The following is a 144,179-nucleotide window of genomic DNA, read 5'->3' as shown; positions in this document are numbered from 1 at the left end:
TTACGCTGCAAAATTTATTGGCTGTGTTCAGACTTCATAATGCCATGCACACGGTCAAGCAGTCCAGTGCCAGAGGCAGCAAAGCAACCCCAAAACATCAGGGAAGGTCCGCCATGTTTGACTGTAGGGACCGTGTTCTTTTCTTTGAATGCCTCTTTTTTTTTTCTGTACACTCCATGTTGATGCTTTTTTCCAAAAAAGCTCTACTTTTGTCTCATCTGACCAGAGAACATTCTTCCAAAACGTTTTAGGCTTTCTCAGGTAAGTTTTGGCAAACTCCAGCCTGGCTTCTTTATGTCTCGGGGTAAGAAGTGGGGTCTTCCTGGGTATCCTACCATACAGTCCCTTTTCATTCAGACATCGACGGATAGTACGGGTTGACACTGTTGTACCCTCAGACTGCAGGGCAGCTTGAACTTGTTTGGATGTTAGTCGAGGTTCTTTATCCACCATCCGCACAATCTTGCGTTGAAATCTCTCGTCAATTTTTCTTTTCAGTCCACATCTAGGGAGGTTAGCCGCAGTGCCATGGGCTTTAAACTTCTTGATGACACTGCGCACGGAAGACACAGGAACATTCAGGTCTTTGGAGATGGACTTGTAGCCTTGAGATTGCTCATGCTTCCTCACAATTTGGTTTCTCAAGTCCTCAGACAGTTCTTTGGTCTTCTTTCTTTTCTCCATGCTCAATGTGGTACACACAAGGACACAGGACAGAGGTTGAGTCAACTTTAATCCATGTTAACTGGCTGCAAGTGTGATTTAGTTATTGCCAACACCTGTTAGGTGCCACAGGTAAGTTACAGGTGCTGTTAATTACATGAATTAGAGAAGCATCACATGATTTTTCAAAGGGTGCCAATACTTTTGTCCACCCCCTTTTTTAGGTTTGGTGTGGAATTATATCCAATTTTGCTTTAGGACAATTCTTTTTGTGTTTTTTTCATTGAAGACAAATTAAATGAAGATAATAATACCAAAGAATTTGTGATTGCAATCATTTTCAGGAAGAAACTGAGTATTATCTGACTGAATTGCAGGGGTGCCAATAATTTTGGCCAGCACTGTAAATTAATGTATGGATGGATGCTTTTCTTGTTTTGATAAAAAAAAGCAAACTTCTAAAAAGTCAGTATTTTGCGGGAAAATTAAGCGACATGTGATTATGTATAGTACAGATTTGGAATGTTATACTTTTTAATCAATTGGGTTTCATTTTACTGGCATCCCTACAATTATATACACTTTTTAACATTGAAATTGCAACAGGAAGCAGGAAAAAGCGTGAAATCATGAAAATCACAGGATCAATTAATAATATCCAAATGATGATAAAATGGAAAAAAACTTGTATAACATCTCGATTTATTCAGTATCGCCATGCACAGAAATACACATGCTCACAGATATGCTGAATGGGAGACAAGTCCGGAGATGAAGCAGGCCATGATGACACACTTAGGCCAAGCAGGCTTCTTACAGTACCATGAATAGCATGCAACCTAGCTTTGTCATGCTGAAAAATTTGGACACTTTGGAGAAATGGCCATACCACTGGCTCCATGATCAATCTATTCTATCCTGCAAGAGAAATTAGACGTCACATATCAAGCCTAAGGCATCATGTCACCACATACCATGATCCCGGGAGTAGGATCAATGTGATGTTCTCATGTGAAGGCCTCATCATGGCATTGCCCATGAAGAGATCTTCACAAGGTAACTTTGCTCTCAGTATGATGTAGTGAACTTTGCTGTCTGAGCCCCTGCCAATGTACAGCACAGCACCCGATAACAAACTCATTTTGACTGCTGCGCTCTGCATAGAGAGCAACTGAAATTACAACAGCTGCATTGGGTTCTCCCACAGCTCTGTGCCTCTCCTCTTACTAGTAATTTTGTGAGAGGACAAAGAGACCTGCTGGGGGTGCTGCCTCAAGTTTAAAACATTGAACCATGTGAAGAAAAAAAAACAAGAAAAACAATAATTTTTATAATAAACTATGTTTTTACATATTTCTTCTATTCCTAAATAATGGTAGGACTAGGGTTAGAGTTAGGACTATGGTTAGGAATAATGCTAACATTAGGACTAGGGTAAGGTTTAGGGCTGGGGTAATAAAATAATTTCATTAAAAATAAACACAAAAATGTAATAAAAAATAAAATGTAAAAAATTAGTATGCGGGAGCGACCAGCAGCAGCAGAAGGACCACCACCATTATGGACACCAGCCGTCCGGGCAGTAATACCACCAAAAGAAGGCTACAATAGGCCTCTTTTGCCTCTAGCAATCATATTAGTGGGGAAGAAGCTGAGGGCGTTTATGGAATATTTGGCACATTACTTGTCTCAGTCAAAGCTGGATGTCTTACCTCTAAGAGCAACACCATCAGTTTGAGGCAGTGTTCTGCACAGAACAGCATGCTTGATCACAGGTGACTAAAATGGATAATTTTTGGACTTTTTTTTTTGTTTTAAAAATTTCTAACTCTAAAAGTCTCTAACACACAACATCAGGACATTATCATGTGCATCACCCAAGACCTACTCAGTGCAGGAAGTGCCAATGCAGAGAAGAAGACGTGGAAGAGAGAACATCACCTGCCATCAAGACAAAAAAAGAGGAGCTGGAGGAAGCCAGCAGAGGACTGCAAGGGATGCTGCTATGGTGAGATAGGTGAATGGTGAGGTGAGTATGCCATTTTTTTTATATTTGAACTCCTTTCCCAGCCCACTACAATCCAATAATATCCAGAAATTTTGCTGGATTCAAACAAGTCTCTCAAAGCCGTCAAGATCTCTTAAAGGGCCATAGCTTTTATTACTAAATTAGAGAGGGAATTTGTTATATTTTATAATTATAAATATTTTTTAAAGGATTATATTTTGGACATCTTCTAGCTCATGAAATTTCCCAGGAGTTAATAGGTCTCCTTTAAATACAGAAAGTAACAGTGGATGTAGTAACTGCCTATGATTAAGTAGCACAGTCGAGTTTTAGTTTTTGGCTGGAGGCACACTTTTTTTGGCATGGAGTCTGCTAAGCAATCAGATACAAATCTAATTGAAAATGTTATTTAGACACCTAATTAGATTGTGAGCCTATCATGATATTTAGGTTTCAGCATTTTAGTTTACAGTGTTGCCTATTGTACATATTTCTGTCATTTCAACATTGTCTGTTACACCTTCATTTCAAAAGTGAATGATCAATAACTTCATGGAAGATGACATCAGACTTGTATACATACGTAGAAAACAAAATTTATTTTGCTATAGACGTGTCGTGTGCGGCTTGATTTATGTCCATATACAGATCTTGTGGCCAACAGTGATGTCACTGCAGTTTAGCTTTAAAATGCTGGCAAACTACCACTATGAACAAGATGTTCAGATCTGAAGCTTAGTACATACAATGCGGAGAAGAGGCATCTGCAAACCAAAAGGCACCAAGTGTCTGTTTATTACAAGGCTTAAATAAATTCCACTATTTGAAAGCAATAAGACTGCTTTTTGGTGAGTACGCTGCCTGCTTTAGTACATTGTTCAAAGACACAAAGAAAACAGAACAATAAAACCACCTCTGAGAAATAGTGGTTCCTTTGGTCCACTTCTGTGCATATAACTGTAAAAAGTCAAATAAATAGATATTCCTAGGATATTACACAAATGGTTGCGATTTTCAACAATAGCTGAGGTGCAGCAACCGCATTTGCCAATAATTCATAATTTTTTTTCACATGGTCCAGTGGAGATATCATGTATCAATTTATTTACAATGAAATTATTAGGCAAAATGTTATTGAAAAGGGTGGTGTTGGTCATCTCCTTTCATGTACTAAACAGTCTTTTTTTATTTTAAATGTTTTTATTGAATTTTAATAACATTGATAGGAAAACAGAACATTACAATTACATTCAATAATAACAATAAAAAAAGTTGATGATTGTTAATTTTAAGTTGCCGTTAAACATTAGAATATGAGTGTAATCAGTTTGATGAATTATGAATATACAGTATGCTTTTACATATTTTAGATAAACCAAATATTTATGTATGTGAAAGAGGAAAAGTAAGGAAGAAAGGAGGGCGGAAAGAGAAAGAATGGGGAGGAATACAAAAAAAAACAAAACATGACTTATTGTAGCCAGCACTTCACATCTACCACAACACTCTAGTTTAAGTATTATTTTCTGTCACCCAAATTGCCAGGTCGTTCCCCTCACTGAATAATATCCAGCTAGTCCATTGGCGATGAAAGGCCTTGAGGCGATTGTTATAATGTACAATCATGTTTTCCATTTTCATAATATTATTAACCTCTTCCACCCAGTCACCCAAAGTGGGAGTTTTTGTGTATTTCCAGTGACGTGGAATAATTGACTTAACAGCTGTAAAAAAGTGTCGGTACCATCTAGATAGAATCTTGTAGTTTGTCTCCTGAGCGTGGCAAGGAATAGGTAATTTGTGAAAGAATATACATGTTTTTTAACAGTCCTCCTCCAAAGTTTGGCTGCCCGACTCACCCTCTCAAAACCCAGTAAAGGGTAAAGGGTCATTGCATGGGTCCTTTTGTGTTGCTTTGTATATGCAAGATAGAAGTTTAGTACAAGGACCAATTTGGAATAAACAGTCTTCATCACTTTTTCTTCTTTGATGATGATAATGAATAACACTTGGTGAAACTTGAGTGTGATTTTCCCAGAAATTCTTCTTTTATAAATTGCAGTTAGGCAAAACACAAGTTGTGTTCTTTTGCAGAAAGGCAATGATGCCATTTGTTAGTTTTATGTTTCGCTTTGTGAAAAAAATAATAATTTTGACATATTGTCCCTGAATTTATGGATAGGTGTAAAAGTTTATATTTATTATTGGCATTACTCTTTGTAAGATAAATATGTGATTTCCCAGCAACTGCCCGGCCAATCCATCAGCAGAGACATGAAAATTCTCACAGCTTTCCTGCTTGGAAGTTGGGAACACTCCCACTTGTAAAGCCAGCAATTCTGGTAATAAGTACATTTCAGGGAATTGCTGAGTTTGTGATTCCTTTCCCAAAGCTGAATATATACTTTTAATCTATTTACATGTAAGAAAAATTAATTAGAATGGATGATTATGACTCAGAAAGGCTATTGAGGGATGCAATGTCTTAGATTACTGATTCTTTTAATCACTATGTGTCATATCTGTTTATATTTCTAAAAATTCATACCATTTATAAAAAAAAAACAATCTGCAACATTTATTCAAGAAACATATGGAGAAATGATGGCTAGACATGAGCAGCAGTGATGATGACAGTGGCCAGAATATATTTCCTATGAAACCTCCTTTGGGATGTTAACATTTATGGCTTGAAAATCTGTGGAAAATGATAAGGTGACCGGAGTTATTTCTGTGAACCAAAATAGCAAAAATAACATTTTCTAAAAATGGGCAAGGGATATCATGAAAACCAACAAAGGTTTTTAACTATAAATAAGAAAATCTGTATATTTATGCATTAATCGAATGCTGTAAGTTTGCAAGAAGAAATATAAAATTGTAAACTGGAGAAAGAAAAGAGTTAGTCTTGCATTGTATAAGATGCTTTTTATAGTGTATCCACTTGCATTTCAGTAGTTTTTCAAAATAGTGACTGTCTACACATGCAATTATCTTGTTTAGGCGTACTTTTTAATTGTTTCTTTAAACCACTTTTTGCTCTCCAATAGTAACACCAACTTGCACTGGCCCGTATTGTCTCATGTTTCTCTCTTCGAGAGCTGTATGTCAATGTTACATTTATTTACATCTATATATTTCTGTATACATATAAATAATGCTATGATTCTTCAGAAATAAGTTATGCTAACATTTGGTACATGTAGTACTGCTTTATACTACATACAGTGTGTACGGAAAGTATTCAGACCTCTTTAAATTTTTCACTCTTTGTTTCATTGCAGCCATTTGGTAAATTCTAAAAAGATCATTTTTTCTCATTAAAGTACACTCTGCACCCCATCTTGACTGAAAAAAACCCAGAAATTTAGAAATTTTTGCAAATTTATTAAAAAAGAATAACTGAAATATCACATGGTCATAAGTATTCAGACCCTTTGCTCAGACACTCATATTTAAGTCACATGCTGTCCATTTCCTTGTGATCCTCCTTGAGATGGTTCTACTGCGTCATTGGAGTCCAGCTGTGTTTAATTAAACTGATATGACTTGATTTGGAAAGGCACACACCTGTCGATATAAGTCCTCTCAGCTCTCAGTGCATTTCAGACCAAATGAGAATCATGAGCTCAAAGGAACTGCCCAAGGATCTCAGAGACAGAATTGTGGCAAGGCACAGATCTGGCCAAGGTTACAAAAGAATTTCTGCATTACTCAAGGTTCCTAAGAGCACAGTGGCCTCCATAATACTTAAATGGAAGAAGTTTGGTACCACCAGAAGTCTTCCTAGACCTGGCCGTCCAGCCAAACTGAGCAATCGTGGGAGAGGTGAGAGAAGTAAAGAAGAACCCCAAGATCACTGTGGCTGAGCTCCAGAGATGCAGTAGGGAGATGGGAGAAAGTTCCACAAAGTCAACTATCACTGCAGCCCTCCACCAGTCGGGCCTTTATGGCAGAGTGGCCTGATGGAAGCCTTTCCTCAGTGCAAGACATATGAAAGCTGGCATAGAGTTTGCTCAAAAACACATGAAGGACTCCCAGACTATGAGAAGTAAGATTCTTTGGTCTGGTGAGACGAAGATAGAACCTTTTGGTGATAATTCTAAGCGGTATGTGTGGAAAAAACAGGCACTGCTCATCACCTGCCCAATACAATCCCAACAGTGAAACATGGTGGTGGCAGCATCTTGCTATCGGGGTGCTTTTCAGCTGCAGGGACAGGACGACTGGTTGCAATTGAAGGAAACATGAATGCGGCCAAGTACAGAGATATCCTGGATGAATACCTCTTCCAGGGTGCTCTGGACTTAGACTTGGCCGAAGGTTTACCTTCCAACAAGACAATGACCCCAAGCACACAGCTAAAATAACAAAGGAGTGGCTTCAGAACAACTCTGTGACCATTCTTGACTGGCCCAGCCAGAGCCCTGACCTAAACCCAATTGAGCATCTCTGGAGAGACCTGAAAATGGCTGTCCACCAACGTTCACCATCCAACCTGATGGAACTGGTGAGGATCTGCAAGGAAGAATGGGTATGAATACTTATGACCATGTGATAGTTCAGTTTTTCTTTTTTAATAAATTTGTAAAAATTTCTACATTTCTGTTTTTTTTTCAGTCAAGATGGGGTGCAGAGTGTAATTTAATGAGAAAAAAATGAACTTTAGAATTTACCAAATGGCTGCAATGAAACAAAGAGTGAAAAATTTAAAGGGGTCTGAATACTTTCCATACCCATTGTATTCAAATAATAGCACCACATTTTGTACACATGGATAATAATGACATTTATTCTAGAAACAGTGATGTCATACTGGATACTCTATGTCACCATATACTGAACAGAAAAATAATGCTGCCATGTACGATACATTCAAATAACTACACTACACACAGTACAAACAAATAATGCTGCCATGTACTATACACTCAAATAACGACACTACACACCGTACAAACAAATAATGATGCCATATTGTACACACAAATAATGCTGACATGTACTATACACTCAAATAACTACACTACACCCCATACGAACAAATAATGCTGCCATATTGTACACACAAATAATGCATCCAAATATTTAAATGAAATAATACTAACACATTGAAAACTCAACACCAATCTATCTGTGACCAAATATTGGCATTATAACATATAAATCTAAATACACATCCATGTCCATTTTCCTTGAATATCCAATAGTGGGCACAGTGTATATTAGCTGCTTTCCTTTACTGTCTTGCTTCTGCTGCACCAATACTGCATATATGCTTGAATGCAAGTAAGGACCGGGGAGAAGAAATGGTTCTTCTCCGAAGCAGAGCACAACTTTATGTGCAACAATTATAATTCTGGAGAAAAAACTGCTGCCGTATTGTGTAAAATGATGTGTAGACAGGGTTGATCTGTTTCATTCTTTTTATATATATATATATATATATATATATATATATATATATATATATATATTTATTTTTATTCATTTATTGGGGATTGCAGTTTATTCCTTGTAGGTATTATTGCAATTTCTATCTATTCCTAAAGCTAAGTTCCCATGATGAGTTTATTGATGCAGCATATTTCCCCTGCTCTGAAAATGTAGCATCTTACATTTCCAGCGTTTCCTCTGTGCATCTTTTTACATTCTGTAAACTAAATTTCGCTGCATTTTTTATATGAACATGTCAATTTCTCGGATGTCAAATACGTGGTTTGTTTGCGGATTGTCCCCATAGACTTAAATGGAATGAGGAAAATCCAGAGGTAAAAAAATGCATATGCGATTTTAGTGCGTTTCCAAAGCAGAAACACACTAAAAACGCATGTAATCCGTCCAAATAAAGTTTTATTAAAGCTTAGTAACAGGTTCCAAAACAAAGCAAATTTATTTATCACATAGATTACCTACAAGAGATAAAAACAAAAACTGGAAAAAAAAATCCGATAAAAACATACTTAAAATAATGTAGGTAACCTAATTTAGTTAACAGGAGTAGAAATAATGCAAAAAATCTCCAACATCAAAAACTCACCAAATACACATCATAGGATCACAGCCTAATGAGGGCTTAACAGCATGCAATGTGACTAGGGTCTCCTAATAGCTATTTGCTATATTCCATTTCACTAAGTTAAGATGATGTCATCACATCATCGGTTGAGAATCCTAAGCAGTTTTATAGTACATGCTGTCCTAATTCAAGATACTCCGCCAAGTAAGCAAAATATATTTTGGGATAATGGCATGAAGTTGGTTAACATTGTTTGGTTTGGCAGACAGCACCTGTCAAATGTCCAGGCGGTGCTGTCAGACTGTCTTTCAGTCCCCTACATTTGTAATGCACATTGTGAGAGCACTTACTGTAAATATTCTGGCCAGTGGGAACCAGCGGCTGTAGCAATTACTGCAGACTGATTTATGAGAAACTGTATAAAAATAGCTAGTTGGTCTACACAGGTCTAAAAAATGCAGAAACTAGCAGTTCTTGTACAAAATGTGCCACTGAGTCTGAGATGTCAAAGCTCAACAAGTTCCAACAGTGTTAACTGTCAAGGCTCCTATGATCTGCAGCTAACATACTGAATGAGCGTGGAGGGGACTGCGATAAGCCCCCGTCACTTGATCTAAAGCTTATACCAAGAGGATCAAGGAATGATTACAAGCATTGAGAACAGACTCTATGTTTTGTCACAGGATAATTTATTGGATGATCTAGATTTCTCTTTGGAACAAAAACCAAAGATGAACATAACAGGACCTCATTACAGAGTATATGTGAAAGATTCAAAATATAAAAAAGCTGCATTTTGTAAAACTATCCTTGATTAAACTCTATGTTGCTTCTTAACTAAAATTGGTGCCAGTGCTGGAGAGAGGTAAAACTTAAAGGTATATGGTGAAACACACACCACTGCTCGAGTCTTTTTCTGCGAGACTGATGGAGAAAGCCACATACAGCGTTAGGTTCATGTGTACGGCTACAGTGCAAAATGTAGCGCTAATGCCGGCGTCCCCGCATGGCTCTCCTACATCCATGCAGGGACGCTGACATACTCACCGCCCTGTCTGTACGGCATGGTCCCCAGCATGCTCCCTGCCTCCTGTCTCCTGCGTCTGTGTACCTCCTTGTGGCACGCCTAATGTGCACATTCGGTCCCCTGTTCTTAAAGGGGCAGCGTGCACACCTGCAAAGATGCCCCCAGCCAGTAGCTGGGAGGTATCTTGTACAACCCCTGGCAAAAATTATGGAATCACCGGGCTCAGAGGATGTTCATTCAGTTGTTTAATGTTGTTGAAAAAAAGCAAATCACAAACATGGCACAAAACTAAAGTCATTTCAAATGGCAACTTTAGGGCTTTAAGAAACACTAAAAGAAATCAAGATAAAAAATGTTGTACTCAGTAAGGGTAATTTTTTTCATACCAAGCAAAGGGAAGAAATTATGGAATCACTCAATTCTGAGGAAAAAATTATGGAATCATGAAAAACAAACACACAAAAGAACACTCCAATACATCACTAGAATTTTGTTGCACCACCTCTGGCTTTAATAACAGCTTGCAGTCTCTGAGGCATGCACTTAATGAGTGACAAACAGTACTCTTTATCATTCTGGCTCCAACTTTCTCTGATTGCTGTTGCCAGATCAGCTTTGCAGGTTGGAGCCTTGTCATGGATCATTTTCTTCAACTTCCACCAAAGATTTTCAATTGGATTGAGATACAGACTATTTGCAGGCCATGACATTGACCTTATGTATCTTCTTTCAAGGAATGTTTTCACAGTTTTTGCTCTATGGTTGGATGCATTATCATCTTGAAAAATGATGTCATCATCCCCAAACATCCTTTCAATTGATGGGATAAGAAAACTGTCCAAAATATCAATGTAAACTTGGGCATTTATTGAAGATGTAATGACAGCCATCTCCCCAGCGCCTTTACCTGACATGCAGCCCCATATCATCAATGACTGTGGAAATTTGCATGTTCTCTTCATGCAGTCATCTTTATAAATCTCATTGGAATGGCACCAAACAAAAGTTCCAGCATCATCACCTTGCCCAATGCAGATTTGCATGTATAGTCCACGATTGCTTTTCCTTAGACCATTGTAACCTTGTTTCTTCTGTTTAGGTGTTAATGATGGCTTATGTTTAGCTTTTCTGTATGTAAATCCCATTTCTTTTAGGCGGTTTCTTACAGTTCGGTCAGAGACATTGACTCCAGTTTCCTCCCATTCGTTCCTCATTTGTTTTGTTGTGCATTTCCTGTTTTGGAGACATATTGCTTTAAGTTTCCGGTCTTGACGCTTTGATGTCTTCCTTGGTCTACCAGTATGTTTGCCTTTAACAACCTTCCCATGTTTTTTGTAATTGGTCCAGATTTTAGACACAGCTGACTGTGAACAACCATCATCTTTTGCAACATTGCGTGATGATTTACCTTCTTTTAAGAGTTTGATAATCTTCTCCTTTGTTTCAATTGACATCTCTCGTGTTGGAGCCATGATTCATGTTAGTCCACTTGGTGCAACAGCTCTCCAATGTGTGATCACTCCTTTTTAGATGCAGACTAACGAGCAGATCTAATCTGATGCAGGTGTTAGTTTTGGAAATGAAAATTTACAGGGTGATTCCATAATTTTTTCCTCAGAATTAGTGATTCCATCATTTTTTCTTTCTGCTTGGTCTGAAAAAAATTACCCTTACTGAGTACCACATTTTTAATCTTGATTTCTTTTAGTGTTTCTTAAAGCCCTAAAGTTGCCATTTGAAATAACTTTAGTTTTGTGCCATGTCTGTGATCTGCTTTTTTTCAACAACATTAAACAACTGAATGAACATCCTCTGAGCCCGGTGATTCCATAATTTTTGCCAGGGGTTGTATAAAAGGCCCCCTTCCCAATAGGGAAGTGCCTAAGCAACTCCTATAGTTCTTGTAGTTTGTGTAGTGTGGGTAATTGTATGTTGCCAGGTCCCATGTTCTAGAATCCTGAGAAGTTTGAATCTGAGTCTCTGGTCCTTATGTGGCCAGGTCCTGAACCCCGAACCCCTAATCCTTGGGCTGCCAGGCCCTAAACTCTGAAGCTGCTTTAGCGGTTCCTGTATTATGAAGCCGCTCAGCCGGCCCCTGTAATCTGAAGCCACTCCTGTGGTCCCTGTACTCTGAAGCCACTCCGGCGGTCCCTGTACTCTGAAGCCACTCCGGCGGTGCCTGAACTCTGAAGCCGCTACGGCAGTGCCTGAACTCTGAAGCCGCTCCAGCGGTGCCTGAACTCTGATGCCGCTCCGGCGGTGCCTGAACCAGTTCCGGAGACATATATGTGTGTCTGAACATGTACCTATCCCTGTATTTTGCGTTGCCCGGACTGTTATACCAGTCTCCGAATCCAGCCCTGTCTGTGACTCCGTGTCAGTAACCATTCTGCCTAAGCATCCAGAACCGGAGTAGTCTGAACAGAGCCCGAGTCCATGTCCATGTCTGTGAACCTGATTCCTGCGGTCAGCAACTGCAGTACCAGCTACCTGCAGCTCAAGTCTGACTCCACCATCAGGAGCTTCAGTGAACACCAGGTAGCCGCTTTGCTATGCCCCTCCTGGGTAAGCCCGGCCTAGTAGCACAGTCGGTCCACGAATCACATGCACCATCTGCCTGCGTGACACAAAACACTTCTTCAGAGAGGAAAATGACTTGAAATCTAGCCTGACCTATTGGATGCAGCTATACTAAAAATCAATATTGACCCTTTAGCGAGCCTTGCCACATGACTGAGGATAAGAAGCCAAACCAGACACTCCATTTGCAGACATGTGTATCAGGGTGTTTGCCCCTCATCACTGCAAAGCAGAAGATCTGATTTAGCTAGGTGAGAGACTTCTGACAAGGGGTTTAATGGGGAACATTTCTTCTTGTGGAGACTGCCAAGCCGACATAAGGAGACTTGTAAACCATGCAATGCTCCTCTGGGAATTTCAATATCCAAAGCATCTCTTCAGAAAAGAAGAGGATTTGATCTCTAGCACCACCTATGGCTACATTCACACATCCACTGTGCATGTCTGTGTGCTGTCTGTTTTTTCAGGGACAGTACACTGACCCACACAATTTCATTGGTTCATACACACATCCAGTTTGAAAATGGATTCATGTGTCCAGTCTGTGAGAATCAGGGCAGATCTTATTCTCATCTGTTTTGCAGATCAGACTTGACCATGGAAGTCTATAAGTCTTGTGATGCTAGTCACTACTCAATGTGACGCTAGTCAGTACTCACGTACTTACCGTGAGTCAAGAGGTACGGGGTCAGTAATAAGAAGGCTCATAATAGACAAAGAGAAAAGACAAAAGTGTAGTCAGGTAAAAGTCCGAGATCAGAGTATAAGGAGGGTAGCGGATAAAGACAAAGGGGTAAGTCAAATGAATGGTCAAAAAGGTAAATCCAAGGTCGGCAACGGAAATCAGAATACAAGTCAGACTACAGAACAAACATACACAACACTTGAGCAAGGCTACAATTGGCAAAGGTCTGACAATTGTCAGAGTGCTAAATAGCCCAGTAATCACCCAGTACAGATGACACTTGGATGAGATCCCACAGACCCAGCCAGATAGGACAGCTCAGCCTCACACCTCTGCCTCAGATTGGGCAGTAAAGCTGTCACTCACAATTCTGACAGCTAAGCAAGCCCTCAATCCCATGGAGCAGCAGAGCTATCATTCCCAGCGTCTCTAGGACGCTGTAAGTGGTGGAATCACGACAGGTTCGTTAAGCACAGATAAAAAACGAAAGACATCCTACTTACTTCAGTGTTCGATAAATAGCAACTATGAAGGGAGAAACGTACAATAGGGTAAAACCCTAATATAGGAGACAGTAGAAACAATAGGTTTGCTTACCTTGGGTAGTTGTGTGAAGACAGAACCACCATAAAAGTTTAGATAATCAGCTGCCGCTGCCCCGTGGCTGGGTGAAAGATCCGCCAGATGGAAATTACCAAATAGGATAAAAACACGGTTAAAAATTGGCTGCGCTGCTGGAAAGAAGTCTCTTGCTGCAATATTCTTAGAAGGTTCTTTATTGTTCACTTTGCATTTCAATCCAGTACTGGCATCTTTATCAAGTGTAAAAAAAACAACAGGCTACTAACAGTGGTACATGGACATATTTATAGACCAAAATTGGCGCCAAAAAGCCTGGGGTACCACCCACTGAGGGGTTGAGGTTCGATTTCAAAAGGAATAAGAGGAAAAAAAAATATGTGCCAAGTACAAAAAATACTACCATAAAGAGTTAATAGGACACATAAGGAAACAGAGAGAGAGTGTGTAACTATAGAAAATTAAGTTCATTTTCTCTTGGTAGCAGTGGTTTTAGTAAGACTTCATTCACACCTTCATGTTTAAACACATACATGAAAAAATGGTACTAGTATCATCAGTGTTGTGCATCAGTGTGTCCGTTTTTATCATCAGTGTTTCATCAGTGTTTTTTACACATGGATGAATAAATTAAATGGTTTTTGCTATACTTTGCAATGTTAAACACGTACATCACATGGATGGCACACTGATGCCATCCATGTTCTGTACATGGTTTTCACAGAGCCATAGAGTTGTATTGGCCCTTTTTATCCGTGCTGCCGGAAAAAAATGGACATGTCTCCGTGTGTTTTGCATGGGAATACAGTCTGTGAAAAAAACACAGACATGTGAATGGCAGAATAGATTACAGTGGCATGTAAAAGTTTGAGCACCCCATGTCAAAATTACTGTTATTGTGAATAGTTAAGCAAGTTGAAGACAACATGATCTCTAAAAGGCCTAAAGTTAAAGATGACACATTTGCTTTGTATTTTAGGCAAAAAATATATATATTGTCATTTTTTCCATTTTAAGTATTGCAAAAAGGAAAATAGGCTAATGCAAAAGTTTGGACACCCTTGGAGATTTGTGTGCTCAGATATCTTTGACCAAGGTTTCCGACCTTAATTAGCCTGTTAGGGTTATGGCTTGTTCACTATCATCATTAGGAAAAGCCAGATGAAGCATATTTCCCAGCTTTATAAAAATCCAGCCTCCTCTAACCTTGTGTCAAAAAACAGCAGCCATGGGTTCTTGTAAGCAGCTGCCTAGCACTCTGAAAATGAAAATGGTGGAGGCCCACAAAGCAGGAGAAGAAGATAGCAAAGCGTTTTTAAGTTGCCCTTTCCTCAGTTGGAAACGTAATTAAGAAATGGCAGTTAACAGGAACAGTGGAGGTCAAGATAAGGTCTGGAAGACCAAGCAAAATTTAAGTGAGAGCTGCTCGTATGATTGCTAGAGAGGCAAATCAGAATCCTCACTTGACTGCAAAAGACCTTCAGAAAGATTTAGCAGACTCTGGAGTTATGGTACATTGTTCTACTTTTCAGAGACACCTCCACAAATATGGCCTTCATGGAAGAGTCATTAAAAGAAAACCTCTCCTGCGTCCTCACCATAAAATTCAGCATCAGAAGTATGCAAAAGAACATCTAAACAAGCCTCATGCATTTTGGAAACAAGTCCTGTGGACGGATGAGGTTAAAATAGAACTCTTTGGCCACAATGGTCAAAGGTATGTGTGGAGAAAAAAGGGCACAGAATTTCAGGAAAAGAACCTTCATGCCAACCATTAAGCATGGGGGTGGATCAATCATTCTTTGGGGTTGTGTTGCAGCCAATGGCACTGGGAACATTTCATGGGTAGAGGGAAGAATGGATTCAATGAGATTTCAACAAATTCTTGATGTGAACACAACTCCATCTGTAAAAAAGCTGAAGTTGAAAAGAGAATGGATAATGATCCTAAACACAAATCAAAATCTACAATAGATTACCTTAAAAGGCGCAAGTTGAAGGTTTTACAATGGCCCTCATAGTCCCCTGATCTGAACATCATTGACAATCTGTGGCTAGACCTCAAACTAGCAGTGCATGCAAGATGACACAGGAATATCACAGAACTGGAAGAATGCATGAAGATCCCTCAAACAAGAATTGAAAGACTCTTAGCTTAAAGTGTTTACAAGCTGTGATACTTGCAAAAGGGGGGGCTACTAGGTACTATCCATATAGAATGCCCAAACTTTTGCATAGGCCGATTTTCCTTTTTGTAATTTTTAAAATGTAAAAAATGACAATTTTTTTTTTTGCCTAATATACAAAGGAAATGTGTCATCTTTAACTTTAGGCCTTTTAGAGATCATTTAGTCTTCAACTTGCTTAACTGTTCACAATAACGGTAATTTTGACCAGGGGTGCCCAAACTTTTACATGCCACTGTATAATGGGTACGAGTTTTATCCATGAAAAAGAGGTATACAACACGTACATGCAACGCAATCATCTGAATGAGGCCTTAGGCAGCCTCATAGTAGTATAACGTTATTAACATGCAGATTAACCCTACTGTATATCTGCTTGTTAATAGTGCTTCTGGACATGACAGATTCCCTTTAAGAAAAAAACGCATGAAATAAATGAGGCCCATTGTTTCTAAATTGAGTTTCAATGAATTCCTGCATTATTCACGATTTCTGAGACATCTCTAACGTGATAGATCAGAAACCATGTCAAATTGTTTAGGCTAGTTGTAGCAACAGGTGACTCAGTGGGACATGTGCCCCTTGTGATCACACAAATAACCTCTAACTGTAGTCTATTTTTCAACACCAAAGCATGAAGACAGTATATTCATAAAGCATATAATAAAGGGGGTATGTAATGATTAGATAGTATGTTTTTTAGATAGTGTCTTATACCTAAAAGATGCCCAGGCATATTTTTAAGCATTTTGTCAAAAACATTTCATGGTTACAAAACTCCAGATTCCTGGGGCATTTTCTACTTGAAAAATGACGGTTTTTGACCCCTGGAAATGACACGGTGTGAACATATCCTTATCATTGTTGCAGTGTTTACTGGGGAACTTTGGACTATTGGCTCACAACTGGGAAATTTGATTAAAATTGTAGGACACAATTAGAAGGTGGAGAAGGAAGTGGCCATACTACTGTAAAAGGGATCTGTAAGGTTGGACTCATGGATACTTAGGTTACTGGATGTTTTTTAGTGTCAGCACCAACATGCTGTAGATCTGGGTTCACAAAACTGAGCTTTAAGAGTTGGTTCCTATAACTGTCTAAGATTTGTCCAAGACTGTCTTGCAGTTAAAATGGCATGATCTAAGGATTAATTTACACAGGCATTTTTTGGTATACCCCCAACAAATATCTTAAAGTGCAATTTTATTGAACGTGACGGATCAAGTCGCTCATCACAAAAACAATATCTATGCATACCTCATTTTAATGAATCTATTAACTCTAAAAGGCAACCACTAACATTTTTTGCACTGGCAGGTCCCAAAAACTTCCGGGTGTTCAACCTATAAAACAGTGTTCACACACATTAGTAATATGACTGCATGATAAAAGAATCCTAAACAAAATAGAGAATATAACTGTCTTATGAGAGTGATTGAAATTTGCATTTGAAGAAACATGTTGAATTAAAATTCATTTCTAACATATTCCTGTATCATTCACGAAAGCTGGAACATCTGAAATGTGATAAAGCAGAAACCATGCAAAATTAGTTTACTTTATTGACAGCAACAGGTTATCCAATGCCGCATTTGCCCCTTACAATTATATATATTCTTGGATTAGTAATAATTTTTCTACATCAAAGCATGAATACAGTATATTCATATAGCACATAGTGAAGAAGACGTATCATGATTACCTTTCATTCCGCCGTATAGTAACATATATCAAACTTACTCATCCCTAAATCCAACATGCCTTTTTTCTGCCTTTTGGGAAGAGGTGGGACACCACAAAGGATATTAAAGGGGTTGTCCGGCCTCAGGCTACAAATTTGCAGTCACTCTATATGACTGAAGACTTGTGAATCCTCACATCTTGTACACTGCCACACTCTGACTAGACTGTGTCCGACCTCGCTCAATACACTTGCATTGAGCGAGGCTGCATCCACCTAGTCGGCATCAGACTGCATGAATGCAAATCACATATTTGCAGTCACGCGCCCGCCACTTCTAGCGCCGGCACCAGAGAATCTTCACAGTGCTCAGTGTATGCAATCGGAATATTTGCTAGTCTGTAGTCACATAGAGTGACTGCAGAATTGTAGGCCAAGGCCAGATAAACCCGTTCAGCAAAAATATGCAACTTGCACTACCATAAAGTAAGGAATCCTGTCATCCATATGCATTAATCAATATACGTATAGCGACCAAAGACAAAAGAATGCATACAAAATAGTGAGGATTCTCAGTCAAAGGTCAAAATACATACATAGGGGTTAAAAATACTTAAATATACACCATCGTACATGATACAGACAAGGTGTGGTCATAATATATTCAGACAAACTCTAACTTCGTGTTCCCTGTAAGTAAACCAGCCAGCAGAAGTCCAGAATATTCAGTTTGGAGATTTTTGTATAGTTTGTACTTTTACTGTATTCCTCTGCGTTCCTCTGTAATTTTTGCATGCATTTTATGTTGATACAGTGATTCATTATGAAGTTAGCTAAGTATATAGTTTTGAGAGAAAAGATTCATTATAACCTGTGTTTTAATAAACCTCTGGGTCCAGTGGGCGGTCCTAAGAATTATTGACAGCTATCTTTGTATGTACACTTATACAAAGAAAGCTGATTTATTCTGATTTCATGTCAGATATTGAGAAAAACATGCATACGTGTCTTTTTATATAGTGTATATAAACTTCTGGTTTCAACTGTATATTACTATGTACATTTGGGATATCTATTTGGAAATTTGATCATTTACTTATTGCTTTCTAACCAGACTGATTGACAGCTTATTAATTTTATACCAATAAATGAACAGATTCCAATCCATATATAGCCACCTTTAGAGACAGGGTTCTTATGATTATAAGTTTGCTCTCTGACAAACACATGAACAGTCTGTAATTTTAAGGGTAGGTTAATTTTAACATTGAGAGATAAAATATCCAAATAAAATCAAGAAAATCACATTGTATAAATTAGATATTTTGTTTTTGCATTTTGCAGTGAGAAATAAGTATTTGATCCCTCTGGCAAACAACACTTCATACTTGGTGGCAAAACCCTTGTTGGCAAGCACAGCAGTCAGACGTTTTTTGTAGTTGATGAGGTTTGCGCACATGTCAGGAGGAATTTTGGTCCACTCCTCTTTGCAGATCATTTCTAAATCATTAAGATTTTGAGGCTGTCACTTGGCAACTCGGAGCTTCAACTCCCTCCATAAGTTTTCTATGGGATTAAGGTCTGGAGGCTGGCTAGGCCACTCCATGACCTTACTGTGCTTCTTTTTGAGCCACTCCTTTGTTGCCTTGGCTGTATGTTTTGGGTCATTGTCTTGCTGGAAGACCCAGCCACGACCCATCTTCAATGTTCTTACTGAGGGAAGGAGATTGTTGGCCAAAATCTTGTGATACATGACCCCATCCATCTTTTCTTCAGTATGGTGCAGTCATCATGTCCCCTTTGCAAAAAAGCAACCCCAAAGTATAATGTTTCCCCCACCATGCTTCACGGTTGGGACGATGTTCTTACAGTTGTACTCATCCTTCTTCCTTCAAATATGGCGAGTTGAGTTAATGCCAAAGAGCTAAATTTTTGTCTCATCTGACCACAGCACCTTCTCCCAATAACTCACAGAATCACCCAGGTGTTCATTGGCAAACTTCAGACAGGCTTGCACATGTGCCTTCTTGAGCAGGGGGACCTTGCAGGCACTGCAGGATTTTAAACCTTTAAGGCGTAATGTGTTACCAATGGTTTTCTTGGTGACTGTGGTCCCAGCTGCCTTGAGATCATTAACAAGTTCCCCCTGTGTAGTTTTAGGCTGATCTCTCACCTTCCTCATGATCAAGGATACCCCACGAGGTGAGATTTTGCATGGTGCCCCAGATCAATGTCGATTGATAGTCATTTTGTATTTCTTACATTTTCTTACTATTGCACCAACAGTTGTCTCCTTCTCATCCAGCGTCTTACTTATGGTTTTGTAGCCCATTCCAGCTTTGTGCAGGTCTATGATCTTGTCCCTGACATTCTTAGAAATCTCTTGGGTCTTGCCCATGTTGTAGAGGTTAGAGTCTGACTGATTAATTGAGTCTGTGGACAGGAGTCTTTTATACAGGTGACTATGTAAGACAGCTGTCTTTAATGCAGGTGATTAGGAGCATCTAACTGGTCTGCAGGAGCCAGAACTCATATTGTTTTGTAAGGGATCAAATACTTATTTCTCACTGCAAAATGCAAAAAAAAATTATCTAATTTATACAATGTGAGTTTCTTGATTTTTTGGGGGGATATTTTATCTCTCAATGTTAAAATTAACCTACCCTTAAAATTATAGACTGTTCATGTCTTTGTCAGTGGGCAAACTTACAAAAACAGCAAGGGATCAAATAATTATTTCCTTCACTGTACATGTCACAGGAATTTTCTTATTGCCTGACATAGCCTGATATTTATGACAAAGTAGATTTTTTTTAAACCAAGTAATGATATAAGGTATATCATATAGCAACAAAGAGCCATGGAGAACAGGCTGGCAAACAATTAGTCTCAGTAACAGGATATGATAATCTTTAGTAAATTGCAAAATGGCACACAGGAAATTAAAAATCTTTGAACTTTCAATAATTAGTGTTCTAGAACTAGGAAACACAGGGTTTTTACAACCCACGATCCTATAATCTTGTAACTACTATCTAGGGGGGCACATGGTATAATTAGTGCCAGCACTGTTCTCTAACTCCTGCTTCTAATGATATACAGTTTACATCACACAATACATATATTTACAGTGCATTTATCTAGTGATCATCACATTAGTTGGACATTTTAAAAATATGGATGTTACTGTGAAGTTTGGCCCCTTAAATAGTTGTAACAGCTTAAAATGCAAGATATTGGAGTGTGTCTGTGAGAATGCGTGCTCATTCATCCAAGGTAAGGTCATATACTAATGTTACACAAGAAAGCTCGCAATCCATTTTACAATCCACATTCTAAATATTCTCAAAGTTATTCTATAGGTTGAGGTCAGGGCTTGGGTCAGGTCAAGAAAAAGCCTCCAAATTGTGATTATATTCGTCACTTGAAATGACTGGCCAAATCCTGAAATAAGCCCCATATTGTTATCCCTCACCCACTAAATTTTATAGGAGAAATTCAGAGTCATCTATGAAACTGTACAATGGTAAATCAGGATTCATTCATCACTCCAGAGAACACATTTCCACTGCATCAGGGTACAATGCCAGCATGCTTTATACCACTTGTGAGGCAGTGAGGGGAATAATATAAGAAGGTTGTCTTGTGTCTCCCAGGATGTGTATAGAAGCATACTAAACCTGCTGGAGAGCATGTGTAATTGCAGCCACAGCTGTGGTTACAATGCAAAATAAAAGAGTTTGCATTTGGTCAAACTTTTTAGCCAAGCAGATTTAAAGAATTTGTTCACTACTTTTACATTGATGCCCTATCCATAAGATATCGTAAGATATCCGTAAGAGATCGGCACCCCGCCGATCAGCTGTTATTGGTGCCGGTGCCGACACCTCCAATTAAAACAATCTTCAAACTTTATTTCATATCAAAAAGGAGAATAAAAATTTCCACATGTTGGTGGTAAAAACACTCCGACGGGTTTCTGGTGCTGAGCGCGCCCCTAGTTATAGACAAATAATATGGTTGAGGCAAGACCGCTGAAGTAAAGTAAACCCACTGTCATATTTGTAGAACGGTTTTAGGTCAATGAAGTATACAGTAAGTAAAGGGGTATACATTCTTCTTGAAAGGTGGTATTGCTGGAAATAGAAATAAGCGGATATTTCTGCATGATCTCAATCCACAATCCAGGTCAAAAGTCTCTAGCAATGGAAGAGAGCAATGCGAATGTCTTTATCTTCTGCGATCCCAGGCTTGCCTTGTGATTAGCCAGGCTGGCAGACATCATCTGTATTGTCATCAGAGTTATTAGCCTCAGAGAACATAAATTGACAGCATCTCAAACAACGGCCCTCATAAATGATGCACAGACACCTGTACTAGACACATCTCCACCTCAACTATGTAGAGGACCTGCGAGAAGCTGACTTTTATAGTCTAATTGTTTGCAAAGAAAATCACCTCTGAGGATCATTAGCAATAAAAATAAACTATTTTTAGCCCAAGCAACACAAGGACTGGACATTAGACCTCTACTGTGGTCTGATAAGTCAAAATTTAAGATTTTGACACCAATTGCCATTTCTTTATGGGAAGCAGAAAAGGTGAGTGGACGGTTTCTACATGTTTGGTGACAAGCACAGAAGAGGAGTGATAATGTGGAAGTGCTTGTGACACTGTTGATGATTTATTACAAATTCAAGGTCCGAGTACTCAGCATGGCCAGCACAGCATTCTGCAATGACATGCCACTTAGTGGAACCATCATTTGTGTTGCAACAAGACAATGACCCAAAATGCAAATTAATTCAACCCCCAGAAGAAGCCCACACAAAACACACTTTTGGGTTGCGAGAAGGGTTGGACTGGCCCACCAGAGAACTGGAGAAAACTCCGGTGGGTCCTGGCTTCTCCTTCAGGAGAGTTCATAGTGCAAACCTTGCAGCTGCTATGGGGCTCATGAGTGGGGGAGAAAGGTACGGTTTTATTACTTGTTATGCTTTTCTATAATGCACTATAGTCACATGATTGGCCACGCTGTGGAGCACCAAGCGGCAGGACTTTGTTCGAACAGTCACTCCGTACTGCCAGAGTCCCTTTAATGGTAACTTGTCACCTTGAAAAACGCTATTTATCTGCAGATATAGGGGTAATCTGCAGGTAAATAGGGTTTAAAGCCTGGTTAGACGGCTTATTGGAAAAGCGTTGGCTACACGGAGAAAATTACATTTTATTCTCCCTGTCGCCACTCGCTTCCTGTTATTGGGTCGGTGCAAGGAGGGAGACATTACAGTCACCGCGAACTACAAAGTGAGCGTGCTGCAATAACGTCTGGCACCTTGATTGTGACACTTCCATGGAGCCCAACCTCAGGCTGAGCTTCATTGAATGACTAACATGGCAGCAGCACCTGGCAACTAGTGCTGAGCGAGCGTGGTCGGATAAGGTGTGATCCCAGCATGCTCGGGTGTTGTCTGAGTATCTTGTAGCACTCTGCTAATATGCTCAAGTCCCCGGGGTAGCATGTTTTGCGGCAGTAGACAGACGCAACACATGCAGGAATTGCCTGTTTGTTAGGTAATCCCTGCATGTGTTGCTTCTGTCTACCGCCGCAAAACATGCTACCCCGGGGACTCGAGCATATTAGCAGAGCACTAGAAGATACTCAGATAACACCCGAGCATGCTGGGATCACACCTTATACGACCACGCTCGCTCAGCACTAGTTGCCAGGTGCTGCTGCCATGTTAGTCATTCAATGAAGCTTAGCCTGAGGTTGGGCTCCATGGAAGTGTCACAATCAAGGTGCCGGACGTTATTGCAGCACGCTCACTTTGTAGTTCGCGGTGACTGTAATGTCTCTTATCCGACCACGCTCACTCAGCACTATTGGCAACCGAACAGCAACCTGCAACTGCGTCACAGGGGGCTGAAGGGAACAGGTGACTGCATGCACCGGCCATTGTGCTATCTAAATGCCGCTGTCAGTGATTGACAAGGGCACTTAAATACTCAAAACAGCAGCAATCAAGGCGAGCTCTGATCACTGCTGTTACATGCAGACGCTGGCTATGTAACACAGCCGACATCTGCCCGGTATGGAGCAGGCTCAGCTCTTGAACCCGCTCCATACAAGCACATCCCAATGGTGACTGTTATGACAAGGTTAGCAAATTTCACTTGTCTGTTCCTAAATGTGGAAAGACAAATGGAATTCCCTAACACATGTGAAAGATACCTAATTGATTTAGTAAAGGTGCCTCAAGCATATGAATGTTATTACACACCACAATGCACAGTTACATACACGCATCTTACAAAAATACATATTATTCCAGATACGCAGACGCGCACAAACACGCAGACGCGCACAAACACGCAGAAGCGCACAAACACGCAGACGCGCACAAACACATCAGTACATGAATACATCATCTGAACCACCATCAATTGTAATGTCAGGTCAGACCCATATATCTTTCTATCGCATAAACCTACAACTCCCAGTATGTAATTAACAATAGAGATACTGGGAGTTGTTATCAGTCATCATCAGACTGCGGACCATACAGGAACCACAGTACTGATGAGACACAGGCAGGATCACAAATGAACATTTACATCCAGGTATCTTACCTGAGAAGTCTTCTCTGATTAGAGTCGTTTGCTTTCTTTTCGTCTCCATCTTGTCCAGACCCCTTGATGACTTTTCTCATCCACAGCTCGTCTCTGCAGACTTCCATCTTCTCCGGTATTCTGCAGCACATCCCAACACGATGCCCTTAAAGATAGCAGAGTCATTATAATGCTCCTGAATAAAAATATCTACACTGAGCCCCTGAATAAACCTAACTCTTACAATGCTCCCTGCACAAAACATGACATACACTCTACCCCTCTTATGGTACCTGCTCTCCACACTGTCCTCTCCTTACCATACTGGGCCCCCTCTTCACACTGTCCTCTCACACTGTGTCCCCCCTATACTGCCCAGTCTCTATACTGTGCCCCTTCATCACACTCCCCCTCCTCAGCATACTGTTCCCTCCTTGCTGTGCCCTCACACTGTTCCCCCCATACTGCCGCATCTCTATACCTTCCCCCACACTACCTAGTCTCTGTGCTGTGTCACCTCACACTTTTCTCCCTCCATACTGTCTCCTCACACTATTCCCCTACTCTCCATACTGTTTCCTCATACATCCCTATTCTGTTCCCGCACCCATTCCCACCCCTCCCCTAGTTCACCATACTGTTTCTTCACACATCTCCCCATTATGTCTCCTAAAATTTCTCTCCCATCTCTCCCCAAATATAATAAATCTTCGGAAGAGCACACAGACATACAGAAGCACGCTTAGACACGCGAAAACAAGCGCACACAGACACATACTAAGGGCTCTTTCATACGTCAGTATGTGCGGTGACAGTTTCCACACGTACCAGAGACATTGGTACACGCAGACCCATTCAAATGAATGTGCACATCAGTGTGTGTCCACTTTCCAAAGACAGACCATGTGGTGTCCGTGGGCAAAACACGCTGACATGTCTGTTTTTTACCTGCTGCACCTCCCGCAAAAAATCCCGCACACTGATGACAGTTAGCGCTGTTCCCAAGCACCGGGTGCTGAGCGCTGCCCTCATCATAGATCCCTGCCGGCGCTGCAATCAGCAGCAGCAGGGTTAATGATGAGCGTAGTAGTCTACTCCCGCCATGTCCAACTGTAAAAATAGGAATAAAATAAAAAAATCCTTATACTCACCTCTCCTAAGTGTCACATGCTGTAATCCGTGCGAGCGCTCACGCCGAGGAGAATAACTCCTGCAGCGAGTGGACCCCGGAGCTGCGCTCAACAAGCGGTGCCCTGTCAAATCACTGAGCGCTGCTCTGGGGCCCGCTCGCTGCAGGAGTCATTCCCCTCGGCGTGAGCACTCGCACGTATTACAGCGGGTGATACTTAGGAGAGGTGAGTATAAGGATTTTTTTATTTTATTCCTATTTTTACAGTTGGACACGACGGGAGTAGACTACTACTCTCATAATTGACCCTGCTGCTGCTGATCGCAGCACCGGCAGGGATCTATGATGAGGGCAGCGCTCAGCACCCGGCTCTTGGGAACAGCGCTAACTGTGCACTGATTCCCAAGCGCCGGTACGTGTCACACGGATGACACACAGGTGGACACGGATATCTCCAGTCCCGTAAATATCAGGACATGTGAAAGAGCCCTAATATACACACACAGATACAGATACTCACAGAAATGGGGACACGTACACATACAGGCAAGCACACACAGAAATGCACACGCAGTCATGCACAGACACACTCAGACAATCACACACAAAAACGCAGACACTCAGGGAAGCACGCACACACGTGTGAAGACACATATACACACGTAGACATGCAGGCACTCAAATACATACACACAAACACATGCAGGCATATACACACTACACACACACACACATGCATGCAGGCATATACACACACACACGCATGCAGGCATAAACACACCACACACACACACACATATGCAGGTATGTATATACACACACATGCAGGCAGGCATATACACACACACAGGCATATATATACACACAGGCATATATATACACACAGGCATATACACACACACACAGGCATATACACACACACAGGCATATACACACACAGGCATATTCACACACAGGCATATATACACACACACACAGGCATATACACACACAGGCATATATACACACACAGACATATATACACACACACATACATATATACACACACAAAAGGCTTTTATACACACACATATACACACACAGGCATATACACACACACACACACATGCAGGCAGCATATACACACAAATTCATCAAATTCATATAAACACCCACAAATATTACACTACCTGTACAGTACAGACGCGCTTCTAAGGCTGGAGACTCCAGTGCAGGGTGCGATGTGACGTCACTTTTAGCAGACGTGCGGCCCTGTCTGCTGAGTGTGACGCTGCAGTGCGGCTCCTGCTCTGCTCTTCGGCTCTCCTGCTCCCAGGCCCCTCCCGCTACTGTCCTGGGCATCGCAGCGGTGAGAGTGCGTGCGCGCACCCCTAAAGGGCCCGCGACCACTTTTTTTTTTTTTTTTTTTTTAATTCTCCTCTGTCTTCTCTGCAGGGGGCCTGGGACCCACCGGGAAATTTCCCGGCACCGCGCCAGGCCAGTCCGAGCCTGTGCGAGACATACACCAGATTTATACCAGCACTATGGATAAGGAACATGTGTATATCCTATATTGTTCACAGTCATATGTTATATGTATGGTGGTTGGTCATTCAACACACAAGTACTTGACTGTATATATTGGACCACTTGGTAATTGATTTCATTGCCATTCATTGTACATGGAACTTCATAGGGTTTACATATGCAGATATTTTCTAATTATTTTTGCCAGCATTATTCCTTTACACCCATTTACTCCCACTTAAGTGTTTATTACTTGTTATATTGATGTTATTCTCGGTCTGAGCCTTCACTGTTAAACCTCGCTGACTTGTTACTATATGTGTATGATAGACCACATGGCTACTTTATTTGCAATTCTTGCAATTTAAAAAAATTCTAAATAAAAATTCTATTTTTTATCTTGAGCGGTGAATGATCGCAGAATCCTTTCCATGGTGAAGAAAAAACACTTCACTGCTCAGGAAGTAGGTGTTTCATAAAAAGAAGACTTAATGACAGCAAATACAGAGGGCTCACCACAAGGTGCCAACCATTAAATAGCCTTAAAAATAGAAAGGCCAGATTAGACTTTGCCAAAAAACATCTAAAGAATCCAGCCCAGTTCTGTAAAAGCATTCTTTGGAAAGATGAAACTAAGATCAATCTGTACCAGAATAATGGAAAGAAGAAAACATGGAAAAGGCTTGGAATGACTCATGAACCAAAGCACACCACATCCTCTGTAAAACATGGTGGAGGCAGTGTGATGGCATGGGTATGCATGGCTTCCAATGGCACTGGGTCACTAATATTTATTGATGATGTGACTGAAGACAGAAGCAGCCGGATGAATTCTGAAGTGTACAGAACTATACTTTCTGCTCAGATTTAGCCAAATGCAGCAAGGTTGATTGGACGGCACTTTATAGATGGACAATGACTCAAAACATACTGCGAAAGTAACCCAAGAGTTTTTTAAGGCAAAGAAGTGAAATATTCTACAATGGCTGAGTCAATTACCAGATCTCAACCCCATCCCGCATGCATTTCACATAACTAAGACAAAACTTAAGGCAGAAAGATCCAGATGCAAACAACATCTGAAGTCAGCGGCAGTAAAGGTCTGGCAAAGCATCACAAAGGCGGAAAGCCAGCATTTGGTGACATCCATGGCTTCCAGACTTCAGGCAGTCATTATCTGCAAAGAATTCTCTACAAAGTATTAAAAAATGAACATTTTATTTATGATAAAGTTAAGTTGTCCAATTACCTTTGAGCCCCTGAAATGAGGAGGCTTTGCAGAAAAATTGTTGCAATTCCTAAACGTTTCATGGGATATTTTTGTTCAATCTCTTTAATTAAACCTGAAAGTCTTCACTTCAACTGTATCTCAGTTGTTTCATTTTAAATAAAAAAAAAGTGGCATGTAGAATCCAAATCACAAAGAATCGGTCACTTAGGTCAGTTAGGTTCTGGACCTAACTTTATATGAAAATTATAATTAAGAGACTTTGCTGCTTGTTTTTTTACATAGCTATGGGTTATTAGAAACAATAAGCAACATTTATAGTATATTTATAGTATAACATTACATGGGATAGAAATGAAAGTATTTACCAAAATATAAAAGTATTTTCATATATTTGCTCATTTACCTCGGCCTTGTGCACTACAATATTCTGCTGTTTATACCTGTAAGGCTGTTAAAGTCTTAAATCTGTCAAGTGATACATTAGAGAAACACAGATGGCTTTCAAATTAAGAAAAGATCTCATATAGCTGTGAAAAACAACACAACAGTCACATGTATTCTCTATGCCCAAGACCAAGAATTGTATTTAAAGCTTCCTACAGTAGCAATAATACAATAAAATGATTAGGTATGAGTCTGGTATACAGAAACATTTAAACCCCCAACCTAACCCACATCCTCACACATGTAAATTACCATTGGTTTCAATACTGGTTCAGTATAAAAAAGTAGTTGCTAATTATATTTTCCACTTTAAGAAAGACATTGAAAAGTGAGTGTACGGAAATACTTCATTTCTATATCCAGTTTTGACATGTAACAGTCTAATTATCCTTTTCGCCCATCTGTTTCTAGTTTTGTCTTGGTTTTAGCCTGATTTCTAAATAGGTATTATCTGAATGTCTGTTGCACATAACGATGCGGGAAATACATAACACAAACTGTACAAGGACAATTGTCTGGACACCATGTCCTTGAAGAATGTTGAACAACAGCTTGAAATTATGCAGGGGGGCATATACAGCATTGTAAAGTATCTGGAGCAGACACAAATGCAGGAGGAAGGGCCTAAGAATGATGACAATTGCTGTAATTGCATGCTCAGTAATAGGGACAAATACAAAGTTGATGAAGTAATCAGGAAAGCAGTTGTTGTCATCATATTGTTTCATGTATTCAACTTCAAGAGAGCTAATAGCATTCTTTCATCTTATGGAGCCTAATGAAAGGTTACAATAAATGTATTTTTCTGCTTTGGAATAAACAGCTGTTTACAGTACAAAACGTAACTCATTATTGTCCATTATGTGTTGAAACCAATAAAAGGAGCTTAATCCTGAATAAAAGCCATAAAAGAAAATTGTATGTACTTACTCTCTATTCCCTTTCATAGCCCATTCTGAAGCCAGAATTTAATATTACATCACAAATGCTTATTACTAGGGTTGTAACAAACAGGACAAATTGATTGGTGCACTATTAGGCTAAAACATCATGATAAGACAAAAACTGCTTTATTTTTTTTATATACTGTAATTTTAATGAATCTAAAATAAAAACAGGCAACATTAGGATATTTTTAATAAAGACAATTCCAATCATTTTGTGCCTGCAGCAGCTATGCAAAGCTATGCGTCTACATGGTAACAACAATCCTATTTCTTTCTATTTGTACTCTACTTATTTGTAACATTTATCCGGTAGATTAGCAAGAAAACAGGGACAAATGTAAGGGAAAATGACTGCAGGATTAAAAAACACAGGGTTTAACCCCTTCACATCTTTTTTCTGACCGGGCTGCGCTCTGCACGGTCTTGACTAGCCATGTGTCTGATATTTTTTGCGTTTATTTGTGGAAATATTAGAATTTTGGTGAAAATGTAGAAAATGTAGCAATTTTCAAACTTTTATTTTTTATGCCCTTGAACCAGATAGTTATATCACAAAACATAGTTAATAAATAACATTTATCACATGTCTACTTTTTTTTTATCAATTTTCCAAGAAAATTTACAAAACCAATTTGTTTAGAGACCACATTACATTTAAAGTGACTTTGAGGGGCCTATGTAACAGAAAATACTCATAAGTGGCACAATTTTAACAACTATACCTGTCAAAGTGCTCAAAACCACCGTCAATAAGTTTATTAACCCTTCAGGTGCTTCATAGGAATTAGAGCAATGTGGAAGGAAAAAATGAAAATTTATATTTTTCCCACAAAAATGTTGATTTACCCCAAAATTTTGCATTTTCACAAGTGTAAAATGAGAAAATGGACTGCACCAGTAGTTGTGCAATTTCTCCTGAGTATGCCGATACCCCATATCCGATGGAAATCTACTGTTTGGGTGCACAGCAGGGCTCAGAACAGAAGGAGCACCATTTGACTTTTGAAAAGCAAAATTGGCTGGAATTGATACAGACGCCATGTTGTGTTAGCAGTGCCCCTGATGAGCCTACACAGTGGGAAAACCCCCACGAGTGACCCCATCTTGAAAATTAACCTCTCAAGAAATGTATCTAGAGGCATGGTGAGCACCTTGAAATAACAGGTGCTTCACATAATTTTGTAACATTGAGCTGTGAAAATGAAAACACAAATTTTTCTCGCAAAAAATGTTGGTTTTGCCCAAAATGTTTCATTTTCACAAGGGTAACAGGAGAAAATGGACTATACAATTGTATAATTGTTGTGCAATTTCTACTGAGTACACAGATACCCTATATGTGGTGAAACACTACTGTTTGGGCACACGGCAGTGCTCAGAAGGGAAGGAGTGTCAAATAACTTTTGGAATGCTAAATTGCCTGGAATAGATAGCGGAAACCATGTTGCGTTTGCAGATCCCCTGATGTGCCTAAACAGTGGAGACTACCACAAGTGTCCCCATTTTGGAAACTAGACCTCTCAAGGAACTTATCTAGAGGTGTGGTAAGCACCTTGAACCCACAGGTGGTTCACAGAATTTTATAACGTTGAGCCATGAAAATTGAAAAATACATTTTTCCCACAAAAATGTTGGTTTTTCCCCAAATTGTTTATTTTCACAAAGGTAACAGGAGAAAATCGACCATAAAATTTGTTGTACAATTTCTCCTGAGTACACCGATACTCAAAATGTAGTGTAAAACTACTGTTTTGGGGCACGGTAGGGCTCAGAAGAGAAGGACCACCATTTGACTTTTGGATGCAAAATTGGCTGGAATCGATAGCGGACACAAGGTCGTGTTTGCAGAGACCCTGATGTGTCTAAACACTGGAAAACGCCACCCTCACAAGTGACCCCACTTTGGAAACTACACCCCTCAAGGAACTTATTTAGAGGTGTGGTGAGCAACTTGAACCCACAGGTGTTTCACAGAATTTTATAATGTTGAGCTGTGAAAATAAAAAAATACAATCCGCAAAAATGTTGGTTTTGCCCCAGATTTTTCATTTTCACAAGGGTAACAGGAGAAAATTGACTGTACAATTTGTTGTGTAATTTTTTCTGAGTACACTGATACTCCAGATGTGGAGGAAAACTACTGTTTGGGCACACAGCAGGGCTTGGAGAAGAAGGGGCACCAACTTAATTCTGGAGCTCAATTTTGGCTGAAATACATTGCAGATGCCATGCCACATTTGAAGAGCCCTTGATACGCCAAAACTGCAGAAACCCCCACAAGTGACCCCATTTTGGAAACCAAACCTGTTGAGGAATTTATCTGGGGATGTAGTGAGCATTTTTAACCTTCAGGTGATTCACAGATTTGTATAACATTAGGCTGGGTAAATGGAAAATTACAATTTTTTTCCACTAAAATGGTGCTATGGTCCCCAGTTTTTAATTTTCCAAAGGGATAATAGGAGAAAATTAATGGTACAATTTGTTACACAATTTCTCCCAAGTATGCCAATACCCCATATTTGGTCAAAAACTACTTTCAAGGCACAATGCAAAGCTCAGAAGGTAAGAAGTGCCATATTGGAGTTCAGATTTTGCTGGAATGGTTTGAGGGTGCCAGATCACATTGGCAGAGCCCCTGAGGTGCCAACAAAGCAGAACCCCTCCATTAGTGACCCCATTTTACAAACTAAACCCCCCAGTGAATTCATCTAGAGGTACAGTCAGCATGTTGACACCACATGTACCTCTCAGAATGTTATACCATTTGGCAGTGAAGAAAGAATAATTACATTTTTACCACTAAAATGTTGTTTTAACCCAAGTTTTTAATTTTCATAAGGGCTAATAAAATAGACCTTGAAGTTTGTTGCTCAATTTCTCCTGAGTGCGCCAATACCCTTCATGTAATCGAGAAATACTTTTCAGGCACAGTGGAAAGCCCAGACGTGAAGGAGTGCAATATTATAGTGAAGATTTTGTTGTTATGGTTTGCGGGTGCCATGACCCACTGGAAGATCCCCCCCCATCAGTGACCCCATTTTACAAACTACTATTTTTAATTAATTCATCTAAGGGTGCAGTGATCCTATTGACATCACGAATGTGTCACAGTGAAAAAAATAATAATTAATAGTTTTTACCACAAAAATGTTGTTTTAGCCCCAGATTTTACATTTTCAAATGGGTAAATTGGCACCAAAATTTGTCACACAATTTCTGATGAACGTGGCAGTACCCCATACGTGGCTGTACAGTACTGATTTGCCACATGGCGAGACTCGTGAGGGAAGGAGCACTATTTGAATCTTGGAGTACAAATTATCGTATAATAGTTTGTGAACTCCATATACAGAGCCCTTAAATGCTAAAAGAGAAGGATTCCCTCTCAATGGACCCCAATTTGGAAATTACACCCTTCTGAAAATTTATCAACAGGTGTAGTGATGGTTCATGAGGGTTTGCCTGAAACAAGCAGCAGTGAATGTTATCGAGTGAAAATTGCAAATCTTACAGTGTAGTGCCCAGTACATTATAGTGCCCAGTATGTTGTAGTGCCAAGTACATTATGACCAGCTTGTGCTTCTGGAGACATGCACCCGTAAATTAAGCGGGCTCTCATTGCTACAGAAATGTCAAACATGTGTACACTAAGTGTGGTTTAGGAACACTGTGGGGCTCAAAAGGGAGAGGGGAATTTGAATTTGGGAGAATACGCTGGATTTCTTTTGGGGAATGAGGAACCATAACTCTTTTCCAGAGCCTTTGTGCTACCAGTAATGTGGAAGCCCCCTATATTTCCATTGACAGATGACAAACCTGAGTGGGGACTTGCTTTTTTTGTGGATTGAGTTGAAGCTTTTATTGGAACATTTTATATAACATTTGGGATCACATTTATAATTTGCTCTACACTGTGCACTTACATTGGGATTTCCATCCAAATCTACAAATAACATGATTCAGATGAAAACCTTGATAAGTCCATTTACTATATTGAGGCAGCAAAGTTACTATGGACTCCGTCTGGCTTCTGTTCATCGTTGTCCTTATTTTCAGAGGTGCACAAAAGTGTGACAACCGTGCTTTTATCCACTATTAAAATGTTGGACACCGCCAGATCATAGGCCAAACAGAGTACACAGTGTTTCAATCTGTCTCATTATAGAGAATCTTCCTCCGCTTTCTGAATCACGTATTTCAGAGATTTACACGGAAACCCTGGTGTAAGCGCTCAGCGTAGAGCGCAGGATAAATGTGAGCCAAGCCTTACTGTCATCTTTGGGATTCAGAATGAACAAATCAACAGCAATTTAACAGCAATTCAGGAATTTTTTTTTTATGCCATTCACGATGTGGTAAAATTGATAAGGCAGTTTTAGTTTTTAGCTCAGTATGTTTACAGCGATACCACATTTATATAATTTTTTTATGTTTTGCCACTTTTACACAATAAAAACTATTTTATAAAAAAAATATTTTTGCATCGCTATATTCTGAGAGCTATAACTGCAAACAGAGCTGTATGGCAGCTTGTTTTTTGCGTGACATCATAACGCTTTCAGTTATACTATATTTATTTACATTTGACTTTTTGATCATGTTTTATTCCACTTTTCTTTGGCTGTATGATGAAAAAGCTTAGTTTTTTACCACTTTTTTTATTTTAAAAAATTACGGAGTTCACTGAAGGGGTTAAATAGTGTGTCAGTTTTATTGGTTGGGCCATTCCAGACGCAGCAGTACCTAATATGCTTATTTTTTTAGTTTATTTTTTTTTACATAAATATACCTATTGATTGGTTTAAGATTATTTTCATTTGTTTTGTTTATTTTATGATTTAATTTTTTTTATATTTTTGCTTTTTTTTTTAAATTACCTTTTTTACTTAGATCCTCTATGGGACTTTAACTTTTATTACTCTGATCGCTGGTATAATGTATTGCAGTGCACCAGCACTGCAATGCATTAAACCTGTCAATGCTGCACTGACAGATTGCCTTTTAGACCATGATCCAGGCATGGTCTAAACAGACCTCCATATCTGGCAGATCCAGAGGTTGTTATGATGACCTCAGCTTGCCATGGCAACGATTGGGTTCTCGGGGTGACGTTGTGGGGGTGCCAATCGCATGGAAGAGGGAGCACCTTCCCTCTCCCAGCCTTCTAAATGCTACGATTGCTACCGATTGCAGCACTTAGGGGGTTAAATTGCCCCAGGCCATGCAGGCACCGTTCCTGGCCATGACAACTGGAGCTCAGCTATAACTTACATTGATCTCCTGGCGGCAATCGTGTGGGCATAGTCCCTGTGCCAGTATGATTGCCATGACGTAAATTTACATAATTTTGTAGGAACCCCTTCTCGACCATGACGTAAACTTACGTCAAATGTCGTGACGGGATTAATTATTAACTGTTAACTTATAGATTCATAAATTTACATAGAAGCTATACACTCAAAATGAAAGGTAATTTTTAATTAAGACTTGCAAAGATGTTTTAATTCTCATTTTCAGATTAAAGCAATTAAGAACAATTAGAATAAAAATTGGCTATTAACGTGTACATGCAAAGTCCATACTAGTAGCGAGTCTTCTGACTCAAACTCAACAATCACATATAGTGCCTTGAAAAAGTATTCATACCACATGCACTTTTCCATATTTTTTCATATTACACCCACAAACTTAAATGTATTTTATTGGGATTTTATGTGATATACCAACATAAAGTAGCAAGTATTTGTGAACTGTAAAGGAAATGATACATTGTTTTCTAATTATTTTAAAAATATAAATCTGAAAATTGATACATGCATTTGTATTCAGCCCCCTGTAGTCTGATACCGCTAAATAAATTCCAAAGTGATCAATTGCCTCTAGAAGTCATATAATTAGTAAATTGAGTCCTCCTGTGTCGCATTTATTCTCCGTATAACTACAGCTGTTCTGTGAGAACATTAGAGATTAAATAGCATAATGAAAACCAAGAAACACAACAGCCAGGTCAGGGATAAAGTTATGGAGAACAGTAAAGCAGGGTTAGGTTATAAAAAAATAACCCAATCTCTGAACATCTCACAGAGCACTGTTCAATTCATTATCCAAAAATTGAAGGAGTATGGCACAACTGCAAACCTACCAAGACGTGGCCGTCCACCTAAACTGACATCCCAAACAAGGAGAGCACTAATCAGAGAAGCAGCAAAGAGGCCCATGCAGTAACCACCACACGCAAGGCACTAATTATATATCTCAAGGATATCTATGTAGCTATCTACCCATTTCTATCTATCTATCTATCTGTATGTCTGTCTGTCTATCTATCTCTATTTTTGCACATCTTTAACACCTAAACATATGTAATTTCTATTCTGCATGCTATTCCAGAAAGCCACATGGATAGTAAAAACAGATAGTATCTCGTGTACATTTATTTAAGCGGACATGTGAAGGGGTCCTAAGTTTGTGGGTGTAACATGAAAAAATGTGGGAAAGTTCACGGGATAGAAGTACTTTTCTAGGCAATTTACCGTATTTTGCTGATTATAAGACGCACTTTTCCCCCCAAAATTTGGGAGGAAAAAGGGGGTGCGTCTTATAATGTGAACTCGATCTGCGCATGCTCTGGTGGCCATTTTACCGAAGCACAGCGCTATCCACTATGCTAGGGGACATTTACTCCACTCACCGCCTGCTTCTGGAGGATGGGGCCGCAGCATCGCCCCGCCACCGCCAGGGCCCGCAGAATCCCCCCACCACTGCCGGTGCCTGCAGCATCGCTCCACCACCACCGGGGCCCGCAGCATCACCCGACTCCTGCCTCCACCGCCAATCTCAAGTATGTGTGACCCCCTGCTCCACCACCACTGCCCCCCAGGTTAACAGGATTATAAGGTGCACCATTTTATTTAAAAAAAACATTTTTTTCCTATTTTGCACCCCAAAATTTGGGGTGCGTCTTATAATCTGGTGCGTCTTATAATCCGCAAAATACGGTATATGCTTATGAGGTGGGTGAGCTCAGGTCAAGAGATGCAGCACCAGACGCACAACTAGTCCGGACGTTGAGATCCGTACTCACACTGTGAAAGTTGTATGTATGAAAACAATTTTAAAGGTATGTTCCCACAAGGTGTTGTATGGTATATGCAGCTGATTTTTCACCTAGATTTTCAGGATAAAAAATAAGCTGCACATTACAGTAGCATCTTATAAAAGAGATTTAGCAAAATCTCTTGCATGCTGGATGGAGAAATTCAGCTGCATAAATTGACTGGTGCTGTGAAAATGAAATCTGAAGCATGTCAATATATGCTGCAGGGTTCACAGTCAATTTCATCTCTTGGGATACAAAGGGTAAAATGCAGGAAAATTCACAGTGTTTCTGCAATTAAATTTGCAGCAGGTTTTTTGAATAGAGTCTTACAGAACATGTCTAATCTCTACAGTTTTGAAGATGTATCATTGCATTTATTAGAAAATGTTGTGTACAATTTGTAGCTATGCTGTATTTATTCTGCATAAAGTGGTGTAGTTAAGAATGTACACTACCGTTCAAAAGTTTAGGGTCACCCAGTCACCCAGACAATTTTGTGTTTTCCATGAAAACTCATACTTTTATTTATCAAATGAGTTGCAAAATGAATAGAAAATATAGTCCAGACATTGACAAGGTTAGAAATAATGGTTTTTATTTGAAAGAATAATTTTCTCCTTCAATCTTTGTTTTCGTCAAAGAATGCTCCCTTTGCAGCAATTCCAGCATTGCAGACCTTTGGCATTCTAGATGTTAATTTGCTGAGGTAATCTTGAGAAATTTCACCCCATGCTTCCTGAAGCCCCTCCCACAAGTTGGATTGGCTTGATGGGCACTTTTTGCGTACCATACGGTCAAGCTGTTCCCACAACAGCTCAGTGGGGTTGAGATCTGGTGACTGCGCTGGCCACTCCATTACAGATAGAATGCCAGCTGCCTGCTTCTTCCCTAAATAGTTCATGCATAATTTGGAGGTGTGCTTTGGGTCGTTGTCCTGTTGTAGGATGAAATTGGCTCCAATCAAGCGCTGTCCACAGGGCATGGTATGGCGTTGCAAAATGGAGTGATAACCTTCCTTATTCAAAATCCCATTTACCTTGTACAAATCTCCCACTTTACCAGCACCAAAGCAACCCCAGACCATCACATTACCTCCACCATGCTTGACAGTTGGCGTCAGGCACTCTTCCAGCATCTTTTCAGTTGTTCTGCGTCTCACAAATGTTCTTCTGTGTGATCCAAACACCTCAAACTTTGATTCATCTGTCCATAAAACTTTTTTCCAATCTTCCTCTGTCCAATATCTGTGTTCTTTTGCCCATATTAATCTTTTCCTTTTATTAGCCAGTCTCAGATATGGCTTTTTCTTTGCCACTTTGCCCTGAAGGCCAGCATCCCAGAGTCGCCTCTTTACTGTAGACGTTGACACTGGTATTTTGCGTGTACTACTTAATGAAGCTGCCAGTTGAGGAGCTGTGAGGCGTCGATTTCTCAAACTAGAGACTCTAATGTACTTGTCTTGTTGCTCAGTTGTGCAGTTGTGCAGCGGAGACTCCCACTTCTCATTCTACTCTGGTTAGAGCCTGTTTGTGCTCTCCTCTCTAGGGAATACACACCGTTGTAGGAAATCTTCAGTTTCTTGGCAATTTCTCGCATGGAATAGCCTTCATTTCTAAGAACAAGAATAGACTGTCGAGTTTCACATGAAAGTTCTCTTTTTCTGGCCATTTTGAGAGTTTCATAGAGCATACAAATGTAATGCTCCAGATTCTCAACTAGCTCAAAGGAAGGTCAATTTTATAGCCTCTCAAATCAGCCAAACCATTTTCATCTGGGCTAACATACTTTTGCAAGGGTTTTCTAGGGTTTTCTAAACATCCATTAGCCTTCTTACACTGTTAGCAAACACAATGTACCATTAAAACACTGGAGTAGTGGTTGTTGGAAATGGGCCTCTATACACCTATGTAGATATTGCAATAAAAACAAGACGTTTGCAGCTAGAATAGTCATTAACAATGTATAGAGTGTATTTCTGATTCATTTAATATTAGCTTCATTGAAAAAAATTTGCTTTTCTTTCAAAAATGACATTTCTAAATGACCCCAAACTTTTGAACAGTAGTGTATGTGTTTTAATTTGCACATAAATACAAGGAATATTGGCATATTGATGCAGTTTATATTTTCTCTCTTTTAATTTACTCTCAAAAGTTGATTTTTTTTTCTTGTAATATTGTATGTTTTCTGTTCCTCCTTCTTTGTCATGTTCTTTGAATAATGTTGTCACTATATAAATAAAGGTTGTTCTTATTACAGTGATCATTATGAACATTAGTGATACTTATTGCCAATAGCAGATTTGAAGCAACACATTTATCCAAAATATGGTGTGCAGAGATTACCAGATTACTAGGTTAGGATGCAGAGAATAATGCTAAATCAGGAAGTTTCCGTGTATAAGTACTACCTAATTTTCTCATCATCTTTCATTGTTTTCTATCATCATGCAAAGTTGTCAATCAAGTGAAACTATGTTACAATGTGGAACCCATGATAGGCATCTAATTATAATTTAGGCATATAATGTCTTGGCCTTAAGACAAAGCCAATCAAAAGGGGTTGGAACCACATAAACTGATCTTTGCTCTTCATCATGTATGTATATGCTTTCTTTCCCTGCTCAACTTCTTCAAGATCACATAGAACTAGCCCATAGGAAAACATGTCCAACAGAAGAACAACTCTGCAGAAGAATATTCTATCCAGCATGCCAAATGGGCACCTGTGGAGGCATGGGGTCTTTCATGGGCTTAATACTACTCAGACAACACAGGGTGAGGATAAAACGGTGTGGCAATCCTTTATCGAACCACCAAACAGACAATAACATATAGAACAGTCCCAGCAAATACACAAGATCGTGCAAGTTACAGAGTCTCACCCTTCCGCTGGCCCACTAGGAATAGAGCAATGAGGTATGTGGCCAGGAGACTTGATTGTCCCAACCTGGATTTCCTCATAAAGTCTCTGAGAGTTCAGTGATAGTCAATGGAGCAGATCTGTACTCCTCTTGATGGAGCCATGTGCCTTGGTTCCTGTGCTGAAGAGTCTCTCTTGGCTGTCTTCTTGTAAAGTCTCTTTGATACAGAGTCATATGCCCATCAAATAGTTCACAATTGTCATTTCAAGCAAAGATCCATAGGTCAAGGATAAGGGATAATGATATTATTCCACGGGGCTTGAGTATCCACAGCTCATCCCCCAAGATTGACTGACAAACACCCTAAAATGGTATTTAACATATCTAGCAAACATCCATTGTTCAAAGATCCTGAGTTGCTGTATTGCAAAACTAGCAGATGATACGTTGTAGGGGCTGATATAAGATGTAAATAACAGCCATTCATAAATTACCAAATATCAACTCAAGTGATCAACATTCAGGTTTATATAAACAATAGTCTGAGTTGATCAACCAAAGAAGAACACAAATTCAAGAGTCAACATAAAAATAAAGGTGTATGGCTCCTGGCCTACTGATTTATACGTCTGGATAATTAAGAAGAAATGCTGTGTTGTTGCAGCACATATTAAAGGGAATCTGTCATCAGCATTTTATACCCAAACTATTTATATGCACATGTAGCTCTTTCAAAGACAAGTTCAGCAATCCCTTTCCAGTAATCCCTTTACATGGCCAGTCCGTTCCTCTGTTAATGAGAAATCAGAGTTTGAATTGATATGCAAATGAGGCTAAAGAACTATTTGTAGATCTGAAGCCTCTGTCACTCCAACTCTACGCCCCCCCCCCAGCACCATCTCTTCCAGCTTGAGTGACAGCCTCTAGGTTGTGTGACTTCAGACTAGGGAGTCATCAGTCAAGGAGGAGGAGGTAGCGCTGAGCGGGGAATAGAGCTGCAGTCACAGAGGCTTAAGATCTACAATATCTCTTTAGACTCATTTGCATATGAATTCAAACAATGATTTCTCAGTAATAGAGGAATGGACTGGCTTGTAAAGATATTGTTGGACTAGTCTTTGAAAGAGCTACAGTGATTGTGAAAATATTCACCCCCTTGGTCTTTTACCTACTTTGTTACATTACAACCTGTTTTTTAATATTTTTGTAATCCGATTTATGTGTGATACATCAGCAGCACTAAATATTCTAAGTTGGTGAAGTGATAAAAATATAGGCAAAAATTTAATTCTGATGGGATCAAATAACTAATAATTGGCCTGTGCATGTGTATTCACCCCGTTTACTATGAAGCCCCTAAAAAATTCTGGTGCAATCAATTACCTTTATAAGTCACATGCTTAGTGAAAGGAAGTCCACTTGTGTGCAATCTAAGGCTATGTTCACACGTTGCAATTTTGCTGCATTTTTTTCTGCAGGCAAAACCTGTTCTCTTGGCAGTAAAGAAGCTGCTTACAAAAAGCAGGTTTTGCTGCATTTTTTATGCATTTTTGCTGCGCTTCTTGCCTCGTTTTTTGCTGTGTTTTTTAGGATCCCAAAGTCCAGCTTTGCTTCCACCACAGAAGCATGAACACAGGTCACCAATGTAAGACATACAGTACAGACCAAAAGTTTGGACACACCTTCTCATTTAAAGATTTTTCTGTATTTTCATGACTATGAAAATTGTACATTCACACTGAAGGCATCAAAACTATGAATTAACACATGTGGAATTATATACTTTACAAAAAAGTGTGAAACAACTGAAAATATGTCTTATATTCTAGGTTCTTCAAAGTAGCCACCTTTTGCTTTCATGACTGCTTTGCACACTCTTGGCATTCTCTTGATGAGCTTCAAGAGGTAGTCACCGGAAATGGTCTTCCAACAATCTTGAAGGAGTTCCGAGAGATGCTTAGCACTTGTTGCCCCCTTTGTCTTCACTCTGCTGTCCAGGTCACCCCAAACCATCTCGATTGGGCTCAGGTCTGGTGACTGTGGAGGCCAGGTCATCTGGCGTAGCACCCCATCACTCTCCTTCTTGGTCAAATAGCCCTTACACAGCCTGGAGGTGTGTTTGGGGTCATTGTCCTGCTGAAAAATAAATGATGGTCCAACTAAACGCAAACCGGATGGAATAGCATGCCGCTGCAAGATGCTGTGGTAGCCATGCTGGTTCAGTATGCCTTCAATTTTGAATAAATCCCCAACAGTGTCACCAGCAAAGCACCCCCACACCATCACACCTCCTCCTCCATGCTTCACGGTGGGAACCAGGCATGTAGAGTCCATCCGTTCACCTTTTCTGCGTCGCACAAAGACACGGTGGTTGGAACCAAAGATCTCAAATTTGGACTCATCAGACCAAAGCACAGATTTCCACTGGTCTAATGTCCATTCCTTGTGTTCTTTAGCCCAAACAAGTCTCTTCTGCTTGTTGCCTGTCCTTAGCAGTGGTTTCCTAGCAGCTATTTTACCATGAAGGCCTGCTGCACAAAGTCTCCTCTTAACAGTTGTTGAAGAGATGTGTCTGCTGCTAGAACTCTGTGTGGCATTGACCTGGTCTCTAATCTGAGCTGCTGTTAACCTGCGATTTCTGAGGCTGGTGACTTAGATAAACTTATCCTCAGAAGCAGAGGTGACTCTTGGTCTTCCTTTCCTGGGGCGGTCCTCATGTGAGCCAGTTTCTTTGTAGCGCTTGATGGTTTTTGCAACTGCACTTGGGGACACTTTCAAAGTTTTACCAATTTTTCGGACTGACCTTTATTTCTTAAAGTAATTATGGACACTCATTTTTCTTTACTTAGCTGCTTTTTTCTTGCCATAATACAAATTCTAACAGTCTATTCAGTAGGACTATCAGCTGTGTATCCACCTGACTTCTGCACAACACAACTGATGGTCCCAACCCCATTTATAAGGCAAGAAATCCCACTTATTAAACCTGACAGGGCACACCTGTGAAATGAAAACCATTTCCGGTGACTACCTCTTGAAGCTTATCAAGAGAATGCCAAGAGTGTGCAAAGCGAACATCAAAGCAAAAGGCAGCTACTTTGAAGAACCTAGAATATAAGATATATTTTCAGTTGTTTTACACTTTTTTGTTAAGTATATAATTCCACATGTGTTAATTCATAGTTTTGATGCCTTAATAATAATAATAATAATAATCTTTATTTTTATATAGTGCTAACATATTCCGCAGTGCTTTATATACATTATCGTCGCTGTCCCCATCGGGGCTCACAATCTAGATTCCCTATCAGTATGTCTTTGGAGTGTGGGAGGAAACCGGAGAACCCGGAGGAAACCCACGCAAACACGGGGAGAACATACAAGCTCCTTTCAGATGTTGTTCTTGGTGGGATTTGAACCCAGGAACCCAGCGCTGCAAGGCTGCAGTGCTAACCACTGCTCCACTGTGCCTCCTTCAGTGTGACTGTACAATTTTCATAGTCAGGAAAATACAGAAAAATCTTTAAATGAGAAGGTGTGTCCAAACTTGTGGTCTGTACTGTATGTAAAACCATAAAACCATTTTTGGAAAAAGGGCAATATAATCAAATTATTTAATGGAAAAATATTTTTTTGTCTGAAAAAATAATGACTATTGTGAACAAAAGAGTTCATATGAGTTCATGAAAAAATACACAAATACAAATCTAACAGCGGAGGGAGATGAATTGGTCAGGAATAGTTTACCAAAGACATTGGCAGTGCATTGAGTTTGTAGGACACTGCTTACTTTCACACTTTGGTCAGCCCTTGAGTTGATCAGGTATAGTTCAGTTTCACACCTTGGTCAATGTTTATTTTGTACACATCACTAATTTAATTAAACTGTACTAATCCTAATTAAATTGTACTAATCCTAAACTGCCAAAAACTAAATGGGTTTCACATACTGCTGTATCTGCTTTTTTTCACTGAAAATACAGCAAAATCTGATACCTGTTTTTTACTGCATTTTTGCTGCTTTTTGCACTTACTCACTGCTTTCTATGGGTGAAAAAATGGTGAAAAACACTGAAAGAAGTGACATGCTGCAGTTTTAAAAAATGCAGCAGTTTTACAATGTAGTCAGGAAAAAAAATGTGTGTGCTGGTACTGTAAAATGCAGCTTTTAATTTGCGTAAATTAGCATAAAAAACGCAGCAAAAAAAATGCAGCAAGAACACAACGTGTGAACATAGCCCAAGTGTCACATGGTCTGTCAGTATATACACACCTTTTCTGAAGAGCCACAGAGGCTGCAGCACCATTAAGCAAGAGGCACCACTAACCAAACAACACCATGAAGGTGAAAGAGATCATCAAACAAGTCAGGGGCAAAGTTGTTGAGAAGAACAAGTCAGGGTTGGGTTATAAAAAATTATCTTAATCTCTGATGACCCCCGGAGCACCATAAAATCTATTATAATCAAATGGAAAGAACATGTATCATGCTCGCAGGTGGCACACATGGTACGCGGACCCAGTGTGCCACAGGGCTGAGTCTGCCTCGGAAGGGGCGTAGCAAAGCGGCTACCAGGTGTTCACTGGAGCTCCTGATGGTGGAGACAGACTGGGCTGCAGGTAGCCGCCAGGTACCACTTCCACCTCCGCACCACAGCGCTATACAAGATTTCCCTGGACTCCCTATCCCTGAACCACAATTAATTTTGTGATTCTATGAATCTTTCCTCTTTTTACCAGGACAACCCTTTACCTAGCGACGGTTGATAAAGACCGATCTTTAGGTCAAAACATCCTCTATGTCGCTTCAAACCATCATCTACTTCTAATTTTTTGTGGTGAATTGTTAACATTAAATGTATTTTGAAAAAGACACCTCCTGAGGGCGGCTGATAACCGATATTATTTGAGGTACAACTCCCAGGCCGACCTCGGTACTGCAGCTGCAGGATCCCAAGTGGTCGAGTTTGCTGGACGAGGAGAAGTGACCGGAGATACTGCTGCGCAGGATACGGAAACAGACGAACTGAACGGACAGCTTGGATCTAGAAGATACGTTCTTGTTCACACATGCAGTTATCAGGAAACAGTTCTGGAGCTGGCCGCACTAGGACCATGGACTATGAACACAGGACTGGCTGAACAGGGACCAGGGATTTGGGAATAGGTATCGCCGACGCGGTTACTGGATTAGGATACCGCCGAAGTGGTCACAGGAACACGAAGAAACTATACTAGACTAATGGAAACGTAGGATACGGAAATAACTTTAACAAACTAAAGACAGGGGACTTGGCAACATACAGTTGCACACACCAACTGCACTAAGACTAAACTATAGGGGTTGCCCAGGCACTTCCCTGTTGGGGAGGGTGCCATTTATACAAGATGCCTCCCAACTATTGGCTAGGAGATATCATGCAGTTGTTCACTAACTAAATGCCTCCCAGCTGTTAGTTGGCGGCATTTTACCATGTGCTCTTGCTGCTCCTTTAAGAGCAGGGGAGCTTGCGCGCACTAGGTGTGCCACCAGAACACAGTGTGGCATGCACAGGAAAGGAGGAGGATCACAAGGACGCTGCTGCGGCCAGGGCGGTGAGTATGCTGGCGTCCCCGTATGGAGGAAGGAGGGGAACCTTGCTGGGGCGCCGGCGTTACACATGGTACCACAACAAACCAGCCAAGAGAGGGCCGTCCTCCAAAAGTCACAGCCCAGGCAAGGAGAGCATTAATCAGAGAGGCAGCACAGAGATCAAAGGTAACCTGGAAGGAACTGCAGAATTCCCAAGCAGAGACTGGAGTATCTGTCCATACGAACACATTTAGCCATATACTCCATAGAGGGGGCCTTTATGGAAGGGTCAGCAGAAGAAAGCCTTTACTTACACAAAAAAATTGTAAGGCTCGTTTTGAGTTTGCCAAAAGACATGTGAGAGACTCCCCAAATGTATGGAGGAAGGTACTGTGGTCAGATAAGACCAAAATCGAACTTTTTGGCCACCAAGGTAAATGCTGTGTCTGGCACCAAACCAATACAGCTCATCACCCCAAGAACACCATCACCACAGTGGAACATGGTGGGGGCAGCATCATACTATGAGGATGTTTTTCTGCAGCAGGGACAAGAAAAATGGTCCGAGTTAAGGGAGATGAGTTGAGTAGATGGTGTGAAATACAGAGATATTCTTGAGCAAAACCTGTTTCAGTCTGTCAGTGATTTGAGACCGGGACGGAGGTTCACCTTCCAACAAGACAATGATATGATCCAAAACATACTGCTAAAGCAACACTCAAGTTGTGTAAGGGGAAGCATGTAAATGTCTTGGAGTGGTCTACTCAAAGCCCAGACCTTAATCCAATTGAGAATCTGTTTTCAAACTTGAAGATAGCTGCTCAGCAGAGGAAACCATCTAACTTGAAGGAGCTGGAGCAGTTTTGCTTTGAGGAATTGGCAAAAACCCCAGTGGCAAGATGTGGAAATATCATAAAGACTTATCCAAAGCGATTTGCAGCTTTAATTACCGCAAAAGGAGGCTCTACATAGTATTGACTTTAGGGGGGTGAATAGTTATGCACACTGAAATTTTCAGCTACTTTGATCTATTTGTTGCTTGCTTCATAATAAAAAGAAAATCAAATGTTCACAGTTGTAGGCATGTTCTTTACATGAACTGGTGCAAACCCTCAAAAATAACAGTGAAATTCCAAATTATGAGGTAGAAAAACACGAAAAAGGACCAAGGAGGGTGAATACTTTTGCAAGCCACTGTACAAGCACACGTAAATAGATCTGGGGGTGAAATCCTGCTGACAGATTCCCTTTAAGATATGTATTTTGCTGTAGAATACTGTGAGTGGTTTTCTGATTTACTGAAAATCAATGTTAATTTAATTTCTTCATTTAATACAATGAAAGCTAAAACTCCTATATATTATGCAGTGAATATACTGTTGTAAGAAATAATACAGGGTAATCCACTCACTACTTGACCCTGAAAAATTGTGGCAACTTCTAAAAGAGATGGTCGACCATATTGAAATTTGGACTGTACATACTATGGTTCATTAGAAGTGCTAGTGCAATGAACTTTAGTGATGAGAAACTTCCTCTTGCTGAGTAGTCTTGCCGAATGTCACCCCGCTGGTTGTCTCCACTATGAGATAGACTAGCTGCACACCTTTCTGCGCCTCGGTAGTTTATGTGTGGTGCTTGCATTTCTCTCCTGCCTAATTCCTTCTTCATTTGCTAACAATGTACAGATACAGTTTGGAGGAGCATGTTTTCATTGTGAAAACTTATTGGGAAACTGAGTCCTTAAAGAGGTGCCAAAGTGAGTTTCTAAAGTCTGAAGGTTGAAATCCATTGTCCAAACCATGTATTCTGTCATTTGTGAATAGGCTGGAACGTGCAGGAATATTACTGAATAAGCATGTCCGAAAATGTCTGAGGAAACATGTCTGGCATCTCCATGTAAATCGTTGCACAGGCTTTCCCAGGAGACAGGTGTGGCACCCCTTAGGGTTCAGTCGCCACAGAGGTACTGCATCTCACCCAGAAGTGTGGTATCTCACTCTCAGGTAAGGATGGAGTACTGCCCGGGACCCACCCACTTGCATCCATTACACTCCACTTCAGAGGGAAGGGCGAGATTGCTCCTAAGGGAGAGCACAGTCCCTGGTCCCTGGCGGGAGCGCGGAACCATGTAGTGGGTGTGGGTGGAGGAAGAAGAATAGGGGAGCACTTCAGGAGTAGTCTAAAAAGGTGAAGCCATCTTGGGAGTAGCAGACTGTGAAAGGAGCAGGAGCTCTGCTCGGGAATAGAGGGCCTGAGTGAGAGAGGCCCAAGAGGTGAGACTGAAGAGAAGAGAGGAGCAGGGAAGAAGGCTCCAGAAAGAAAGAGGGGATCCTAGGGGTACGGGAAGTGCAGGAGGCCACCCGTACGCCAGAATCTACCAGGACGTGGAGGGATCAGGCCGCAAAGGGGACCGGCCCCTAACTAGTGGGAATTACAACATTCAGCTAGAAACCGGAGGCTTCTACATTTTCAGGGTGTAGTTGCTCACAGCCGCAATTAATCACTGAAAAGGTAGCCGCACAGGATCCAGGGAACTCCAGGTTGCCCGCAAAGATCTGAGGTTACCGGCTTGGGACACTGGTTGCAAGGTGCAGGGCAGGAGGGTGAGAGCTAGCGCAGGAATACGACCGAGAAAGGTACACAGAACGGGGTCCCGTTATGCACTCCTGAAATACCTGAGGGATTGCTGAACCTGTGCCTCGGTGAACGCAGAACAACGCCGGTGGTGATAATTTGGCCGTTGTAACCAGGAGCAACGTGATAATCGTGAGTAAACCTTGAAGACTGCACCTAACTGTCTCTGTGAATTATTGCTGCACCATCACCAGCCCTGCACTACACTGCACAACAACAGCTACCTCATCATTAACCATCACGGCACCGCCCTGGAGCTTAGCTCTACCTGTGGAGAGCTGAACCAACTCTGCTGCATTACCAACAGCTCCAGAGGACCTGCTCCGCAGCAGCGGCTCCATATAGACGCATACCACAGGTGGCGTCACGAACATAAACTATAAAAACTATAATCCCCTTTTTTGACCACCCTGGGTCATGGACCGGGTCACTGCCACTGTGACATCACCTGCACCGACTGGCCTGGCACCGAGTACCCCACGGCCCAGGGGGGGCGCGTCACAGGCATGTTGTATTCCTCATGTCAACGAGCGGCCAAGAAAGGTCATATTCGCTCATAAGGAGTCTCCGTAATTCAGGAATTGAAAGGGCGCAATCAAGAGAAAAGAATTAATTATTGCTGGATTTTTTCCTTTGTCGCTAACTGAGGGTTGGGTGTACAGTAACAAGCCACGAACATTACAGGCACTTCGGGAGAACGTACAGAAAGATATTCAGGCTATGACCCTAGACGTCCTGGGGAATATATTCAACAATATGGAGCGGCATGTCCAGGCGTGCTTGGATGCGAACAGTGGACATTTTCAACATCTGCTTTAAAACATCAGTTTCTCATGAACCAAGATATCTACAGTCCGAATTTTAATATGATAGATCATCTCTTTTAGAAGTTACAGCAATTTTTCTGAGTAAAGTAGTGAGCGAATCACCCTGTAGAAGATTATGAATGTATATGTGTGGTGCCCCTGCGGGTTCAGTCGCCACAGAGGTACTGCATCTCAACCAGAGGTGTGGTGCCCCACTCTCAGGTAAGGACAGAGTACTGCCCGGGACCCACCCACCTGCATCCAACACTACACCATTCCAGACCAGCAGGCAGGGCAAGATGCATGCGTACAGTGCTGAGCCCTGTCCCTGGTTGGAAGGGGGGGGACCAAGAGAGGGGGAACCATGTAGTGGGTGTGGATGGAGGAAGTAGATCAGGGGAGCGCCTTCAGGAGGAGTATAAGAAGGGAACCATCTTGAAGGAGTCAGATCAGTCTGAGGGGAGAGTTAGAAGAGAGAGAGAGTGGTGGGAGCAGGATCTCTGTAGGAGCTCTGCTCAGGAGAAGAGGAGGAAGGAGTGGGCCTAGTCTGAGAGGCCCAGGAGGACAGACGGAGAGAGGACGGGAGCAGAGGGAAGGCTCCAAGAGGAACAGGGGGGATCCCAGGGGCACGGCGAGTGGGGAAGCCACCCGTGCGCCCGAATCTACACGGACGTGGAGGGATCAGGCCGCAGAGGGGACCAGCCCCTAACTAATGGAGAACTACAAGGCTCAGCTAGAAAACCGGAGGCTACTGTACATTCAAGGTGCAGCTGCCCACTACCACAATAATATCGCCAAAAAGGCGGCCGCAGAGAGTCCAGGGGACTGCAGGTCACCTGACAAGATCCGGGGCCACTGACTTATAACACTGATTGTGAGGCGCAGGGCAAGAGGGTGAGAGCCAGGGCAGGAAGACGACCGAGGAAGGCACATAGAACGGGGTCCCGTTTAAGTACTCCTGAGATACTTGAGAGATTGCTGGACTCCTTCCTTAGTGAACGCAGGACGACATGGGAGGTTACACCCTGGCGCTGGTAACATGGAGTCTTGAACAACTGTGAGTAAAATTTGAAGACAGCACCCCACTGTGTCCTAGAATTATCTGCGCCATCACCTTCACTACACCGCACCAGCAACATCTACCTCATTGCATCATTATATCCTGCCCTGGGGCTAAGCTCTGCCTGTGGAGAGCTGAACCAACTCTGCTTCGTCACCATCAGCTCCAGAGGATCTGCACCGCAGCGGCGGCCCCATATAGCCGCATACCACATTTACTTTTCCCCTTTTATTGACCGCCCTGGGTCACGGACCAGGTCACCGCCACTGTGACATCCCCCAGCACCGATCGGCCCGGCTACCGAGTACCCCACGGTCCAGGGGGCGCGTCATATGCACGACTCCCTTAACACTTTGGTATTGTACCGCGTTCCAAATTATTATGCAAATGCTATTCTTTCTTTGATTTTGTTAAATGGTCAATACAAATGAGTCAGTATTATGTTCAAATCAATTGTTAGAGTTTGGAAAAACCTCTCAATGATAAAAGTTGTTTTTTTTCAAATCTAAAAAAAAATTCAAAATGCACTGTTGCAAATTATTATGCACAACAGAGTTTGCAAACATTTTATAGGCTGTAAAGACCTGAAAATAGTCATTTGTTGAATCTGCAGCATTAACAGGTCACATTTACTGAAATCAAAAGCTTTTTCAATCAAAAACATCTTAATAGGTAAAGTTACATGTTAACATAGGACCCCCTTCTTTGATATCACCTCTACAATTCTTGCTACCATGGAACTTGTGAGTTTTGGATAGTTTCTGCTTGAATTTCTTTGCAGGATGTCAGAGTAGCCTCCCAGAGCTGCTGTTTTGATGTGAATAACCTCCCATCATCATAGATCTTTTGCTTGAGGATACTCCAAAGGTTCTCAATAGGGTGGAGGTCAGGGAAGGATGGTGGCCATACCATGAGTTTCTCTCCATTTATCCCAATAGCAGCCAATAACCAAGAGGAATTCTTTGTTGCACGAGATGATGCATTGTCATGCATGAAAATGATTTTGCTATGGATGGCACAGTTCTTCTTTTTGTACCATGGAAGAAAGTGGTCAGTCAGAAACTCTATATCAGTTATTACTGCTGTGATGCATTTTATTTTTGAGGATACTGTTTTCAGTGGGGGGGGGCTTCTGTTACTGTGCAGGGCGACAATATGTCACTTTTTTCTTCATCTGGTATAGTGTAGAAGTTGGGGAAAGATTGGGGAATATGCTCTGGAAACTGCTCTAGATAACTGTGTTATTTCCTGCAGAGACGAGTCCTGGCTAGAAGTGATGGCAGTCTGTGCTGGCTGTACAAGAAAAGCTAAAACGAAGGACTTCAACTAGAGACGTCACGAGTGAGTCAGTGTGTTACCTATACACTGACACTATACACTTCATTCTATACACAGGGCTCCTATGTATAATGTCACTGGTGATCACTGTAATACCTGTACACTATACACTATATACAGAGCTTCTGTGCATAATGTCACTGGTGATCATTGTATTACGTGTACACTGACACTATATACAGAGTTCCTATGTATAATGTCACTGGTGATCACTGTATTACCTGTGCACTGACACCATATACAGAGCTCCTGTGTATAATGTCACTGGTGATCCCTGTATTACCTGTACAAATAGACTATACACTGTATATTATGTACAGAGCTACAGAGCTCTTGTGTATAATGGCACTTATGGTAATATTATGAGGGTCAGTCAATAAGTAATGCCTCCTATTTTTTTTCTCCTTTTTAATTGGCAAGAAATTCAAATGCAATTACATAGGTTGAAAACCACAACATTAACGATTAATTTGTCACTTTTCAATATAATCTCCATCCATTTCCACAGTCTTGGTCCACCGTTTAATAAGGGCATGTATTCCAGCATGGTAAAAAGCATTCTTGAGACCCACCGTGCACAAACTTTTCTGTATCCCAGTTGTCCAATAATTTTCATCACACTGCCTTTACTGAGGCAGATAATACCACACAATTCATCTGCAGTCACCCGGCGGTCACCACGAATGTGGTCATCGACTCGCTTGGAGTCACTGCGGTTACTGGCCTGCCACTCCGCATTTTGTCAGCCAACGGTGATGGCCCTTCAGCTGTGTTACAGCGACTAACCCATCGTCTAACAGTACTGACATCCACTGTTGCATCACCGTACACATTTTTCAGTCTCTCATGAATTCGAATGGGCGTTTCACCTTCTGCATGCAAGAATTCAATCACAGAACGTTGTCTAATACGAACATCAATGTCAGCCATTTTGCAAACGGATACAGTCCTGCCACCTGTTGGTGCAGGAAGTTGCAATTGCTGTGGATTGGAGAAGAAGGTTTGCGGAATTGTGCCAAATTCGAAAATTTAACATAACTACCTTATTTAAGGAGAAAAAAATAGGAGGCATTACTTATTGACTGACCCTCGTAGTATTGTGTTTTTTTTACTAATGATCAGTATTGTAGTAGTCAGTCACTATGTCATGGTAATATGTGGTCCGGCCATGGTGTGGCGATATTTGTTCCTTGTATATGGTATTATTTGGTCACTATGTGGTGGTAATATGTGGTATGGTCATGACGTGACTGTATTTGTTCCTTGTATGTGACATTATTCAGTCACTATGTGGTGGTAATATGTGGTCTGGTTATGGTGTGGCGGTATTCTTTGAATGTGGTATTATTCGGTCACTATGTGGTGGTAATATGTGGTCTGGTAATGGACGATGTGGCAGTATTTGTCCCTTGTATGTGGTATTATTGGTCATTTTTAAAAAATGTATGTGACACATTCCCTTAAAGAAAAATAAAGAAAAATATACTTAAAAAGAGTATTGAGTATTATAAGTAATGTTTAATAGGTTAGAGTAGAGTAGGGCCCAGCCAGAAGAGTATACCTTGTCCTGGTAGCAGCTTCAGAAATCTTTTGGCCAAAACAAATGCTGCTGGCTATGTATGTGATGTGTTGTTCGATGGTAACTCTTAATGTGAGATTCGTGAGGATGTGGTGCAGAAGTGGAGTTTTTCCAAGAGTGGGCAGTGGGACTGTGGAAGGTTCGAGGGGTGGAGATGGAACTGGGGTTGAGGCGGAGCTGGGGTTGAGGTGGAGCTGAGGTGGAGCCTGGGGCGGAGTCTCAGGGGGGCCCAAAAATTTTGCCAGTATGGGGCCCTGAAATTCCTGGTGGCAGCCCTGCTCTATATACTTTGTTGAGGTAATTGTTGCACCTTCAGGAACCCTAAAGGGGTCTACCAGCTCTCTCCCCATGATTCTGGCTAAAAACATAATTCTGCCACCTCCTTGCTAATGTTGCAGCCTTGTTGGGTCATGGTGGCCATCCACTACTCCATCCATCTGAAGCATCCAGGTTTGCACAGCACTCATCAGTAAACAATACTGTTTCAAAATTAGTTTTCGTGTAGGTCTGGGCCCACTGCGACCGTTTCTGCTTGTGAGCACTGCTTAGGGGTGGCCGAATAGTAGGTTTATGCACAACTGCAAGCCACTGGGGATCCTACACCTTGAGGTTCACAGGACTTCAGAGGCAGCAGCAACTTCAATTACCTGTTTTCTGCTTTGCAATGATATTTTAGCAGCTGTTCTCTTAATCAGATGAATTTGTCTGACAGAGAACTTCCTTATTATACCTTTATCTGCATGAACCCACCTGTGCTCTGTATCAGCCACAAATTTTGTCACTGTACGATGATCACGCTTAAGTTTTCATGAAATATCTAATGTTTTCATACCTTGTCCAAGGCATTGCATTATTTGTTGCTTTTCTTTGTAATATCCCTTGAAACCTGTAGCCTGCTTAAAAATGTGGAACGTCATTCTTAAGTAGTTTTCCTTTAATTGGTCTCACCTGGCAAACTAGTCATTGACACACTCCACAACGTCCCAGAGTTCCAATTTTCATTTGGAAATCAAAGTCCCAGAGTCTGGAGGAAGAGTGGAGAGGCACATAATCCAAGTTGCTTGAGGTCTAGTGTGAAGTTTCCACAATCAGTGATGGTTTGGGGAGCCATGTCATCTTCTGGTGTAGGTCCACTGAGTTTCATCAAGACCAAAGTCAGCGCAGCCGTCTACCAGGAAATTTTAGAGCACTTCATGCTTCCCTCTGCCGACAAGCTTTTTGGAGATGGAAATTTCATTCTCCAGCAGGACTTGGCGCCTGTCCACACTGCCAAGAGTACCAATACCTGGTTTAAAAACAACAGTATCACTGGGCTTGATTGACCAGCAAACTCACCTGACCTTAACCCCATAGAGAATCTATGGGGCATTGTCAAGAGGAAGATGAGAGACACCAGACCCAACAATGCAGACGAGCTGAAAGCTGCTATCAAAGCAACCTGGGCTTCCATAACACCTCAGCAATGCTGATCCCCTCCATGCCACGCCGCATTGATGCAGTAATTGATGCAAAAGGAGCCCCGACCAAGTATTGAGTGCATTTACTGAACATACATTTCAGTAGGCCAACATTTCGGATGTTAAAATCCTTTTTCAAGCTGCTGATATAAAGTATTCTAATTTACTGAGATAATGACTTTTGTGTTTTCATTGGCTGTAATCCATAATCATCAACATTAACAGAAATAAACACTTGAAATAGATCACTCTGTGTGTAATGACTCTATATAATATATGAGTTTCACTTTTTGTATTGAAGAACTGAAATAAATTAACTTTTTGATGATATTTTAATTTAGTGAGATGCACCTGTATGTATATTGGTTTAACTTTAACAAATATGCCTCATTCTGAATAAAAAATTTGATAGGTGTGTGTGGCCACTGTTAGTGTAAGTAGAAAAAAACAGTAAAAAAAAAAAAGCCCCAATGCAGTGCAAGCGTCTGATGTCTTACAAGCATTAAACCACAAGGAATGTAAATGGTCAAAGCTGAGTGATAAACTGACACTACATCTTGTTCTTTCTTTACAATACACAGGAAACTATTCAGAAATCTGACGCCACTATTGAGAAGTGTGATTTCCTGCAATAAGATAAAATCGAAATGAAAATTGAATATAAAAGACTGAAAAAGGGCAAAGTATAATAAAATGAGTACACAGCCCTGAGACGTGACATTTTACTCTAATGGGCTGTCCATTCAGAGGCCAAAAAATAACATTAATAAACAATGGATATAAAGACGTTTGACCCTTCTGGGTCAAAAATAGAACATACATAAATGTGTACTAACTTTAGATATGAGCTGCGATAAACCAGCAGGCAATCTGTTCTGTATATTCAGGATATAATCTCTTTGGGAAGCCAGTAATATAGTTTAATTTTAACAGCCAGACAACAGAAATAGTTTTTAAGTTAAAAAAAATGGGCAAAAGATATTCAGTTTCACAGGGTGAGGTTAACTTTTACAAATGTTACAATATTTTCATGCTGGGTGGGTTATTATCTGGATGCAAACAGATCAAAGTGCAAGTGGGTACAAACAACCACAATGATAAACATAAAGGAATCCCATTTACAGTATGTAGTCATTCAACTAAATAGTTATATCGTAACTCTCGAGAAAAGAATGGACCACACATTCAAATATTATACTTTCCGTCTTTGAATCAGTCACAGAAGAGGTTATTCAGCTCCTTGCTTCCTCTCGCCCTACTATCTACAACAGTGGCCTTATTCCTCTCACCTCTATCCTCTCTTTCTTCCAGGATCTTTCCCTCATCCTTCAAACACGCCACCTTTAACCCATTACTAAGAAAGCTCCCTTGAGCAGAACTCCTCTGCTAACTACAGGCCTGTCTCTAATCTCCCCTTTATCTCTAAACTATTGTAACGCTTGGTCCAATCTAATTCGCTATCTCTCAGACAACTCTCTTCTTGACCCTTTACAATCCTCTTTCCGTTCTTTAAACTCTACTGAAACTGCCCTTACTAAAGACTCCATTGCTCTAACAGCTAAATCTAATGGTCACTACTCTCTGCTGATTCTCCTTAAGCAGAATATATACTTATCACTCTTACACACAAAGCTCTCCACAGTTCTGCACTGTCCTACATCTCCTCCCTCATCTCTGTCTACCAACCTACCCATCTTCTTCGTTCCACTTATGAGATAAGACTAACATCCTCTATAATCTGAACCTTCTACTCCCATCTCCAGAACTACTCTTGTGCTGCTCCAATTTTCTGGAATGTGCTACCTTAGACAATCCGAATATGTACAATTTCAATATGTTAATATCTACAATTGTGTTTTAAGGCACAGATTCAAGTGTGCCTTAAAACACATTTCTTTAGACTGACCTATCACCTCACTTTACTAATCTAATTAATTATCCCCTGTTCTCTCTTCTACGCACTCCGTAGCACTTTGTATCTATACTTGTGCATATGCTGACTGATGAGTCATGCGTCTGGTTTCGAACCCTTGAGCCTGTGCTTTGTGGTCGGCTTCCCTGTCTGCAGAGACACAGTAGATACATCTTTTCTGTGGCTGTTTTGTTTCTGTTATCCTTGCTCCAGTCTTTTTAGGGTAACAGGTGTTTTCATTTAGTCATTTGTCTGCCCTACCACCTTTCAGGTATGGCTTTATATGCTTTTCCAATGCTGGTGATAATATCATTTGGATATCCAGCCATATTGCTGTAGTTTATTTCAGTCAATGAGAGACCAGCTAGGGTTTAGTGACCTCAAAGGTGGGAGTGGTAGCACTCCAGTTTCTTGGGGTATTTTTGTTGTTGTTTGTTTATATTCATCACCTCATTAGTACCCTATATACAGTTAGGTCCAGAAATATTTGGACAGTGACCAAAACATATTAATATGTAGCTACATCTTTTTCAAGGGACCAAAGGTAACATAGTAACTTAGGTTGAATAAAGACCTAGGTCCATCAACCTACACCAAAGGTAATTGGACAATTATCTCAAAAGCTCTTTAATGGGCTGTATGGGCTATCCCCACATTAATCCATCATCAATTAAGCAGGCAAAGGGTCTGAAGTTGATTCCAGGTGTGGCATTTGCATTTGGAAGCTGCAGCTGTAAACCCACAACAGGCGGTCAAAGGAGCTCTCAATGGAATTGAAATGGTCCATCATTAGGCTTCAAAAAAGGAAGAAATACATCAGCGAGATAGCAGAAATATTTGTAATGGCCAAATCAACAGCTAAGTACATTCTGCAACAAAAAGAGTGCACTGGTGAGCTTGAGAACTAAAAAAAAAGACCTGGATGTCCACAGAAAACAACAGTGGTGGATGCTTGCGGAATTCTTTCCATGGTGAAGAAAAAACCCTGTCACTTCATCCACCTGAGGGAAGAACACTCTGTAGAAAGTAGATATTTCAGTATCTAAGTGTATCATAAAGAGAAGACTTCATGAGAGCAAATACAGAGGTTTCACTGCTAGTGCAAACCATTAGTCAGCCTTAAAAATAGATTAGACTTTTCTAAAAAAAAAAAATCTATAAAAGCCAGCCCAATTCTGTAAAAGCATTCTTTGGACAGATGAAACTAAAATCATCTTGTACAAGGATTATGGAAAGAGGAAAGTATGGAGAAGGCTCGGAACAGCTCATTATCCATCCAAAACACACTACATCCTCTATAAAACATGGTGGAGGCAGTGTGATGGCATGGATATGCATGGCTTCCAATGGCTGAAGACAGAAGCAGCCGGATGAATTCTGAAGTGTACAGGGCGATACTTTCTGCTCAGATTTAACCAACTGCAGCATGGCTAATTGGACGGCACTTCACAGTACAGATGGACATTGACCCAAAACATACTGCGAAAGTAACCTAGGAATTTTTTAAGGCAAAGAAGTGGAATATTCTGCAATAGCCGAGTCAATCACCAGATCTCAACCCCATTGAGTATGCATTTCACACACTTTAGAGAAAACTTAAGGCAGAAAGATCCACAAGCAAGAAATAACTGAAGTCAGCTGCAAGGACTGACAAAGCATCAAAAACAAGGAAACCCAGCATTTGGTGATGTCCATGGCTTCCAGACTTTAGACTAACATTGCCTGCAAAGGATTCTCTACAAAGTATTAAAAATTAACATTTTATTTATGATAAAGTTAATTTGTCCAATTACTTTTGAGCCCCTGAAATCAGGAGACTTAGTAGAAAAATGGTTGCAATTCCTAAACGTTTCACAGGATATTTTTGTTAAACCCCTTTAATTAAACCTGAAGTCTTCACTTCAATTGTATCTTGGTTCCTTCATTTTAAATCCAAAATAATGGCAAGCAGAATCCAAATCATGAAGATTCGGTCACTGCCCAAATATTTCTGGACCTAGCAATATATAATTCAGGTAGTATTATGTAATTAAGAGGTGTGTGCATTTTAATGAATAAGGTGCATATCAATCCAGCAGTCCAAATCATTAATACCCATTGCCTTCCCAATGTGGGTGTGGTAGAGACATGTGTGAACATTTTAAAAGTGGAAAACATACATATTTTGCATGAATGGTAATAAAAATGCATATGACGCGCCCCCCGGGGCCGTAGGGTACTCGGTAGCCAGGCCGGTCCTGTATTGGGGTAGTCACGGTGGCAGTGACCCGGTCCATGGCCCAGGGCGGTCAAAATAAAGAACAGTCAATTGGGGAAATAAAGATTTTGGGATAATGTTCGTGACGCCACCCGTGGTATGCGGCTATATGGGGCCGCCGCTGCGGTGCAGATCCACTGGGGCTGATGGTGATGCAGCAAAGATAATTCAGCTCTCCACGGGCAGAGCTAGGCCCCAGGGCAGTATATTTGATGGATGTTGTAGATGTTGCTGGTGTAGTGCAAGGCACGTGGCGCAGCAATTAGGCAAGGACACAGTGGGGTGCAGTCTTCAAATATTTACTCACAGTTGTCAAGCTGCTCCAGGTTACACTTTGCGGATTATAACCGCCCACGTCATCCTGTGTCCTCAGGGGAAGTGATCCAGCCAACTCTCAGATAATTTGGGTGCACTTGAATGGGATCCCTTTCTTATGTACCTTCCTAGGTCGTCTCTCTGCGCTGGCCGCGGGCCTTGTTGGGCGACATCCTCTGAGTCCCATTGGTACTATATCGCCACCTTTTCAGCGATTATGTGTGGATTGTGGCTACGGCACTTGAAGATACCGCAACCTCTGGTTTTCTAGCTGAGCCTTAAAGTACTCCACTAGTCTGGGGCTGGTCCCCTACTGCGGCCTGATCCCTCCACGGTCAGCGTGAACGCAGGCGCACGGGTGGACTCTGCACTCGCCGTGCCCCTAGGATCCCCTCTATATCTGGAGCCTTTCTCACTGCTCTTGTCTTCTCTCCTCACTCTCCTACTGGACCCCTTTTACTGGGCCCCCTTGCCGTCTGGACCTTACTCCACACACTCCTCCCTTGCTCCCCTGAGCAGAACTGGACTCGACTCCACTGCTCCCCTGAGCAGGACTCCTAGATCTTTCCACCCTTCCTTTTATACTGTTCTCTCAGTGCTCCCCTGAACTTCTTCCTCCTCCCACACCCACTACATGGTTCCCTCTCTTTTGGTTCCCCCCCCTTCCAGCCAGGGACAGGCTCAGCAGTGACCAAGTGCATCTTGCCCCTCCTGCTGGTCTGGAGTGGTGTAGTGTAGGATGTAGGTATGTGGGTCTTGGGTTGTGCTCCATCCTTACCTGCGAGTGGGGTACCACACCTCTGGCTGAGATGCAGTACCTCTGTGGCAACTGGACCCGCAGGGGCTCCACACATACTTATGCAATGAATTTGTATCAATAAAGCCATACCTCTATCAAATGAATATACATTATTGCACAATTTAATATCTTTCTGCCGGATCTGCTCAATCATTTCTTCTATTTCATTGTTATACTGTAATTAATGATTACTGTTCCGTGTCACATACCAGATGTTTGTAGATTCACTAAGCTGAAATTTGATAGGGACTTCCTCTGACATCCATGCCGATATCTGTCCCCTATACCCCTGTTTTGCTCATTGGCCAATGCAGAGTTACTGTGCAGTAGCCCTATTTTATTTTTGGGACTTGTGGCTCTGTCCAGTCCAGAAGCTATGAGGTTAATCCTGTTAGTTTTGCTTTATTCTTGTTTTCAGCACTGGCTAGGGCTGTTCACTATATGAACCCTGGGTAGTCGGCTCCCATTACCAGTCAATGTTTGTGCTACCTTGCTTTACCTGTGTTCTGTGCATCTGTTATTTCATCCTGATTTATATTGTTCTCTGAACTTGGCTAGTTTATTGACGTTTCTATTGCCTGACGATTTTAAACTTGCCGTTTCTCCTGTATCTGACTTGGCTACCTGACTATCTTTCTTGCCAGCTAGCACCACTGAGAAGCAGCTGACTCTGTTTCCCTATCCCAGAAAGACTCCTGTGTAAGCCCAGATCCCTGTACAGAGGTTAAAGGGTGAGGTGAAGCCCAGGGCAACCCCTGGGTTCTGGAAAACAAAGTAGCTTGCACCAAGCCTTTTCGTAGTAGCCATTTTTGAGCAGCCAGTTGACCATGAACAGTTCCCTCGCGACACTTCCTTAGTTTTTACCCTTTGACCTCTATACAGAGACCTGGACTTCTCTACTTTGCCCCTGGCTGCGGTCCATGGTATGGTCTTGCATGGGTGGTGGTTTGCAGTAAGAAAAAGTGTAGCCAAGATAAAAATAGAGAATCAGTCATGTAAAGGAGAACATAAGTAAAGCTGTGGTTAGAATTCTGGGAGGCGCACAAGAACCGAGTGACAAAACTAGGAATTAGATAAAAGACAAGATGAGACTAGGTTCAACATTGTTTGTTTGCAGACATATAATGTATTCATAGGACGTAAACGTCAAAAGTGGACTCAAGCTTCTGCCACGCGTCAAATTATATTATTTTGAATTTAAACGTCCATCTTTGTCCATCTAGGGCCATCATTTTTTTTATGTTAACCTTTTTTATATTCCTTTTCAACTAGTTTTTACTGGTATAGAAAATGTTTATGTTTTCGATGTAATGAAACTTACTGCTATATATTTGGATACATCAAGTATTGAGAATCATGGAGAAAAAATGTATATATCTTTTTTTTTTGTATGTTTCTTTGTACATCTCAAAAAAATACAATACAACATTAATCTGGCAAAATGTAGACAAAATAAATTTTTTTGATGTCTTGTCCATTTTATTCTATGGATACATAGCGATATACATAGAAATACAGTTTTTTTGCAGTTCAGGCATATATGTCCAAAAGAACGTACTGCATAAATTTAAAACTAGCCTTAGAGATATGCTGGGGTCAATATCAAGTCAAAGTTCTCAATAGAATTCATTATGGAGCAAGAAAAACATTGTGCTTCACTTTCCAGGCAGTGTCTGGTTTTATAAAGCCCCCTTATGAAGTCATGATGAAGTCCTGAAACTGGAAGAGCCGGGTACATGATCTGGAACCTTTGAGATGCTGCTTATTGCTGTAAAAAAACATTGAGAGAAGAAAGTAAAGATGACCAAATGGAAACGCAGTATTGAAGGAACTATGATAAGACAAAGTGTTCCTGCATTGTTAACTTATGGAAAATAAATCAAGTATTTACTAAATCAGATATGTCAGGAGAGCTGGACTATGACCCAGTGCTCCAATATACTGTGGTACACACAGAAAATAACATATTGGGAAAATATCCAAATATTTGTAAAATTTTCTGTGTTAGCACAATTTTTGTTCACGTTGTTATTATTATTGTATTTTCTGAAAGTTGAATTATTAACAAATTGTCGCTATTTTCATGTTTTATATCTGCCTATAAATTGTTGTACCCACTAGTTCTATATAAATCTACTCACATACCAGCACACGACTGGCCATGAAATGTGACCCTGGGTAAATACTGCCAAATACGTAACACAGAACAAGATAGGTGCGACAGAGAGTCTACAACTTTGGGCTAGAAACGGATTTCTATATTCTGAGCTGTATCTGATCCAGGAATTTACATTGCTCATGTGAATATTGCATTCTTCATTCTCATATTACCTTACAGATCTGGATAGATTGCACACGTGGGACTTCCCATAACTGTGATACGATTAAGGCATTTGTTCAATGCTCAAAGTTCCAAGCAAATAACTAAATTAATCTTTTGCATTCACTGCATTTTGAACACATCAAACTAGAGTTTATGTCTAAACAGTTACGTGTTAATACATTATTCAAAGTGCTAAAAACTATGTAAATTATATTTATCCAAAGATACAGTATTTATATTCTTATTGTAGTAGTACATAGTTTATTACACATATGGATGCATCCTGTAACCCATTGCGCTGGAAATTGCAGCACAGCCACATTCAGTTGGGTGGTCATTGTGCAAAAAAACACTGTAAAGTAATGGCATATTCTAAAACTTCACTTTACTAAAACAGCATAGCTAATTTCTGACAAAACAGCATCAAATATGTCCACAGATTGTGCATGTTATTGCTGCTCAACCACATTCAACCATGGAATGGCAGACATGTAGGAAGGTTGAAAATGTGTCCGCCACCCTCAAACAAGCATTAAGGACTTGTGCTTCCCAAACCCCACTATTATGTCCATTGTAGTTTTTATGGTTTTCTGTTGACCTGTTGGGATGGAAAAACCACCTGGTTACCAAAAGTGGCCATGTTTTTATTCAAATGGCATATTTATTCTACCACCATAATTAGAGATGATATAATCTGCTTCGATTTGAATTTGGCAAACCGCTCAAATTTGACAGGGAAAATTGATTTGCATCAAATATATTTAATGCAAATGAATTATTACTTAAGCTCACGGGTCTCTCAAAGCATAATAAGCGTGGGATGCCAAAGAAAATGAATACTCAACTTACCACTCACCTGTCCTGCCACTTCCGCAGACCATCAACCTTTCCTCAGTACCTCTGCTTTACTTCTTTCCCTGTGAGCACGCATCACCTTCATTGTGTTTCAATCTGACAGGGCCGTGGGGTACTCAGCAGTCAGGCCTCTAGTTGCCGAGGGATATCATGGTGGCTGGCCCGGTCCGTGGCCCAGGGCGGTCACTCAAAAGGGGGATTATTTAATTGTGATTTTAAGCGTTCGTGACGCCACCTGTGGATTGCGGCTAAAGGGTGCCGCCGCTGCGGAGCAGTCCTCTGGAGCTGGTGTTACAGCAGCAGGGATGGTGTGGCTCTCTACAGGTAGAGCTGGCTCCAGGGCAGTGTAGGATTTGTAAGGTGCGCTGGGCGTTGTAGTGCAGGGAGGGAAAGATGGCGCAGATGAAAGGAGGGACGGAGGCAGTGCGGTGCAGTCATCCGAGTCTTTACTCACAGTTCTTATGACAGTTCCACTGGTGCACTGTACAGTTGTCGGCCTCCCACGTCGCACTGCGTTCACCAGGCAGGGGTTCAGCACTTCCTCAGGCAGATCAGGAGTACCTGGCAGAACCCCACTTTCTGGTGTTCCTAGCTAGACCGTCTTCACGCTGGGTCTTTCTCCCTCCTGCCCTGCGCTTCCCACTCTCAATCCCGCTCGGGTGCTCTGAAGTCCCTCCTGTCTCATCGGAGTTCCCGGACCTGCTTGACCCTCACGGGGATTAGAATGAGGCTTCGGCAACTGACTATTTAAGCCAAAAGCCTCCAGTTTTCCCAGCCGAGACATAGAGTAGCACGGCTGGACCAGGGGCCGGTCCCCTTCTTGCGGCCTACGATCCCTCTGTCTTCTGACAGATGGGGGGCATACGGGTGCCTTCCTGCACTCGCCGTACCCCCTAGGATCCTTTCTTAGAACGGAGCCTACTCCTCTGCTCCCTACCTGGGCCTCTAGGACTGGGCCATACTTGTGGAGCAGAGCTCCTACAGAGACTCTGCTCCCTGACTGACTTCTCTCACTTACTAAACTCACTGAGCTGCCACCCTAGAATGGCTTCCCTTTATATATCTCACTCTATAGTGCTCCCCTAAACTGCTTCCTGCACCCACACCCACTACTGGTTCCCCCTACCTCTGGGTTCCCCCCACTCCAGCCAGGGTCAGGGCTCAGCAGCTGCGCTCTGCATGTTGCCCTTCCAGCCGGCCTGGAGCAGTGTAGTGTTGGATGCAGGTGTTGGGGTTCTGGGCAGCACTCCCTCCTTACCTGAGAGGAGATACCACACCTCTGGGTGAGATGCAGTACCTCTGTGGCGACTGAACCCTCAGGGGTGCCACAACGTCACTGTATGATATTCCATTGTGGCTCACACCATGATGTTGCCCAAGGCCTAGTCAGCACCTGGGAGATGCATGTTGTGAAGTTACGATATGCGAAGTGTCAACATGGCATGCAGTGTCTTCAGAGGCCTACTCTTCACTGGAAGCCCAGGTGTAGAATAAAGCAGACGTGACCTTTTGCCATCACTCTATTATTTAACAAAATAGTGGCAAGGAAGTTTGTCCAAACATCTTGGAATACTAACCACAGATCTTCTAGAGATAAAGGTTTATGCTAATCCTTTTGTCTCTTCATATAATCTCAGACAGACTCAATGATATTGAGATCAGGGTTCTGTGAGGATTTCCAGTACACCTTGTTCTTCTTTACACTGAAGAACTTTGGAAGTTTCCTGCTGCAGAATAATTTTGGAGCCAATCAGTTGCTTTCCTGATGGTATTACATAATGGATAAGTATCTGTCTGTATTTCTCAGCATTAATGGACACCATTAATCCTGAAAAACTCCTAAAGTCAATTTGCTGAAATGCAGTCCCAAACATAATAATAATAATTTTTATTTATATAGCGCCAACACATTCCGCAGCACTTTACAATTAAGTGGGGACATGTACAGACAATAAACTACACCAGTTTAAACAGTTAAATTAGGAGTGAGGTCTCTGCTCGCAAGCTTACATTCTACAAGGAAATGTGGGGACACAATAGGTGAAATGTACTTGTTATTTCAGGACTGGCAATTATAATAAATAGGGATTTTCATATAAAGCTGCATGATACGGTCATCAGCCAGTACGTGTAAGTGCAATACTCAAGTAACGAGTGCAGTTATCTTGTGCATGAAGGGTGTGGAGACAGATGACTAGTAGGGTGCAGATTCTGAATAATAATTAGAAAGAGGGGACAGGGGAAAGTTAGTTTACTGAGTAGTTAAGGTGGTAGGCTTGTTTAAAGAGATGGGTTTTTAAATCACGCTTGAAGACATGGGGGCTAGGCATCAGTCAGATCGTCTGGGGTAGTGCATTCCAGGGAACTGGCACAGCACGAGAGAAGTCTTGGAGACGGAGGTGCGAGGTTCGGATTATGGGGGATGTTAGGCTTAGGTCATTTGTAGAATGGAGGGTACGTGTAGGGCAATAGACAGAGATGAGAGAGGAGATATAAGGCGGTGCAGAACTGTGGAGAGCTTTGTGGGTGAGAGCGATGAGTTTATATTGGACCCTGTAGCGAATGGGCAACCAGTGTAATGACTGGCACAAGATGGAGGCATTGGTGAAGCGGCTGGACAGAAATACGACCCTGGCTGTCGCATTCAGGACGAATTGGAGAGGAGAAAGTTTGGTAAGAGGGAGACCGATCAGAAGAGAGTTGCAGTAGTCCAGACGAGAGTGAATAAGAGCGACAGTAAGAGTTTTAGCAGTTTCAAAGGTGAGAAAAGGTCAGATTCTGGAGATGTTTCTAAGATGCAGGTGGCAAGAGCGAGTGAGTGATCGGATATAGGGAGTAAAGGAAAGATTAGTGTCGAATATGACCCCAAGGCAGCGGGCGTGCTGCTTGGGAGTTATGGTTGAACCCTCCAAGGTAATTTCGATGTTAGATAGAGCTAGGTTAGTAGAGGGGAGAAACACAAGAAGTTCAGTTTTGGAGAGATTCAGTTTAAGATAGAGGGAGGACCTGATGTTAGAGACAGCAGACAGACAATCCTTGGTATTTTGTATTAGGGTAGGGGTGATGTCAGGGGAAGAAATGCATAATTGGGTGTCGTCAGCATAGAGATGATACTGGAACCCTAATCTGCTGATTGTTTGTCTAATAGGGGCAGAGTATAGAGAGAAGAGGAGGGGGCCTAGGACTGAGCCCTGCGGAACCCCAATAGTAAGGGGAAGAGGAGAGGAAGAGGAGCCGTCAAAAGATACAGTGTAGGAGGGGTCAGAGAGGTAGGAGGAAAACCAGGAGAGAATGGTTTCCTTGAGGCCTATAGAGCTGAGCATAGTGAGGAGGAGCTAGTGATCCACAGTGTCAAATTTGGCAGAGATCCAGGAGAATCAGCAGGGAGCAGTGACCTTTGGATTTAGCTGTTAGTAGATCATTAGAGACTTTAGTGAGGGCAGTTTCAGTGGAGTGTAAGGAGCGGAAATCAGATTGTAGAGGGTCGAGGAGAGAGTTATCTGAGAGACAGCAGATTAGACGGCAGTGGACCAAGCGTTCCCGAAGTTTAGAGATGAAAGAAAGGTTAGACACAGGTCTGTAGTTAGCAGTGCAGTTCTGGTCCAGGGCTGGCTTTTTAAATAAAGGGGTTATGATGGCATGCTTAATTGAGGAGGGAAAGATACCTGAAGAAAGAGAGAGGTTAAATATTTTAGTCAGGTGAGTGGTGACCACCGGTGAGAGAGACTGCAGGAGATGTGAAGGAATGGCGTCACTGTTGCAGGTTGTAGGTCAAGAAAAAATGAGGAGCTGGGTAACTTCTTCTTCTGTAACAGGCTCAAAGATGGCTAGTGAGCTTAAAGTGCGGCAGGGAAGGTGATCCAGGCACTGAGAAGATTGGGCTGAGATGTTCTGATGGATGTGGTTGATTTTTTCTAGGAAATAAGTGGCCAGATCCTCGCCGCTGAGGTTGGTGATGCGGGACTGTGCTTTAGGTTTCAGGAGGGAGTTTAAGGTTTCAAAAAGTCGTTTTGGATTGTTGAACAGTGAAGTCATGAGGGTGGTGAAGTAGGATTGTTTGGCCAGATGAAGGGCAGAGTTATAGGTTTTGAGCATGAATTTATAGTGGATGAAATACTCTACTAAAAGAGATTTTCTCCACTGACGCTCAGCACACCTTGAGCAACGCTGAAGAAAACGTGTTTGCATTGTATGCCAAGGCTGCCATTGTCTGAGTCGGGTCTTTCTGCATGTAGAAGGTGCTGCTTCATCTAGGGCACTCTTCACTGTATTATTGTAGTGTGACAATACTAAGTCTGTACAGGAGAGGGAGAAGATGGGGCTAAAGATGTGTGGAGATTGTCCATAAGCTGCTGGGTATTAATGGTACGTGTATTCCTATAAGTGTGGTAAGTGGGGGTGTCCCGGGCGAGGAGACAGTTCTTGACAGAGAAGGAAAGAAGGTTTTGGTCCGAGAGCGGGAGATGGGAGTTAGTAAAGTCATCCAGCGAGCAGAGATGGGAGAAAACCAGGTCCAGAGTATTCCCGTCTCTTCATGTAGGAGAATTAGTAAACTGTGAGAGGCTGAATGAGGGGGTTAGAGAAAGTAGATGAGAGGCAGGTTGGGAGAGGGGATCATTGATGGGAATGTTAAAGTCTCCCATGATGAGGGTGGGGATGTCACAGGATAGAAAGTGAGGAAGCCAGGTGGCAAAGTGATCAAGGAAGTGATCCAGGAACTGGAGGGAGGAGCCAGACATGCAATGAACCTCCACCATTGTTCATTCAATCACTCATTATTGTACCACTCTTCAGTCCTACAGTGAAAAAAATGCCTTTTGTTACAGACAAATATTTAAAATTCCAGAGCACCTGCTGCCAACTAAAGAGTAGAGATGAGCGTTGTTCGACTCGAACTGTTCGCCAATCTCAAATTCGAGCTGTTTTGGGCGGTGTTCGAGCCGTTCGGCGAACACGAACGATTTGAGAAAAATTCGGCTGTTCGAGGTTATGTTCGATAACTGTTCGTGCACCAAAATCATAACTGGATTTTTTCTCAGTAATGATGAAAATTAATGTTAATACGCAGTTTGAGTGTACAGTGGGTGGGGGGAGGGGCAGGGGATGGATCTCTGCAGGAATAATGAAGATCTCCATTTTTTTTTCTCTTTCCCGCATTTACAGTGGGGAGGTGCAATCTGTCAGCCTATCAGCAGCGCACACACGGAGCGAAGTGCTTTTTTTCACACAAGCAAGGGCATGTGTCATTGGCAGTGTATGTCACATGTCCTTGCCCTATAAGACCAAGCCATTTTCCCCGTCGCCACAATTTTCTCACTGCTGCAGCTGCGTGTTAGACGGCACCGCTGTTGCTGTGTGCGCTATACCTTGTTAATTTCAAGCCAATTTTCGCACAAATCTACAGATAGCTTGGGAGTAGGGAATAGTTGTGATTGCAGTCCTTTTAAGGACTAGGTTACAGCATTTCCTACGACTTTTATCAGGCAGGTCTGTGCTCTTAAATAGATAGATTGTGGGAGTAAAGACTAATTGTAATTGCAGTCCTTTTCAGGACTAGGTTACATCAGTTCCTATCAGTTTTTGCCAGGCAGGTCTGTGCCAGTGCTGTGCAAGTTTTTTTCACAGCATTTGGCTGAATCTAGCAAAGCTAATCCTTTTTGGCCTATTGCAGAGTGTGTTAGTCAGTGGAGTAGCCTATCTGTGTTGCAAGATATACCACCTGTGTATAGAATACCAATTTTTTTACTGCACCTAGTGAAGTAAAATCTTTTGGGCATAGCATCATTCTATTAGTCCATCTATACTGACCTCCATCAGGTTGCAAATTGAATATCATTTTTTTCTGCATCTAGCTCTGAAAAAATATTTGGGCTTCTAGCTGTGTGTGGGACTTGTTCTATTAGTCCATCTATACTGGCTTCCATCAGGTTGCAAACTGAATATAATTTTTTTCTGCATCTAGCTCTGAAAAAATATTTGGCCTTCTAGCAGTGTGTGGGACTTGTTCTATTAGTCCATCTATACTGACCTCCATCACGATGCAAATTCAAAATAATTTTTTGTCTGCATCTAGCTCTGAAAAAATATCTGGCCTTCTAGCAGTGTGTGGGACTTTCTCTATTAGTCCATCTATACTGACCTCCATCAGGTTGCAAATTAAAAATAATTTTTATCTGCATCTACCTCTGAAAAATATTTGGGCTTCTAGCTGTGTGTGGGACTTGTTCTATTAGTCCATCTATACTGACCTCCATCAGGTTGCAAACTGAATATAATTTTTTTCTGCATCTAGCTCTGAAAAAATATTTGGCCTTCTAGCAGTGTGTGGGACTTTCTCTATTAGTCCATCTATACTGACGTCCATCAGGTTGCAAATTAAAAATAATTTTTATCTGCATCTAGCTCTGAAAAAATATTTGGCCTTCTAGCAGTGTGTGGGACTTTCTCTATTAGTCCATCTATACTGACCTCCATCAGGTTGCAAATTAAAAATAATTTTTTGTCTGCATCTATCTCTGAAAAAATATTTGGCCTTCTAGCAGTGTGTGGGACTTTCTCTATTAGTCCATCTATACTGACCTCCATCAGGTTGCAAATTAAAAATAATTTTTATCTGCATCTACCTCTGAAAAATATTTGGGCTTCAAGCTGTGTGTGGGACTTTCTCTATTAGTCCATCTATACTGACCTCCATCAGGTTGCAAATTAAAAATAATTTTTATCTGCATCTACCTCTGAAAAATATTTGGGCTTCTAGCTGTGTGTGGGACTTGTTCTATTAGTCCATCTATACTGACCTCCATCAGGTTGCAAACTGAATATAATTTTTTTCTGCATCTAGCTCTGAAAAAATATTTGGCCTTCTAGCAGTGTGTGGGACTTTCTCTATTAGTCCATCTATACTGACCTCCATAAGGTTGCAAATTAAAAATAATTTTTTGTCTGCATCTAGCTCTGAAAAAATATTTGGCCTTCTAGCAGTGTGTGGGACTTTCTCTATTAGTCCATCTATACTGACCTCCATCAGGTTGCAAACTGAATATATTTTTTTTCTGCATCTACCTCTGAAAAAATATTGGGCTTCTAGCTGTGTGTGGGACTTGTTCTATTAATCCATCTATACAGACCTCCATCAGGTTGCAAACTGAATATAATTTTTTTCTGCATCTACCTCTGAAAAAATATTTGAGCTTCTAGCTGTGTGTGGGACTTGTTCTATTAGTCCATCTATACTGACCTCCATCAGGTTGCAAACTGAATATAATTTTTTTCTGCATCTAGCTCTGAAAAAATATTTGGCCTTCTAGCAGTGTGTGGGACTTTCTCTATTAGTCCATCTATACTGACCTCCATCAGGTTGCAAATTAAAAATAATTTATATCTGCATCTAGCTCTGAAAAAATATTTGGCCTTCTAGCAGTGTGTGGGACTTTCTCTATTAGTCCATCTATACTAACCTCCATCAGGTTGCAAATTAAAAATATTTTTTTTTCTGCATCTAGCTCTGAAAAAATATTTGGCCTTCTAGCAGTGTGTGGGACTTTCTCTATTAGTCCATCTATACTGACCTCCATCAGGTTGCAAATTAAAAATAATTTATATCTGCATCTAGCTCTGAAAAAATATTTGGCCTTCTAGCAGTGTGTGGGACTTTCTCTATTAGTCCATCTATACTGACCTCCATCAGGTTACAAACTGAATATATTTTTTTTCTGCATCTACCTCTGAAAAAATATTGGGCTTCTAGCTGTGTGTGGGACTTGTTCTATTAATCCATCTATACAGACCTCCATCAGGTTGCAAACTGAATATAATTTTTTTCTGCATCTACCTCTGAAAAAATATTTGGGCTTCTAGCTGTGTGTGGGACTTGTTCTATTAATCCATCTATACAGACCTCCATCAGGTTGCAAACTGAATATAATTTTTTTCTGCATCTACCTCTGAAAAAATATTTGGGCTTCTAGCTGTGTGTGGGACTTGTTCTATTAATCCATCTATACAGACCTCCATCAGGTTGCAAACTGAATATAATTTTTTTTCTGCATCTACCTCTGAAAAAATATTTGGGCTTCTAGCTGTGTGTGGGACTTGTTCTATTAGACCATCTATACTGACCTCCATCAGGTTGCAAACTGAATATAATTTTTTTCTGCATCTAGCTCTGAAAAAATATTTGGCCTTCTAGCAGTGTGTGGGACTTTCTCTATTAGTCCATCTATACTGACCTCCATCAGGTTGCAAATTAAAAATAATTTTTATCTGCATCTACCGCTAAAAAAATATTTGGGCTTCTAGCTGTGTGTGGGACTTGTTCTATTAGTCCATCTATACTGACCTCCATCAGGTTGCAAACTGAATACAATTTTTTTCTGCATCTAGCTCTGAAAAAATATTTGGCCTTCTAGCAGTGTGTGGGACTTTCTCTATTAGTCCATCTATACTGACCTCCATCAGGTTGCAAATTAAAAATAATTTTTATCTGCATCTAGCTCTGAAAAAATATTTGGCCTTCTAGCAGTGTGTGGGACTTTCTCTATTAGTCCATCTATACTGACCTCCATCAGGTTGCAAATTAAAAATAATTTTTTGTCTGCATCTAGCTCTGAAAAAATATTTGGCCTTCTAGCAGTGTGTGGGACTTTCTCTATTAGTCCATCTATACTGACCTCCATCAGGTTGCAAATTCAAAATAATTTTTTGTCTGCATCTAGCTCTGAAAAAATATTTGGCCTTCTAGCAGTGTGTGGGACTTTCTCTATTAGTCCATCTATACTGACCTCCATCAGGTTGCAAATTAAAAATATTTTTTTTTCTGCATCTAGCTCTGAAAAAATATTTGGCCTTCTAGCAGTGTGTGGGACTTTCTCTATTAGTCCATCTATACTGACCTCCATCAGGTTGCAAATTAAAAATAATTTATATCTGCATCTAGCTCTGAAAAAATATTTGGCCTTCTAGCAGTGTGTGGGACTTTCTCTATTAGTCCATCTATACTGACCTCCATCAGGTTGCAAACTGAATATATTTTTTTTCTGCATCTACCTCTGAAAAAATATTGGGCTTCTAGCTGTGTGTGGGACTTGTTCTATTAATCCATCTATACAGACCTCCATCAGGTTGCAAACTGAATATAATTTTTTTCTGCATCTACCTCTGAAAAAATATTTGGGCTTCTAGCTGTGTGTGGGACTTGTTCTATTAATCCATCTATACAGACCTCCATCAGGTTGCAAACTGAATATAATTTTTTTCTGCATCTACCTCTGAAAAAATATTTGGGCTTCTAGCTGTGTGTGGGACTTGTTCTATTAATCCATCTATACAGACCTCCATCAGGTTGCAAACTGAATATAATTTTTTTCTGCATCTACCTCTGAAAAAATATTTGGGCTTCTAGCTGTGTGTGGGACTTGTTCTATTAGACCAACTATACTGACCTCCATCAGGTTGCAAACTGAATATAATTTTTTTCTGCATCTAGCTCTGAAAAAATATTTGGCCTTCTAGCAGTGTGTGGGACTTTCTCTATTAGTCCATCTATACTGACCTCCATCAGGTTGCAAATTAAAAATAATTTTTATCTGCATCTACCGATAAAAAAATATTTGGGCTTCTAGCTGTGTGTGGGACTTGTTCTATTAGTCCATCTATACTGACCTCCATCAGGTTGCAAACTGAATACAATTTTTTTCTGCATCTAGCTCTGAAAAAATATTTGGCCTTCTAGCAGTGTGTGGGACTTTCTCTATTAGTCCATCTATACTGACCTCCATCAGGTTGCAAATTAAAAATAATTTTTATCTGCATCTAGCTCTGAAAAAATATTTGGCCTTCTAGCAGTGTGTGGGACTTTCTCTATTAGTCCATCTATACTGACCTCCATCAGGTTGCAAATTAAAAATAATTTTTTGTCTGCATCTAGCTCTGAAAAAATATTTGGCCTTCTAGCAGTGTGTGGGACTTTCTCTATTAGTCCATCTATACTGACCTCCATCAGGTTGCAAATTCAAAATAATTTTTTGTCTGCATCTAGCTCTGAAAAAATATTTGGCCTTCTAGCAGTGTGTGGGACTTTCTCTATTAGTCCATCTATACTGACCTCCATCAGGCTGCAAATTAAAAATAATTTTTATCTGCATCTACCTCTGAAAAAATATTTGGCCTTCTAGCTGTGTGTGGGACTTGTTCTATTAGTCCATCTATACTGACCTCCATCAGGTTGCAAACTGAATATAATTTTTTTCTGCATCTAGCAATGAAAAAATATTTGGCCTTCTAGCAGTGTGTGGGACTTTCTCTATTAGTCCATCTATACTGACCTCCATCAGATTGCAAATTAAAAATAATTTATATCTGCATCTAGCTCTGAAAAAATATTTGGCCTTCTAGCAGTGTGTGGGACTTTCTCTATTAGTCCATCTATACTGACCTCCATCAGGTTGCAAATTAAAAATAATTTTTTGTCTGCATCTAGCTCTGAAAAAATATTTGGCCTTCTAGCAGTGTGTGGGACTTTCTCTATTAGTCCATCTATACTGACCTCCATCAGGTTGCAAACTGAATAAATTTTTTTTCTGCATCTACCTCTGAAAAAATATTTGGGCTTCTAGCTGTGTGTAGGACTTGTTCTATTAGTCCATCTATACTGACCTCCATCAGGTTGCAAACTGAATACAATTTTTTTCTGCATCTACCTCTGAAAAAATATTTGGGCTTCTAGCTGTGTGTGGGACTTGTTCTATTAGTCCATCTATACTGACCTCCATCAGGTTGCAAATTGAATATAATTTTTTTCTGCATCTAACCCAGTCAATAGTTTTGGCCTAATACCACAGTTTGGCCACTCAGCTCTGCTCGGTTCCCATCCATTGTTTTTTTGTGCAAACAACTCCAGAGTTGTGAATTAGTTAACCACCAAAATGAGTGGAAAAAGGCCTGCTGCTGGTGGAAAGGGGAATAGGCGTGTTGGGAAGGGGAAAAAAGGTTGTGTCCGTGGGGTAGGTGTTAAAGCAACAGTAACATCTGCAGAAGAAAGACCATCTTCCAGCCAAACTAAAATGTCTACTTCTTTTAGCGGACAATGTGATAAGATCCCTTTCTTACGGCCACGCCAATCGCTACAAATTCCAGATGAGGCACAAAAACAGCAGGTGCTTCAACGGATATCAAGTGCTCCTTTAAGTGGGCTCTCCTCCACATCAACTTCAACATCACAAATACTCCAGTCCTCAAAGGTGTCACCCCAATCGCACTTGCTTCCTCACAGCTCCCAAATCTCCAGCTGCCCGTCTGAGTATGAGGTAGAACAGATGGTTGAGTCTGCAGAGCTGTTTACTCATACTATAGCCTGGGAATCAGAGGTCGACTCCAGCGCTTCTGTGAATCCAGACAAGGAAATGATCTGCACTGATGCCCAGAATCTTTATGAGTCGGATCCAGGACCAGACGCAGAAGGTTCTGACCATAATGTAGACCCTCATTCCCAAACTGTAACTCCTGTTGGTGGAGACAATGAGGAAGACGATGATGAGACTCAAATACCTGATTGGAGCGACAACTTTAGTTTTTTGTCAGGGCAGGAACAGGTTGGCTCTGAGGACGATGGGTGTGATAACGAACAGGGTGATGATGATGAGGTTGGAGATCCCACTTACTGTCAACCCACAGTCAGCCAAGAGATGAGGTCAGCAGAGGAGGTGGAGGAAGATGCTAGTGACGACGAGGTCAGGTTGCGCCTTCCTGGACAGAGACGTAGTACTTGAAGCACGTCAACAACTGCATCCTCAAACACAACTCTGCCTCTCACCACAAGTCGTGGTGGCTCTTCAGGTCGCATGGGTGCTAAGCCTTGCATAGCCTGGGCATTTTTTCAGATCGATAAAGATGACCCAACTCGTGTTATCTGTAACATTTGTCAGCAAAAGCTAAGTAGAGGCCAAAAAATACATAGTTTGAGTACTTCAAGCATGAACCGGCACATGGACATGAAGCATAAGTTGCAGTGGGAAGCTCAGTGTGCTACAATGCGGCCTAGCCGGCCGGGCCAACCACCATCTGCCATATCTTGTGCATCCGCGGCCTCTTCATCCTCTGTGACTGGGGGGACAGCAGTCACACCTGTTTTGGGGCGCAGACCTGCCACCTCTTTACCCGCAACAGCCAGCGTGATTGGCAGGTCATCATTTTCTTTGGAGGTGGTAACACCAGCTGGTGTTGAGCGCTGTCCGACATCGATAGCACCACCTTTGGATCAAGGCAACCTAACATGTCCGCCTGCATCTTCCTCACAGACCGGCAGTTTGCCGGGGACACCCTTATCAACCCCGTCTAAGCACAATAGCCAGCCCTCGGTCCCTCAGATGTGGACAAGTAAAAGACCATTTCCTCCTAGCCATGAGAAAGCTAAGAGGTTGAATTTCACCATCTGCAAGCTCTTGGCTACAGAAATGCTGCCTTTCCGCCTGGTGGACACAGAGGATTTTCAAGACCTTATGTCCGTCGCAGTGCCCCAGTACCAGAGGCCCAGTCGGCACTACTTCTCAAAGAAAGGTGTGCCTGCGCTCCTCCAGCATGTCGCACACAACATCACCGCTTCTTTGAGAAACTCTGTGTGTGACAGGGTGCATTTCACCACAGACACTTGGACGAGTAGGCATGGACAGGGGCGTTACATGTCGCTGACTGGGCACTGGGTAACTATGGTGACAGCAGGACAAGGGGCTGCTGTCCAAGTCTTGCCGTCCCCACGAGTTGTGCGTCAATCCTCTTTATGTCAAAGTTCCTCCACTGCTTCTGCCTCCTCAACCTCCTCTCGGTCTTCCACCTGCACCCAAAGCCTGTCTGGTCATGCCACAAGCTTTCTAACTGCGCAGAAGGGATCCTGCACACCTCCTTACTATGCTGGCAGTAGGGCTCAACGTCATCAGGCGGTTTTTACTTTGAAATGTCTGGGAAATGTGAGTCACACAGCTGAGGAGTTGTGGTCAGCTCTGGAGAACCAATTTCATGAATGGTTGTCTCCACTGGACCTGAAACCAGGGAAGGCCGTGTGCGACAATGCTGCAAACCTGGGTGCGGCCCTTCGCCGGGGCAATGTCACACACGTGCCTTGTATGGCTCACGTGTTGAACCTGGTTGTCCAGCAATTTTTAGCCCACTATCCCAGACTAGATGGCCTTCTGCAGAGGGCACGGTCGCTGTGTGCTCACTTCCGCCATTCGCATCCCGCAGCTCAGCGACTTATATCTCTACAGAAGTCGTTGGGCCTGCCACTTCACCGGCTAAAATGCGATGTGCCTACCCGGTGGAATTCAACTCTGCACATGTTGCAGCGACTGTGGCAGCACCGACAAGCCCTGGTGCAATACGTTCTGATGTATAGCCTGGGCCAACGAGATCCAGACGTGGGGCAAATCATGCTGGAGGAGTGGTCTCAGATCAGGGACCTATGCACCCTTCTGCACAGTTTTGAAATGGCGACGAAGATGTTTAGTGCTGACGATGCCATTATCAGCATGACTATTCCGGTGATTTACATGCTGGAGCACATGTTAAACAGAATTCGGAGTCAGGCGGTGGCACAAGAGGAGGTGGAGGAAGTAGAGGAGGAGGAGTTGTATGCGGAAGGGCTAACATCTGCAAGGTCCAGACGGTCGGCAGCACCAAGGCAGCAGGCATGTGAGGGTGGGGGAGATGGTTTTACCAGGGCGCATGGTAGCAGCCAAACTAGTGAGGAAGGTGCAGGAGCCCAGGAAGAAGTGGAGGACGAACTGATGGAAGACTCATCAGATGAGGGAGACCTTGATCACATTTCTGTTGTGCGAGGTTGGGGGGAGAGGACAGAGGAAGGAAGCATGATTGTTACCTCGCCACCAACACAACAGGGACTTGGTGCTCCTGGATGCGCAACACACATGAGTGCCTTCTTGCTGCACTACCTGCAACATGACCCTCGAATTGTGAGAATTAGAAATAATCCTGACTACTGGGTTGCCACACTGTTAGATCCCCGGTACAAAAGTAAATTTGCAGAAATTATTCCTGCCATAGAAAGGGATGCACGCATGCAGGAGTATCAGCAGAGACTGTTGCAGAATCTTACATGTGCTTTTCCACAAAACACCAGTGGTGCACGTAGTGAATCTCACAGTTCCAACTTACCAACCGTGGGACCGTCAAGTGTTCAGCACTCAAACCGTAACAGAACCACAGTATCTGCTGGTAACATCAATTTTGCGGAATCATTTCACCACTTTTTTAGCCCATCCTTTGCAAGGCCACAGGAGACAAGAAGTCTGACACATAGTCAACGCCTAGAGACGATGGTACAGGAGTATCTCCAAGTAAACATTGAAGCCATGACTGTGTCACTGGACCCTTGCTCTTTTTGGGCTTCCAATCTGGATAAATGGCCGGAGCTAGCCACTTACGCCTTGGAGATCTTGTCATGCCCCGCAGCCAGCGTTCTGTCTGAACGTGTGTTCAGCGCTGCTGGTGATGTGCTGACAGATAAGCGCACGCGGCTCTCCACTGATAATATAGACAGACTCACGTTCATAAAGATGAACAAATCATGGATCCGAAACGACTTTTCTACCCCTGTGTCATCCTGGGGAGAGTAAAAGCTTGATGATTGGTTAAAATCACACTACCAACCGTTTTAGGCTTTCAAATTACTAATCATGTTTATCTGTATCTTGGCTGGAAAATAATTTGGGCTTTGTAGCAGTGTGCAGCACTGATTCTATTAGGCCATCTATAATAAGCTCCACCAGATTTAAAATTACTAATCATGTTTATCTGTATCTTGACTGGAAAATAATTTGGGCTTTGTAGCAGTGTGCAGCACTGATCCTATTAGGCCATCTATACTAAGCTCCACCAGATTTAAAATTAATAATAATTTTTAGCTGCATCTAGCCCGGAAAATAATTTTGGGGCTCCGAGATGCGCAAGACACATAAGTGCCTTCTTGCTGCACTACCTGCAACATGACCCTCATATTGTCAGAATTCGAAGTAATCATGACTACTGGGTTGCCACACTCTTAGATCCCCCAAACTTTTCGATCAACCTTTTCATTTTAATAAAGACCAAAAAAATGGTCATTTTTGAAATTATAAGCATTAGCAGGTTATTAGAAACTGAAATCAATCAGTTTTCCACTCAAAACTTTATTCTAGGTGATGTTACATTTTCACATAGGACCCCTTGTTCGAAAGGAGCTTCTGAACTCTCTCGTCCATTGAATTTGTCAGGTTTTGGATGGTTTCTGCTTCAATTGTTTTGCATGAGGACAGAATACCCTCCCAAAGCTGTTGCTTAGATGTGAACTGCCTCCCGCCATCATAGACACTCCTTTTGATGATGCTCCAGAGGTTCTGAATGGGGTAGAGGTCAGGGGAGCATGGGGGTCACACCATAAGTTTGTCCCCTTTTATGCCCATATCAGCCAGAGATGCAGATGTTTTATGTGCAGCATGAGATGGTGCATTATCATGCAAAAAAATGATCTTGCTGTGAAATACACGGTTCTTCTTCTTGAACCATGGCAGGAAGTGCTGTTTGAGAAAATCCACATACATTATGGAGTTCATCTTTAGCGCCTTCAGGGATCCTAAAGGGGCCGACAATCTCTCTCCCCATGATTCCAGCCCAAAACATTACTCCACCTCCTCCTTGTTGGCGCTGTAGCCGTGTTTGCGTGGGGTGTCCATCAACCAGCCATCCTCCACTCCATCCATCTGGACCATCGAGCGCTGCACGGCACTCATCCGTGAACAAAACAGTTTTGAAATCAGTCTTCATGTAATGTTTGGCCCACTGGAGCAGTTTCTGCTTGTGTGAAGTGGATAGAGGAGGTCGACAGGATGGCGTATGCACAGCTGCAAACCTCTGAAGGACCCTGCATCTTGTTGTTCGGGGGACGTTGGAGGCACCAGCAGCTTCAAAAACTTGTCTGCTGCTATGACAAGGCTTTTTTGCCGCTGCTCTTTTAACCTGACGTAATTGCCTGTAGGAAAGAGTCCTCAATTTGCCCTTATCAGCACGCACACGTGTGTACTGTGAATCAGCTACATACTTCTTGATTGCCAAGACACTTCATCCTGATCATCGCACAATGTTGATTGTAGTCATGCCTTGACCTAAACACTCCACAATTTGTTGCTTCTCAGCAGCCGACACATCCTTTTTCTTTCCCATTTTGGCAGAAAATGTAGGCTGCTTAATAATGTGAGACAGCCTTCTTAAGTAGTCTTGCCTTTCATTGGACACACCTGCCAAACTAATTAGCACAGGTGTCTGCAATTGCTTACAGTGATATAAAGAGCCCTGACACACATCACCATCAATGAGTTTAACTGACAAACAAACAAATTCTTCCCTTATCACTCCTAAACACTTTTTGCATAATAATTTGGAACACAGTGTACATGTGCTTTTCCACAAAACACCAGTGGTTCACGTAGTGAATCTTACAGTTCTAACTTGCCAACCGTGGTCTGTATGGAGTTGTTCAATAAAGGGCCCAAAATTAAGATAACATAGATGGGAGAGGTCTCTATGAATAGGAATTCCTAAGTATTTGATACCCTGTGAGGGCCAGGCAAAGGGAAAGTTGGACTGGATGGAATCCTATATGGATTTGGGGAGGGAGACATCGAGGGCCTCAGACTTCGCTGCATTGATTTTAAAATTTGACCATGTAACAAAGTGATCTATTTCAGCCATAACAGCATGGATGGATATATGTGATTGAGTGATATATACTAGGACATCATCAGCAAATAGAGAGCACTTGTGCTCGGTGCCTCCCACCTCAATCCACCTAATATTGGGGTTATGGCGAATTGATGAGAGCAGGTGCTCCGTCACTAGGATGTATAAGAGAGGGGACAGAGGACATCCCTGCCTTGTCCCATTGGTGATTGTGAAAGGTGATGAAAATGTTCTGATGCACCCCCTGGGCCTTGGGACACCCGGAGCCGGACCCTTTTTGGTGGATGCTGGTGGTTGTAGTCTTCGTGGCGGCGACCCGGTTCCATGGCTCAGGGTGGTCAAACCAGTGGCGGAACTATTTATGTGGTTTTGATGTTTAAATGTCCGACTACGCCACCCGTGGATTGCGGTCAGAGTGAACCGCCGCTGCAGGGCAGAGCGCTGAGGCTGGTGTTGTGGGTGCAGCAGAGCGTAGCATAACTCCCCACGGGAGGAGTATAGCCTCAGGGCAGTGTATGCGGAGGATGGGGGTGATGGTGCAGGGCAGCAGCAGTAACGACACGGAGTCAGTGATGCAGTCCAGGGCCTTTACTCACAGTTCTTATTATCCAGACCACGTCTGCAGGTAACGGCTGCCCCCGTCGTACTGTGCTCACCAGGTGAGGGGCTCAGACAACTCCCAGATAACTTTGGAGCGCGTCACAGGACCCCCTTTGTGTGTCCTTTGTCTGGCCTTTCTTACCAACCCTTCTGTCCGGCTGCCTCGGGCCTCCTCTTGGTAAACTTGGCGCCAGTTTCCCTGACCCTATGTGGTGCCTTCCTAGCGGGTGTAGCGAGGGGCTGCGCCACATAAAATGTCACAGCCTCCGGTTTCTAGCTGAGGGTCGTTTCCTGCCTCCACTAGTTTCGGGGACCGGTCTCCCCCTTTGGCCTGACCCCTCCACGCAGGTGGATTCGGGCGTGCGGTGGCGACTCGCCCGTCCGCACCCCTGGGATCCCTTCATTCCTCGTTCCTGGAGCCTCCTCTTCTTTCCTTCTCGCTCTTCCAGGCCTGGGCCTCTGTTACTAGGCCCGCCTCCGGAGCAGAGCTCATGCAGAGCCCCTGCTCCCTGCCACTTCTGCTCAGACTTCTCTGCACTGAACTAAGATGGTGCCCACCTTTTATACTCCCTTCTCAATGCACCCAGGAACTGCTTCCTCCCTGCTCCTGCACTACAGGGTTCCCCTTCCTCAGTGTTCCCTCCCCCCACTCCAGCCAGGGATAGGGACTGTCGTGCCCATCTCAGAGGCATATTGGTCGCCCTGCCTCATGGCAATGTGGTGTAATGCATGCAGGTGTCGGGTCCTGATCCACACTCCATCCTTACCTGAGAGTGAGATATCACACCTCTGGGTGAGGTGCAATACCTCTGTAGCAACCGTGCCCTCAGGGTGCTACAGTTCCATTTATCTTCAGCCTAGGTGACGTATTGTGATACAGGGCCGTGATTTTGGCTATAAAAGGGTCCCCTAGACCCCTACCCCAAGCTTTTTAAGAGAATCATATATGGCGTGCCAGGAGACTCTATGGAATGCTTTCTCAGCATCCAACGAGAGTATCTAATTACAAATTTTTAACTGCATCTAGCCCAGGAAATACTTTGTGCCTAGTAGCAGTGTCTGCTAGTCAGCGGATTATCCCGGCTGTTAAGCAAGCTACACCACCTGTAGTTTGGACACTTAATTTTTTCAAAGGAAATGCTTCGGGACCAGGGGATACTCAGTGAAGAGCATCAGGAGGCACCCCAAGTCATAGGGGCTGGGACTGGCAGTAGGATGCCTTGCGGTGGACAGCCGAGCTCGATCCTTATAAAAGCTTTTTAACTGCAGCAGCTTTAGTGGACGCTACTGGAGCTGGAATTACGCGGCTGCTGGCATGAGACTTGCCCTCCAATAGATCCTTGTAAATGGATTTAAAGTGTATTCATTCAAATTAGAGAGACAATTTAAATTAAAAAGCTTAGAGCTGCCTCCACCACAGGGGGGCTCGCTCGACCCACCAGCGGACATGCACCAGTATTGGGAGAGGGGGCTGGCCGTCAGGGTTCACCGCGGCTCTGGCACAAACCCGGCGACACGGAGGTGGCACGGGCAGGAGTGGACTGAATGTGTCGGCTTCTCACTTTTTGGATTTTAGAAGGGCATGACATGCCTATATCTGTGTCTCCCCCTCCTTTTACTCCTCCATCTCTTTTCTTTTCGCATGACTATTTGTACTTGTCACTTTTCCATGTGTTAGTTGTGTCTTCTGAGCAGTTTGTCAGCTTTTGGACACCTTTGAAGGTGTTTTCTATGTGTTTCTATGTGTTTTTGTTTGCCTGCCATTGGTTTTAACGGTGTTAGAAGGTGTTCGACGAACAGTTCGACGAACATTTCGGCGAACACACGGGTGTTCGACGAACCGAACCGAACTCGAACACTACGGGGGTGGCTCAACACTACTAAAGAGTAGATTTGTTTAGCCGTTTCTGAGCTAAGTAAGTATGCATTTTGTGTTACTCATCTGTTGTGTAGCATCGGCGTCTCTGCCTCCTGCCGGGCAGAGACGCCGTTCCTCTCACAACCGTGGCCCCGGTCCGGCGTCTTCCTGTTCTCCTGCTGCTGAGGAGCGCACTGCGCACAGCTTCCCGAGCACTGTGCTTAGGGCGCGCGCTATCCCTCCCTCTTAAAGGGGCGGCTCGCGCCGTCCTAAAGAGTCCCCAATGGCCGGAGGACTGCCCCTATATTAAGCACCTCCTCCAAAATGGAGGTGCCTGTGCAAGGTTGTTGTTTGTGTGCTGACACTCTCCTCAGCCCTCAGGTCCCTTGCCCGCCAGTCTGTCTAACAGTCCTGCCCGCCAGTCTGTCTAACAGTCCTGCCCGCCAGTCTGTCTAATAGTCCTGCCCGCCAGTCTGTCTAACAGCTGAGCCCGCCAGTCTGCCTACCCGGAGCACCTGCCAGTTACCTGCTGTGCCCTCCAGCCTGCCTACCCGGAGCACCTGCCAAGTTACCTGCCATACCCGCCTGCTCGTTTACCCAGAATACCCGTCTGGCTATCCGCTGTACCCGCCTGCTTGTCTACCCAGATCACCCGCCAGCCTACCTGCCGTGCTCATCCACTGTACCAGTCAGCTCCTGTCATCTGACCCGTGGGAGTCACCTGCTCTCACACAAGGTCAGTCCCAGAGTGGCACTTGGTTCACCTGCCCGGTCCCTCCCTGGTTCACGGAGTCGACTAAGCCGTCGTGTGACCTGGGTCGGTCCGAGTAGGCACTTAGTTACGCCCCTCTGGTCCCTCCTTGTATCAAAGCACAGAGGTTCCACCACCCGGATCCGTAACGGTTTGCACAGGCCATGGAATCCGGTGGCTCCCAGGCTCCTTCGCTCTCTGACTTGTACCAGGAGGTCTCTCGTCAGAGATCCCAACAGGAGACTATCCTGTCCTATCTGTGGACAGTCAACTCTCACTTGGACTCTAATCGAGCGGCACCCACTCCAGCGACACCTCTACCCTGTGGCGCCGTGGCACCCGGCTTTGGACCCCGGCTTTCTGCGCCTCCACGTTTCGATGGTGACCCTGTCCTATTTCGGGGCTTCATAAATCAGTGTGCGCTGCACTTTGAGCTTCTGGCACACCAGTTTATCTCTGACCGGGCCAAGGTGGCATTCATCATGTCTCACCTCTTGCTACTATGCTTCTTGCTATAGTGGGCTGCAGCATCCTCAGACTCTGGTAAGTCATTCATCAGCAGTTGTGAAGTGAGCTGAAAGAAGCGAATCTTGCTGAATTATGTGCCCAAGTAATTCAGCATGGCAGAACATTCCTTAGACAACCATTAATAACCTCATTGATTGCATGTGAAGGCATTTTTAAAATATTGTTTCCATTTTTTCATCATTTGCATATCATTAACATGTCTATCCTGTGATTTCCATAACTCCACAACTTTTCTTTCTTGATGTTGCAATTTCAATGTTGAGGAATGTTTAATGAGAAATTAAGTCCTGATTCATCAAGACCAGCGTTGTTCACACACACGTCTTAATCGATCAGGAGCGTCTGAAAAGTGCACCGAGCCCCAAATGTTATTCCAGTTAGGGATTGGATCAAGATTTCTAGCATAAGATATGGCACAGCTTGTCATGAATTAAACGTGCTGCGGCATCAACCCCCTGTTTCACCCCAATCCTGCCTCAGCTCTGCCCATTTTGGCAGAGCAGGGTGAAACTGCGGTGAAAACTCCAAAAGTCAACACATTTTTGTGCAATTCTATGTTGTGCAAAATTTTTGCGACTTTTCAAAGCAATTTATGCCAGAATTCTGGCGTAATAACTTTGATGAATTGGAACGTTAGTGTTCTGCTTGAATGATTAATTTCTTTATTTACATTGACAAATTATTCATTAATGTTACATTTATTTAATTTTCGAGCATTTTGGAAAGGTGTTTAAACTATGTTTGACTTACTTTTTTAATTTATTAAAACTAAAATCACTATTCACATTGAATCTTTCTCTCAAAGAAATGTTAGGGATTCTGTAATATGGTATATATGTACACATGATATGTAAGTTGCCAACAATCCATTCGACAAGGTGAACATCAATAATGTCAATGGAATGATTTTGTGACATCATCATGACAAAAGTACTACAATGTTCAAAAAGCAAAGAACATCAGAATTCGTTAGAGTCGCCAACTTATTTTCGGAGAATTAGACCCCCAACACCTGTTATTAAACTTAGTTAGGGGAGACTGCAAACTTTCACATTCCCCTTCACTTCCTCTAGCTGAACAGGGCTGCCTTTCACAAGACTGTCTGCATGGGATCAAGAGACGGGAAATTTCTCAGGTTAAAATTACCAAAATAGTTGTCACCCCAGCCAGCCTGCTTTGTGGTGTGAAATCCAATATCCCAGTCTGGCCACGGTGTATAAATTAAAGAGATTTCTGACAGGCGGTCTGCTCGCGAGTTCATGGCTGTTACAAACAAATACACTCCTATGTAACTTGCCATTTCCCCGTCAGAGAAGCTAATTGGCACAGTTTTCTCCAGGATATTAGTCCGGAATTACATATTCTGCTGCCGGGTGCTTTAACTGTATGGTATGTGTTATGAACACACAAGACTCTGTTACACAGAGTCAGTGGCCAAGCGGTTTTTAATTCCCAACTAGTCTAGCATGTGGATTACATTGCTTCTGAAACTACGATCAGTCCCAGATATGATTTTGCTTCGTCTCCCATTAATGTAATTAGACCTGTCCCAATGTTATGTGCCCACTGGCTCTGAACGCTCCTCACAGCTTATCCAGAACATTAGCAAAGCGACTATTTACATGCATGACGATTAACACACATACTTTCTCTGTTCACAGTATCTTCTCCGTAAAAAAGTGAAACATCACGATTGCTATATATTTCTGTCCTAGTGTGATCTATAGAACAGCTGTATGTCAGCTTGATATCCTTGAAGAACTCAAGTGAATGACTCTGTGAACTCTAATAAAGAATGGCGCTTTCCAGGGGTCATAGGGCAGATCCTACATTCTAAAGAACACCAAGTAGAATAATCTAAATATAGACCCTCAAACACTAAAAAGTAAGAATAACTTCAGAATAAGTACAATAAGTATGTGCCCCTACACACGTCACCTGAAGCGTGAATACATTCAGAGTAAATGTGATTTTTTTTTTCTTTTTTAAGTAATAGTAAAAGCTATGATTTCTTAAAAGGTTCAAAGGCAAAAACATGAAAAGTCTCATCATACTTTGATGTACTGCTGAATATGGCAACTTTAAAGGGAACCTGTCACCACTTTTTTGCCTTGTAAACCATACCCATCACCTTTCAAATCATGTAAACCTCTTTATACCCTCAGAGATGCCCCTGCATCCCTCAGAAAAAGTGCTTTATTTCACACTGCATGCAAATTGTGTGGTCCGGTCCAATGGGTGAATCTAGATCACGGTCAGCGTTGCCCTAGTCCCTTCAAACGCTGCCTCTTTTATCTCGATGAAAGTGGATGACGTCTCCTACATCATCGACACAGTGCTCGAAGTCTCGCGCCTGGACTCAGAGACCGGCAGCGTGAAGTCCCGTAATGCGCAGGCCCTGGCTACTCTTGTATGTCACCAGCTCCTTGGCTGTTCAATAGGGCAGAGTGAGACGCACCTACGCAGGTCTCTGACTCCACTGCACAGGCGCAAAACTTTGAGCACTGTGTGGATGATCTAGAAGATGTTATCCACTTCCATCCAGGTGGAAGAGGTGCCGTTTGAAGCTATCGGGACTGAGCACGATCTGGTTTTGCCTTTCGTACCAGAACACAATTTGCATGCAGCACGGGACATGAATAAAGCACTTGATGCAGGGACATCTCTGAGGTCGTAAAGGGGTTGTAGAAACCCCATTTACATTAGTTTAAGAGTGATGGGCATGGTTTATATGGCAAAAAACTGGTGACAGGTTCCCTTTTAGAGAGTTATGCCCCAAGTATTTAAAAAAAAAACAATAATGAGAGCTAATGGTTGACTATTCTTATGGACAAAATAGCTTAAGAAAATCTGTATTTAGTGCAGCATAGGCCCACTCACATTCACATGGGATATAAATTGAGTTTAAGTATCCACGGTAAAATCAGCTTGAGTTACACGTGGATTTTGTTATGGATTTGCCACGAATTTCACCCTATGCATTATGCACTGGAATGTGATAGTGAATGAGAGAGCATACTGTCTGTAATGTTCCCACTCCTGTGTTATGGTCTTAAGGCTCCAGTTACAAGGTGGCCTTAATCATCTTTAGTCCACAGCTTCTGCAATTGGACTTTTCACATTTTTGTTTACAAAAAATGACCTCTTTCTATGGCATCTCCTGACCTAAACACTTTGGTAACCCAGACAGTGCATAGAATAGGTGTCCAGTCTGTGGCTGTATGACATGCTGACAGTATAATCAAATGAAAAAAGTCAAAGAAGCATGTATAAATATAGGACATCGTAATAACTAATACAATATCTTTACTGCAAATTCTATAAAAAAAAGGCAGGCTAAATCCACAGAATAAAATATTTTAAAAATACACTAACATTTGTAATGTGACCAGTACATGTCCGTAATGGTGGACAGAAAGGACAAACCCACCCCCTACTCACAATGAGGGCTCGCTTACACGAGCGTATACATCTGATGAGTGCTATCAGATTTTTTATCGGATAGCACTCGGCCCAATGTTATTGTGACGCCCCTGAGGGTTCAGTCACCACAGAGGTACTGCATCTCACCCAGAGGTGTGGTATCCCACTCTCAGGTAAGGATGGAGCACTGCCCGGGACCCAAACACCTGCATCCAACACTACACTACTCCAGACCAGCAGGAGGGGCAAGATGCACTGCTGCGCTGCTGAGCCCTGACCCTGACTGGAGTGGGGGGAACCAAGAGAGGGGGAACCATGTAGTGGGTGTGGGTGGAGGAAGAAGATCAGGGGAACACTTGAGAAGGAGGATATAAAAAGGGAAGCCATCTTGGGAGTGGTGTTCAGTAAGAGGCAGACAGTCAGAGTAGAAGTAGAGGAAGCAGGAGCTCTGCAGGTGCTCTGCCCAGGAGGCGAAACTGACTGAAGAGAGGAGAGGAACAGGGAGGAAGGCTCCAAGAAAGAAAGAGTGGATCCTAGGGGTACGGGAAGTGCTGGAGGCCACCCGTACGCCCGAATCTACCAGGAGTGGAAGGATCAAGCCGCAGAGGGGACTGGCCCCTAACTAGTGAGAATTGTATATTCAACTGGAAACCGGAGGCTTCTGCACTTTCAGGGTGTAGTTGCCACAGCCACAATTAATCGCCAAAAAGGTAGCTGCACAGTATCCAGGGAACTCCAGGTTGCCCGCCAAGATCTGAGGTTACCGGCTTGGGACACTGATTGTGAGGCACAGGGCAGGAGGGTGAGAGCCAGCGCAGGAAGACGGCTGTGAAAGGCACACAGAACGGGGTCCCGTTAAGTACTTCTGACCTACCTGAGGGATTGCTGAACCCCTGCCTCGGTGAACGTAGAACGACGTGGGTGGTGATAATTGGCCGTTGTAACCAGGAGCAACGTGATAACCTGTTACGGGTCCAGGAGGTGAAACCTCAGTGCCGAGGTGCAAGGAGGGACCCAGAGGGGCGTGACTAAGTATCAACGCGAACCGACCCTGATCGGACGGCAGCAAACGACACCGTGACCAGGGAGGATCCGGGCTGAGGGACCAGGTGCTACTCTGGGGACGACCTTGTAAGAGAGCAGGTGGCTCCCACGGGTCAGATGGTTGGGACTGACCGGTATGACGGATGGACACGGCAAGCAGGCAGAAGTCTCTGGTAGCTGACAGGTGGTCACGGTACGTGACAGCAGAGCAGGTAGTAGTCTCTAGGTTTACCAGGCAGGTGGTCACAGCAAGTGACGGCAGAGCCTCCAGGCAGGCCGGCAGGAAACAGGCGGGCGCTCCCAGGTGAGCGGGCAGACCGACACGACAAGGCAGGTAACAGGCAAGTATCAGGTGGGCACTCCCAGGTGAGCCGGCTGACGGACACAGCAGGTAACAGGCGGGTGCTCCCAGGTGAGCGGTATGACAGACACAGCAGGTAACAGACGGATGCTCCCAGGTGAGCGGACAGACAGACAGGGCAGGTAACAGGCGGATGCTCCCAGGTGAACGGACTGGCAGACAGGGCAGGTAACAGGCAGGTAACAGGCAGGTAACAGGTTAGCGCTCCAGGTGAGCAGGCTGGCAGACTCCTTAGGACGGCGTGCGTGGCCCCTTTAAGAGGTGGGGAGCGCACGCGTGCCCTAAGCACAGTGCCCGGGGGACTGCGCGCGCAGACAGCAGGCTGAGAAGGAGAGCGTGGAGCGTGGTGAGAGGGACGGCGTCTCTGCCAGGCAGGAGGCAGAGACGCCGAAGCTACAGAGCTGCGCGCGCCGACCGCAGGCTGGGAAGGAGAGCGGGGAGCGAGGAGGTGAGAGGGACGGCGTCTCTGCCTGGAAGAAGGCAGAGACGCCGATGCTACATAACCATGAGTAAACCCTGAAGACTGCACCCCACTGTCTCTGTGAATTATTGCTGCGCCATCATCCCCTGCACCACATTGCACAACAATATCTACCTCAGCTATAATCATCACAGCAACGCCCTGGAGCTTATCTCTACCTGTGGAGAGCTGAACCAACTCTGCTGCATTACCAACAGCTCCAGAGGACCTGCTCCGCAGCGGCGGCTCCTTTTAGCCGCATACCACAGGTGGCGTCACGAACATTAAACATAAAAACTATAATCCTTTTCTCCAAATCCCCTTTTATTGACCGCCCTGGGTCACCTACCGGGTCACCACCACTGTGACATCCCCCAGCATCGACCGGCCTGGCTACCGAGTACCCCACGGCCCAGGGGGTGCGTCATCTTACTATTGGCCAGTGCAGATCTGCTATTTTTTTCTTATGGTGAGGCAAGAGAAAAAAAAATCACAGCATGTTGCGAGTGGCTCTGCAAATCGGAGGACATGCACCCAAGTGTATGGGTGCGAGCTAAACATTGGATAGCACTCGGCCATGCTCATGTGAGGGATCCCTTACCAAGAAAAATACAATAGAAAATAAAAATACTCAATAATCACAAAATGTTATTACACTGATATGTCAGACATACCCTTACATTGCACCAAGAATAAGGGAGGGGAACTCATGTGGTGGTGGACATCAAGAGTAGAGGTCCCCTGTGTAAAAGTAGCTTATGGGACTTTGTTTTCGAACTGCTAATATAGTCACAAAGGGAAGCTAACTATATACACAAAGCCTGACTGTTGGCCAAAAAAGAATTATGAGACGTGGATATATGAAATGAAAGGCAGATTTCTGGCTTCTACTGCGACCAAGTGTAGATTTATTTTCAACCTCATTAATGTACATTTTACACCTTATATGGGAATCTGGATTATAAGTACTGGTGCCAAACCCAAGAGAATATCCTGATTTTCTTTAACAATTTTTTTTTTCATTAATGTCCATCTAGGTACATATGTGACCCATTATGTAATGTCTATCTACTCATCAGATCAATTATTTCTAATGAGACATGTGAGGCCAGAATAGTAGTATTGTTAAATGAAGTAGTTCATGGTCAATTTTTGGGCTATTTAGTTGTCCTGATATTCAATGTGCTTATTCATTAACAGGAAAGAGCAGCGACACATAAAACTACTGACTGTAATTGATGCATCTGCAGTAATCATTGACTTCCTTCTAAGGACAGCAAGAAATTATATAATAAAGAATCCATTTACTTTATGAAATGTCATTTTATACTATTAGAAAGAATGATCCTATAAAGGTTTTGGTTACCATAGCGACATCATAACTGTCTGCCTCCGTTTCCTTACAGAGAAGTAGTGTGAATCTGTATTTTACCTACATCTTGTATTCGGTTTAATTCGAAAGTCTAGAAATATAATGTTCTCCTGTAAATGCTGAAGGGCTTCTTATTTTCTATATTATATGGATTGTGAAACTTGGTTTCCTGATTTTTGCGGAAAATACTGACAATCTGCCAATTGCCACATGGATAATGTCAATGAAGCCAGCACAGTGACATCACCAAAGTGAATGATGTTGACGCGCCCCCAGGGCTGTGAGGTACTCGGCAGCCGGGCCTATGGATGCTGGGGGGGTATGTGACAGTGGCTGGCCCGGTCCGTGGCCCAGGGCGGTCAACCAAAAAGGGGGATTATAACTTGGATAGAAAAATAAAAATAAAGTAAATAGTTTGTGACGCCACCTGTGGTACCTGGTAAGGTTTACCAGCGCTGCTGCAGACCTCCGGGGGTGATGGGATGGCAGCTGAGGTGTTTCTGCTCCCCACAGGTGGAGCGGGCCCCCGGGGCAGAGTGGAGTTTGATGGTGGATAGTGATTCTGGGACTTGTAGTGCAGGCGGGATGGCGCAGCAGGAGTAACTGACAGAGACAGGGAATTCGCTTCAATACCTTTACTGGTGCGGATGTCAGGTACGGTCCAGGGTACTCAGTAGGATGGGTGCACTTCAGGACTTCTCCCCAGTGAGCGGGTCTAAGGCCTCCTGGTCCGTGTCTGCCTCTCTGTACAGTCATGGCCAAAAGTTTTGAGAATGACACCAAAATTATATTTTCACATGATCTGCTGGCCTCTGGTTTTTATTAGTGTTTGTCTGTTGTTTATATCACATACAGAAATATAATTGCAATCATATTATGAGTACCAATAGGTTATATTGACAGAATGAGTTAATGCAGCAAGTCAATATTTGCTGTGTTGCCCCTTCTTCTTCAAGACCTCTGTAATTCTCCCTGGCATGCTCTCAATCAACTTTTGGACCAAATCCTGACTGATAGCAGTCCATTCTTGCATAATCAATGCTTGCATTTTGCCAGTATTTGTTGGTTTTTGTTTGTCCACCCGTCTCTTGATGATTGACCACAAGTTCTCAATGGGATTAAGATCTGGGGAGTTTCCAGGCCATGGACCCAAAATCTCTATGTTTAGTTCCATGAGCCATTTAGTTATCACCTTTGCTTTATGGCAAGGTGCTCCATCATGCTTGAAAAGGCATTGTTGGGCGCCAAACTGCTCTTGGACGTTTGGGAGAAGTTGCTCTTGGAGGACATTCTGGTACCATTCTTTATTCATGGCTGTGTTTTTAGGCAAGACTGTGAGTGAGCCGATTCCCTTGGCTGAGAAGCAACCCCACACATGAATGGTTTCAGGATGCTTTACAGTTGGCATGAGACAAGACTGGTGGTAGCGCTCACCTCTTCTTCTCCGAATAAGCTGTTTTCCAGATGTCCCAAACAATCGAAAAGGGGATTCATCAGAGAAAATGACTTTGCCCCAGTCCTCAGCAGTCCACTCCCTGTACCTTTTGCAGAATATCAGTCGGTCCCTGATGTTTTTTCTGGAGAGAAGTGGCTTCTTTGCTGCCCTCCTTGAAACCAGCCCTTGCTCAAAGAGTCTCCGCCTCACAGTGCGTGCAGAAGCACTCACACCAGCCTGCTGCCATTCCTGAGCAAGCTCGGCACTGCTGGTAGTCCGATCCCGCAGCTGAAACAGTTTTAAGATACGGTCCTGGCGCTTGCTGGTCTTTCTTGGGCGCCCTGGAGCCTTTTTGACAACAATGGAAGCTCTCTCCTTGAAGTTCTTGATGATGCGATAGATTGTTGACTGAGGTGCAATCTTTGTAGCTGCGATACTCTTCCCTGTTAGGCCATTTTTGTGCAGTGCAATGATGGCTGCACGTGTTTCTTTAGAGATAACCATGGTTAACTGAAGAGAAACAATGATACCAAGAACCAGCCTCCTTTTAAAGTGTCCAGTGATGTCATTCTTACTTAATCATGACTGATTGATCGCCAGCCCTGTCTTCATCAACACCCACACCTGTGTTAATGGATCAATCACTAAAACGATGTTAGCTGCTCCTTTTAAGGCAGGACTGCAATGATGTTGAAATGTGTTTTGGGGGTTAAAGTTCATTTTCTGGGCAAATATTGACTTTGCAAGTACAGTAATTGCTGTTAAGCTGATCACTCTTTGACAATCAGGAGTATATGCATATTGCCATTACAAAAAATGAAGCAGAAAACTTTGGAAAAATTACTATTTGTCTCATTCTCAATACTTTTGGCCATGACTGTATGCTCCTGGCCAGCCTGCAACTGGGCCTAGCTTATGTGTCATGCTGTTCCTTCACCTGTCGCTCGGTAGTAGGACCTTCTGCTGGTAACCACTCTCCCTGGACGCTGGGGCCTTGTGGTTCCTGGTCCTGTAATGGGTCTAGCTTCAGGTCATCCAGGGACTTGTGGTCCTCCTGGAATGCCACACTCAGCGCCCTCAGAACTCAGCTGCGTCTTCGCTGCTCTCAGCATCAGCATGCTCTCAGACTCTCTTACTCTGTCTGACTGACTAAACTAACTGAGCTGCCTGGCTCCACCCTCCATATATATCCCTAATGGGCTCCCTCTGCTGGTGTGAGGTGGAAGGGTGGAGGTGTTTGTATGTAATGAGGGCCTCTTGTGGAGAAGTCCGTCCATGCACCCAGAGTCCTGTGGTACCTGTGCGCAGCAGGGTACCACAATGTCATCGTGGCTGATCAGCAGAACATAGCAGACATATGACGTAGAACTATAAGCTTATATCTTAACCAATCATATAGCTAGTGGTAACATAGCATCTGTTATGACTTGATTTACCACGAGTATTACATAATGACCACTAATAGGTGCTTCCTTCATTGTACTTTTAAAGAGTATTTTTGGTTTAGTGCGACAGAATACACCAGATTTATCTTCATCTATTAACAATCGTCCTGTCACTATCATTCTTCTTCAGACTCTGCAAAGAGGCCATTAAACAAGAGCTAATTTGAATATAGTCAATCAGCGCTAAATTGTCTGAAATCGGCTAGTATAAATGCACCTTATTGTCACGGGTGTTTCAGGTTTGACAGACAGTCATACGGAATTCGGCTGTAGAAGGTCGCTGCGTTTGGCCTTGCAAACATCTTCCTGATCCTTTCATTGTCCTTCTCCCTCTAGGACCCAGGGGTGATCTTCACTTTGCTTGGGGATTATACCTTTAGTACCCAGCAGTGATCTTCACCTTCCGCTGCTCAGTACCACACCCTTGCTGGATCCTTAAATACACTCAGTTTCTCCAGTGAGTTGCTGGTGAGAGAGTTTCCTCTTCTATTCAGGCCTGGAATTCTAGTAGTCGGCTAGAATTTCCTTGCAGTTCCTTTGCGGATTGTAGCCGTGTTCTCTCCGGTGTCGACTTAAAGCTAAGTGTATTCCCTTGTTTGTTTCCCTGGTTTGTACTTTATTTTGCAGTTGGGCTGACTAGTGCTCACCCCTTCCCCTCCCTACCTAGGGCCTAGCTCTAGGATCAGCTAGGGCTAAGGTGTCCTGCTCGGCAATAGGTGCAGAACCTATTTAGGGTTGATAGGGAAGTCAGGGTGTCATTAGATCTGCTTAGGGGTCTCCATTCTACCTTTCCCTAGTTGTAAGGCTCCCTCCCTGTTCCCGTCATTATACGCTGGGTTCTCCCAATACCTAGCGTGACAATTATATGTTTATCTGTTATGGAGCAATGTGTTAGCATTTGGGGCCCCACTTTGTCTAAACATGATGAACATATTACCCAAATAGCATCTCTCTATATATAGAGAGTGCAACACTCTGCAATCATATATACCACACTGGTCCTATGACCATTAATCAGACGGATCAAAGAAGTGTTATAGTTTAAAACAATTACTTTATTGATAACATACTTAAAAGATGCTAAAAAAACAATAAACCCCAGGAAGCATTTCTGACCCCCAGGTCACTGCTGTCAACAACGTGGTCAGAGGTGTTAAGCCACTTTTACGGGATCACAATAAAACGTTCAAAAACGAAACTGAAACTGTTTTCCTGTGAAATATGTTAAGGAACATCCTTTCCAGGGTAAAGACTTGTGTATAAGGTAAAATAAATAAACAAAAACAAAAATACTCCTCCACACCTTGGGCTATGTTCACAAGTAGCATTTTAAATGCATTTTTTGCACTTTTGTATTGCTTTCAACCGTGACAAATGCATTCACCGGGAAATGTCATTTTAACATTTTACAACCTTTTCTGGCCATGTGCTGTGTGACACATGCATACAGTGCTGAAAAGACATGGGAACAGCATGGGGAAGACCAATGGAAGCATCTCTCACACCCAGGTCACTGCCTAAAAGTGTGCCCATCAGAAGTGATATTTGCCGCATCAGAAAATGCAGACTTGCAACTATCCCCGTGCAAGTCCTTGTCCCAGGGCAGTGTTTAATTGTACCTCCGCCATTCCTTGCAATGCAAGCGCAAGTATGCAGCCTGCCACCTACCCACCCCCAGGCTGCAATACCATACTGCTTGCTTGCACTTGAAATTGGGTCTTTTAGACATGTGGAGGCGGAATCTGGCCACCACGTCATGGCTGCGTCGGCGGCCTGGTATCCATACTCAGTCCCCAGCCGCCCAGCGGCCGGGTGTCCATACTCGGTCCCCAGCCGCCCCGCGGCCGGGTGCCCACACACGGTCCCCAACTGCCTGGGGGCGGCCGGGTGTCCATAAACGGTCCCCAGCCGCCCCTATTTGTCACAGTGCGCCTTATACACAAGCGCGCATACCAAAACATTACCTGTGCCCTCCCCAGTGCATTTAGTGGGAAGGACAGCCTAACCACAAACACGAGGACAAGTGAATGTGGCCAGGGATGGTCCATCTCACTGACGCCTTCACACTGGGTTAATATTGTGGAAGCCGGGACACAGTTGGACACTGGGATGCAACACGTCCTCCAGACATAGAGGATTGCGGGTACTGGGTCAATCAGGCTTCAACACAAAGTTCAGAAGGTGGACAGCAGCAGTGGTCGGCCTCCTACACAACGAGTAAATTATTCATGATCATGTGGCCATCCATCTCCTTAGCTTTCTGTTCCTTTTAATGCAAGGGCATGTATGTAGTAGTGGCTAGGCCTGAGGTGGTCAGCGTTTTGGCGCATACCCTACCTCCTCCGAGGATTGCTGGATGTTTTCCTGCTACTATCTCAGTTCTATGACTCCCGTTAAAACAAAGCTTCAGGTGATGAATGATGGATGAGGTGGTGGCAAAGGAGAAAGAGCAGGACGAACTGGGACCATTCACATTAATATCAGGCCAGTCAACCATACATGTCTTGTAGGATATGTTTCTGCACCAAAAGGAGCGGTTCGGCTACACAGTTATAGGGCATACAGTGAGTGCAATGCCTACCAAAAATTTCGAGGCACTCCAATGCCCCTTGGAAGTGACAAGGAGGTCAGAGGGCCTTAACTAAACCATTTTTTCCATTTATAGCAACTGGGTCTCCTGTACACTGTTGGCCTAAGCAGTGAATGGAAGGCTTTCCAAAAATTATGAGGAAATGCAATGCCCGTTGGAAGAGTCGTGGAGGTTAGAGGTAATTAATAACAACATTTCAATGCCCCTTGGAAGAGCTGTGGAGTTCATAGTGGTTTAACAAGATGGTTTTAATGCCTCTTGGAAGAGACGTGGAGTTCAGAGTGGTTTAACAAGACGGTTTTAATGCCCCTTGGAAGAGACGTGGAGTTTAGAGTGGTTTAACAAGACGGTTTTAATGCCCCTTGGAAGAGACGTGGAGGTCACAGTAGCTCAACAAGACGGTTTTAATGCCCCTTGGAAGAGACGTGGAGTTCAGAGTGGTTTAACAAGACGGTTTTAATGCCCCTTGGAAGAGACGTGGAGGTCACAGTAGCTTAACAAGACGATTTTAATGCCCCTTGGAAGAGACGTGGAGTTCAGAGTGGTTTAACAAGACGGTTTTAATGCCACTTGGAAGAGACATGGAGGTCACAGTAGCTTAACAAGACGGTTTTAATGCCTCTTGGTAGAGACGTGGAGTTCAGAGTGGTTTAACAAGACGGTTTTAATGCCCCTTGGAAGAGACGTGGAGGTCACAGTAGCTTAACAAGATGATTTTAATGCCCCTTGGAAGAGACAAGGAGTTCAGAGTGGTTTAACAAGACGGTTTTAATGCCCCTTGGAAGAGACGTAGAGGTCACAATGGAATAAAAAGACAATATCAATACCCCTTGGAAGAGTGGTGGAGGTCGCAGTGGAATAAAAAGACAATATCAATGCCCCTTGGAAGAGACGTGGTGGTCACAGTAGCTTAACAAGACGGTTTTAATGCCCCTTGGAAGAGACGTGGAGGTCACAATGGAATAAAAAGACAATATCAATGCCCCTTGGAATAGTGGTGGAGGTCGAAGTGGAATAAAAAGACAATATCAATGACCCTTGGAAGAGTGCTGGAGGTCGCAGTGGAATAAAAAACAATATCAATGACCCTTGGAAGAGACGTGGAGGTCACAGTAGCTTAACAAGACGATTTTAATGCCCCTTACAAGAGCCATGCAGTAAAGCATATTAAAAACATTATTCCCATTATTGGGGAGTGGGTCTCCCATAGTCTTTGCCTATGCTTTCCAAGCAAAAGCTGCCAAAAATTAGGACGGAGGAACTTGCAATGCTGGCAACACAGACCACGGTCACCCTGGTGGTATAGTGGTTGTGGAGGCTGAGGATAAGGAGAAGAGCAAAAAACAGCCGAAATGAGGAAGCGCATACCCATGTGTGGGTGTGAAGCGGTGCAGGGGAATACACCTCCCGAAATAACACAATGTATTTGACTTTATGTTACTCTGCTGTCATTTGGTGGTGATGAATAGTCTGGCCCAATCCAGTCCTTGTTCATTTTGATAAGGGTCAGCTTGTCAGCATTGTCAGTTGACAGGCGAGTGTGCTTATCAGTTATAATTCCCCCAGCGGCACTAAAACACGCTTCGATAACACGCTAGCAGCAGGGCAGGCCAGGATCTCCAAGGCATACTGAGCAAGTTCATTCCAAGTGTCCAGCTTGGATACCCAATAATTAAAAGGCACAGAGGAATCACGGAGGACGCTGGTACGGTCGGCAAGATACTCCCTCACCATATTTTGAAACTTTCCACTCCTTGTGAGAGTACCCCGCGCCTCAGGGCCTGTAAGCTGGGCGGGTCTCAGAAAACTGTCCCAGAACGTTGACAGTGTTCCCCTGCCTCTGCTGGATTGGAGTTGCGTCTCTCTCGCCTGTACGCCTTGGTTGGGCAACGAACTGTGACCTCAGCCGCTAGCGTGTTCAGATGGGAATTTTTTTAACAGTTCTGCAGCAAGGGCCTTCTGGTACTGCCCCATTTTTGTAGACCTCTCCACCTCAGGAATAAGAGAGTGAAAGTTCTCCTTGTAGCAGGGGTCTAAAATTGTCAACAACCAGTAATGACTATCACCCAACATTTTGACAACGCGAGGGTCACGGTTAAGGCAACGTAACATAAAGTCAGCCATGTGTGCCAGACTGGTAACAGGCAAGACTTCCGTGTCCTCACCAAGATGACGACTGACCATGCTCTCCTCCTCCTCCTCCCCCCTGTCCTCAGGCCACCCACGCTGAACCGACGGTATGACAGTTGTACAGGTACTGCCGTCTACAGCGCATGATACCAGCTCCTGTTCTTCCTCCTCCTCCTCTCCCTCATTGTCCCCCAATGCACATTGGGATGAGATGAGGCTGGGCTGTGTGTAATCGCCCGCTACGGCTTCTTGATCCATCTCATCATACTCTGGCTGCAATGCCTCCTCTTTAATTCTCTGCAGAGAGTGTTGCAAAAGACAGACAAGTGGGATGCTGACGCTAATGATGACGTCATCGCCACTCACCATCTTGGCGGACTCCTCAAAGTTTGTCAGGATGGTACATATGTCAGACTTCCAGGTCCACTACTGAGGTCTTATGTGTGGAGTCTGACCTGAATATCAACGGCCTTGTTGCAGCTGGTACTCCACAACTGCTCTCTTCTGCTCACAAATCCTTTGCAACATGTGAAGGGTAGAGTTCCAACATGTGGGGACATCACACACCAGTCGGTGTGCCGGAAGCTGCAAACGCTGCTGCAACACAGCAAGGGCGGCGGAAGCTGTAGCCGACTTGCGAAAATGAGCTGACAGGCGGCATACTTTGACGAGTAGATCTGGCAACTCGGGGGAAGATTTAAGAAACCGCTGAACCATGAGGTTAAGCACATGAGCCAGGCATGGTACGTGTGTGATCTCGCCTCGCCTCAGAGCCGCCACCAGGTTACGGCCATTGTCACACACGACCATGCCTGGATGTAGGTTCAGCGGTCTCAGCCACAGATCTGCCTGCTCTTTCACAGCTGTCCACAACTCACAAGCAGTGTGAGATTTATCACCTAAGCTTATGAGTTTCAGCACAGCCTGTTGCCGCTTGGCTGAGGCAGTACTGCAGTGATTCCAGCTTGTAACTGATGTGGTGATATCTGAGATGGAGGCTCAACATGAGGAGGAGGAGGAGGATGATGCGCAGGAGTTGTACACTGTGAGGGCAACTCTGACTGACATAGGGCCCGCAATCCTTGGCGTGGGGAGGATGTGTTCTGTCCCAAGGTCCGACTGGGTCCCGGCTTCCACTATGTTTACCCAGTGTGCCATCAGGGAGATGTACCGTCCCTGGCCACAAGCACTTGTCCACATGTCCATTGTCAGGTGGACTCTCCCAGTAACTGCGTTGTTGAGGGCACGGCAGATGTTTTGGGACACGTGCTTGTGTAGAGAGGGGATGGCACACCGGGCAAAATAGTGTCGGCTGGGGACCGAGTACCGAGGGACGTCCACCGCATTAAGGTTGCGGAAGGATTCCGTCTCCACCAGTCTAAAAGGCAACATTTCCAATGCAAGCAGTCGTGAAATGTGTGAATTTAGGACTGTGGCCTGTGGGGCGTTGGCTGCGAATTTGCGCTTTCGTTCAAAGGCCTGGGATATGGACAATTGAACGCTGCGGTGGGACGTGGACGTGGACGTTGATGCTGTTTGTTGAGAAACTGCCATAACAAGTGAAGACTGAGAGGAGGGGGCATCTTTACATGCAGTATGGACAGGGGATTGCCTTGCATGCACAACTGGGGGTTCTCTTACAAGCACAACAGCGGAAGAAGCAGTGGTGACACCCGCTGACACTGGTCGTGGACCCTGGGGTTCGCCCCACAAAGTCGGGTGCTTTGCTGACATGTGCCTGATCATGCTGGTGGTGGTCAGGCTGGTAGTTTTGTCACCCCATGCTGGCCTGGCTGGCGGTACAAATGGCCTTTTTGGGGTTATCAGCAGAGTCTTTAAAAAAATTCCAGACTCTGGAAGATCTACCGGTTGTACTGGCAACGTCGCTCGTGTTGGTGTTACGGGGAGCGGTTGCCCGCCTTCTGTCTGCGGCCACCACACTGCTTCTTCCTGCCTGTTGGGGTACTCTGCCTCCCTCCCCCTGTGTGCTGCTGGCCTCGCTCTGCGTGTCCTCCTGCCACGTTGGGTCAATTACTAGATCATCCACCACCTCCTCCTCTTCCACTTCCGCACCACGGTCCTCCTCCTCACTTCGTGGCAATAGTGTCTCGTCATAGTTCACCTCTTGTGACAAATTGCCAGCGTCGCCTTCTTGTGGCTGTGGCTGTTCAAATATTTGCTCATCGCTACATGGGATCTCCACTTCCACCACTTCAAGCGGAGCAAGCGAGGGGCCCAAATAAGGAAATGGACCAGTGAACAGCTCTTCAGAGTGTCCAAGTGCGGGATCAGTTGCTGTCTGACGACACTCGGCATGGTGTGAGAAAGGAGCATCAGGGTGAGGAAGAGGATGCGGTCGAGACTCACGGCTACTAACACTTGACCGTGTGGAAGACAGACTGGAGGTGGTGGTGCCCAGGTGACTGGAAGTATTATCTGCTATCCAATTAATAACCTGTTCACACTGATCAGTTCGCAATAGTGGTGCTGTTGTGTGCTTCCCAAGTAATTCAGTCAAGAACTGGGAGCGAGAAGATGTGGCTGTTGGTTGTGGCACATTTTCACCTTGGCCACGGCCCGTCCTCTGCACGCACCATCACCAGAACGTCCAGTTCCACGTCCCTTGCCACGCACCTTGCCCATTGTAAATGAAGTAAAATAGCTTATACTTGCACTATCAATGGCAAAAGGGTAATAGAAAGGAGATTTGAACTGTGGAAGAGGAAAACCGCAGTTCTAGTTATCTGGCCTACACCAGAATCTTTTAAACAGATATATTTGTGTCTGAATAGTCAGCGAGACACTCAAAATGTTTTTTTCTATGGAAAAAAGGCAAAAAAGTGGATAATACAGAGATTTGAACCGTGGAACTGCAAAACCACAGTTCTAGTTATCTGGCCTACACCAGACTCTTTTAAACAGAAATATTTGTGTCTGAACAGTCAGCGAGACACTGAAACTGTTTTTTTTTTATGCAAAAAGGTGGATTAACCCCAGATTTGAATCGTGGAAGAGGAAAACCACAGTTCTAGTTATCTGGCCTACACCAGATTCTTTTAAACAGATATATTGTGTCTGAACAGTCAGCGAGACACTCAAAATATTTTTTTTTATGAAAAAAAGGCAAAAAAGTGGATAATACAGAAATTTGAACCGTGGAACTGCAAAACCACAGTTCTAGTTATCTGGACTACACCAGACTCTTTTAAACAGATATATTTGTGTCTGAACAGTCAGCGAGACACTCAAAATGTTTTTTTTTTATGCAAAAAGGTGGATTACACCCAGATTTGAACCGTGGAAGAGGAAAACCACAGTTCTAGTTCTCTGGCCTACACCAGAATCTTTTAAACAGATATATTTGTGTCTGAACAGTCAGCGAGACACTCAAAATGTTTTTTTTTATGCAAAAAGGTGGATTACACCCAGATTTGAATCGTGGAAGAGGAAAACCACAGTTCTAGTTCTCTGGCTTACACCAGAATTTTTTAAACAGATATATTTGTGTCTGAACAGTCAGCGAGACACTCAAAATGTTTTTTTTTATGAAAAAAAGACAAAAAAGTGGATAATACAGAGATCTGAACCTTGGAACTGCAAAACCACAGTTCTAGTTATCTGGCTTACACGAGACTCTTTTAAACAGATATATTTGTGTCTGAACAGTCAGCGAGACACTCAAAATGTTTTTTTTATTAAAAAAAAAGGCAAAAAAGTGGATAATACAGAGATTTGAACCGTGGAACTGCAAAACCACAGTTCTAGTTATCTGGCATACACCAGACTCTTTTAAACAGATATATTTGTGTCTGAACACTCACAGACACACTCATTTTTTTTGGGGGGGGGTAAATACCAAAAGGTTAATAAGACAGGTATTCGAACAGTCTGACTGAGGGAAAAAAAAAAAAAGAGGATTTAGATTAAAAAAAGGAATTTTCCTGGCCCCTAAGACCTGGGGCTAAGTCTAGCAATTTGAAAAGCAGCACACAGGACTGTAATGCAGTGTTTGTTGGTATAACCACTGCATCTCCTATACAGCCTGCCTGCCTGATATCTGGGATGGATATTAGTCCTGAGAAGGACTGTTTGTTTGATTTTGCAGGCTTTAGAGACCCTACCCTACCTATTTCGCAGTTTAAATCTCTCCCTAGCTCAGCAGCACTCTCCCTACATCGTCTGATCCGGAGCGACTGTGTCCAAGATGTTGGCGCCCGGTTTTAAATACTCGAGGTGACGCTGTGCGGCCAGCCAATTACTGTAATGCCCACAACCAACAGAGCAGAAGAGACTTGTTTGGGCTAAAGAGCAGAAGAGACTTGTTTGGGCTAAAGAACAAGAAGGAATGGACATTAGACCAGTGGAAATCTGTGCTTTGGTCTGATGAGTCCAAATTTGAGATCTTTGGTTCCAACCACCATGTCTTTGTGCGACGCAGAAAAGGTGACCGGATGGACTCTACATGCCTGGTTCCCACCGTGAAGCATGGAGGAGGAGGTGTGATGGTGTGGGGGTGCTTTGCTGGTGACACTGTTGGGGATTTATTCAAAATTGAAGGCATACTGAACCAGCATGGCTACCACAGCATCTTGCAGCGGCATGCTATTCCATCCGGTTTGCGTTTAGTTGGACCATCATTTATTTTTCAACAGGATAATGACCCAAAACACACCTCCAGGCTGTGTAAGGGCTATTTGACCAAGAAGGAGAGTGATGGGGTGCTACACCAGATGACCTGGCCTCCACAGTCACCATACCTGAACCCAATCGAGATGGTTTGGGGTGAGCTGGATCGCAGAGTGAAGGCAAAAGGGCCAACAAGTGCTAAGCATCTCTGGGAACTCCTTTAAGATTGTTGGAAGACCATTTCCAGTGACTACCTCTTGAAGCTCATCAAGAGATTGCCAAGAGTGTGCAAAGCAGTCATCAAAGCAAAAGGTGGCTACTTTGAAGAACCTAGAATATAAGACATATTTTCAGTTGTTTCATAATTTTTTGTTAAGTATATTATTCCACATGTGTTAATTCATAGTTTTGATGCCTTCAGTGTGAATGTACAATTTTCATAGTCATGAAAATACAGAAAAATCTTCAAATGAGAAGGTGTTTCCAAACTTTTGGTCTGTATATATATATATATATATATATATATATATATATATATATATATATAAAAATTATATATATATGAAAGACAGCACCATTTCATATTACTCACTAGTCGGTGCCAAGCCTCCAAACAGTCTGTCCAAACTGCTGCATGTCAATAGAAAAAATATAAAGAGGCAGCACTCCAAGAAATTTTTGAAAAAAAATAGACTTTAATGAGCCCAAAGGCGACGTTTCAGTTCACAGAACCTTTCTCAAGCAGTAAAAATAAAAAAGTGTTTTCCACTTTTTCATTTTTACTAATCAATTTGTGAAGCATCTGGGGGTTCCAAGTGCTCACTATGCATCGAGATAGGTGCCTTGGGGGGTCTAGTTTCCAAAATGGGGTCACTTGTGGGGGAGCTCCAATGTTTAGGCACACAGGGGCTCTCCAAACGCAACATGGTGTCCGCTAACAATTTGAGCCGATTTTCCATTCAATTTGTTAGCGGACACCATGTCGCGTTTGGAGAGCCCCTGTGTGTCTAAACAGTGGAAACCCCCCACAAGTGACCCCATTTTGGAAACTAGACCCCTCAAGGATTTTATCAAGGGGTATAGTGAACATTTTGAACCCAGAGGTACGACACAGAATTTGATAACATTAGGTCATCATATTGAATAAGTTGTCATTAGTCTTGAGCGCAAGTGCTCGCTACTTGAGTTTGCATCGGGTACTCAGGTATGCACCATGTACTGCGTGTGCTCGAGTGACATGCTTGAGTCCCTGCCCCGCAAGTTTCACGGTTATTAGACACCAAAAAAAAAACATGCGGGGATCGCTCGTGCATGGCAGGCAATCCCTGCAAAGTTTTTTTGGCCGCGAAGCATATGGGGCGGAGACTCGAGCATGTCACTCAAATACCCATGATACTCAATGCATACCAGAGTACCCGATGCAAACTCAAGTAGCGAGCACTTGCGCTCAACACTAGTCGCCATATCGTCATCTTTTTTTCTTACTTTTGAAAAAAATCCCAACCCCATCACAACCCTAACCCAACCCTAACCCCAACCCCAGCCCTAACCCTAGCCCAACCCTAACCCTAGCACAACCCTAACCCTAGCACATCCCTAACCCTAGCACAACCCTAACCCGAGAGTTTATTTTTTACACCGTTCCTCGTGCGGTATAAGTGATTAGACGACTTTATTCTTCGGGTCTGTGTGATTACAGCGATACCAGAATCATATGGGGTTTTTATGATTAACAGCTGTCACACACTAAAAGACGCATTTTTTGTAAAATCTAGTTTTTGCATCGCCATATTTTGAGAGCTATAATTTTTCCATATTTTGGCAGACAGAGTCATGTGATGGCTTGTTTTTTGTGGGATGAGTTGACGTTTTTATTGGTGCCATTTTCAGGCACGTGACTTTTTTTGATCGCTTTCTATTCCGATTTTTGGGAGGCAGAATAAACAAAAACCAACAATTCAGGAATTGTTTTTTTTGTTTTTTTCTTATTCTATTCCGCGTGTGGTAAAATTGATAAGGCAGCTTTATTCTTTGGGTCAGTACGTTTACAGTGGTACCACATTTATATCGTTTTTCTATGTTTTGGCGCTTTTACACAATAAAAGCTATTTTATAGAAAAAAATATTTTTTTGCATCGCTTTATTCTGAGAGCTATAACTTTTTGATTTTTCGGATGATGGAGCTGTATGGCGGCTTGTTTTTTGCGGGACAAGATGACGTTTTCAGTGGTACCATTTTTATTTATATTCGTCTTTCTGATTGCGTGTTATTTCATTTTTTGCTTGGCAGTATGATTATAAAGCATTGTTTTTTACTTCGTTTTTTATTTATTTTTTTTACAGTGTTCATTGAAGGGGTTAACTAGTGGGACAGTTTTATAGGTCAGGTCATTCTGGATGCGGCGATACCAAATATGTGTACTTTTATTGTTTGTTTGCTTTTTTTTTCATAATAATATTTATTGATGGGTACATTATATTTTCATTTTTGGTGGATTATTTTTTTTATTTTTTTTTTAAATATTTTTACAATTTTTTTTTTTTTTCACTTTCTGACTGCGTTTACACTTTTTTACTTTGTCCCACTCTGGGACTTTAACTTTTTTTGTTCTGATCGCCTGCATAGCATAGGGATGGAGCACCATCCCTGTGCCATGCAGGCAGTCAGCGCTGCACAGTGAGAAGATTGTTTGGTCGTGCATTGCGCATGACCAAACAATGTTCCTGCTGCCTGGTGACCCGGATGTTGTCATGACGACATCGGGTCATTATGGCAACACTCGGGAAGCCGCGGCAGACAGCGCTGGAGGCCAGAAGAGGAGGGTGAGTATTGCGATCACCTCCCCTTGCCACCACAATGCTGGGATCGACTTCGATCGCAGCATTGAGGCGGTTAATGTGCCGGGAGCGGTGCGGGACCACTCAATGCACATAGTACCGGGTGTCAGCTGTGACAATCAGCTGACACCCGGCGGCGATCGCGCCCACACAGCCTGTGTGCGCGCGCGATCGCGATGACGTACTAATACGGGTCAGGCTCTTAAGTCCCAGGGCACAGACATGTATTAATACGTCTTGGGCTGTAAAGGGGAAATATATATACACTGTGGCAAAATAAGTATTTGATACACTGCCGATTTTGCAAGTTTTCCCACCTACAAAGAATGGAGAGGTCTGTAATTTTTATTGTAGGTACACTTCAACTGTGAGAGCAGAATCTAAAAAAAAATCCAGAAAATCACATTGTATGATTTTTACATAATTAATTTGCATTTTATTGCATAAAATAAGTATTTGATACAATAGAAAACAGAACTTAATATTTGTTACAGAAACCTTTGTAAGCATTTACAGAGGTCAGACATTTCCTGTAGTTCTTGACCAAGTTTGCGCACACTGCAGCAGGGATTTTGACCCACTCCTCCATACAAATCTTCTCTATATCTTTCAGGTTTCAGGGCTGTGACTGGGCAACATTGAGTTTCAGCTACCTCCACAGATTTTCTGCTGGGTTCAGGTCTGGAGACTGGCTAGGCCACTCCAGGACCTTGAAATGCATTTTACAGAGCCACTCCTTAGTTGCCCTGGTGGTGTGTTTCGGGTTATTGTCATGCTGGAAGACCCAGCCATGACTCATCTTCAATGCTCTTACGGAAGGAAGTAGGTTGTTGGCCAAAATCTCACGATACATGACCTCATCCATTCAATATGGTGGAGTCTTTCTGTCCCTTTAATAGTAAAGCATCCCAAAAGTATGATGTTTCCCCCATCATGCTTCTCGGTTGGGACGGTGTTCTTGGGGTTGTACTCATCCTTCTTCTTTCTCTAAAAGTGGTGAATGGAGTTGATACCATAAAGTTCTATTTTGGTCTCATCTGACCATATGATCTTCTCCCATGCCTCCTCTGGATCATCCAGATGGTCATTGGCTGGGCTAATTCCTGACCTTTCTCAGAATCATCCTTACCCCACGAGGCGAGAGCCTCCATAGAGGCCTAGACCGAGGAAAATTGACAGTCATCTTGTGTTTCTTCCATTTTCTAATAATTGCGCCAACAGTTGTTGCCTTCTCCTATAGCCCATCCAAGCCTTGTGCAAGTCTACAATTTTGTCCCTGGTTTCCTTAGACAGCTCTTTGGTCTTGGACATGGTGGAGAGGTTGGAGTGATTGATTGTGTGGATAGGTGTCTTTTATACAGGTAACGAGTTCAAACAGGTGCAATTAATACAGGTAATGGGTGCAGAGTAGGAGGTCTTCTTAAAGCTAAACTAACAGGTCTGAGAGAGACAGAATTCTTGCTGGTTGGTAGGTGATCAAATACTTATTTCATGCAATAAAATGCAAATTAATTATGTTAAAATCATACAATCTGATTTTCTGCTTTTTATTTTTAGATTCTGTTTCTCACAGTTGAAGTGTAACTACGATAAAAATTACAGACCTCTCCATTCTTTGTAGGTGGGAAAACTTGCAAAATCGGCAGTGTATCAAATACTTACTTTCCCCACTGTATCTATATATGCACTACAACAGGTAGTACTATTGTATGTACAGTGCCTTGAAAAAGTATTCATATCCTGTGAACTCTTCCAATTTTTTTTACGTTACACCAACAAACTTAAATGTATTTTATTATTTTATGTGATATACCAACTCAGAGTAGCAAGTATTTGTGCAGTATAAAGGAAAGGTTACATGGTTTTCTAAATATTTTAAAAATATACATTTGACAAGAGTGTCATTAGCATAGTCGACCCAATTCTCTCGGATGATCGGATGAGAGAATCTATGGCCTCGTGACTCTGGCGTTAGACTACCATCTTTAGCACCAGAGGTTTTGGAGAATACCGATTTGATTTTGGAATTTCAATACGATTTTCCAAGAAATGACTTTAATGTTCTTCAGCACCATCTTGTGGCAAACAACTCTATAAATTTGTGAATCTGTGAGACAGTGAAACTACAGAAAAACTTTCACTTCCTCATCATAACCATAAAAATGTTAGCATTTCATTTTTCATTTGCAACCAGAAAAAATAATATGACATATACACACAGATCTCACTTCACCGGATGTTTCTGTAGCACGAGAATGCTATGTACTGCTGCTCAGCTGGACTTTAGCCTTTACCTCTCCATTGCACAATAAATATGCTGTATGAAAAAAAGTAAGTTGCACAACCATTTGTTTACAGAAGGTGCAGCAGGAATGGGTATGTGTACTTCACATGCTAGGCCCTTAATGATTCTGATATTTGGTATTTTAACCCCTTAAGCCCCGCGGGTGGTTTGCACCTTAATGACCGGGCCAATTTTTACAATTCTGACCACTGTCACTTTATGAGGTAATTACTCTGGAACGCTTCAACGGATCCCCCTGATTCTGAGATTGTTTTTTCGTGACATATTGTACTTCATGATTGTGGAAAAATTTCTTCGATATCACTTGTGTTTATTTGTGAAAAAAACGGAAATTTGGCGAAAATTTAGAAAATTTTGCAATTTTCAAAATTTGAATTTTTAAGCCCTGAAATCAGAGCGATATGTCACACAAAAGAGTTAATAAATAACATTTCCCACATGTCTACTTTACATCAGCACAATTTTGGAACCAAAATTTTTTTTTGTTAGGGAGCTATAAGGGTTAAAAGTTGACCAGCGATTTCTCATTTTTCCAACAAAATTTACAAAACCATTTTTTTAGGGACCACATCACATTTGAAGTCACTTTGAGAGGTCTTTATGACAGAAAATACCCAAAAGTGACACCATTCTAAAAACTGCACCCCTCAAGGTGCTCAAAACCACATTCAAGAACTTTATTAACGCTTCAGGTGCTTCATAGGAATTTTTTGAATGTGGAAGAAAAAAATGAACATTTAACTTTTTTCACAAAAATGTTACTTTAGACCCAATTTTTTTATTTTCACAGGGGTAACAAGAAAAAATGGGCCGCAAAATTTGTTGTGCAATTTCCCCTGGGCACGCAGATACCCAATATTTGGGTAAAAAACACTGTTTGGGCGCACTGTAGGGCTCGGAAGGGAAGGAGCGCCATTTGACTTTTTGATTGTAAAATTTGCTTGAATAATTAGCGGACACCATGTTGCGTTTAGAGAGCCCCTGTGTGCCCAAACATTGGAGCTCCCCCACAAGTGACCCCATTTTGGAAACTAGACCCCCCAAGGCACCTATCTAGATGCATAGTGAGCAGTTGCAACCCCCAGGTGCTTCAAAAATTGATTCGTAAAAATGAAAAAGTGAAAAAAAAAACACTTTTTCATTGTTACGAATCAATTTGTGAAGCACCTGGGGGTTCCAACTGCTCACTATGCATCTAGATAGGTGCCTTGGGGGGTCTAGTTTCCAAAATGGGGTCACTTGTGGGGGAGCTCCAATGTTTGGGCACACAGGGACTCTCTAAATGCAACATGGTATCCGCTAACAAATTGAATGGAAAATTGGCTCAAATTATTAGCGGACACCACATTGCGTTTGGAGAGCCCCTCTGTGCCCAAACTTTGGAGCTCTCCCACAAGTGACCCCATTTTGGAAACTAGACCCCCCAAGGGACCTTTCTAGATGCATAGTGAGCACTTGGAACCCCCAGGTGCTTCACAAATTGATTCGTAATAATGAAAAAGTGAAGAAAAAAAACACTTTTTCATTTTTACGAATCAATTTGTGAAGCACCTAGGGGTTCCAAGTGCTCACTATGCATCTAGGTAGGTGCCTTGGGGGGTCTAGTTTCCAAAATGGGGTCACTTGTGGGGGAGCTCCAATGTTTGGGCACACAGGGACTCTCCAAATGCAACATGATATCCGCTAACAATTTGAGCCGACAATTTGTTAGCGGATATCATGTTGCATTTGGAGAGTCCCTGTGTGCCCAAACATTGGAGCTCCCCCACAAGTGACCCCATTTTGGAAACTAAACCCCCCAAGGCACCTATCTAGATTCATAGTGAGCACTTGGAACCCCAGGTGCTTCACAAATTGATTCATAAAAATGAAAAAGTGTTTTTTTTTTCACTTTTTCATTATTACGAATCAATTTGTGAAGCACCTGGGGGTTCCAAGTGCTCACTATGCATCTAGAAAGGTGCCTTGGGGGGTCTAGTTTCCAAAATGGGGTCACTTGTGGGGGAGCTCCAAAGTTTGGGCACAGAGGGGCTCTCCAAACGCAATGTGGTGTCCGCTAACAATTTGAGCCGATTTTCCATTCAATTTGTTAGCGGATACCATGTTGCATTTAGAGAGTCCCTGCGTGCCCAAACATTGGAGCTCCCCCACAAGTGACCCCATTTTGGAAACTAGACCCCCCAAGGCACCTATCTAGATTCATAGTGAGCACTTGGAACCCCAGGTGCTTCACAAATTGATTCATAAAAATGAAAAAGTGTTTTTTTTTTTCACTTTTTCATTTTTACGAATCAATTTGTGAAGCACCTGGGGATTCCAAGTGCTCACTATGCATCTAGATAGGTGCCTTGGGGGGTCTAGTTTCCAAAATGGGGTCACTTGTGGGGGAGCTCCAATGTTTGGGCACACAGGGGCTCTCCAAACGCAACATGGCGTCCGCTAACAATTTGAGCCGATTTTCCATTCAATTTGTTAGCGGACACCATGTCGCGTTTGGAGAGCCCGTGATGTGCCTAAACAGTGGAGCTCCCCCACAAGTGTCCAAACTATACCCCTCAAGGATTTTATTAAGGTGTATAGTGAACATTTTGAACCCAGAGGTACGGCACAGAATTTGTTTACATTAGGTCATCATATTGAATAAGTTGTCATTATTCTTGAGCGCAAGTGCTCGCTACTTGAGTTTGCATCGGGTACTCAGGTATGCACCATGTACAGCGTGTGCTCGAGTGACATGCTCGAGTCCCTGCTCCGCATGTTTCACGGTTATTAGACACCCAAAAAAAAACATGCGGGGATCGCTCGTGCATGGCAGGCAATCCCCGTAAAGTTTTTTGGCCGCGAAGCATATGGGGCAGACACTCGAGCATGTCACTCAAATACCCACGATACTCAATGCATACCAGAGCACCCGATGCAAACTCAAGTAGCGAGCACTTGCTCTCAACACTAGTCGCCATATCGTCATCTTTTTTTCTTACTTTTGAAAAAAATCCCAACCCCAGCCCTAACCCTAGCACAACCCTAGCCCCAGCACAACCCTAGCCCCAGCACAACCCTAGCCCCAGCACAACCCTAGCCCCAGCACAACCCTAGCCCCAAACCCAGCCCTAACCCTAGCCCAATCCTAACCCAAGAGTTTATTTTTGACGCCGTTCCTTGTGCGGTATAAGTGATTAGACGACTTTATTCTTCGGGTCGGTGTGATTACAGCAATGCCAGAATCATATGGGGTTTTTATGACTGACAGCTGTCACACACTAAAAGACGCATTTTTTGTAAAATCTAGTTTTTGCATCGCCATATTTTGAGAGCTATAATTTTTCCAGATTTTGGCAGACAGTCATGTGACGGCTCGTTTTTTGCGGAATGACTTGACGTTGTTATTGGTGCCATTTTCAGGCACGTGACATTTTTTGATCGCTTTCTATTCCGATTTTTGGGAGTCAGAATAAACAAAAACCAACAATTCAGGAATTGTTTTTTTTTTGTTTTTTTTTATTCTGTTCCGCGTGTGGTAAAATTGATGAGGTAGCTTTATTCTTCGGGTCAGTACGTTTACAGCGGTACCACATTTGTATCATTTTTCTATGTTTTGGCGCTTATACACAATAAAAGCTATTTTATAGAAAAAAATATTTTTTAGTATCGCTTTATTCTGAGAGCTATAACTTTTTTATTTTTCGGCTGATGGAGCTGTATGGTGGCTTGTTTTTTGCGGGACAAGATGACGTTTTCAGCGGTATCATTTTTATTTATATGCGTCTTTTTGATCGCGTGTTATTCCACTTTTTGTTTGGCGGTATGGTGATAAAGCATTGTTTTTTGCTTCGTTTTTTTTTTTTTTTTTTTTACCGTGTTCACTGAAGGGGTTAACTAGTGGGACAGTTTTATAGGTCAGGTTGTTCCGGATGCGGCGATACCAAATATGTGTACTTTTATTGTTTTTTTTTTATTTTTTTTATAATAATATTTATTGATGGGTACATTATATTTTTATTTTTGGTGTATTATTTTTTTTATTTTTTTATAATATTTTTGCACATTTTTTTTTTTTTTTCCACTTTCACACAGTTTATACACTTTATTACTTTGTCCCACTCTGGGACTTTCACTTTTTTTTTTCTGATCGCCTGCATAGCATAGGGATGGAGCACCATCCCTATGCCATGAAGGCTGTCAGAAGTGCACAGTGTGAAGATTGCTTGGAGATGCACTGCGCATGTCCAAGCAATCTTCCTGCTCTCTGGTGACCCGGATGTTGTCATGACATCGGGTCGTCATGGCAACACCCGGGAAGCCTTTGCAGACTGCGCTGGAAGCCGGAAGAGGAGGTGAGTATCGGCGATCACCTCCCCTTGCCCCCGCAATGCCGCGATCGACTTCGATCGCAGCATCGCGGGGGTTAATGTGCTGGGAACGGTGCAGGACCGCTCCCTGCACATAGTACCGGGTGTCAGCTGTGACAATCAGCTGACACCCGGCGGCGATCGCGCCCGCACAGCCTGTGTGCGCGCGCGATCGCGATGACGTACTAATACGGGTCTGGCTCTTAAGTCCCAGGGCACAGACGTGTATTAGTACGTCAGATGTTATTAAGGGGTTAAAGGTTTAGTTTAAAGATGGCAAGTTATCACCTGTTCATAGCTATCAGAGATGAGCAGATGTTTTGAAATTCAAATTTGCCACCTTCAACAAATTTCCCCAAAGAATTTATTTTGCGGTGAATCTCAATACTTTAAAGCTTGTAATTGCTTGTAAAATGCACATGGGCGAGAGAAGATAGAAAGAGAGAGAGAGAACCCCACTGACCATAAGAGCTTACATATTACAAAAGAGCGAGAAAAGACCCCGCTGACCATAAGAGCTTACGCTCTACAGGCGAGAGAGAGAGGACCCTGCTGACCATAAGAATTTACACACTACAGAAGAGAGAGAGAGGACTCCACTGATCATAAGAGCTTACACTCTACAGAAGAGAGAGAGATGACTCCACTGATCATAAGAGCTTACATACTACAAAAGAGCGAGAAAAGACCCCGCTGACCATAAGAGCTTACGCTCTACAGGCGAGAGAGAGAAGACTCCACTGATCATAAGAGCTTACACTCTACAGAAGAGTGAGAGAGGACTCCATTGATCATAAGAGCTTACACACTACAGAAGAGAGGACCCTGCTGATCAGAAGAGCTTACACTCTACAGATGAGAGAGGACTGCACTGATCATTAGAGCTTACACACTACAGAAGAGAGAGAGAGGACTCCACTGACCATAAAAGCTTACACACTACAGAAGAGAGGACCCTGCTGACCAGAAGAGCTTACACTCTACAGATGAGTGAGAGAGGACTCCACTGATCATAAGAGCTTACACACTACAGAAGAGTGAGAGAGGACCCCACTGATCATAAGAGCTTACATTCTACAGGCGAAAGAGATGACCTCGCTTGAACATAAGAGCTTACACACTACAGAAGGAAGAGACTTACTCAGTGATTCTGGAGATGGAAAGCGACTCTGCCGTACAAACTGTCCTCCACTGGGAACCGCTGATCTGTGATGGCCCAGATGCTAACCATCACTATACAAGGTATGATAATGTGCTAGATGTCATTGCTACACAACATTATGGGGAGGTCTGCGCGGCAATGCAAAATGATGTTAGCCCGCTCAATGTTGCTTCAACAGTCTGATAAATTGGGAAAAGGTGTCAGGATTAGTTTTTCTTTGTGAACCGCAAATCAAACGTCAAAATGTTCGAATTCGAGTGAAACCACGAATTTCAGTAAATTCGACTCAAACTTAATCCTCTGCAGGTTATCCTTTACTAGTGGTCACTAAAGTAATTGTGCCCCAATATTTTTTTTTTCTAGGTTCTCATCAGAGATTAGTTTCAGTGCTCCACTAAGAACTGCTGATCTGCGATGGCCCAGGTACTGACCACCACTGTACAAGGTATGATAATCTGTAAAATGTCATAGCTGCAGGTCATTATCGAAAAGATATTATCCCTCTTTCTGATGCTTCAGCAGTGTGGAGCTGTGGGAAATGGTGCTGGGCAAGTTTTGGGGGGTTTTTTGCAAACATTATTTGAAATCACGAATTTCAGGAAATTACACTCGAACTAGATACTCTGCAGATTGATCTGCTCATCTCTACTAGCTATCCATTCCCTATCCCCTATATGCAAAGGTCGGATCCCCAGCATCCTGTCTTTAATGGAGCATTCATTGTCAGTTACATATTTTCTAGATCTATACATTCAAAAACTGGTGTCTCCTATAGAAATTACCCATGTCATTAGTTTTTCTGTGTGATTGCAACTCTGTTGGTAGATTGCATCAGATTTAATAGAAAGAAGAGAGATGCATGTAGCACCCCTTTTAATGTCACAAAGCTGGCTAACGGCCAATGGGATCCATCGAAGACTGTCAATATCAGTCATGCAATGGATCCGGACATGCTTTGTGATTTCCACTATAAACAATGACACAAACACTAATAAATATCTGCAATTGTTTACAGTTAAACCTGAACATATGGTTCTGTTTGAATCACAACACTCTCAAGGAAAAAGTTGAGTTCATAATAAAAATGTTATTATTTTTCACATGAGTAATGCTGTAATATAACATGAACATGTGACAGAATTTCACTGATGTCAGTCCTCTATGACCTTATTTCTATTGTTACATAAATTGGAGACGTTGAGAAATAGTGGTGATGACCAATACCTTTTTCCTTGTATTATTGTATCAACTTTCATAAAAAAAACAATTATGTCAGTTTGTATAATGTTAAAGGGGTTGTCCACTATTAGGACAACCCCTTCTTAAATTAAATGTTCGGCCCCGATAAAGTAAAAACACCTATACTCACCTCCCGTGCCGACTCCGTTCTAGTTGTGTCAGCACTCGCGGTCCCGGGGGTGTGATGCGGTGGAATGACACGTGATGCCTGGCGCTCAATCAGCGCTGACGTCACTGTCCCTGCCTTCAGACAAACTGAACATGAAGCAGAAGTTAGGGCTGCAGCGGATCCCGGACTTCCTCTTCATGTTCAGTTTGTCCAAAGGCGGGGACAGTGACGCCAGCGCTGATTGTGGCCGGGCATCACGTGTCATTCCACCTCATCACAACCCCGAGACCACAAGTGCCGACACCGCTGGAACGGAGCCGGCATGGGAGGTGAGTATAAGCTTTTTTATTTTATTGGGGCCAAATATTTAGTTTAAGAAGGGGTTGTCCCAGTAGTGGACAACCCCTTTAAGAATGCTACAGGAACAGATTCAGTGTTATGGGCCCACCTCGTGATTTTGAATCTTTAAGCCAGTGTTACCCAACTCCAGTCCTCAAAAGCCACCAACAGATCATGTTTTCAGGATTTCCATAGTATTGCTCAGTATTCCATCATCAATTGTGCAATACTAAGGAAATCCTGAAAACATGATCTGTTGGTGGCTCTCGAGGACTGGAGTTGGGGAACACTGCTCTAAGCCATAGGTCTGGGTGAGCAGCATGTACTGGAGACCATTCAGACATTCAGACTATTAAGGAGTATTAAGACTATTCAGTATGGCAGACAAACAAGTAAAGCAGGTAGCACAGATGCAGCAGAGCTAGGTATTCAGATACACATGGGCACAGTAACTGAATAGGAACCGGTATTTTCCAGCAAGGAAATGGTTAAATACAGGAACAAGCAAAAACAGTCTGGTATTTTCCAGCAGGACAATGGTTAATAGCAGCAATGTAAATGATAATTAAATGCAGCCTGATATTGCCCAGCTGGAAGATGGTTAAGATCAGTGATATAACAGAGTAGTAAATGTAAATTGGAAACATGTTTGAAGAGATGTCTTAATTCAATTGCAGAAGCCTGGTGTGAACAGGACTGAGAACAGTTGCGAAAGGTCGCAACCTGCGTGTTAAGAGTTTGGTGTAGACAATATCTAGTAAGTTGTACTGAGCTAGGAAATAATGCAAATAGACACCTGTCAGTACCATGAAGTTCAAAAAGGGCAGCAGGACATATGCTTACTCATCACTTTACAGTCTAAAAAAGGCTTGTGTGAATGAAGCTCAGAGACCCATTCTAGTGATTTGTGGGGGAATCATCAGTAGGCTCTCATTGATCAAGCATTTATACTTTATCCAGTGAACAGATGATTAATTCTTAAAGAGGGAATACTCCTTTAACCTTTGCACTTATAGATGTTTCTGGTAAGTTAATACACAAGCCATTTCCTAAAGTGCCGTCTAAGAAAGACATTGAGAAGGCAGCCATGTAAATGGAAGTTCAGTGACTGTTCCCTCCCTTTTATTGAGTTATTTGCACAGTTTTTCCAGTGAGCATTGCCCGAACTCCCTCTACCTTTCTGTTTGTTTTAATAGTCCAGTGAGGATATGATGTTCTCAGACAAAAGTAACAGACACCATTTCCTTTCTTCTACTTAGGTAGCTCCAACATGTCAGCACTTTTTTTTCGGTCTCTTGATTATTTTTCCAAGATTATTAACAGAAAGACTGAAAGAATGTCTTGTAGATATATTTACCAGCTGGACTTCTGTTACAATGTGCTTTGGCCAGACATAAAGTTTAGTTTTTGTGGTTACTGTTGCAACAATTAGATCCCAGCAGCATAAAGTTTTATATAGTATGGATCTGTTTAAGGGAGTTTTACCTATTCAATGTGCTGGCAGAAACGAGAGTGGAGGAATTATGTATCAATCATCGTAACCATTAGAAGTTAAGAATAACTCCATTACATCATCCAAATCATCTCTCATCACTCCCACCTGCCTATGTACTGTATGTAATACAATATCTACGCTGTAAACAGTACAGGGATAAGACCAGAGAACACTCTCTTCACTGGGAATAAGGGCTGTACAGAGTATGTATATGAACGTGCCAAACATGACATCACTGCTGTATAGAAACAGATCACTTCAAAAGGTCACAGCTGACAGGAGACGTCCTGTACATTATCTTACATATATGATATTATATCTTTATTGGTGACTCATAGAGTTATTAACTGGAAAAATGCCGATATGCATTTACAACACAGCAATAAGTATCTTGTTTAGAACTTTATGTATCTATATAGGCATTTTATCAAGCGGATATTAAAAGAAGTTAGGCTATGTTCACACATCATGTTTTTTTTTGTGTCAATTTTCTGCAGCAAAACCTGATCTCTCAAGGGAGGTTTGATCAGGATTTTTCTTGCAGTTTTGGTGATTTTTTGTTGCGTTTTTTCAGCGTTTTTTTTTCACTGTCCTTCTGTCTCTTTTTATGCATGTACATAAAGTTCAATGAAAAAAAAAACCTTATTCTATTTTAGCATCAAAAACGCTGAAAAAAAACGCTGAAAAAAAAGTTACCTGCGTTTTTGGTGCGTTTTTTCAGCGTTTTTTTCCCCACTTATTAATTCCCATAGGTGAAAAAACGCTGAAAAAACGCTGAAACAAGTGACATGCTCTATTTTCCAACAAAACATGCAAGGCACAAAATCATGAACAAAAAAAAAAAACATGGTGTGTGAACTAAGAATTCTGGAATCTCATAGACTTTGCTGGTACTGCAAAACGCATCTGAACATTTGCATTAAAAAACACATTAAAAAACGCTGAAAAACCCATGATGTGTGAACATAGCCTTAAAGATTTCCTTATAGGAACACATTAGCAAAATACAACCAGTTGCTGATTAACATATTTTAAAAAGTAAAATCAGCTTGGTAAGTACAAGGGTCACGTAAGTGCTAGACATGGCCAAGACCTGCAGTAAAAGGGACAAGGCAAAAAAGCACCCCATCCAGTTGTGGTTACTCTGCTTCTTTTCAGAGGGGTGAAGGTTTGAAAGGTGACCTGGAGCAGGACACATCTTACTTAGGAGCCTAAGGGTAAGAGTCCTCTGCACCCAGGGCTGCTATGGATCCGTCAGTACAAGAAGCATGTTTCCTGTAATGATTCAGACTTCTATAGATGTGCATTTAAACTATTGCACTATCAATCAGACACTGGCTGAAAAAATCATGAAACAGCATGAACCAGACAATGGTTGCGTTATTGCAGCCGTGCATATTTTTGTCTGAAACGCTGTGGCATTTGAAGGACGACATACTTTGAAAAGATGGCCGAGGTCTAGGTGTCTCTTTCAATGGGTGTGTATAGAAGGAGACTTATCAGACTAGAAGCAGGGCAAGGAAAAGCCACAAGCTTTTCAAATGATGTTTTCTCTGAAACATCGCAGTTTTTCAGAGTAAGGGCTCGCTCACACGAGTGTATAACATGGCTGGGTGCATGCACAATTATGTTTTATCAGATAGCACTCGGCCTAATGTTATACTATGGGGCAGTGCAGATCTGTGATTTTTTTTTCTAATACCAATTCGGCATGAGTGACAGTCACTGGTAAAGTGTTGGAGGGGAGATATGTTTCACTGAGGCTATTAGCTTCAATGAATTAAAACCGTTAAGTTTCATCCTGTATGTTATGTGCAAGGAGGGGTTAAATCACCATTTGTAAAAGGGCGTGTTTTTATGAGAACAGCCAAGAGCAGACAGGAGGTTGTTCACCATATCTCCACCTCAGGGTGTGGTCTGGGGTTTAAATACTCGGCCTGCTGAGGCATCCAGTGTTCAGTGTCTGGAGAAGCTAGCTCCAGAGAGGAGCTTGTGTGGTCTGTGCTAATCTGAACCCTGTGTTTGCTGGACTCTGAGTGGGTGGATCCCCGCTGCCACAAGGACTGTGTTTGGTATCACTACTTTGTTTTCTTTTTCCTGTTTCTTCCCAAGGGCCATGTTTGTTTTACTTCCCATGGTTTATGCTGCCTAATAAATCAGGGAAGAATTTAAAGAGACAGTGTTCCTGTATACCTCTATGTGCAACCAAGTGAGCCGATCTACCATAGCATGTCTAGGGAGAGACCGGCAGTGGGTAGTGAGAAGCTGGCTAATAAACTATGTTAAACATGTATGGCTGAAATCATACAGCCACGATTTAATACATGCTGCCTGTGGATCGGGCAGCATTTATCAACTGTCAGGTTCCCTTTAAGCCCATATAATTATTTACAACACATTTCCATATGGAACTTTTACTGAAAAGTGTATTGTACAGTTAAATAATGTAAACGAGACATTCACAAGATTTCCTCTGTTGTTAATTATTTCTATTTTATCACTTTTTATTCTCATTTTTATTTATTTTCATTATTTTATATTTATTTTTTGCCACAAGTTAATACCTTTTTGTTGATGTTCATATTTCTGGTACATTTTGGTATTTCCTTCTAATGTAGGTCTATATTTACTTTTATTTTGAACTGAAGCACCATGCGTATTCCTTGCACTATTAAAGTTCCCAGGTCTGTTTCTTTATCCTGGCGGTCTCGGCTGGCCTCGTAATGAAGACATGTTTTCTTTTTTGATTAGTTAGGGGTTTGAGTTAGCAGGAAATGGAAGCACATATGAGTTAACATTACTGAGGTCTTTATAGCTTCAAGACCTAACGTCCCGTCTTTCATTTACAGGATTAGGTATTGCATGGTATTACACATTTTACAGCATTATCTATTTATCTGGAACAACATGTTCACTTTTCTCTCTTGTTTTTCATTTCTAGCAATTAAAAACAATGCTGAATGCCATTAACACAAATTACTTAATTTTTCAAAAACATTGAATTTTGAAGTAGAGCATCCTGGTCCTGTAAAAAACTGGGTCATCCTGGTAAGATGAACAACATACTGACTCTATTATGCAAATGTTATTGTAATTACACTGAACATTATCATCATCACTAATTTTGTTATTTAGTTGTTTACCTGTTATTTTGTGTACAGCACTTAAGTGGGATCTTAGAAGGGTAAAAGTGGTACTTGTCTAACTGCCTTCCCATCTAGGGGGTTCTGCCATCAAATCACACCAACTTTTACCAAAAGCAGAACCATAGCGTCCATGAGTCATTTTTGTTTTTTCAGCTCAGCTCCATTGAAGGGAATGAACCCAAGTTGCAATATCACACACAACCTGTGGATAGGTGTGGTGCTCTTAATGGAAGAAAGCAGCCATGTTTTTCTTATACTAGACAACCACTTTAAAACTTGCTTCTAAAATATTTTATACTAATTATGTAATATTTACCGTGTAGACATCTTTTTTTTCTAATTTTGGAAATCACTAGTGATGAGTGAGCGTGCTCGCCACTTGATCATGCCTCGGTGTGATCAGGTATGCATCGAGTATTGTGGGTGCTCGAGCACCATGTTCGAGTCCCCGCCCTGCATGTTTCGTGGCTGTTAGTCAGCCAATAAACATGCGGAGATTACCTGCCATACACATAGCCATGTTGGCTATTGCATTACCGTGTATGGCAGGCAATCCCAGCATGTTTATTGGATGTTTAACAGCCACAAAACATGCAGGGCGGTGACTTGAACATGGCGTTTGAGCACCCACGATGTGTACCTGAGCACCCTGATGAACAATCGAGTGGCGAGCACGATTGAGTGGTGAGAACGCTTGCTCATCACTAAAAATCACTTTAAAGTCAGAGAGCTGACTTGCTTTTTTCCTAGAATACATGAAATGTACTGAAATGATTTTTGTTGTGTTTGACCTCTCAGAGATGCAAATATTTTTCACTCTTTGACTTTTACTTTTTCCTCCATACCTTCCAAATGACATAACTTTCCCTTAGACATACAGTGCATTGTGAAAGTATTTGGCCCCCTTGAACTTTTCTACCTTTTGCCACATTTCTGGCTTTAAACATAAAGATATAAAATTCTAATTTTTGGGGGGAAGAATCAACAACAAGTGTGACACAATCGTGAAGTGGAACAAAATTTATTGGATATTTTAAACTTTTTTAACAAATTAAAAACTGAAAAGTGGGGTGTGCAATATTATTCGCCCCCCTTGAGTTAATACTTTACAACGCCACCTTTTGCTGCATTTACAGCTGCAAGTCGCTTGGGATATGTATCTATCAGTTTTGCACATCGAGAGGCTGAAATTCTTGCCCATTCTTCCTTGTAAAACAGCTCGAGCTTATTGAGATTGAGGTTGGATGGAGAGCGTTTGTGAGCAGTAGTTTTCAGCTCTTTCCACAGATTCTCGATTGGATTCAGGTCTGGACTTTGACTTGGCCATTCTAACACCTGGATACGTTTATTTTTGAACCATTCCATTGTAGATTTTGCTTTATGTTTGGGATGTCTTGTTGGAAGATAAATCTCCATCCCAGTCTCAGGTCTTTTGCAGACTCCAACAGGTTTTCTTCCAGAATGGTCCTGTATTTGGCTCCGTCGATCTTCCCATCAATTTTAACCATCTTCCCTGTCCCTGCTGAAGAAAAGCAGGCCCAAACCATGATACTGCCACCACCATGTTTGACAGTGGGGATGGTGTTTTGAGGGTGATGAACTGTGTTGCTTTTACGCCAAACGGATCGTTTTGCATTGTGGCCAAAAAGTTTGATTTTGTTTTCATCTGGCCAGAGCACTTTATTCCACATGTTTGGTGTGTCTCCCAGGTGGCTTGTGGCAAACTTCAAACAAGACTTTTTATGGATATCTTTGAGAAATAGCTTTCTTCTTGCCACTCTTCAATAAAGGCCAAATTTGTGCAGTGTACGACTGATTGTTGTCCTATGGACAGACTCTCCCACCTCAGCTGTAGATCTCTGCAGTTAATCCAGAGTGATCATGGGCCTTTTGGCTGCATCTCTGATCAGTCTTCTCCTTGTTCGAGATGAAAGTTTAGCGGGACGGCCGGGTCTTGGTAGATTTGCAGTGGTCTGATACTCCATTTCAATATGATCGCTTGCACAGTGCTCCTTGAGATGTTTAAAACTTGGGAAATCTTTTTGTATCCAAATCCGGCTTTAAACTTCGCCACAACAGTATCTCGGACCTGCCTGGTGTGTTCCTTCATGATGCTCTCTGCACTTGAAACAGAACCCTGAGACTATCACAGAGGAGGTGCATTTATACGGAGACTTGATTACACACAGGTGGATTCTATTTATCATTACCAGTCATTTAGGACAACATTGGATCATTCAGAGATCCTCACTGAACTTCTGGAGTGAGTTTGCTGCACTGAAAGTAAAGGGGCCGAATAATATTGAACACCCCCCTGTCATTTTTTATTTTTTTAAAAAAGTTTAAAATATCCAATAAATTTCGTTCCACTTCACGATTGTGTCCCACTTGTTGTTGATTCTTCCCCCCCAAAATTAGAATTTTATATCTTTATGTTTGAAGCCAGAAATGTGGCAAAAGGTAGAAAAGTTCAAGGGGGCCAAATACTTTCACAATGCACTGTAGGTGTTTGAGGGCTTGTTAGTTGCAGAACAAGTGGAAGTTTTGAATCCCACCATTCATACTGTGATATAATGTACTGAAGTCTAAGTTAGTGGAATTGAAATAAAAACGATGCGTTCCTACTTCAATGTAAATACTTTCATGCCCAAAAAAGACAAAAGTATTCTAGGGGTGATACCTTTATTGAATAACCAGAAAATTATATTTACTACTTAAAATCTGACAAAAAAAATATTTTTGTGTCGTTCTATTCTAAGACCCATAACTTTTATTTATTTCTCGGTCAATAGAGTTGTATGAGGGCTTGGTTTTTTGTCAGGACAAAATGTCTTTTTTTTTTTTTTTGTACTATTTTACAGTACATAAGATATTTTGATCTCTTTTTAGTTTATTTTTGTGGTGATTTGAAGTTTTATATTATGACATTTGTATATGTGTAAAGATATTTTTAACTGATTTTTTGTGCAATTTTTATTGAACCTGCATTTGCTTTATTGCTCATATAATACATGTCAATACTGTAATATAGCAGTTTATTGAAAAACTGACAATCTCCTATTAAGCCCAGGCACTATGTAGTGTCAGTTCTTGATTGCTGCAGCTTAGCTCCTATTCACACCAATAGGAGTTGAGCTGCAGTACCTGAGAATAGCCACTAGACAGTGAATGGTGTAATGCTGCCTAGCTCCATTTACTGTATATATCTGTCCACCACCAGAACTGAAAACAGCTGATGTGTGGGGGTCAGGGTATTGGAAAAATCTGGTATCAATATTATGTGTCTAGACAACCCCTTTAAATAGTATACATACATCAATGCATCATTTTCCAAAACAAAGAGGTTTTTTTTTATCTGAACAGATTTCACTTGGCACTTAGCATTTAACAAGCTACAGTATAATGGAAAGATCAAGATCCAGCCATAAAGTGGCTTTAGCAAAGTTACTGTAGCAGAAAATAGAACTCAGTTCACAGAGTGGGCATGAGAAAGGAACATGCTTTCCCACCGATGAGATGCCAAGTGTACAGCTGGTCTTCTGAGATACTGTTCGAATTCTTTGTGGAAATTTTTTAATAAAAAAAACAAGTAACTGTCAATCATTGCTTGGTATCTCAATGCTTGTAAAGGGATTGACCGTGATTTGTTTATTGTTTTAGGTGGAAGGTGTGATATCAATTATCATTAAAAATAATAAAACAAATGACAATTTATACTCATAATGTGTCTCCACTATAATTAAAAATTATCTACTTTCCTGATATAGTAATAAATGGGAATTACCTTAAATAAGATCAAATATATATATAAAAAAATAAATAAATTGTCAGTACATTTTCAAGCTTTTGGCAAAGGAATATCAATATATTTTTCTTATATAGTCACATGAAGCTATACAGCAACATTTGGAAAAGGTTTAAGTATAAAATATATCATCACTAAAGCTGCCACATAGTGAAATAATGGCTTCTGACCTGAGTAAAATGTAGTTTTTAATTTTAAATTTCTCCTTTCCATTGCAGAGATATTAGCTTGAAAAGTTTAGGTTATAATTTGTTATAGTTCAACAGGGTGTTACCAGAGATTTGCCTCGGGGCGTGTACTTCTTCCCCTGTATGAGGTAGACCAATCATAAGAAGGCAGCAACACACAGAGGAAAAAGAACATGCCCCAACAATATGTTAGAGCAAGCTTTTTCTGTATGACAAGTAATGACAGACAGTCTGATCACCTCAATGGTCTCAAAACTGGGCTGTGTATGATTACATATTGCCGGGAGCAGAGGAGAGATGAGTGTGATTAACTCCTTCCCAACATGGATATTTTTCATTTTTGCGCTTTAGTTTTTTCCTCTTCTTGTTCCAAGAGCCATAACTTTTTTATCTTTTTGTCGACATAGTCATATGAGGACTTGTTTTTAGCGAGACGAGTTGTACTTTTGAATTACATTCATCATTTTATCATGTGATGTACTGAAAAATGTGAAAAAAAATTCCAAGTTCAGCGAAATTGTGAAAAAAAGTTCAATATCACAATTGTTTTCTGGGTTTATATACAGTGCTGCTCACCATTATTGCCACCCCTTCATTTTTTCATATACTGTACAATATATTCAGAAATAAATGGAAATGTACCAAAGTTATATCTTCAGGATTTTTTAATTAGTGGTCCAAAGTAATACAACAATAAAACATTGTTTTGCAACTTCCATGTTGCAATTTCAAAGAAAAAAACAACATGTGCAACAATAAAGGCACCCCTAATTAATACTTGGTTGCACACCCTTTGGCATTGCTGACAGCCTCCAAACGTTTCTTGTAGCCATCTATAAGCTTCTTGCACTTCCCAGCTGGAATTTTCTCCCACTCTTCCTTTGTAGTTTGTTCAAGCTCTTGAATGTTCGCAGGTGTTCTTTTTTCCCAATGGCAGATTTCAGCTCACCCCAAAGATTTTCAATGGGATTGGGGTCAGGACTCATTGCTGCCCATTTTAAAACAGTAAATTTTTTATTTTTCAACCATTCCTGTGTACTTATGGTTGGGTGCTTTTGGTCATTGTCTTGCTGGAGGACCCATGATCTTCGACCAAGTTTTCTTACACTGGTTAAGACATTTCGATCTAAAATCTCTTATAACTTTCTGATTTCATGATTCCTGTGATATGGTCAAGGCCTCCAGCACCAGACGCAGCAAAGCAACCCCACAGCATTATGGATCTTCCACCATGCTTATCTGTTGGTAAGGTGTTCTTTTCCTTATAAGCTTCATTGCGCCATCTGTAAACAAACTGTTGCTTTGCATTGCCAAAAGCTCTATTTTTGTTTCATCTGTCCACAAAAAATTTTCCCAGAAGGATTGTGATTTGTTAAGGTACTCTTTGGCAAAGATCAGTCATTCCTTTTGATATCTTTTCTTCAGCAATGGTTTCTTTTTTGGCCTTTGCCCATAAAAGTCTGCTTAGTTTAGCGTGCAGCTTATGGTACTTGTTGAAACCATGACCCCAGACTGTTCCAGGTTGGCCTTCAGGTCTTTGGATGTTTGACGTGGTGTTTTTTCCACTATTCGCACCAACCTTCGAAGACATCTCTTGTCAATTTTCCTCTTTCCACCAACGTCCAGGGAGGTTTTTGATGGTTCCATGCTTGGCAAACTTCCTAATAACATTGTGCACTGCTGAAACTGGGATTCCAAAGTCTTTGGAGATGGCCTTATATTCTTTGAAAGTCTTGTGTTTGCTAATAATAGCAGTTCTGATGTCCTCAGACAGCTCCTATGTCTTCACCATTGTGACAAAGGAACAGGGCCTACCATGTGACATTTTAAAACACTGAAGTCATCATTCATTGGCTAATTCATGTCACATGGGCACCGACATTAAATTAATGTAAAGGGTGCCAATACTAGTGACACAGCAAGCTTTAGGTTTTCTATTTTTCCCTCCCAATGTTTTTTGTTTTAAATTATTGTTTATCATTTGCTCTTTTGTATTAAACACGAGTGCTCTATACAAAAAACTGTGTCACTTGATTCATTTTTTTCAGGTTAATTTATTTTATATGTTGATAGATCGGACTTTTACAGATGTAATGATACCACATCAGTTTTTTATTTTATTTCTTTATTTTTAATAGTGCAAAAGTGGGGTTACTTGAACTTTTCATTTTTTATATATATTTTTAAAAAAAAATTTTTTACTTTTGATTGTATTGGTTGGTCCATTTAGAGGACTTGAACCTGCAATTGTCTGATTGCTTGTGCTATGTACAGCAATACCAAAATCACGGTCTCCTATGAACACCAGCCAGAAATTGGCATTCACAGGAGTTCAGCTACGACAGGCATGGGGGTCATCAGCAGGCTGTCATGGCAACTCATCGGCGTCCTGCGATCTCTTCAGAGGGGCGCAGATGGGAACATGATATGACGCACCCCGATGCTGGTGCATGAGATTGACAGCAGCATTTCACAAGTTAATTGTCACGGGTGGAGCTCCACAGCACCCCCGGCTGTCAGAGGAAGATAATGGCTGAATATCACAGCTATCATCTGCCAGTAAAGAGGCGGGCTCAGTTTCTGAGCCCCCTATCAAAGTCAGGGAGCCGGCATATGATGTAACTTTATATCATATGTCGGTAAATACACCTTTCAGCTTTCATCACACAGCAGTCAGTGTGGGAGGAGGGGATAGCAATGTAAAAAGAAAACTGCAGTTGCCTAGGTGTTTGTATTGAAACAAAGCTCAGGTGTGCTGTACTGACTCTTCCCCCACAATGACTGCAGTGAGATGAAAAGTGTAAGTAATCACACTCATCCCTGCTCTACTTCAGGCACTTTGCAATCACACACACTCTCTACAGTGAGACCAGTAAGGAGTGTATATGTCTCACATTTAGAAATGTAAGCTATTGTGGGAGTGTTATTTTTCCCCCAGTGTGTTACTGCCTATTTATGACTAGTTAATATCAAGCATTGCAATAAGTACACTCCCCCAGTGAAAAATCTCTGGTAACACCTCCTTGGACTTATCATAAATTATAACCAAAACTTTACAAGGTAATATACCTGCAAGGGAGAGGTTAAACAAAACAAGTAATTTTATATATACAGTACAAACCAAAAGTTTGGACACACCTTCTCATTTAAAGATTTTTCTGTATTTTCATGACTATGAAAATTGTACATTCACACTGAAGGCATCAAAACTATGAATTAACACATGTGGAATTATATACTTAACAAAAAAGTGTGAAACAACTGAAAATATGTCTTATATTCTAGGTTCTTCAAACTAGCCACCTTTTGCTTTGATGACTGCTTTGCACACTCTTGGCATTCTCTTGATGAGCTTCAAGAGGTAGTCACTGGAAATGGTCTTCCAACAATCTTGAAGGAGTTCCCAGAGATGCTTAGCACTTGTTGGCCCTTTTGCCTTCACTCTGCGGTCCAGCTCACCCCAAACCATCTCGATTGGGTTCAGGTCTGGTGACTGCGGAGGCCAGGTCATCTGGCGTAGCACCCCATCGCTCCCTCCCTTGGTCAAATAGCCCTTACACAGCCTGGAGGTGTGTTTGGGGTCACTGTCCTGTTGAAATATAAATTATGGTCCAACTAAACACAAACCGGATGGAATAGCATGCCGCTGCAAGATGCTGTGGTAGCCATGCTGGTTCAGTATGCCTTCAATTTTGAATAAATCCCCAACAGTGTCACCAGCAAATCACCCCCACATCATCACACATCCTCCTCCATGCTTCATGGTGGGAATCAGGCATGTAGAGTTCATCCGTTCACCTTTTCTGCGTCGCACAAAGACACGGTGGTTGGAACCAAAGATCTCAAATTTGGACTCATCAGATCAAAGCACAGATTTCCACTGGTCTAATATCCATTCCTTGTGTTCTATAGCCCAAACAAGTCTCTTCTGCTTGTTGCCTGTCCTTAGCAGTGGTTTCCTAGCAGCTATTTTACCATGAAGGCCTGCTGCACAAAGTCTCCTCTTCACAGTTGTTGTAGAGATGTGTCTGCTGCTAGAACTCTGTGTGGCATTGACCTGGTCTCTAATCTGAGCTGCTGTTAACCTGCGATTTCTGAGGCTGGTGACTCGGATAAACTTATCCTCAGAAGACTCTTGGTCTTCCTTTCCTGGGGCGGTCCTCATGTGAGACAGTTTCTTTGTAGCGCTTGATGGTTTTTGCAACTGTACTTGGGGACACTTTCAAAGTTTTCCCAATTTTTCCGACTGATTGACCTTCATTTCTTAAAGTAATGATGGCCACTCGTTTTTCTTTACTTAGCTGTAGTGTTGAGCATTCCGATACTGAAATATCGGGTATCGGCCGATATTCGCGGTATCGGAATTCCGATACTTAATTCCGATACTTTTACAATATCGAATACCGGAATCGGAAGTTCCCATAATGCCTGCGCTCTGCAGTGTCTCTGAAGTTTGACAAGCTGGATGGCAGCGCTCAGCTGCGATCCAGCCTGTCATCAGAATGCCATCCCAGCGTGAGAGAATTCTCCTGATTGTTTAAAAGCCGGCGGGCGGTAAAAAGCCGCCGGCTTTTAAACAATCACACAGCCCCATACTGCTTCCCCGTAGCCTCCCACCCCGATCCTCCGCTCCCCTCGCCACCTCCCATCCCGATCGTAAGTTAGGACCGGGCGGGGAGCACAGCACCAAGGAGCGGGGAGCGAAGGACCCGGGCAGGGAAGCCGGCAGTGAAAAGACTTCACCGCCGGCTTTCCCATTCTGTGCTGCGCTTTCCCGCCGGTTATTTCAAATGAACAGCTGAGGTATCAGGTGATGCCGATCAGCTGTTCATTTGAAGTAGCCGCGGTGCCCTCAGAGGGTTCATGTGAGTTCATGCTTGACTGCATTGCATGAACTCACATGAACTTTCCCACGGTCGCACAGGTCAGCCTCACCTCCCTGACCATCAACCCGTCATGATTAGTGTGTGCGGGTGTCTTTGCGATGTCTGCGGGTGTGTGCGCGGTGTCTGTGCGATGTCTGCGAGTGTGTGCGGTGTCTGTGCGATGTCTGCGAGTGTGTGCAGTGTCTGTGCGATGTCTGCGGGTGTGTGCGCGGTGTCTGTGCGATGTGTGTGCGGGTGTGCGCGGTGTCTGTGCGATGTCTGGGGGGGGTGTGCGTGCAGGCAGACATAGGCCGATGTGACACTACTACTCCCATTGGCCTATGTCTGTCCCCCGTCCACTCGTGCCAGCAGGATCAGCTCGATGGGAGCAGTAGTTCCCATCAGCCTGATCCTGCTATTTAAATTGCCCTACTGTGTCCCCAATAAATTTTAAATACATATCATTGGTGGCCAGTGGTTACCTACAATAAATTAGTTCATACATTACCTGTCCCCGCCGACAATATGTGAGGGGCAACATAGTCTAGAGTACCCTTCATCCTACAGTTTCACTAGCTAACTCTCTGTTGCGTTGATTGATGGTAACTTGTTGGCAGGTGAAGATGTCGGAGGAAGTTTGCTTCTTTCAGACTATGTTCAAATTCAACCTTTGCTCAATTTGCACAAGACAACTTTTCTAGAAACTGTGACATTGCTTGCCACCATCTCTCAAATTTTATCCAAGCATATAACATATAGATCTTCTTAATCTCTTTATTATAAGATATTCCACTAAGAAAGGAGACGTCCCTACTATGTCTACACAGCAATGAAAGAATACTAGATAAGTCAGCTCTGGGATCTGAAATCTGGTTGGATTGCATATTTTATGTTAGTGCCCACGGTGAATTACGTTCACCCCCTTTCTCACTCTAAGACCAGGGTCACACGATCGTATATTCTCTCTGCGAGAGAATCGGATTGATTATGATAATGACACTCAGGGCTGCCACTAGGAATTTCGGGGCCCCATACTGCTAAAATTTTGAGGCCCCCTTGAGACTCCGCCCATTCTCCACTCCAGCTCCGCCTCCACCCCAGCTCCGCCTCCACCCCTCGAACCTTCCACAGTCAAAATAAGCCCTCACCCGGCCCCAGATCATAAAAAATGGAGATGCTACAGGTCTCGGAAAATGGCGCTTTTTTTTTTTTTTAACCAAACTTTGAATTTTTTTTCACCACTTAAATAAATAAAATAACTTATGCATATTTGGTGTCTACGAACTCATAATGACCTGGAGAATAATAATGGCAAGTCAGCTTCAGTATTTAGTGAACGTGATAAAAAAAACAAAAAAAAAAACAACAAAGATACTGAAATTAAAGAACTGTGAAATTGCACTTTTTTGCAATTTTACCACACTTGGATTTTTTTTTCCAGTACAAGATATGGTAAAACCAATGGTGTCGTTCAAAAGTAAAACTTTTCCCACAAAAAATAAGCCCTCACATGGCCATATTGACAGAAAAATAAAAAGTTATGGCTCTGGGAAGAAGGAGAGCAAAAAACGAAAATGCAAAATGCTCCGGTCATGAAGTGGTTGAAAATCAATAAATTCTAGAATATAAATACACCCCAGAACATAACTCAAGCTGTGAAAATGTAACAAAAAATATAGTAATTAAGAGTAAAAAAAAAAAGGGGGGGGGACACCCTATTTGTCAACCATTCATGTTCCTACCTTCCGGTTGGCACCTTCTTGAAACGCAATCGTTGACTACTCTTGGTTGTCCTTGTCTACAGGGCGTGGCAGCCTCCTCACAGGGCCTTGCAGCCCCCTCGCAGGGCCAGGCAGCCCCATTTTAGGGCCGGGCAGCTCCCTCGCAGAGCCAGGCAGCCCCCTTGCAGGGCAAGGCAGCCCTATCCCAGGGTCTCACAGGGCGTGGTACCCCCTCACAGGACCTCGCACCCCCTTACCCATTCGCATGACCTCTCACCCCCCCACAGGGCCTCTCACCCCCCCTCACAGGGCCTCTCACCCCCCTCACAGGGCCTCACACCCCCCCTCACTGGGCCTCACCCCCCCCCCTCATAGGGCCTCACGCCCCCCTCACAGGGCCTCTCACCCCCCTCACAGGGCCTCACGCTCCCCTCACACTCTGCCACCACTGGCTGTCCTGACTCCTGCTCCCCGGGCCCCAGTCCACCAGATCGCACCGCGGTCCGACGTCCCTGCCCTGCTCCAAAATGAAAGTGAGCGTGCAGCGTGCGTATCACGTGACCGGCGTAGTTACTGCATCAAGACCATGATGTACTCCACACCCGGTGGCGGTTTAAAGGTATAGCGCATATTTCGGGCCGCTGGGTGCGGGTGGCTGTGCGTGGATGTATATGATGATCTGAACTGTGCTTCCCGGGGCCCAGTGAGTAGAAGCAGAGAGAGAGGGAGGGCCCGGGCAGGCTGTCTGCGGGGCTGGCTGGGCCATCCCTTTTTCCATCTCCTTTTTCACCGGACCCCATAAAGCTGTATGGGCAGTAATGTCCTGATGGCGGCCCTGATGACAGTCTGCTCAAACTCTGCTATGAATTTAAGCAGAGTCTCAGCTTAGGGTGATCCGATTCTCTTGCATGAGAAAATCAGAGCACATGTGTGAAGATGGAAAACTTAATTTCTCCATCTTTTTCATTGTCTGAGTCTGCGCAAATCGGACTGCACACGGATGACGTCCAAGTGCAGTCCGATGTTTTACTCGCACTCATAGACTTGTATGGGTGCGTGTAATCTGATACGGAATGAGAAAAAAACACATTGAAGAGCACTCATCCAAGTTATACACTCGCGTGAGTGAGAACTAACACACACATATTCAGTTTCCAGGCTTTTAATGTTTGCCTAATTTAGATGAGGTACAGAATCCGGGTTCTTTCAAAACACTCAATGTAACTAAACAAAATGAACCAAGAAAACAAATACAGCAATAGTGTAATCTTCTATCTCAGGCCCCATTTCACTTTAAATTGTCCACAATAAGGACTGTGTTACTTCATACAGCCACAACCTGTCAATCACCTCCCACTGAATATCAAATGGTTATTTCCCATACCTGTCAGTTACATACCTCCCAACTTTTAAAGAAGAGAAAAAGGGACAGATAATGCGGCGTGCATAGCGACAATTTTTGGCCATAACCCTGGCCACTCACAATCCACGCACATTTACCATTTCTTTCTCCCCTGGCAGGAGGAGTTGTCAGAGAGGTGCTGGTAATGAGGGGCATTCAGCAGACGCCCGAGACTGCAGGGTGCAGACCCAAATCCAGGACTGTCCGATGTATCCAGGACAGTTGGGACTAGAGATGAGCGGATGGATTCCTGTATCTCTGGTCCAGCATCCAGGTCAGTGTTACCTGGCGGCTGGACAGGAGGCCGTGAATCTCTAATGTTCCAGCGTTCCCGGTGACTTTTGATCACCCATGGCATCCTGCTCATCTCTAGTTGGGACCTGTGGATAATTTTTTGTTTCTTCATTCACAGTCAGAGGCGCCAGAACTTTCTCATCTCTATGTAGCATCACTATACGACATCTTGCTTTTTGTGTCTGTAAGGCAGTGTTCACATGTCCCAATCCTAGTGTGCTTGGCCCCCTCATCCCCATTCCTGGTATGCATGGCCCCCTCATCCCCATTTCAGGTATGCTTGGTCCCCTCATCCCCATTCCTAGTATGCTTGGCCCCCTCATCCCCATTTCTGGTATGCATGGCCCCCTCATCTCCATTTCTGGTATGCATGGCCCCCTCATCCCCATTCCTGGTATGCATCGTCCCCTCATCCCTATTTCCGGTATGCATGCCCCCCTCATCCCCAATCCTGGTATGCATGGACCCCTCATCCCCAATCCTGGTATGCATGGCCCCCTCATCTCCATTCCTGGTATGCATGGCCCCCTCTTCTCCAATCCTGGTATGCTTGGTCCCCTCACCCCCAATACTGGTATGCATGGCCTCCTTATCCCCAATCCTGGTATGCATGGACCCCTCATCCCCAATCCTGGTATGCATGGACCCCTCATCCCCAATCCTGGTATGCATGGCCCCCTCATCCCCATTCCTGGTATGCTTTGTCCCCTCACTCCCAATCCTGGTATACATGGCCCCCTCATCCCCTTTCCTGGTATGCATCGTCCCCTCATCCCTATTTCCGGTATGCATGCCCCCCTCATCCCCAATCTTGGTATGCATGGACCCCTCATCCCCAATCCTGGTATGCATGGCCCCCTCATCCCCATTCCTGGTATGCATGGCCCCCTCTTCTCCAATCCTAGTATGCATGGACCCCTCATCCCCAATCCTGGTATTCATGGCCCCCTCATCCCCATTCCTGGTATGCATGGCCCCCTCTTCTCCAATCCTGGTATGCTTGGTCTCCTCACCCCCAATACTGGTATGCATGGACCCCTCATCCCCAATCCTGGTATGCATGGACCCCTCATCCCCAATCCTGGTATGCATGGCCTCCTCATCTCCAATCCTGGTATGCAAACGTGAGCCAAGCCTTATTCCGATTTTTTTGGAGGCAGAATGAAGAAATAAACAGCAGTCCCAGAATAGTTCTTATTTTTATTTTTGCGCAGTTCACCATGCGGTAAAAGTTATAACGTGGATTTATTCCGATTACAGCGATACCAGATTTATATGGCTTTTTTTTTAGCTTTTGCTGTTATCACACAATTAAAATGCTTTTTTTATAAAACGTAGTTATTTTCGTCGCCATATTCTGAGAGCTGTATCTGATCAGCTGTCATGTGTCCCTAACAGCCGGGAGGGCGTCACTAATCTCGCCCATCGGCGCCCGTGTCATGTAACCGTGGGTCGCCAATGGGTTGGCATGAGAACCCGGGGTCTGCAGGAGACCCCTGCGGTTGTCATTGCCAGGATGCTATGAGCAAGTGAGAATTTTTGCTACACACAGCCAAGCTGAAGCCCTGCTGTGTGTAGCACAGGCAATTGAATAATTGAAACATCTAGTCTCCCATGGAGACTATTGAAGCAACTGAAAAATAAAAATGTAAAAAAATATTTAAAAAATTAAAAAAACATAAGTTCAAATTTCGTCCCATTCAAAATAAAAAAAATCAAACATACACATATTTGGCATCACCGCATTCAGAATCGCCGATCTATCAATATAGAAAAATAATTAATCCGATCGGTAAACGGTGTAATGAGAAAAAAAAATCAAAACACCAGAATTAAGTTTTTTTGGTTGCCGCAACATTGCAATAAAATGCAATAAGAGTGATCAAAACATTGCATCTATGCCAGAATGGTATCAATAGGAACGTGAGCTCAGAGCGCAAAAAATTAGCCCTCATCCAGCCTTAGGTCTCGAAAAATGGAGACACTGTGGTTGTCGGAAAATGGTGACTTTTTTTTGTTTTTTTTAACAAACTTTCATTTTTTTTTCACTACTTAAATAAAAAAGAACCTATACATGTTTGGTAGCTGTGAACTTGTAATGACCGGGAGAATCATAATGGCAGATCAGTTTTAGCATTTAGTGAACATGGTATAAAAACAAAAAATGTGGAATTGCACTTTTTTTGCAATTTTACCACACTTGGAATTTTTAGTACAACTCATCCCACAAAAAACAAGCCCTCGCATGGCCATATTGACAAAAAAATAAAAAAGTTATGGCTCTGGAAAGAAGAGGAGCAAAAAAAACGGAAAAATGGAAAAGGGCCACGGCGTGAAGGGGTTAAAGTTTTTACTAAATTAATTTTTGTTTTCTTTTTCCATTCATGAGTAGTTAAAACCCACTATATTTTTATTTCTTGATAAAGCTATTATGCGTTGTCAGATTTGTGAAATGCATGAAAATGCCATACCACAAAAACAAAAATATTTACATGCAACTTCGGCTTACAAAAGCCTTTTATAACCTTGCCATATGTTTCCGGCTCTCAACTAAGAATAGTGCAACATGAAAAGAAACAGTGATCAAACAGATACCCCCCAAAATAAAAACAAACTTCAGTGAGTAGAGGATTGTTCTGTAACTCCTCCTAGATTTGAACACGTCTGATGTTTACAGCAATGACTAATGAATTACTTACTATTTGTACAGATTACATGATGAAGTTATAGTAAAAAAGTGCATTCAGATGGGCTGATTTTGGTCCATTAATGAGTGCTGATCGACTAAGCAAGAAGGTTAAGCAAGTTGAAGATAAAATAAACTCTAAAAGGCCTAAAGTTAAAGATGACACATTTCCTTTATATTTTAGGCAAAAAAAAAATTGTAATTTTTTACATTTTAAAAATTACATAAAGGAAAATGGGCCGATGCAAAAGTTCGGGCACCCTGCATGGTTAGTCCCTAGTAGCACCCCCTTTTGAAAGTATCACTGTTTGTAAACGCAATTTGTAGCCAGTCAAGAGTCTTTCAATTCTTGTTTGAGGGATTTTCATCCATTCTTCCTTGGAAAATTCTTCCAGTTCTATGAGATTCCTGGGTCGTCTTGCATACACTGCTATTTTGAGGTCTAGCCACAAATTTTCAATGATGTTCAGATCAGGGGACTGTGAGGGCCATTGTAAAACCTTCAGCTTGCGCCTTTTGAGGTAGTCTATTGTGGATTTTGACATGTGTTTAGGATCATTATCCAATTGTAGAATCCATCCTCTTTTCAACTTCAGCTGTTTTACAGATGGTGTTATGTTTGCATCAAGAATTTGTTAAAATTTTAATGAATCCATTCTTCCCTCTACCCATGAAATGCTCCCAGTGCCATTGGCTGCAACACAACCCCAAAGAATGATTGATCCACCCCCATGCTTATTGGTTGGCGAGATGTTCTTTTCCTGAAATTCTGTGCCCTTTTTTCTCCACACATACCATACATTTTCATCATTGTGGCCAAAGAGTTCTATTTTAACCTCATCGGTCCACAGGACTTGTTTCCAAAATGCATCAGACTTGTTTAGATATTCTTTTGCATACTTCTGATGCTGAATTTTATGGTGAGGATGCAGGAGAGATTTTCTTCTGATGACTCTTCCATGAAGGCCATATTTGTGGAGGTGTCTCTAAACAGTAGAACAATGAACCACAACTCCAGAGTCTGCTAAATCTTTTTGAAGGTCTTTTTAACTCAAGCGGGGGTTCTGATTTGCCTCTCTACCAATCCTACATGCAGCTCTCACTGAAATTTTGCTTCGTCTTCCAGACCTTATCTTGTCCTCCACTGTTCCTGTTAACTGCCATTTCTTAATTACATTTCCAACTGAGGAAAGTGCAACTTGAAAACGCTTTGCTAGCTTCTTATAGCCTTCTCCTGCTTTGTGGGCCTCCACCATTTTCATTTTCAGAGTGCTAGGCAGCTGCTCAGAAGAACCCATGGCCGCTGTTTTTTTGCACAAGGTTAGAGGAAGCTGTGTTTTTATAAAGCTGGGAAATTTGCAACACCTGGCCTTTCCTAAAGATGATAGTGAACAAGCCATAACCCTAACAGGCTAATTAAGGTCTGAAACCTTGGTCAAAATTATCTGAGCACACAAATCTCCAAGGGTGCCCAATCTTTTGCATCGGCCCATTTTCCTTTTAGTAATTTTTAAAGTGTACAAAATTACAATATATATATTTTTTTGTCTAAAATACAAAGGAAATGTGTAATCTTTAACTTTAGGCCTTTTAGAGATCATTTAATCTTCAACTTTCTTAACTGATCACAATAACAGTCATTTTGGCTAGGAGTGCCCAAACTTTTACATACCACTTATAAAACACATACTTGAAAAACTGGTACCGGTGTCATCAATATTTTCCATCAGTGTGGCATCCAGGTGTCATCAGTGTTTTTCCGGTATGAATAAAGAAATAAGTAAATTACAAAGCTTCTCCTATACTTTACCATTTTGTTAAACACGTACAGCACACAGATGCCATCCATGTGCTATACGTGTTTTTAATGGACCCTAGACTTGTATTGGCCCTTGTCTTCCTTGCTGCTGTGAAAAAACAGACATGTGCATAGCACCAATCCCTGCATGTGTCACAGCTGTCTAACAGCCGTGACACTTGCAGCCGCGGCGACAGTAAAAGAAATGCCGAGCACGATAAAATACTCGGCGAGCATGCTCACCGAAAGGGTTAGTGAGACATACTCGCTCAACACTAGTTATAATGGCTAAATGTGGTATCCATAAAAAAAATGGGTATCATAAACATGTACACGTGAAGGAGGCTTAACAAAGTAGTAAGGGACAGGAATTGAATGAGTTGTAAGCGAGTCATTCTTCTCCCTGGCTCCTTGGCGTGTGCGGTCGCTTCAAGACAGGTGAGTATAAGTATTTTTTTATTTTATTCTTATTTTTACAGCTTTTGAAGACATCGGCAGCAGAATACAACTCTCAACATTATCCCTTACTAGCGGTGATCGCAGTGTCAGCAGGGGACAATGATGAGTGATTGCTTCAGCACCCGAACTCGGGAACAGCGCTAACTGTACCGCTGATTCCCAGGTGCTGGTACGTGTCACACGGATGTCATCCGTGTTTCATCAGTGTGGGACATTTTGCGGCCTGTAAATTGGGTAAAAAACGGATGTGTCAGCGTGTTTTGCCCACGGACCCACGGTCCGTGGAAGTACACTGACATGTGCACAGACCCATTCATTTGAATGCGTCTACCTGTGTCAGTGTCTTCAGTACGTGTGAAAACTGTCACCACATGTACCGGACACACTGAGATGTGAAAGAGGCCTTATAAAAACAGCCAAGCACCAGGCTGGATGAGGTTTGGGTGACCCCCACTCTGGTAATAGGTGTGGGCATTTAAGATGATACCTGCATCTATCACACATTTATGGCATATCATGTGGAAAGTGGGAGTATTCCTTTAAGTATCTTCAACATGTTTGTTCATTTGTTCAGTGGTGTGGGGCGGACATACCGGGGGAGCCCATGCACTGGGGCCCTGAGGTGCAGGGGGGCCCTTGCAGGACGGATAATAGTGAGGGAAATCTGGCATGTTTCTCAGTGCCCGAGGCTTAGAGGGGCCCATGGCCAGATTGCCCTCATCATAAGCGGCAGGCAGGGAGGGGGAGTGATCCCTGCAGCGTCGCTTTAAATGGCAGTGGAGCTGCAGGAATCCATCCATCCTCTGCTTCCTGACCAGCACTTTCTCCCTGACACAGGCGCGCGGCTTGAAGATGTAGAAGGGAGCAATGGTAAGAGTGTGTTCTGCAATGGAGGATTTGCTGTACTCACTGTTATGCCGTCCCTTGGACCAGGACCAACCACAAGCAAGACAGGAGATCATAGATCCAGGTTAACAGACTCAATTTTACTGTGCAATTCTTCCATACATGGCTGCAGAATACAGATCAAGACAAGTTCTTTGGTTAGTGAAGACCCCTTAGGAATGTGCCTTTCCAATGTCTGTTCTCGTCCCTTCCTGAGACTCAACATCTTCCACATTTCTGAGACCAGGCTGACTCCTCTCTAGAGAAACAGAGGCCTCGCACTGAGCACCTCACAGGCCATGAGCCTAGAACATTACCAGCGTCCACATTCTGTCTCAAATGTGTCCTCATTTTGTTCAGATACCTTGCACTAGTAAACGCTTCTTCATTGCTGATATCGCTGTTGGAGTCTGCTTTCCTATCTGCTCAGTCGTCCTCCACACTCCGTCTCTCTCTGTGTATGGGAACAGAACCTACCCCGATTTTGTGCACTCGGGTCTTGAACCCAGGAATTTAGTGGCCTGGCACAGGCCTCTCCTAATGGCAGGCGTACACTGCCTAAAGTTCCTCACTCCTCACTCTCCCCTCCTAGACTGTCTGTAACCAGGAAATGATTTTCTACAAAACTGCTCTAATGCTGTAACTCCTCCCAGCTAATGATGTAACGCTTGTCCTAACTCTCTGGTGTCTAAGCAGTGTAGTGCAGCTGAATCCCTATCTATTGTATAGTTCCCCCTTCTGGGCCGACATCCTGTAACCCAGGGACGGCCTTTTCAAAGCCTATGGGAGGACCGGCATACAATAATCGACCATAGGGGTTTCACACAGCAAAACACTCTATCAAATAAATAACTATAAACACTAGTGTTGAGTGAGCATGCTCGACACTGCTCGTTACTCGCCCAAACATCACGCTACTCGGGATGTTCGGCGAGCACCGAGCATTTCCGGGTTACTCGGGCGGGAGCTCGGGTCTCCGCCCTGCACGTTTGGCGCTCTTTACACAGCCAATGAACATGCAGGGATTGCCAGCCAGTCACTGCAATGCCGCAGCCATGTTGTTTGTGGGCATTACAGTGATTGGATGGCCGCACAGCGTCACCTCGAGTATTTAAAAAACCGGGCGCCGCCATCTTGGACACAGTTGCTCCGGATCAGCCAGTGTAGGGTCAGTGCTGCTGAGTTAGGGAGAGATATATAGTGCAAAATAGTTAGTGTAGGGTCTCTAAAGCCGGCCAAATCAAACAAACAGTCCTTCTCAGGACTAATATCCATCCCAGATATCAGGCAGGCAGGCAGGCAGACTGTATAGGAGACGCAGTGGTTATACCAGCAAATGCTGCATTACAGTCCTGTGTGCTCCTGTTGGTCAAATTGCTAGACTTATCACCCCGGTCTCAGGGGCCAGGAAAAATTTTTTTTTTTTTCATCTAAATCCTGTATTTATTTATTTTTCCTCAGTCAGACTGTCCAAATAAGCATCTTATTAACCTTTTGGTATCCCCTCCCCCCCCCCCCCAAAAAAAAAAATTTAGTGTGTCTGTGACTGTTCAGACACCAATATATCTGTTTAAAAGAGTCTGGTGTAGGCCACAAAAATAGAACTGTGGTTTTTGCAGTTCCACTGGTCAAATCTCTGTATTATCCTGTTTTTGGCTTTTTTTGCCATGAAAAAAAACTGTAATAGTGTCTCCCTGACTGGTCAAACACCAATATATCTGTTTAAAAGTGTCTGGTGTAGGCCACATTACTATAACTGTGGTTTTGTATTTCCACGGGTCAAATCTCTGTATTATCCACTTTTGGGTCTTTTTTACATAAAAAATACTGTTTGAGTGTGTCGCTGACTGTTCAGACACAAATATGTCTATTTAAAAAAGTTTGGTATATGCCAGTAAATTAGAACTGTGGTTTTGCAATTCCACAGTTCAAATCTCTGTATTATTCAGCTTTTGGCCTGTTTTACAGCTTTTGGCCTGTTCAGTCAGAAATATATCTGTTTAAAAGATTCTGGTGTAGGCCAGACAAAGAGAACTGTGGTTTTCCTCTTCCACGGTTCTAATCTCCTTTCTATTACCCTTTTTCCATTGATAGTGCGAGTGTAAGCTATTTTACTTCATTTACAATGGGCAAGGCGCGTGGCAAGGGACGTGGAACGTGACGCTCTGGTGATGGTGCGTGTAGAGGACGGGGCCGTGGCCAAGGTGAAAATGTGCCACAACCAACAGCCACAGCTTCTCGCTCCCACTTCTTGACAGAATTACTTGGGAAGCACACTACAACACCAGTATTGCGAACTGATCAGTGTGAACAGGTTATTAATTGGATAGCAGATAATACTTCCAGTTACCTGGGCACCACCACCTCCGGTCTGTCTTCCACACGGTCAAGTTTTAGTAGCCGTGAGTCTCGACCGCATACTCCTCCTCACCCTGATGCTCCTTCCTCCCACCATGCCGAGTGTCATCAGACAGCAACTGATCCCACACTTGGACACTCTGAAGAGCTGTTCACTGGTCCATTTCCATATTTGTGCCCCTCGCCTGCTCCGCTTGAAGTGGAGGAAGAAGAGATCCCATGCAGCGATGGCCAAATATTTGAACAGCCACGGCCACAGGAAGTCGACGCTGGCAATTTGTTACAAGAGATGAATGATGACGAGACAAAATTGCCAAGAAGTGAGGAAGAGGATCGTGGTGCGCAAGTGGAAGAGGAGGAGGTGGTGGATGATCTAGTAACTGACCCAACGCGGCAGGAGGACACGCAGAGCGAGGCCAGCATCACACAGGGGGAGGGAGGCAGAGTACCCCAACAGGCAGGAAGAAGCAGTGTGGTGGCCACACACAGAAGGCGGGCAACAATTCCGCGTAACACCAACACGAGGGATGTTGCCAGTACAACCGGTAGGTCTTCCAGAGTCTGGAATTTTTTTAAAGACTCTGCTGATAACGCCAAAAAGGCCATTTGTACCACCTGCCATGCCAGTATCAGCAGGGGTGACAAAACTACCGGCCTGACTACCACTAGCATGATCAGGCACATGGCAGCAAAGCACCCGACTTTGTGGGGTGAACCCCTGGGTCCACGACCAGTGTCAGCGGGTGTCACCACTGTTTCTTCCTCTGTTGTGCGTGTGATAGAACCCCCTGTTGTGCGTGCAAGGCAATCCCCTGTCCATACTGCATGCAAAGATGCCCCCTCCTCTCAGTCTTCACTTGTTATGGCAGTTTCTCAACAAACAGCATCAACGTCCACGACCCACCGCAGCATTAAATTGTCCATATCCCAGAGCTTTGAATGAAAGCGCAAATTCGCAGCCAACGCCCCACAGACCACAGTCCTAAATTCGCACATTTCATGACTGCTTGCGTTGGAAATGCTGCCTTTTAGGCTGGTGGAGACGGAATCCTTCCGCAACCTTATGGCGGTGGCCGTCCCTCAGTACTCAGTCCCCAGCTGACACTATTTTGCCCGGTGTGCCATCCCCGCACTACACAAGCACGTGTCCCAAAACATCTGCCGTGCCCTCAACAACGCAGTTACTGGGAGAGTCCACCTGACCATGGACACGTGGACAAGTGCTTATGGCCAGGGACGGTACATCTCCCTGATGGCACACTGGGTAAACATAGTGGAAGCCGGGACCCAGTCGGACCTTGGGACGGAACACATCCTCCCCACACTGAGGATTGCGGGCCCTATGTCAGTCAGAGTTGCCCCCACAGTGTACAGCTCCTGCACATCATTCTCCTCTGCCTCCTCATGTTCAGCCTCCATCTCAGATATCACCACATCAGTTACAAGCTGGAAGCACTGCAGTACTGCCTCAGCCAAGCGGCAACAGGCTGTGCTGAAACTCATAAGCTTAGGTGATAAACCTCACACTGCTTGTGAGTTGTAGACAGCTGTGAAAGAGTAGGCAGATCTGTGGCTGAACCTACATCCAGGCATGGTCATGTGTGAGAATGGCCGTAACCTGGTGGCGGCTCTGAGGCGAGGCGAGATCACACACGTACCATGCCTGGCTCATGTGCTTAACCTTGTGGTTCAGCGGTTTCTTAAATTGTAACCCCAGTTGCCAGATCTGCTCGTCAAAGTACGCCGCCTGTCAGCTCATTTTCGCAAGTCGGCTACAGCTTCCGCCGCCCTTGCTTTGTTGCAGAAGCGTTTGCAGCTTCCGGCACACCGACTGGTGTGTGATGTCCCCACATGTTGGAACTCTACCCTCCACATGTTGCAAAGTATTTGTGAGCAGAAGAGAGCAGTTGTGGAGTACCAGCTGCAACAAGGCCATCGATATTCAGGTCAAACTCCACACATAAGACCTCAGGAGTGGACTTGGATGTCTGACATATGTACCATCCTGACAAACTTTGAGGAGTTCACCAAGATGGTGTGTGGCGATGACGCCATCATTAGCGTCAGCATCCCACTTGTCTGTCTTTTGCAACACTCTCTGCAGAGAATTAAAGAGGAGGCATTGCAGCCAGAGTATTATAAGATGGATTAAGAAGCCGTAGCGGGCGATTACACACAGCCCAGCCTCATCTCATCCCAACGTGCATGGGGGGACAATGAGGGAGAGGAGGAGGAGGAAGAACAGGAGCTGGTATCATGCGCTCTAGACGGTAGTACCTGTACAACTGTCATACCGTCGGTTTAGCTTGGGTGGCCTGAGGACAGGGAGGAGGAGGAGAGCATGGTAAGTCGTCATCTTGGTGAGAACACGGAAGTCTTGCCCGTTACCAGTCTGGCACGCATGGCTGACTTTATGTTACGCTGCCTTAACCGTGACCCTCGCGTTGTCAAAATGTTGGGTGACAGTCATTACTGGTTGGTGACACTTTTAGACCCCCGCTACAAGGAGAACTTTCACTCTCTTATTCCTGAGGTGGAGAGGTCTACAAAAATGGGGCAGTACCAGAGGGCCCTTGTTTCAGAACTGTTAAAAAAATTCCCATCTGAACACGCTAGCGGCAGAGGTCACAGTTCGTTGCCCAACCAAGAAGTACAGGTGAGAGAGACGCAATTCCAATCCAGCAGAGGCAGGGAAACACTGTCAACGTTCTGGTACAGTTTTCTGAGACCCGCCCAGCTTACAGGCCCTTAGGCGCGGGGTACTCTCACAAGGAGTGGAAAGTTTCAAAAGATGGTGAGGGAGTACCTTGCCGACCGTACCAGCGTCCTCCGTGATTCCTCTGTGCCTTTTAATTATTGGGTATCCAAGCTGGACACTTGGAATGAACTCGCTCTGTACACCTTGGAGGTCCTGGCCTGCCCTGCCACTAACGTGTTATCGGAGCGTGTTTTTAGTGCCGCTGGGGGAATTATAACAAATAAGCGCACTCAACTGTCAACTGACAATGCTGACAATGCTGACCCTTATGAAAATGAACAAGGGCTGAATTGGGCCAGACTTCTCATCACCACCAAATGACAGCAGAGTAACATAAAGTCAAATCCACTGTGTTATTTCGGGAGGTGTATTCCCATGCACCGCTTCACACCCACACATGGGTATACATTTCCTCATTTCGGCTGTTTTTTGCTCTTCTCCTTATCCTCAGCCTCCACCACCACTATACCACCATGGTGACTGTGGTCCGTGTTGCCAGCATTGCAAGTTCCTCTGTCCAATTTTTGGCAGCTTTTGCTTGGAAGGTATAGGCAAAGACTATGGGAGACCCACTCCCCAATAATGGGAATAATGTTTTTAAGATGCTATACTGCATGGCTCTTCCAAGGGGCATTTAAACCGTCTTGTTAAGCTACTGCAACCTCCACGTCTCTTCCAAGGGGCATTAAAACCGTCTTGTTAAGCTACTGCAACCTCCACGTCTCTTCCAAGGGGCATTAAAACCATCTTGTTAAGCTACTTCAACCTCCACATCTCTTCCAAGGGGCATTAAAACCATCTTGTTAAGCTACTGCGACCTCCACCACTTTTCCCAGGGGCATTGATATTGTCTTTTTATTCCACTGCGACCTCCACGTCTCTTCCAAGGGGCATTTAAACCGTCTTTTTAAGCTACTGTGACCTCCACCACTCTTCCAAGGGGCATTAAAACCTTCTTGTTAAGCTACTGCGACCTCCACCGCTCTTCCAAGGGGCATTAAAAACGTCTTGTTAAGCTATTGCAACCTCCACGTCTCTTCCAAGGGGCATTAAAACCGTCTTGTTAAGCTACTGCAACCTCCACGTCTCTTCCAAGGGGCATTAAAACCGTCTTGTTAAGCTACTGCGACCTCCACGTCTCTTCCAAGGGGCATTAAAACAGTCTTGTTAAGCTACTGCGACCTCCACCATTCTTCCAAGGGGCATTAAAACCGTCTTGTTAAGCTACTGCAACCTCCACGTCTCTTCCAAGGGGCATTAAAACCGTCTTGTTAAGCCACTGCGACCTCCACCATTCTTCCAAGGGGCATTAAAACCGTCTTGTTAAGCTACTGCAACCACCACGTCTCTTCCAAGGGGCATTAAAACCATCTTGTTAAGCTTCTGCGACCTCCACCACTTTTCCCAGGGGCATTGATATTGTCTTTTTTTTCCACTGCGACCTCCATGTCTCTTCCAAGGGGCATTTAAACCATCTTTTTAAGCTACTGTGACCTCCACCACTCTTCCAAGGGGCATTAAAACTGTCTTGTTAAGCTACTGCGACCTCCACCACTTTTCCCAGGGGCAATAATGGGTAGAAGGTTGTTAGTATGCTGTAATCCACGTCTGTTTCAAGGGGCATTGCAGTTCCTCATAATTTTTGGAAAGCCTTCCATTCACTGCTTAGGCCAACAGTGCATAGGAGACCCAGTTGCTATAAATGGAAAAAAATGTTTAGTTAAGGCCCTCTGACCTCCATGTCACTTCCAAGGGGCATTGGAGTGCCTCAAAATTTTTGTTAGTCATTGCACTCACTGCATGCCCTTTAACTGTGTAGCCGAACCGCTCCTTTTGGTGCAGAAACATATCCTACAAGACATGTGTGGTTGACTGGCCTGATATTGATGTGAATGGTCCCTGTTCCTCCTGATCTTTCTCCTTTGCCACCACCTCATCCATCATTCATCACCTGAAGCTTTGTTTTAACGGGAGTCATAGAACTGGGATAGTAGCAGGAAAACATCCAGCAATCCTCGGAGGAGGTAGGATATGCGTCAAAAAGCTGACCACCTCAGGCCTAGTCGCTACTACATACATGGGCTTTCATTCCAAGAAAACAAAGCAGACGCTAACTTCTATCATCATCATCATGCTCCTCATCTTGGCACTCTCAACTCCCCTGATGGAGAAGCCAGGGCCCACCGGAGGAGTCTGTGTTATGATCTGCTACAAGCACTAAGGAAAGACAGGAGATCTGTCCCTACAATAGAACTAAGCTAGATCCCTACGATGTAACGGGGAACCTGATCCTGCGATCAGACCCGCTAAAGTCCTCAGCTAGTCTGAACGAAGACCTATAGATGTGAGGGAGGGATCCCTACAAGAACTAGGGACTGGGAGAAAGATGGACACCTCCTAGCAGAAATTGTAGCAGTAAAAAGACAAACAAACAACATAGAACATAGAGGTCAAAAGACCT

The 144,179-nt window shown here is 42.9% G+C and overlaps 1 long non-coding RNA gene across 1 annotated transcript; it reads right to left on the bottom strand.

Moving 5' to 3' along the window:
* Window positions 1-60,426: 60,426 nt before the first annotated feature.
* Window positions 60,427-137,195, bottom strand: LOC141165102 (uncharacterized). The gene is made up of 2 exons (XR_012251058.1): window positions 136,628-137,195; window positions 60,427-60,762 (listed from the first exon to the last, which is right to left on the bottom strand). It is a non-coding gene; the product is annotated as an uncharacterized lncRNA (long non-coding RNA).
* Between the last annotated feature and the right edge of the window lie 6,984 nt (window positions 137,196-144,179).

The sequence above is a fragment of the Phyllobates terribilis genome, unplaced genomic scaffold (assembly GCF_046119375.1).
Source record: "Phyllobates terribilis strain yellow unplaced genomic scaffold, ASM4611937v1 Scaffold_11__3_contigs__length_659146591, whole genome shotgun sequence".
Classification (NCBI taxonomy): Eukaryota; Metazoa; Chordata; class Amphibia; order Anura; family Dendrobatidae; genus Phyllobates; species Phyllobates terribilis.
Note: the sequence above shows the minus strand (reverse complement) of the source record. Positions and strands in the feature narration are given on the sequence as shown.